Here is a 127,322-nt window from a genome sequence, read left to right as displayed (position 1 = left end):
TTCCTCTTCCCTTCCTTCCCCCCCCCCCCGTCCATCCCTGTAAACCACCTCACCCCCCCTCACCCCCCCCGGGTAGGAGCAGGGGGGGGGGGCGGCCTCACACCCCCACCCCCCCCCGCGCGCTGCGTTTTGGGGGTATTTTATTTAAATGATTTTTTTTATCTTTTTTTTTTTTTTTAAACATTTATATATTTTTTTAACCACACCACCTCCCCCCCCCCTCCCTCCACTCCCTCCTTTCCCCTCCTCGCAGATCTGCAGAATATGGCGTCCCCGTCCTAGCGTTTTAAAAATAAGCCGGGGCTGCCATTTTTGTTTTCCTTTTGTCTGCGAATTTTAATAAAACCGTCTGAGAATGTGGGAGAGGCGGCGGATGAAGGGGGGGGGGGGGGAGCTCCCGGCCGGGCCAAACCCCCCCTTCCCCAACCCCCCCCCCCCTCCATCCCCATCCCTCGGCCTTTTTGTCTGGGGGGAAAAAAAAAGCCACCCTCCACCTCCCCCCCCCCCCCCAATCTCCCCTCCCAGGTCGAGGATTTCAACTTCACTTAACGCCAAACTTCGCCTTTTTCCACCTCTTTTTTTTAAAAACATTACTATTATTTTATTTTCCCACCCCCTTTTTCAGCGAGGAGGAAGAAGAAGGAAAAGGGGAAGGGGGGGGGAAGAAAAAAAGGGAGGAAAAGGGGGGGACACAGCCAGGAAAAATCCCCATTTTGCCGGATTTTCTCTTTTTTCTCCCCTGGATGGTTTAATGGAAAAGTTAATTGCAGCTGAACGTACCTATTTTTGTGGATGTTGCATGTATTTTTTGGGGGGAGTGTGTGTGTGTGTGTGTTGTTGCTTTTTAATTTATTCATGCCTTTTTTTTCTTACACAGGGGGTGGCAGAAGAAGCACGGGGGGGTGGTTCTTCTTCTTCTTATCATTTTTATTCCATTCCCCCCCCCCCTTTTCTTTTTTTCCTTTCCTCTCTTTCCGCATTAACCGGTTTTGTCTAGAAAGTGGTCTCGCTGGCCGGAGGGTCTAACGGGGAATATTTTCTTTACGTCTCGCTTTGGCAGGAATGCGGCAGCTTTAGCGAGGGACCCAAATTTCTGTGGCGGTGCTTAGAGAGGTCTGTCTGTCTGCCTGGACGACGTATATTTAGCCATATACTATTTATACATCCATAATCTCCCCGGCCACCTCTGGGGCCCGGGGATGGGGGTGAGGTGGGAGGGGTGTCGGGGGTGGGGGGAAGCTTCCAAGCTGGACGATGGTGCATTTTAAGCAAGGAATAATGAATTTGATGATTTTATTGCTTTTTTTTGGGGGGGGGGGGATTCTTTTTTTTCTCTTCAGCAAATGAAGTCGGAGGATGCTCCTTGCTTTGGTTGTTTCCCCCCCCCTCCACTACCTTCCCCCCTCTCCCTCCCCATCCCAACCCCATGGTCCTTCGGACATCAGCCGGGTTTTTGAACCTGGGGAGGATGGAGCGGGGCAATATGTGGCTTTGAGCCTTGAGGCCTTTTTTTGAGATTATAAAGTGGTATTTTAGCAGAGAGGGGGAAAAAAAAAAGAAAGTTTTTGGTCCCTCCCGGCGTGCCATTTGCCGAGAGGCAGAGGAGGGTCCGGGGTGAGGGGATGGATTTCAACCCCAATTTTCCAGCCAGCTCCCCATCCCTCGCCTTTACCAGCAGCTTGGGGTTGAACCGGACTCCAGAAAAACCCCAAACCAAACCCAAACATCGCTTTGCTGCTTGGTTGTTGTTTTTTTTTTCCCCTTTTATTTTTCTTTTTCTCTTTCTTTTTTTCTCTTCTCTGTTTTCAGGACAAACCCCACGTTCCCACGGGTCGGGTAGGTCGGAGACGCTTCGCTTTTGTTCCTCCGCTCTGGGATGTCGCGCGCCGGGGGCTGGCGGTGGGTTCGGGGTGTGTGAAGTTGTCCTCCTTGTCCCCCCGTAGAAAAACGCCCCCGCGTGCAGCACCCGGTCTCAGCTAGAGCTGGAGATGGACGCGGATAAGGGGAAGCAACGCCAGTACTCGCAGAGGTGGGCACGTCGGCTTTATCCAGGGGACTCAACAAACCTCCCCCCCCACCCCTCTCCCCTTCTCCCTCTGTATTTACATCGTCAGTGCACTTCGTGATGCGTTGTTGCACGGGATTATCCGGCCACCTCCAAAAAGAAACACATCATAGTAGAGGTGTTAACGTGCATGGATGTGTTGATAGATGAGGGGCAGGGTTTTTGGCCTTCCCCAGGGGTTTTGGGGTGGGGGGCACGAGGGGCTGCCTGCACCCCTCCCAACCTTGCGGGGAAGGGATGGGATCTGGTGGTGGAAGGGACCTCATGGTGGAAGTGTGGCCTCTTGAGATTTCTGGTTTCAGATACGTGTGTTTACGTGTGTAAAAGAGTATTTTCTCCCTCAAACTGCTCTCCTCCCATTCCACCACCACCACCTTTATTTCTTTGCTCCCTGCTGTGGGTTTTCGGGCCGATGGGTGTGATGTCACGACAAGTGCATGTTGGACTCGGTGCGTGCGCTGCCTCCTCGGGGTCACCCCCTGCTAAGCTGCCCGTGCCTCAGTTTCCCTGAGCGTGGTGGCACCCATGTGTGCTCTCCAGGACCCCCTGGCTGCTGTAGGGTGTTGAGGGGCTGGTTGCCCACCCGAGCTGTCAGGTGCTGGCTTTGCCTTGCTGGTCTCTCTTGGGGGTCTGGTGTAGTTGGCGGGTCTGATGTAACCACCCGCTACCCACCGTGCTGGGGAACGGTGTGTTTTGTGGGGATGGGTTTGGTGTGAGCGTCGCCCCACGGGTGCCTCAGGGGTTCCCTGTGGGCTGTCCCCGTGTCCCCTGTGGTGAGTCCCACTGCTGACGGGCCGGTCGGTGCTTCCACCCCAAGGGTTTGGGGTTGTGCCGCCTCATCTTTGGAGAGTGTTGTCTCCTCCTCCTTCCCTCCTGGGGAGAGAGGGACATCCTGCAGCACTCCCAGCCTGGCTTTGCCTCCCCTTTTGCTTCACTCTGGTGCTTGGCTCCTTGTCTCTGTACCCCCCTTCCCACACAGGGACCTCCCCACCTCCCTGGTACCAGCCCTGGGTTTACACCAGGGTTGGTTTTGCTGACAATCTGAAGGAGAAACCAGTTAACAGCCCTTCGGGGGGTGGAAATGTGGGGTTTAATTGGTTCCATCTTGGGTGAGATCTTACGGCGTGCGGTCTGGCCCCCCCTTTACCCCACCTGAGCAATGGGGAGCTCAGGTCTAGCCTGTCGTTTCGGCTTCCCCGGCCTTGGCTGCCTCTGCCACCTCTGCTTTGGGGTGAATCCCTCCCGGATGAGGATGATCCATCTTCCCTGAACACGGAAGCGGGACGGTGCCAGATGCTGCTTCCCACCCCGGCGGCTCTGCGCTGGGATTTGTGCCCGTGGGCACTCGCTTTCCGTCGGGGAAAACTCTCCTGCTCCGGGCAAACCCTGCTTGTGTGTGTGTGTGTGGGGAAGTGTCCTTCCCAGGGGGAAGAGAGGCCATGGCCTCGCGTTTTTTGGGGGAACCTGTGGTGTGGTGCAGGGCAGAGCCGGGTTCTGCCCTCACCCAGCCATGGGAGGTGGTGGGGACACAGCTACGCCAGCGTCGCCATCCCCCGTCTGTGTCTGTCCTGCGGCGGTGCTGGGATCCGCAGTGCTGGGGGGGATCTGCGGTGCTGGGGGGGATCTGAGGTGCTGGGGGTTGGGGTTAGACACTCAGGGGACCTCCACCCCGCTTGGCTCTCGCCCGCCGCGCCGTCTCGGGCCGTTGTCGGCTTTCCTGCGCTCGCCGCTTGGCACAGAGGGGAGGGACGGGGGGGGAAACCTCTGCCCCGATGCTCTCTCCGGGACCCTCAGGGACAGGCGGTGGGGGACACCGAGGGCTCAGCTTCTCGCTCACTTGAGGCCACGTTTAGGCACTCCACCACCCCCCAAATCCCTCCCCCTCGTGTCCTCTCCCCACCCCCACCCCCCTTTGCCAGCTGTACCGGGTCGGTGCTCGCTCGCCGGCCTCCAGCTCGCCGCTACCCGGGAGCTGCCCCTTTTCTCTCGGCGGTGCCGTGAAAAGAAAAAATCTCTTGTTTCTTTTTATTTCAGCGAAGGCGAGACAGAGAGGGCTGCCAAGGTAGAGGCGTTCCCTAGAGAACTGTAGCTTGACTTAGCGGCAGTTGGGTAGGAAGTTGGAAGGCTCTAGTGAGCTCGTGCCCACCCGTGCCATCATCTACCTCCCATCAATCTGGAGCCTCATCGACACGTCTCCCCAGGCAGCTGCGCCCACCTGCCTTCTGAGGCCAGCCTGTGAGTACCAAAACACACCGGCGTCCGACCCGCTCGCCGCCGACGCAACCCCCCTCTCCCCCCCTTCCACCTCGGCATCCCCCTCTGCGCCCCGCCTCGCCCGGCTTCTCACGCTCTCTTCCTTCCCCCCTGCCCCAACACACCTTTTCCCTGGGGGCTGTGGAGGCTGAGGAGTTTTGGTGCCTCTTTTTGGTATGGTTTTTTTTTTAGGGTTGCCCTAAGGGGAGTTTATGGGGCGACCCTCGGTTTCGGGGCTCCGCGTCTCATCGTCCCCGCTCGCTCTTCTCACGCCCCTCTCCTCCAGCCATGCCCGCCCGGGGCAGCTTTTTGCACAACCTTCCACAAGAGTTGGCAAAACCTGGTGCCTACATAGAATTCTGGGCTTTGTGGGGGGTGTTTCTCCCCTGCCCAGCCAAACATTGAGGGGCACAGAGAGCCCTAATGCAGAGCCAGAGAAGGGGGGAGGACGCTGCAGCGTTTCCCACCTTTCATCATTTCCATTTTAATGGATTTTCTTCCTTTTTTTTTTCCCCTTTCTTTTGCTGCATGTCAGCTCCCATTTTTCATAGTTAGCTGAGAATATAGAAAAAAGGCAGCTTTTATATATATAATTCTTTTTTCCATCTGCTTTCTATCCCCCCCCCCAGCTCCCGCCCCCAGCCCTGGCAGAAGGGGGAAGCCTCTCTCTCTCTCTCTCCTCCTGCTGAAATCCATTAAATCGGGGCAGGAACAGGGAAAATAGTTTGTTAATAGTTTCTTTCCTCTCTATTCCGGGGTAGGTTCATCAAGCTCCCAGCGTGGTGGTGCTTTACAGATAATTGATCATTTCTTTCATCAGGCCTCTTTGAGGTGGAGGTGGTGCCAAGGGGAGAGAGAGAGAGACACGTGGTATTTGGCAATATTTGGCATTCTCTCCCCAAAAACGCCGCGCCAGGGACCGGTTGTAGCGTTTCGGTGACGGTTCAGGGGCTGCTCCGGTTCTTTCCATCCTCGTTGCCACAGTTGGGGCAGGGAGGGAGAAGGGACAGACAGGCAGGAAGGATGGAGGTTGTGGGGCACGTGATGGCATTGAGGAGCTCCAAAAACCCCTTTTCCTCTTTCCCCCACACCGGGGGGATTTGGCCACCTTCCTCACGAGGGCTTTTTCTCCTCCTGCCCCATCTCAGCCTTTGTGTCACCATCCCACCCCGTGTTCATCATCCCTCAGGGATCTTCTAGACATGAACGTAGCCAGTGGGTATTCTCACGAGGTGGGTGGCACGTGGGTACAGCGTAATCGATGTGAAGTAGCTGGCGGTGCACGCGGGCGAGTAAATACGGAGAGAAAACGGGAGGGGGAGACCCTGTGAGTCTGTACAGCGATGGTGACTGGGCTGTTGCACAGATCTGGGGCCACTTGCTGTTGAAGGTGGCGAGGGCTGGTGCACGGGCAGTCGGAGGGTGGCACGGAGCAGGTCGGGCCGGGGAAGGGGATGGGGGGTGTCCCGGCTGTGCTGTTGGGCTCTGCCATGTGAAATGGTTCTTGTTCCTTCCGTCCTGCTGCCTCTGAGGCACCCCAAAACACACTGTGCTGCTCTGTATACTGTGAGGGTCAGGGTGCTCTCCTCCTCCTCGCTTCATATCCCCCCTGGAAAATGAGCCCAGAGGGGTTCGCTCCACGGCTCCTGCCCAGGCTGGGGTGGCCGTTTGAGTGCCAAGTCCCCAGCAGGACCAGGACTCCTTATTGCTGGGTGCTGCCACACTGCCTGTGTGGCACAGCACACACAGTTAGGAGTTGAGTGCAAGGAGGAGGAGGAAGGCTCACGCCCCACTCCCAAGGTGCCTTTTTCTGTGTGAGCAGGGATGCTCTCACATGGAACCAGTGGCCTTTGGGGCAGGCGGGAGCTGCCTGTCAAGCAAACACCAGCCAGCCTCCTAATGGTTGGTGGGGCTGGGACAAAGGATGGACTTGGTGATCTTAAAGGTCTCTTCCAGCTGCAACGATTCTATCACTCTGTGAATGTGCCCTGGGGCTCTCAGTGCCTGGTCTCCCCAGCTGCTGTTGGCCCCTCACCCTCAGATCGCCTCACCCCAAAAGCTTTAAAGGACGCGCCGCCGCTCTCGCTCCTCTAGAAACTACAGAGTTTCTAGTTTCTGGTTTCTCTCACAGAGGAAGCTCCCCAGGGAGCTCCCCTGGACATTCCCCAGTGTCCTTCACACGTTGCCCCGAAACACTGAGGTTTGCTGGCGCAGTAACGCTGGCTTCTCCAGCTGAGCTCCATCTCTGAGGATGAGAAGGGGGGGTTTGTTTTGGGGAGGGGGTTGGGTTCAATGTGCCGCCGTCACACTCGCCCTCGCTCTTGCTGCAGCATCCCTTCTCCCTGGAGGAGTGATGTAGATGTCTCTGGGGGTTGCAAGATTTGGGGTTTTGGTTCTTCTCTCCCCAGCTTGCCCCCTCCCCTCACCCCAAATCATGTCCTCGCTGGCATGTCGGGGTCTCTGAGGCACTTGGCTTCTCCCTGATCCTGCAGGGATTTCCATCTGGGATGATCCTCAGGAGGTTCCCCTGGCCCTGCCCCATTTCAGAGCCTGGGTGTTGCTTTCTTGTTTTGTGTGGGGGGGTTGGGGGTGTGTTGGTGGGGTTTGAGGGGGTCTGTGGGGGGGTGGTGCCACCCTGTGACCCCTCCTCTCTCCCTGCAGGATGGCGGAGCCGCGCTTCAACAACCCCTACTTCTGGCCGCCCCCCCCCACCATGCCCAGCCAGGTAGGACCCCCTTGGCCCTGGGGTTTTGGGGAGGGGGGAGGACAGACAGACGTGAGGAGATGCCTGGGATGGGGAGACTGGGAATCCCTCCACCTCTCTTCCAGCTCTCTGCTTTCTTCTCCCCCCGGCAGCTGGACAACCTGGTCCTGATCAACAAAATCAAGGAGCAGTTGATGGCAGAGAAGATCCGGCCCCCTCACTTGCCCCCCACCTCGGTGGCCTCCCAGCAGCCCCTCCTGGTGCCCCCCTCCCCTGCCGAGAGCAGCCAGTCCATCATGTCCCTCCCCAAACTGCAGCAGGTCCCGGGCCTTCACCCTCAAGCCGTCCCCCAGCCCGACGTGGCCCTGCACGCCCGGCCAGCCACCAGCACCGTCACAGGTACCACCCAGGGACACTATGGGGAGGGCTTCCCCCCAAACTTAGGACCCTAAAGAGGGGAGAGGGTTGATATCCCTCCCTCCTCTCTCTCTGCCCGCCAGGGTTGGGGCTGGCTTCCCGCGCGCCGGCCGTCAGCACCTCCGAATCCAGCACGGGGACGGGGACCACCACCCCCTCGACTCCCACCTCCACCAGCCAGAGCCGTCTCATCGCCTCCTCGCCCACCCTAATCTCAGGGATCACCAGCCCCCCCCTCCTCGACTCCATCAAGACAATCCAGGGCCACGGTTTGCTGGGAGCACCCAAGGCCGAACGAGGCCGGAAGAAAATCAAAGCTGAGAATCCCTCTGGCCCCCCGGTGCTGGTGGTGCCGTATCCCATCCTGGCCTCGGGAGAGACCGCCAAAGAGGGCAAGACCTACAGGTAGGCACCCCCACCCCGCTGGGGAGGGCTCGGGGGTGACGTGGGGCGCCCCCTCCGCCCCAGCCTGCTCCCTGCGGGCTTCTCCGCCACCGCCCCCCTCTCCAGGTGTAAGGTCTGCCCCTTGACGTTCTTCACCAAGTCGGAGATGCAGATCCACTCCAAGTCGCACACCGAGGCCAAGCCCCACAAGTGCCCCCACTGCTCCAAATCCTTTGCCAACGCCTCCTACCTGGCCCAGCACCTGCGCATCCACCTGGGCGTCAAACCCTACCACTGCTCCTACTGCGAGAAGTCCTTCCGCCAGCTCTCCCACCTCCAGCAGCACACCAGGTGAGGCCACGGCCGCCCCGGGGGGTCCCTGTGGGGTAGGGGGGTGTCCACCCGCCGGCTCTCGTGGCGGACTCGTGGTGCTTGTTGTCTCCACCACCTTCGTTGTCCCCGCTGCGCTTGGCGTCTCCAACATGTTCATTGTCCCCCAGAGCCTTCAGTGTCCCTCACTGTGACAGGCTGTCCCCACTGCCTTCATTGCCACTCACAGCACTCATCTGCACCACCCTCGTTCATCATCTCCAGCATCTTTATTGTCCCACCACCTTCTCCACCCCTGCCATGCTTGTCCATCTCCACCACACTTCTTGTCCTCCCTGTCATCATCTCCACCACATTCATTGTTCCCAGCCACCTTCAGTGTCTCCACCATGCCAGTCTGTCCCTGCTGCATCATCCCCACCAGCTGTCTTCACCCCCTTCACTGGCCCCACCACACTCATGATCTCCAGCACCTTTATTGTCCCCACCATGCACACCTTCTCCATCCCCATCACGCTTATTGTCCTCCCTCTCATCATCACCTCACCATGTTCATCTTTCCCAGACACCTTCATTGTCTCCACCATGGTCATCTGTCCCCACCACCATACTCATCATCCCCACCACCTTCTTCATCCCCACTGCACTTGTCTGTCCCTGCTGCCTTCATCATCCCCACCACACTCATCACCTCCAGCACCTCATCTCCACGGCTTTCATCACGCTCATGATCTCCACCACCTTCATTGTCCTCACCACCTTCACTAGAGAGTCAAGAGTTAGAGCATCATTTAGGTTGGAAAAGGCCTTTGAGATCAAGTCCACCTGCAGCCCGATCATCTCCAGCACTTTCATTGTCCCCACCACACTTGGCCATCTCCACCCTGTTCTTTCTCCCCACCACACTTGCTGTCACTGTTGCCTTCATCATCCCCACCAGTCATCATCTCCAGCACCTTCCTTGACCCCAGCACGCTCATCTCCAGCTCCATTATTGTCCCTACCACCACCTTCATCTCACCATACTCATCCACCCCCACTGCCTTCATCATCCCCACCACACTTGTGATCTCCAGTACCTTCATCGTCCCCACCACACTCGTGATCTCCACCGCACTCATCCCCACCACACCATTTGGTCCCTCTTACCTTCGTCATCCTCACCATGCTCCTCATCCCCAGCCCCTTCTTTGTCCCCACTGTGGTTGCTGTCCCCACCATCCTCACCCCCCCAAGCCTGTCCCCTCGCCCAGTCCCTGGGGTGGGGGTGAGGAGGTGACAGTCACCCTCTGCCCCTCTCCCCAGAATCCACACCGGTGACAGACCCTACAAGTGCCCGCACCCCGGCTGCGAAAAGGCCTTCACCCAGCTCTCCAACCTCCAGGTCGGTGTTGGGCTGCGGGGTTGGGGTGATGTGGAAGGGGGGGTGCAGGTGCTGTGATCCCCCCTCTCCCTCACTCCCCTTCTGCCCCTCCTGCAGTCCCACCAGCGCCAGCACAACAAGGACAAGCCCTACAAGTGCCCCAACTGCTACCGGGCCTACACGGACTCGGCCTCGCTGCAGATCCACCTCTCTGCCCACGCCATCAAGCACGCCAAGGCCTACTGCTGCAGCATGTGCGGCCGTGCATACACCTCGGTGAGCAGCCAGGGCACACACAGCACCCACTCACAGAGTCACAGCAGCAGCCACAGAGTCACAGAGTCCTTGTGGCTGGGACAGACCTGTAAGCCTCTGGAGCCCAGCCTCTGTCCCAGCCCTGTCACCCACCAGCCCATTGCCCTCAGTGCAACACCCACCCAGCTCTGAAACCCCTCCAGGGATGGTGGCTCCAGCAGCTCCCTGGGCAGCCCCTTCCAATGCCTGACAGCCCTGGCACCAAAGACATTCCTCCTCACATCCAGCCTCAACCTCCCCTGGGGCAACTTGAGGCCGTTTCCTCTTGTTCTATTGCTTGTTACTGGGGAGAACAGACCCATCCCCACCTCACTGCAGGTTCCTTTCAGGTGGTTGTAGAGAGTGAGAAGGTCTCCCCTGAGCCTGCTTTTCTCCAGGTTCAACAGCCCCAGATCCCTCAGCCTTTCCTCATCTGAGTCGTGCTCCAAATCCTTTCCTAGCTTGGTAGCCCAGTTCTGGATCCTCTCCAGCATCTCCATGTCCTTGTAGAGAGGGGCCCAAAACTGAATCCTAGAATCACAGCATGGTGAGGGTTGGAAGGGACCTTAAAGATCACCCAGTGCAACTCCCCTGCCAAAGCAGGTCCCACCTAGATCAGCTCACACAGGAAACCTCCTGAGAAGGAGCCTCCACACCCTCCCTGGGCAGCCTGGGCCAGGGCTCCCTCACTGAAACACTGGCAGAGTTTTTATTATGTTCAAATGGAACTGTTTGTGTTCCAGCTTCATCCCATCACCCTTTGTCCTGGCACTAGATACCACAGAACGAAGCACTGCCCCAACCTCCTGACACCCACCATTTAGGTACTTGTCAGTGTTGATGAGGTCACCCCTCAGCCTTCCCCAGGCTGAACAGCCCCAGGGCTGCAGCCTTTCCTCCTCACACACATGTTCCAGACCCTCAGCATCTTGCTGGCCCTGCACTGGCCACACTCTTCTTGATGCCCCCGAGGATGCCATTGCCCTGGACACAGTATTGGAGGTGCAGCCTCACCAAAGCCAAGTCCAGGGCAATGATCAGCTCCTCGCTCCTGCTGACAGATCCAGGATCCTGCTGTTCCTGATTCAGGCCAGGATGCCCTTGGCCTTCTTGGCCACCTGGGCACGCTGCTGGCTCCTGTTCAGCCGCTGTCAACCAACAGTCCCAGGTCCCTCAGTGCCTGGCAGCTTCCAGCCTCTCCTCCCCCAGCCTGTAGCGCTGCTGGGGGTTGCTGTGGCCCAAGGGCACGAGCCACCACTTGGCCTTATTGAAACTCATGGCATTGGCCTTGCCCAGCCATCCAGCCTGTCTAGATCCCTCTGTAAGGCTTCCCTGCCCTCAAGCAGATCAGGAGGCTGGAGCCAGGCTGTGCTCAGTGATGGCCAGGGGCAGGACAAGGGGCAACAGGGACAAGCTGGAACAGAAGAGGTTCCAAAGCAACACAAGGCAGAATTTGTTCCCTGTTGAGGTGAGGGAGCCCTGGCAGGGGCTGCCCAGATGGGCTGTGGAGGCTCCTTCTCTGGAGACATCCCAACCCAGCTGGATGAGTCCCTGTGTGCCCTGCTCTGGGTGATCCTGCTCTAGAACAGATGATCTTTCCAGGTCCTTCCCAACCCTTCAGATTCTGGGACCCTTCCACCCAGCTTGGTGTCATCCACAAACTTACTAAGGCTGCACTCTCTCACCCTCCCCTAAAACCACCCCTCCTGGGCCTCCCATCCCCTCCCCACCCCGCAGGAGACCTACCTGATGAAGCACATGTCGAAGCACACGGTGGTGGAGCACCTGGTGAGCCAGCACTCGCCCCAGCGCACCGAGTCCCCCGGCATCCCCGTGCGCATCTCCCTCATCTGAGCCGCCCGCGGGCACGGACACGGACACCCACACCCCGCAGGAGCAGCACAGCAGCACAGGAGGAGGAGGAGGAGCAGCAGGAGGAAGAGGAGGAGGATGAGGAAGGCCAGCCGCCCGCCCGCCCACCCGCAGCACCCCGGGGGCCGTGCGTGTGTCCCCGGCCCCGGGCCCTCCCCCAGGTTTGGTGACACCCAAAGACGGTCTCAGAGCACTTTGAATCTCTGCGGTTCGGTTTCTGATTTGGGGGGGAGGGGGTGGGGGGAAGGGTTTGAGGATGGGGAAAGGGGGGGTGGGGGAGGTGCCCCTCAGCCCCCCCCAGCCCCTCCCCCCGCTTTTTGGATACAAATATATATCTATTTATTGGCCAAGACGTTGGTGCTGCTAAAAACAAACCCACAGACAGCCCTGGAAGGAAGCGGAGGGAGAGGGGGGAGGGAGGGAGGGAACCCCCCTTCCCCCTCCCAGCCCCCACCCCCTGGGAGGGGGGGGAATGGGACATTTTGGGGTGATTTTGAAAGCATTTGGGGGGGTTGTTTGTATTTTTTTTGGGGGGGTCCCTGTGAGGGCGACGCCTTGTGCCTGTACATAGACCCGTGTGTGGAGCTGGGGGGGCTGCACCCCTCCCTGCCACCCCCCCTCTGTATTCTCAGCTGTTTGGGTTTTTTGGATATTAACTCTGGTATTTTTTTATACACTTTTTAAGCCTTAACTCTGCCTTTTCAGTTGGGGGTGGGGGTGGGGGGGTTACTTTCCCACCAGGGTGTTTTATTTACCTTGCTTATTCATTTTTAACACCTTCCCCTTATTTTTTATTCCCCCCCCTCCTTTTTTTACCCCTCCCTCCATGTTTCGGCCCCTCCCCCGTTGGGTTTTTCTTCCCCTCTTTATTTTTTAACCCTCTCTTGATTTTTTTTACCCCCTTCATTTTTTATTCCCGCCTCCTTCATTTGTAACCCCTCCCTCTTTATTTAACCCCTCCCCCTTTAACCCCCTTTATTTTAACCCCTCCCTTTTATCTTTAACCCTGCCCTTTATTTCTAACTCCTCCTTTTAAAACCCCTCCTTTATTTTCTATCCCCTCCCCCTTTTTAACCCCCTTTATTTCCACCCCTCATTTTTTACTGTTTTTAACCCGCTTTATTTTTAACCCCTCCCCCTAATTTTTATCCCCTCCCTCTTTATTTTTACCCCCTTTTAAACTCCTTATTTTTAACCCCTCCCTTTACTTTTCCACCCCCTCTTTCTTATTTAACCCCCCCTTTTCTTTTTTAACCCCTCCCCCCTTTATTTTTACACCCCTCCCCCCTTTGTTACCCCCCCAATTCTTCGCCCCCCTCGGTGTTGTACGATACTCAATATTGTAACCTTTTTGTCAGCATGTTAATACCATGTAAATAAGCCTCTTCTACACCCAGTGCCCCTCCCCTCCCCCAAATAATTTGGGGGGCTTTTTTTGGTTCATTTTCCCCCTCCAGCCCCCCTCCCCCTCCCTAGAGTTAGTTCTGACCTTTGTACAAAAGGCAATTATTAAAAAAAGCAATTAAAAAAAATAAAGGATGGGGGAAAATAACCAAGGAAATGAATGAAAATGAAGGAAAGGAAGAGCAGGGAAAAGGGGGGAAAAATCCCCTGCAAACCCTTCCCCTTCCTCCCCCCTCCAGTGTCTGCAGCCTGGCCTGGGGACAAGCCCCAGGGAGGGGGGCAGGGGGCAGGGTCAGAGGAAGGAGGGAACCCCCCAGCCCTGCTGCCTGTGCCCAGGAGGAAAAAAAGAGTCTAAAGATGCTCAAAAAAGGCCAGAAGAATAAAGCAGGAGGCAGAAAAAGTGCTGGAAGTGCAGGGAATGTGTGTGTGTGTTGTGGGGGGAAGGGAGGGAGGAAGGGAAGAGGAAACGTGCCCCTGCTCTGCTGTGGGGAGGATGGGGGTGGTCCCAGCCCCACGGGGGGTGGGCAGGGGAACGGGGTGTCCCCAGAGGCTGGGGGTTGGTGTGTTGAGCTGGGTCTGGGGCAGGGGGGGAGCAGGAGTGGCCCTGGGGACACCCTGCCATGGCCACAACCCCCTGGGGACCTGCTGCCAGCGCGGGGAGCAGCTGCAGGACCTGCCACTGACCTCTGTGGATGTTGCTGGGCCACCAGCCCTGGGATCCCCTCTCCATGGCCACCAGCCCCGGGGACACCCCCCTGTGCTGGGACCACCCCACCACTGTGGCCACCAGCTTCAAGGATGTGTCAGCACCAAGACCACCAGATTTGGGGCCATCTTTACCCCAGGCAAGGAGCTCCAAGGACATCTTGCCACCTCCAAGGCCACCTCACTGTGGCCACCAGCTCTGGGGACACCTCCACCAGCTCCAAGGACGAGTCACTAGGCCAGGGGGCAGCTCCAGGGACGCTCACCATGGTCACACCAGCCCTGGGGACAACCCCCATGGCCACCAGCTCTGGGCACCAGTGGCACAGCCCCCAGAGCCACCAGCCCTGGGGACACTTTGACACAGCCACCAGCCCTGGGGACGCTCCGGGGCCTTGTCACCAGGCAGCAGCGCTGGGGCTGTGTCCCCCAGCTCAGGCACACGCAGGGGGGGCCCCTCCTGCCCCTCCCCTGTGCAGGGGGATGTGACACCTTGGCCTCCCCCTTCCCTGGGGGGCTCCAGGGACACCCCAAGGCTCGGACACATCCTCAGTGGCACCCGGGGACGTCCCCAGGGTGCTGCCTCAGTTTACCCAGGGAGGAAAGGAGGGAGGGGGGAGGGCAAAGTGGGGGGGGCAAGATCTGGGTGGTTTTTTTTCAGTGTTTATTAAAAACAAAACAAAAATCCCCGGCTGGGGGAGGCTCCTTTTTTTTTTTTTCCTTTTCTTTTCTTAAAAAGACTCTGCTGGGGGGGGTGGGCTGGGGGTGTCCTTACCTGCCCCCCTCCCCCCACAATTCCTCTAAGGTGCCCCCCAAAACAGCCCCTGCCATGGGGAGGGGTGTGTGTGACACCCCCCTCCTCCTCTTCTCCTCCCAGGGGCTCACACTCCCCCATATCCCAGCTTGAGGTGGTGGGGGGGTGGCCCACACGTTAAGGCAACGTCCTGCTTCACTCTGCTGCTTTGAGGGGTGGGGGGGGATGACGAGGGGGAGGTGAGGATTCCCCCCTCCCCACTGGAGAAGGCGGGTGGGGGGTGACCCCCCTCCCCATTTGGGGGACACTATAGCTACAGCCTATGTACACACCCCGGGGTGGGGAGTGGGGGGCACCCCGGGGCTGGGTTCTGCTCAGAACTGCCTCCCCTCCACTCCTCCCCACCCCCTCTCTCCCCCCACGCTGGGCAGGGGGTTCTAAAGGGGGAGGGGTTGGGGTGTCCCACGGGGGTGGGAGTGGGGGGGGGGTGTGCGTGTGTGTGTGTGTCCCCCTTCCCCACCGGCTCTAGGAGTCCTTGAGCATGCTGATGCGGGCGTAGATCTTGAGGGCCGGCCCCAGTTTGATGTTCATGGTGCTCATGAGATGATCCTCCTTGAGCAGCAGCAGCGCCTGCCCGTCGATCTCCTGCGCACGGAACTCCTCCGCGATCTCCTGGCAGCCTGCGGGGAGCGGGGAGGATGGGAGGAGGAGACAAACACACACACACACACCTCAACAACACCCCCCTCCCAAAGCAAAACCAGCCCAGGGGAGGGTGTTTGTTGCCCCCGTCCCTCACCGGGCAGCGAGCGGATGAACTCGTAGACATCCTCCACGTTCCACTTGCTGGGTTCGCTGGGCAGGAAGCGGTGACCGATGGCGGCCAGGTCGCGGCCGTGCACGTCGGGCAGATCCATCTCCCGCAGCTCCAGGTCCCGCTCGCCCTGGCGCCGGCGGGACGTGGACGAACTGGCCGAGATGGGCGACAGCGGCTCCTCGTAGCTCGAGTTATCGGAGCAGCGGCTGGAATCCTCTTGGCTGTGGTTGAGCTGTAACGACGTCGTCACGGAAAGAGGCACCGAACCCGGCGGCAGAGAAACCGGCGGCTGCGGGACGGAGCGGCGCCGGCCTCAGAGCCCGCGCCCACCCCTCCTCCTCGAATCTGGGGACGGATCCCACCCAGCTCCCCCCTCCCTCCCTCAGCCCTCACCTGCTTCTTGGTGTCTTTGCCCAGGGGGGGTAACGTCCCCTTGCAGGTGCGGCGGCGGCCGTGGGGCGGCCCCCCGGGTTTCTGCAGTTTGCTGCGATCGGGGTGGAACAAACCCACGCGCTTGGTGCAGCCCACGTTGTACCTGCGGGGACAGGGCATGTGAGGGTGGGAGCTGCAGGGTTTGTTTTTTGGGGAGGGTGGGTGTGGGAGAGGTTTGGGGGTGTCACCTCTTGGCACAAGCCATGGAGCAGAAGCGCTTGGAGCGCTTGAACTTGTAGGCGAAGTCGACGCGGCCGCAGAGCTCGCACTTCAGTTTGGGGGGGTTCCCCTCTTCTTTGGATTCTGGAGGGCGCGGAGGGACACCCAGAGAGAGAAACACAACCAGCTCAGCCGAGGGGGCACCCCAAAAACGGCACTTGGCTGGGGGAAAGGGGCGGTTTCTAGCAGAGGAGGAGCGGTGCAGGGAACCGGGCGCTACCTTGCAAATAGGGCTCCTCCATCTCGGAGTCGGTGGTGGTCGTGTTGTCCTGCTGTGGGAGCTTCTCAGCCAGCAGCTCCTGCGCATACTTCTTCTTCAGATTTCCCACCAGCAACGAGGAGCGTCCCACCTGCGCCAGAACACGCTAGTGGGGTGCCCCCACCCCCCCAAAATCCAGCCCCACCCCCCCCACAGAGAGGAGGTGGGGGGCTGACGGGGAGTGGGGCTGTGTGTACATTACCGGGAACGGTTCTGCCCCTTCCTGGATGACGAAGCCCTCGATGACGTGGGTGAGGATCTGGGGTTTGACGATGGCCTGGGGGGGTTTGTTGTCGCCGTTGTGGGGGGCAGCGCCGGCGAGGGTGGAGGCAGAGCTCCCGCTGCCCGAGGTCATGCCGGGAACGCTGGCCAGGGGCTGGGGCTGCGCATGAAGGCGGTCGGCGGGCGGCTCTGCGGGGGACGGGACGGGGGGACACCGGTTACGGGGGACGCGGTGACGCCGGCGGTGACGCCGGGCCCGGATTAACATACAGCTGCTGCGGGCGGGGGGGCGGCGGGCGGGCTGGCGGGGACAGCAGCTGCCGCCGCTCCCACTGGATCCCCGAGAGCCCTCGTGGATCGCGGGGAGGGGGCTCCAGAGACGCCCCCCGCAACCTCCCCCCCGCGCACGCTACACCGGCCCCGGAGAGCCCAGGCAGCCCCCGGGACCCTCGGGGGCCCCCAAACACACCCAGCCCGGCCCAGCCGAGCCTCGGGACAGCCCGGCGGGGCCCCGGTACAGCGCGATCTGCCGCGGAAAGCCCCGCTCTGCCCCCAGCGCGGCCCCAGCACCCCCCGCCCCGAGCCCCCGCCTGCCCCCGCACGGCGCGGCCGCCGCCGCGGAGGCCCCGGCAGGCCTCGCCAGGCCCCAGCACCTTTGTCCGCCGGCGCAGCCCCGCTCCCCCCGCCCCTACCTGCGGCCGGGCAGCGGCTGCGGGGCCGGAGCGGGCGGCGGAGGCGGGGGCTGCGCGGGGGGAGGGGGGGCGGATGCGGAAGTGAGGTCAGCGCCCGCCGCCCCGCCGCCGGGCCGGGCCGGGCCGGACCAGGCCGAGAGCCCCGGTCGGGACGGGTCCGGCGGGGCCCGGGGCCGGGCCCGCACTCACCGGCGGCGCTCAGCGGCTAGGCGGCCCCATGGGCGGACAAAGGCGGCGCGGGCGGCGGCGGCGGCGGAGCGGGGCCGGGACAAAGGCGGCGGCGGGGCCGGGCCGGGCCGGGGCGGCGGCGGCGGCTGCGCGGGGGGCGGGGCCTGGCGCGGGGCGGTGTCCGCCTCTCGCTCCCGATTGGCCGCCGCGGCGCCGGGGGCGTGGCCTCCGGAGGGAGGCGGGGCCTGCGCGGGGGCGTGGCCTCAGGGCCCTGCCCGCGGCCGCCCCCACGCGTGTCCCGGCGCCGCGGCGCCCCGGCTCTTACCGTGGGCGGGCGGCCGCTCGCAGTCGGGGGTGCCGGGGCCCGGAGGAGCGGCGGGCGGCGAGCGGGCAGGGGCCGGTGCCGGCGGGGCTGTGGGTGGGCTGTCGGCGCTCCTCGGGGCGGGCGGTGGATCCCGGCGGGCGCCCTCGGGGACCGCGAGCGGGGGCTGTGGCGGGGATTGGGGGGGGGAGCGAGGGTACAGGGCACACGCGTGTGAGAGGGTCAGGGGCGCGCCCACGCGTGCACGGGGCAGAGGGGCTGGGGGACACATCCGGCGCAGGGCGGGCGCGTGGGTCGGGTGCGCGTGTGCACGGCCCCGCGCGCCTGCACGGGTGGTGACGGAGACGTGCACAGCCGCGTGGGCGGGGATCCAGCCCCACGCACATGCAGGGATGAGACGTGTAGGGGGGTCAGGCACACGCGCGGGGATCGGGCCCATGCACAACCCCCCTCTTCCACCCCCCCACACGCGTGGAGCGGGCACAGGGCTGGAGGGAGCCCCCACGGACCCCACAAGTGGATCTGTCACACACACCCCATGGACCAGGGAGGGTCCCTCCCCCCGTCCATGGGGCAGGGACATCCGTGCTCACACGCAGGTGTGCACAGCTCACACCCCACCCCATCCCCCAAACCATGCCGGGGCGGGCGGGGGGTGCCGGGGGGAGGGTGTTGAGGGGTTGGGGGTGGCTGGGGGGACGCCCCTCACCGTGGCAGCGGTGGGCTGCAGCTGCAGGATGACGGCAGAGGCGTGCTGGAACTTGCGGGGGGCAGGGTGGCAGCCGGGGTGGCCGTTGGGGGGGCCACCCTCACCCCCTGCTCCTTGAGGAAGCCCCGTTTTGGGTTGGGGGGTGGGGCCGGGGCTGGCAGGGGGCAGGGGCTGGAGTTGGGGGGTGGCAGGGGGGCCCGGGGGCGGCTGCCCGCGGGGTGCCAACTGCTGCTGCTGCTGCTGCTGGATGACGAACTGCTGCGGCTGCGGCTGCATCGGCTTCGGCGGCTGCTGCAGGAACTGGGGGGGCTGCAGCGGGGCGTAGGCTGCGGGACAGCGACGGGGGACAGGGACACCCCCCTTGTCACTGGCACCTCCAGCCCCATGGACCCCCCATCCCCTGTTCCCCCCAACGAGGCTGCTCCTCATTCTACCATCTGTTCACTCTGGTGCCTACTGACAACCAGCTGCTGCTGCCACCGGGCTCAGGCTGTGCCAGGACAGGGGGGGCTTCCCAGGAAGGGGGTGTCCCCCAATTTGGGAGCCACAGCAGCATAGCACCCCCAGGCTCCATCACCCTCCTGCTCCAAACACCATTAGGTTTCAGAGTGAACACCTCCCCCAGTGACCCCCCCCACCCCAGGGCTCCCCTGGACACACGGTGCGCCACCTTACCTGGGGTGACGAGTGGGTGGGCGGCGTTGGGGGCCGTGGGGCGGGCCAGGGGGTGGGCACGGGCCTCAGGCCCCTCCCCCTTTTTGAGGTGCTCGGCTGGGGGGTCAGGAGGGGGCCCACGGGGGGGGCCAGCCCGGGGTGGGGGGGCGCCAGGGGGCTTCATGGCCAGGGCAGGGAGGTGGGGGCCGGCGGGACGCAGGGCCAGGCTGTGCACCTGCAACGGCAGCGGGTCAGGGGGTGTCCCTGGGGGGTGGGTTGGTGGGGGGGGCGGATTTTGGGGGGCTCACCTGGGGGGCAGCGGGTGGGGGGGCAGGCGGTGGGGCCGGCGGCGGGGCGGGCGCAGGGCTCTCGGGGCGGACGGCGCTGACGGGGCCCGTGGGGGTGAAGATGAGCTGGGAGGAAGCAGAGACGGGGTGGGCAGTCACCCCACAGTGGCACCCCAAGGGTCCTGGTCCCCCACGGTGGGGCCACAGGCCCCCCACAGGTCTTGGGCACCCCACAGTGGGACCACAGGCACCCTGCAGGGTCACAGACCCCTAATAGGGTCCTGGCCACCCTGAAATGGGACAATGGGCAGCAGCCACCCCAGAGCATGGCCACAAGCACCCAGTGGGTCTTGGGCACCTCACACTGGGATGAGACACCCTACAGTTTCTGGCTACCCTGGTGTGGGTAAATGGGCATCCCGTGGGTCCCAACCACCCCCCAGCAAAGCAACGGGCACCCTCCTGGGTCAGGGGCCCTGTAAGGTCCCAACCACCCTGCAATGGAACAACAAGCACCCAGTGGGTCCTGGCCACCCTACAGCAGGATGATAGGCACCCAATGGGTCTCAACCATCCCACAGAGGGACAATGGGCACCCAATGGGTGTCAGTCACCCCACATCAGGATGACGAGCACCAAGGGGTCCCAGACACCCCACAGGACAATGAACACCTGCTGGGTCCTGGCCTCCCCATGGCAAGTCAACAGGCACCCAATGGGTCTCAACCTCCCCACACTGGGCACCCAGTGGGTCCTGGTCACCCCACAGTGGGACAATGAGCACCCAGTGGGTCTCAGTCAACCCACAGTGGGCATTCAGTGGGTCCTGGCCACCCCACAATAGGTACCCAGTGGGTCCTGGCCACCCCACAAACAGGCCCCCAGTGGGTCCTGGCCACCCCACAGTAGGACAATGGGCCTCCAAGGGGTCCTGGCCACCCCACAGTGGGACAATGAGCACCCAATGGATCTCAGCCACCCACAGTGGGCCCCAATGAGTCCTGGCTACCCGACAGAAAGTCAATGGGCCCCCAATGGGTCCTGGCCACCCCACAGTGGGACAATGGGCCCCAATGGGTCCTGGCCACCCCACAGTGGGACAATGGGCCTCCAAGGGGTCCTGGCCACCCCACAGTGGGACAATGGGCCTCCAAGGGGTCCTGGCCACCCCACAGTGGGACAATGGGCCCCAATGGGTCCTGGCCACCCCACAGTGCCCCGACGAGCACCCGCCGGAGCGTCAGGCAGGTGGCAGCCCTTTACCATCTGTGCCCGCAGGTACATCTGTGCCTGGCTGGCGGTGAGGGCGGGCGAGGCGGCGTTGCCCAGCAGCACGGCCTGCTGCGCGATGCCCGAGGCGCCCGGCGCCACGCTCTGCGCCCGGTTCAGCAGCTGCGCCGCCGCCGGGGCCGGCGCCAGGTTGATCTGCAAGGGGATGGCGGGAGACAGCTGTGGCATGGTGGAGCAGGGGGTAGAGGCGGTGGGTGGGCACAGGGGGGTGGGACTCACCGTGGGCTGTTGCTGTGCCGGCGCTGGTTGGGCCGCGGTGCCCCCCGAGGTGCCGCTCTGCCTGTTGGCTGCCAGGCTGGCCTGGGGAGGGGGAGCGGGCATCAGCGGTGGGCACGGCGGGGCAGGGGGCAGCCGGGGGGGTGCCCACGGGCGGGTTCCTACCTGCTGCACGGCCGCCAGGCTCTGGAGCTGGGCGCTGGTGAGGTGCTGCTGCTGGAGCGCGGCCGTCTGCAGCATGAGGTGCTGCTGCTGCGCCGCGTACATCTGCTGCAGGTACTGCGCCGCCGTGCTGGGCTGCCGGTGCAGCGCTTGCTGGATCACCTTATTTTATGGGGGGGGTGGGGTGGGGGGTGCAAACAGGTCCCCGGGTTGCACCCCCAGCACCCCTGCAGCCCCCTCCCCACCCGCAGACCCCCCACCCCCCTTCCCCAGCCCATACCTGCACGGTCTGGCGGTCAGGGATGCCGCTGTAGACGGAGATCTGGGGGGCCGGGGGCCGCGCGGGGCCGGCGCTGGTGGGGGGCGCGGGGGGGCCGCCAGCGCTGCTGGAGGGGGGCGGCGCAGGGAGCTGCTCGTTCTCCATGGTGGGGGCCCGGGGGGGGTGGCAAGGCAGCAGGGGTCAGCCTAGAGCTGGGGTTGGGGGGAAGGTGAGAGGAGGCAGCTCATGGGTGCTGCAGCCATCCCCGGGGGGGGTGAGGTGGGGTAAGAGCCTCCCCACCCCTCTCTTTGGTGGTGTTGGGGGCACCCATGGGTGGCAGCCCCAGAGGAGGGGGTTGCATCCTGCCCCAAGGGCTGAGGGAAAGGGGAAGGAGAAGGGGAAGGGGGGAAGGAAAGGAAGCAAAGGAAGCAAAGGGGAAGGGGTGAAAGGTCAGGCAGACAGAAGGATGATGGGAAGGAAGGGAGAGGAAGGTAGAGGTACAAGGGCAGTCAGAGGGGTGGGAGGAGAGAGATGGTAGCCAGAAGGAAATGAAGGAAGTGGGGAAGGCCCAAAGGACAGAGATGGAAAGAGTAGATGGACAGAGGGGATGGGAAAGGGGTGAAGAGAAGGATGGAAAGAGAGACAGAAGGATAGATGGGAGGAGGAAAGGATAGGCAGAGGGAAAGCCAGATGAGAAAAGGAAAGTGGTGGAAGGAGGAAAGGGACCAACGTCACCACCACCACCACCACGGTGAGCACCAAGAGCCCTTCGTGGCCATCGTGCACCAGGGGACCTCCAGTCACCTGCCCACGATGCCCACCCCAGCAAAGCCTCCACCCTGCCAGGCTGTGGGTGTCACTGCCATTGAGTGCCACTGCCGTGGGTGCCACTGCCATTGAGTGTCACCGCTGTGGGTGCCAGGCTGTGGGTGCCACTGGGGCAGGACCAGGGACAGCAGCGTGGGCACCGCAGACCATGGACAGCAGCCTGGGGGAGGGGAGGGGTGTTGGGTGGCCATGGGCAGTGGCCTTGGTGGCCATGGTGGGTGGCCATGCCACAGCATGGTCTCCCCTAAAGCATATCAGCCACCCCCAGCCCCAACGTGGCACCCGAGGGATGCGTTGGTGGCCTCAGTGTGGGGTGGGATGTGGGGTGCCCATGGGGGTGGCAGTGGGTGGCCCCAGCTCTCCTTCCCGTGGCCCACAACGCTGCTCAGCCAGTGGCTGTAGTGTCCACCATGGCCCAGAGAGATTTTGGGGAGTGTTTTTGCCTCACAGACCCTCTTCTCTCCCAGGAAGAGCCCAGTGGCATTGGAGTGACATAGAGAAACCACACTGGGTGTACCCAGAGCCAAAACTCACCCCCTGAGGAGGGCCACAGCATGGGGAGCCCCCCCCAGCTCCCATGGGTCCAACCTCCCCATCCCCACACACTTGGTGGGTGGGGGGAGAACAGCTTGCTTTTGAGCCAGGAGTGACAGAGTCAACTACCTCCTGACCCCATGAACCCCCCCAAACCATTAAACCCACTCAGAAGTTTGGGTGATGCAGGAGTCACCATGGGTGGGGGGGCACAGAGGGTGTCCCACAGCTGGCATAAGGCTGGACCCCCTGAGCTGTGCCCAAAATGGGGGAGAGAATCATAGTGGGGGGTGGGATAGGCAGGGAGGGGTGGGGGATTTAAAAATAAGGGGGTGCAAAATCAGTGTCAGGGATGGAAGGATGGTGAGGAGTGGGATATGGGCAGGGGAAACACTACTTGGGAAGGGATATAATGCAGGAGGGGCAGATGTGAGAGTAAGCAGGGAAATATGAATGTGAGGGCTGGGAAATAATAGTAAGTGGAGGGGAAATGAGAAAAGGGGGTGCAGGAGGGTAGGGAGGCCTGGAAAATGTGAGTGAGGAGCATGAGGGATGGTGAATAGGTGGAAGTGGTGGAATATGAGTGGGTAATAATAAGAATAGGGTGCAAAATGACAAGGGGGGTACAGGAAGGCGGGAGAAACACTAGTGGGGGGTGGGAGATGATGGTGAGCAGTGAAACACGGGGTGGGGAAATAACCATCAGGGGGTGCAGAACCAGGGCAGGGGGAGGCAAGGGGATGGGGAGGGCCGGGAGACGCGAGTGGGGGTGGGCTGCAAGGGAGCTGTGGGCCTCTAACGGGGGGGACGCGGGCGACAGAGAGACACGGGCACGGCTGGGTAAACTGAGGCACGGCGGGTCGCAGGGCGCATGCGCAGCCCCCCCCCCCCCCTCCCCGTGTCCGTCCGTCGTTTCCCCCCCCCACATCCCTCCCTCAGCCCCGGCCCGGCCCAGACAAAGCGCCGGGGCCCAGTAGCGGCGGCCGGCGCGGTACCTGCGGCCGTGGCGGAGCGGATCGCGCCGGGCACGGCCATGGCGCGGGCCGGGGGGCGGCGGCGGCGGGGCTGGGGGGGGTCCCGGTGGCGGCGGCGGGGCCGGGCCGGGCCGCGGCCGCTCCCTCCGCCCTCCTCCTCCTCCTCCCTCAGGCGGCGGCGCGGCGGCCCGATGCCATAACTCATTTGCATTCCTCCGCGCGTCACGTGACGCGGGCGGGCCAATCAGCGGCCGCGCCCGCCCCGCCCACCGCGCCCCGCGCTGCCCGCCGCGACGGCGGCCGCCGCTCGCGCTCGCCATGGCAACGGCACGGGGGGGGGGCGGTTACCATGGCAACGCGGAGAGGGACACCCGGCGGCCGCCACGGGCTGCGGATGCGCCCCGACGCGGGGGGGACCGGGACCGGCGGTCTCCGGTGTTTCATGGGGTCACCCGGGGTCGCTCCTGGCATCGGTACCGGGGGGATGCCGCGGCACGGGATGGGGCACCCGGGGGATGGTGGCACCGGTACCGGGGGATGGTGGTACCGGTACCGGGAGGATGCCGCGGCACGGGATGGGGCACCCGGGGGATGGTGGCACCGGTACCGGGGGGATGCCGCGGCACGGGATGGGGCACCCGGGGGATGGTGGCACCGGTACCGGGGGATGGTGGTACCGGTACCGGGGGGATGCCGCGGTAGGGGATGGGGCACCCGGGCGATGGTGGCACCGGTACCGGGGGATGGTGGTACCGGTACCGGGGGGATGCCGCGGTAGGGAATGGGGCACCCGGGGGATGGTGGTACCGGTACCGGGGGGATGCCGCGGCACGGGATGGGGAACCCGAGGGATGGTGGCACCGGTACCGGCGGTCTCCTGTGTTTCATGGGGTCACCCGGGGTCGCTCCTGGCACCGGTACCGGGGGGATGCCGCGGCACGGGATGGGGCACCCGAGGGATGGTGGTCGCAGTGTCCTCGCTGCTGCCACGGGGTCGATGGGGGCAAAGGCACACGGTGAGGGACCGGGGGGATGCCACGGTGCCACGCGCGTCCGAGTCACCCCGCGGGCAAACGGCAGCGTGTGCTGCAAAAGGGGCTCGTGGGTTGGCGACAGGGACTTGCAGGTCTGCGACGGGGCTTGTGAATTTGCGACAGGGCTCGCCGGTTTGCGATGGGACTCGTGGGTTGGCGAAACGGGCTCTTGCGTTGGTGATGAGGCTCCGAGGTTTGCGACGGGGCTTGCGGGTTTACATAGAGGTTCGTGGGTCCTTAATGGGGCTCGTGGGCTTGCGGGTTTGTGCCAGGGGCTTGTTGGTTTGTGCCAGGGCTCGTGGGCTGGCGATGGGGCTCGTGGGTTTGCGACAGGGGCTTGTTGGTTTGTGGCTGGGCTTGAGGGTTTGCGACAGGGCTTGTGGGTTCGTAATGGGGCTCAGGGGGTTACCACGGGGTTTGCGGGTTTGCAGGGAGGCTCGTGGGTCCGTAATGGGCGCGTGGGCTGGCGATGGGGCTCAGGGGTTTGCGACAGGGCTTGTGAATTTGCGACAGGGCTTGTGAATTTGCGACAGGGCTTGTGAATTTGCGGCGGGGCTTGCGGGTTTGCAGTGGGGCTCGTGGGTGCTTAATGAGCTCATGGGCTTGCGGGTTTGTGCCAGGGGCTTGCGGGTTGTGCTGGGGCTCGTGGGTTGGCGGTGAGGCTCGTGGGTTTGCGACAGGGACTTGCGGGTTTGCGACAGGGCTCGTGAATTTGCGGCGGGGCTCGTGGGTTTGCAGTGGGGCTCGTGGATCCTTAATGAGCTCGTGGGCTTGCAGGTTTGTGCCAGGGGCTTGCGGGTTATGCCGGGGCTCGCGGGTTTGCAGTGAGGCTCGTGGGCGGGCGATGAGGCTCAGGGGTTTGCGACAGGGCTTGTGAATTTGCGACAGGGCTTGTGAATTTGCAATGAGGCTCATGGGTTCTTAATGAGCTCATGGGCTTGCGGGTTTGTGCCAGGGGCTCGTGGATTGGCGGTGAAGCTCGTGGGTTTGCAACAGGGACTTGCGGGTTTGCGACGGGGCTCGTGAATTTGCGACAGGGGCTCATGGGTTTGCAGTGAGGCTCGTGGGCTGGCGATGGGGCTCAGGGGTTTGCGACAGGGCTTGTGAATTTGCGGCGGGGCTTGCGGGTTTGCAGTGAGGCTCGTGGGTCCTTAATGGGGCTGACGGGCTTGCGGGTTTGTGCCGGGGCTCGTGGCTTTGGAATGAGGCTCGTGGGCTGGCGAGTTTGCGAAAGGGGCTCGTGGGTTTGTGCCGGGGCTCGTGGCTTTGCCGTGAGACTCCGGCGTTTGCCACGTGGGGCTGGCGGGGTCGCAGTGGGACCCGTGGGTTTGCAGCTGTGGGGAGCAGCCCCGTGGGGATGACCCCGCGACCCCTCCCGTCCCCGGGACCCCCGGTCCCATCCTCACCGTCCCCCCTCCCCTGGCTTTGGGGTGGCAGCTGCTGCCCTCTCCTGCCTGCACTGGGGATGGCAGGGCCATAGGGGGCATTGGGGGGACTTAGGGGGACTGCGAGGGCACTGGGGGGCGTCGAGGGGGTTTGAGTGGGCTATAGGAAGCATTGGGGGCTACGTAGGGCACTGGGGGCCATCGAGGAGCTCTTGGGGGCTATGTGGGGCACTGAGGATCATCGGAGGGGCTGTGAAAGGGCTATGGGGGCACTGGGGGGGCTGTGAGGGCACTGAGGGGCATCGAGGGGGTTGGGAGGGGACTATGGGGGGCACTGGGGGGGATGTGAGGCCACTGGGGGCATCGAGGAGCTGTGAGGGGGCTATGGGGTGCGCTGGGGTGGCTGTAAGGGCACTGAGGGCGTCGGAGGGGCTGTGAGTGGGCTACGGGGGGCATTGTGGGCACCCTTAGAGCTATGAGGGGGCACTCGATGGCTCTGGGGGACCCTGGGCGGGGGATGTGAGCGCTCTGTGGTGACCCAGACGACCCCCCGGAGGTGCTGGGGGGCGAGGATCCCTTTCCCCGTGCCCGTGGCTGCTGCCGCGTGGGGGCGATGCCTCTACACGAGCCGATCCCGCGCCGGGCGGGCTGAGCCCTTTGCCCCTTCTCCCCTTTTTCTCCTTCCCTCTCCAGTTTTTGACTTTTTCCTCCCCCTTTTTCCTCCCTTTTTATTTTTTCCTTTTCTTTTTTCCTTCCCCCCCTTTTTCCTCCCTTTTTATCCCTTTTTTTCTCCCATTTTTCTCACTTTTATCCCTTCCTCCCTTTTTTACTCCTTCTGTCCCCTTTCCCCTACCTTTATCCTTTTTTCCTCTTCCTTTTAACACCTTTTAAACATTTTTCATCTTTTTCCTTTCATCCCCTTCCCCTATTTTATCATTTTCCCTTCTTTTATCCCTTTTCTCCCCTTTTTATCATTTTTCACCTTTTTCCTCTTTTCCTCCCCTCTTCCCTCCTTTTTCATCCTTCCCCTTCCCCAATTTTTATCATCCCCCTCTCCCCTCCTTTTCCCCCCTCCCTTCCTCTCCCCTTTTCCCTCTTTCCCCTACTTTTTGTCCTCCTCCTTGTTTCCTCTACACCTCCTGGGGTTCAATGTGCTCCCCCTGAGCATCCTTGCCCATACCCAAACCCACCAGGTGACCCAAACCGTGCCCTTTTTGCCCCAAACCAGCCATGCCAGGTGATGACCCACCCCCCAACCACAGCAGAGATGGAGCTGTGAGGCCCATCAGGTCCCACCTGGGGGGAAAGACACTGCCCAGAAACCAAATCACCTGCATCCTTCACCCATGGAGATGTGGCCCCATTCTGGGGTACTGCACCCTACATCCCATCCCTCACCCCCCCTCATCCTACCCTCCATGTCCCCCACCCCATTGCACTTTGCACCCCCCATCCCAACCCTTATCCCACCCCCATTCCACCCTACATCCTACCCCTCATCCCATTGCATGTCCCACCCTTCATCCCACCCCCATCCCATTCCACATCCCACCTCTCGTCCCCTCCTCATCCTATCCTCCATCCCCCCTTATCCCACCCCACATCCCACCTCTCAACCTATTCCTCATCCCCCTCTCCCATTCCAGATCCCACCCCTTATCCCACCCCCAATTCTCATCCCCTCTCATCCCACCCCTCTATGCCCCCCATCCCATTCTACATTGCACCCCTATCCCAACCCTCATCCCACCCCTCATCCCCACCCCATCCTACCCTCCATCCTCCCATCCAACCCTTTATCCCACCCACCATACCAATTCTCATCCCCCCTCATTCAACCCCTCATCCCATTCCAGATCCCACCCCTCACCTTACCCTCCATGCCCCCCATCCTATTCCACATTCCATTCCATGTCTCACCCCTCATCCCATCCCTCATCCCAATTCTCACCCCGCCTCCATTCCTCCCATCCCATCCCATCCCATCCCATCCCATCCCTCATCCCAATTCTCACCCCTCATCCCATCCCATCCCATCCCATCCCATCCCTCATCCCACTCCTGTATGCCCCCGATCCCACCCCTCATCCCAATTCTCATCCCACCCCTCATCCCCCTCCCCATCCCCTCTCATACCATCACCCATCCCACCTCACATCTCACTCTTCATCCCCCTCCTCATCCCACCCCTTATCCCACCTCTCATCCCACCCCCATTACCCCTCATCCCACCCCCCATCTCATCCCAAATCGCCCCCCATCCCATCCCTCATCCCAATTCTCACCCCGTCTCCCATCCCATCCCATCCCTCATCCCAATTCTCACCCCTCATCCCATTCCATCCCATCCCATCCCATCCCATCCCATCCCATCCCATCCCATCCCTCATCCCACTCCCCATCCCCACCTGATCCCACCCCTCATCCCAATTCTCATCCCACCCCTCATCCCCCTCCCCATCCCCTCTCATTCCCCTCCCCATCCCCTCTCATCCCACCCCCCATCCCACCTCACACCTCACCCTTCATCCCCCTCCTCATCCCACCCCTTATCCCACCTCTCATCCCACCCCCCATCTCATGCCAAATCCCCCCTATCCCATCCTTCATCCCAATTCTCACCCTGCCTCCCATCCCATCCCATCCCATCCCATCCCATCCCATCCCATCCCTCATCCCACTCCTGTATGCCCCCCTGATCCCACCCCTCATCCCAATTCTCATCCCACCCCTCATCCCCCTCCCCATCCCCTCTCATACCATCACCTCACATCTCACTCTTCATCCCCCTCCTCATCCCACCCCTTATCCCACCTCTCATCCCACCCCCATTACCCCTCATCCCACCCCCCATCTCATCCCAAATCGCATCCCATCCCATCCCATCCCATCCCATCCCTCATCCCAATTCTCACCCCGTCTCCCATCCCATCCCATCCCTCATCCCAATTCTCACCCCTCATCCCATTCCATCCCATCCCTCATCCCACTCCCCATCCCCACCTGATCCCACCCCTCATCCCAATTCTCATCCCACCCCTCATCCCCCTCCCCATCCCCTCTCATCCCACCCCCCATCCCACCTCACACCTCACCCTTCATCCCCCCCCTTATCCCACCTCTCATCCCACCCCCCATCTCATGCCAAATCCCCCCATCCCATCCCTCATCCCAATTCTCACCCTGCCTCCCATCCCATCCCATCCCACCCCATCCCATCCCATCCCATCCCACCCCATCCCTCATCCCACTCCCCATCCCCTCTCATCCCACCCCCCATCCCACCTCACACCTCACCCTTCATCCCCCTCCTCATCCCCCCCCTTATCCCACCTCTCATCCCACCCCCCATCTCATGCCAAATCCCCCCATCCCATCCCTCATCCCAATTCTCACCCTGCCTCCCATCCCATCCCATCCCATCCCATCCCATCCCATCCCATCCCATCCCATCCCATCCCATCCCATCCCACCTCACCCTTCATCCCACCTCTCATCCCACCCCCATTACCCCTCATCCCACCCCCCAAATCCCCCCCCATCCCACCTCTCATCCCACCCCCATTGCCCCTCATCCCACCCCCCAAATCCCCCCCCATCCCACCCCCCATCCCACCCCTCATCCCACCCACATCCCCCCTCCTCGTTGCCCCCCGCCGCCCCATCCCGCCGCTGCCACCCCCCGCCGCCCCCTCCCGCGTCCCGGCCGCGATTCCTCCCGGCGCTTTTGGGGTGTAAATTCCTGATCGCTCCGGGGAATCGGGCAGGAAACCCTTTAAACCCAAACTCCTCATTGTTCCCACGCCGCGGGGCGACCATTGAGCCTCTGGGTTGGGTTTCCAGCCGGAAATTTCCCGCCGAAGGTACAAAAAGTCATATTTGGCCCCCAAAAAATAACGAAGGCGGGGGGGGTGGAGAGAAAAACTTTCCTCCTCCGAGCTCTCGGGTGAGATTCCCGCCTGTCAAAAAGGGTCCCGAGGGGCCGGAGCGAGGCCCCCCCGAACAATGGGGCCGGATATTTTGGGATGGGAGCGGAGCCGAGGCCGGAGCTGGATCATATCCGGCGGCCCGCGGCCTCCAGCGGGGCCCGAGCTCACCAAAAACCGGGAAAAGTGGATTTTTTTGGTGGGGGAGGAAAGGATTTGGCAGGGGAAAAAAAAAGGGGTTAGGAAAAAAAGGTTTATTTGGGGAAAAAAAAGAAGTTTTGGGAAAAAAGTGGGTTTTTTTTCCGGAAAAAAGGAGTTTTGGGGAAACGGTTTTTTGTTAAAAAAAGGCTTTTAAGGAAAAAGGAATTTGGGGGGAAAATGATGTTTTAATAAAAGAGGTTTTGAGAAAAAAGGTTTTTTGGAAAAGAGTGTTTTTTGGGTAAGAAACTTTGGTTGAGGGAAAAAGGTGTTTTTTAAAGAATGAGGCTTTTAAGGGGAAAAGGGGTTTTGGGGAAAAAAAGGGGGTTTGGGGGGGAAAGAGGTGTTTTTTGTGGAAAAAAAGGGTTTGGAAAAAAGGATGGTTTTTGGAGAAAAGGGTTTTGTGGGGAAAAACTTGAGGGGAAAAATGTTTTTGTAAGAAAGAGAGTTTAAAGGGAAAAAAGGGTTTGGGGAAAAAGGTTTTTAGTGGAAAAAAAAGGTTTGGAAAAAGGGGTTTTGGAGAAAAAGGGTTTTTGGGGAAAAACTTTTTTGAGGGAAAAATGGGTTTTTTAAAGAAATTGGCTTTTAGGGGGAAAAGGGGATTTGGGGCAAAAAAGTTTGGTGGGAAAGAAAAGGAGGTTTTTTGAGAAACGGGTATTTTGGGGAAAAAACTTGTTGAGGGAAAAAGGTGGTTTTTAAAGAGAGGTTTTTAAGGAGAAAAGGGGTTTTAGGGAAAAAAAGGGGGTTTGGGGGGAAAAAAAGGGTTTTTTTGGGAAAAAGGATTTTTTGAGGGGGAAAAACTTGAGGGAAAAAGGTGGTTTTGTAAGAAAGTGAGTTTTAAAGGGAAAGGGTTTGGGGGAAAAAAGTGTTTTAATGGAAAAAATGGTTTTGGAGAAAAAGATTTTTTGGGGGAAAAAGGGTTTTTTGAGGGAAAAATGTGGGTTTTTAAGAAATAGGCTTTTAAGGGAAAAAAAGGGGATTGGGGCAAAAAAGGTTTGGTGGGAAAAAAGGTTTTTTTGGTGGAAATAAAGGTTTGTGGGGAAAAGAGATTTTTTGAGAAAAGAGTTTTTTGGGGAAAAACCTTTTTTTGAGGGAAAAAAGGTGTTTTTTAAAGAATGGGCTTTTAAGGAAAAAAAGGTTGGGGAAAAAGGTTTGGGGAAAAGAGTTTTTTTGGAGAAAAGGGTTTTTTTTGAGGAAAAAACTTTTTTGGGGGAAAAATGTGTTTTTAAAGAAATAGGCTTTTAAGGGGGGAAAAAGGAGTTTGGGGAAAAAGGGGTTTTTGTGGAAAAAAGGTATTTTTGTGGAAAAAAGGTATTTTTGTGGAAAAAAGGTTTGGGGAAAAAGGTTCTTTTTCAGAGAAGGGTTTTTTGGGAAAAATGGGTTTTAAGAAATAGACTTAAGAGAAAAAAAAGAGTTTGGGGAAAAAAGGGTTTGTTTGGGGGAAGAAGTTTTTTTTCAGTGAAAAGGGTTTTTTGGGGGAAAAAAGACTGAGGGAAAAAGGTGTTTTTTAAAGAAATAGGCTTTAAGGGGAGAAAGGGGTTTTTTGAGGAAAAAAAGGTGGGTTTTTTAATAAATAGAGATTTTTGGGAAAAGGGTTTTGGGGAAAAAAGGTGGGTTTTTTAAGAAAAAGGGGGTTTTGAGGGGAAAAAGACTTTACTGGGAAAAAAGGGGTTTTTGCTTTTTAGGGGGAAAAAGGGGTTTGGGGAAAAACCAGCTGTTAGAAAAGTGTGGGGGTTTGGAAAAGTTCTGGGGTAAAATGGGGTGTTTTTTTGGAAGAAGGTGTTTCTTGGGAAAAAAAATGAGAAACAGCCACTTTTCTCATAAAAAAGCTTTTTGAGGAAAAAAAAAAGAGTTTTTTTTCTGAAAGGAAAAGGTGTGTTTTGGGGGTAGAAAAGTGTTTTTTGTGAAAAAGCTTTTTTGGGGACCAAAGGGATGTTTTGGGGAAGAAAAAACCCACAAAGGGGTGGATTAAAGGCTTTTTAGAGGGGGGAAAAAAAGCTGTTTGGGGGGGAAAAATCTGATTTTGGGGAGGAGAAAAGTTGTTGTGATTTTATTTTTTTTTAAGGAAAAAGCTTTTTTTTGGAAAAAAAGTGTTTATTTTTAATAAAAAAGGCTTTCTATGGTAAAAATCTTTAGGGGAAAAATGATTCTTTTGGGGAAAAAGCTTTTTAGAGAGAAAAAGAAGGTGTTTTTAAAAGAAGGTGTGTTTTTTTCTTCAAAAATGAGGTTTTTTTGACAAAGTTCTTTTGAAATATAAAAAGCCTTTTTGAAAGAAGGGATTTTTGCAAAGAAAGGAGGGTTTTCCCCCCAAAATAAGCCTTTTAGGGGAAAAAAGTGTGGTTGATTTTGAGAAAGGAGTATTGTGTGAGGGGAAAAAAAGATGTTTTGAGGGGAAAAATGTTTTGGGGGGAAAAACCCCATTTTGGAAGAAAAAAGAACTGTAACAGAAAATAGAGTTTTTGTGGGGGAAGGAAAAAATGGGGGGGGGGGTAGAAGAAAAAGAGGTTTTTGGGCAAAGCCAGGTTTTAGGGGCCGAGGGTCAGGCTCCCGCCTCCCACCCGGGCGCCCCGCGGCTCTGCGTGTCCCTCAGCCCCGCCGCGGTGCCGGGATCGCCCCCCCGCGCCGTCCCGCGCCGGGAAAGGCTCCGGCCGAGGCCGTGGCACCCTTCCCAGCCGCCTTTCAGGGTTTATTCCGTTTCTTCGTGGTGGTTTCAGGTATTTTTCCAAAGGAAATCGCGGGCTGACGCTGCGGCTCCCCCCCACCCCCCCACGCTGCCGTCCAGCCTTCTGGCTGCTCCACACTTGGGGTTTTTTTGCCTTCTTGCAGGTGGTTATTTTTTTTGGCAGCTGCCCACCCCCCATTTTTGCTCCTCAATCCCTCATTTTCTCCTCCTCCAGCAGAAACTGGGATTCTCATCCATTTGCTGTCAGCTTCCATCTCAGCCCTACACCCATCCCTCCCTCCACCCTAACTCACCCCAAACTCCCTCAGCCTTGCCTTGTTTGGGGGTGTGGATGGACACACATTCACCTCCTTCCAATCAAAGCCCTAATTTACCACCATTAAGGATGGTTGGGGCAGGAACAGCTGATGGGATCCACATGGCAACCATTCAGCCCCTGGTTTTGGGGATGGAAATCCCAAATCGACGCCTTCACTCTGCCTGTGTCTCTTGTGGGTCTCCTTTGGGTTTGTTACATCAACCCCAATTAGTTTGGAAACAACCTCCAGGATGAAGGAGGGGGGGGATTGTCTTCTGGAATGGAGCTGCTGTTCTTGGTTGCAGTGGGGTTTCACTTGGTCCTGGCATGTCAAAGTGGGATGAACTGGGGCAGTTAGGAGCAGTGCATTTAGGACTGGGGTGTTTAGCATTGGGATATTGAGCATCAGGGTATTTAGTTCTGAGGCAGTTAGGATCAAGGTACTTAAGATCAGGGGCATTTCTCCTTGGGGTAGTGAGGATTGGGGTATTTAGGACCAGGGCATTTAGGACTGGGCTATTTAGCCCTGGGGCATTTAGCCCCAGCTCATGTAGGATGGGAGTGTTTAGCTTCAGGGCATTTAGGACCAGTGTAATTAAGGCTGAGGTATTTAGGATGGGTGATGTTTAGGATTGGGACATTTAGCTTTGAGGTGTTTAGTATCAGGGGGCATTTAAGATTAGGACATTTATTTCTGGGGTATTTACAGCTGGGATATTTAACTTTGGGGTGTTTAGTATTGGGGCATTAAGGTCCAGGGCATGTAGTGTCTGGGTATTTAGGACTGGGGCACTTAGCATTGGGTTATTTATCTCTGAGGCACTTCATTCTGGTGTATTTAGCTCTAAGTTAGTTAGGATTGGGATATTTAGCTCTGGAGTGTTGAGCATCAGGGTGTATAGTTCAAGGGCATTTAGGATCAGGGCAAGAGGTAGCAATGCTGAGGAAAGGGTTGCAGTGCTGGGGAGTAGTGCCAGGGAGAGGGCTGCAGCACTGGGGAGAGGATTGCAATGCTGGAGGGAAGGTTGCAACGTTGGTGAGGGGGTTGCAGTGCTGGGGAGAGGGTCATAGTATTGGGGAGAGGAGCTGGGGGAGAGTTGCAGTGCTGAGGAGAGGGCTGCAAGGTTGTGTGGAGGGCTGCAACATGGAGGTTGGGGGGAAAGTTGCAGCACTGGGCTGGGGATGCCCAGGCTGGGGTTACCCCTGCACCATCCCTTCATCCTTCCTCCTCATCCTGCTGGGGCCCAGCAGAGAGCAGTGGTATCACACCAGCACCTGCTGCCTGGCCTCTCCAGCAACTTTCCCTGGAAAGAGAAAAGTGGAATTTGCCCCAAATTTGGAGCTTAATTCATAAAAACACACGTTTTTTTTTTCCTGTCCTGGTGCTGGAGGTGGGAAGGAAGCAGCTGAGGCCAGCAGCAAAGGTTTACAACGTGAATCCCAGCATGGTGGGGGTTGGAAGGGCTCTGCAGAGCTCATCCAGCCCAGCCCCTGCTAAAGCAGGTTCCCCTGGCTCAGGGGGCACAGGAATGTGTCCAGGTGGGGTTGGAAACCTCCTGAGAAGGAGCCTCCACACCCTCCCTGGGCAGCCTGGGCCAGGGCTCCCTCACCTCAGCACCAAAGGAGCTTCTCCTTGTGTTCCAGTGGCACTTTTTTGTCCTCCACCTTTTTTCTCTTACCCTGGACCAAAACCGAGCCTGGTGATAGCAAAGAAAACGAAACAGAAAACAGTGATAGCAGTAAAAAAAACCCAACCAACCCCACAACCTCTTGTAAAAATAACTGATAAAGCTGCTCTATTAAATTCTTCTGCCTGGCTGGAGTTGGGCACCCAGTGCCTTTGATCCTCCCCTACCCGTCCCGTTCCCAGCCCACGGCCCGGGCACAGGGGACCCGGATGCTAATGGGCACTGACAGCTTGGAAAAGCCAGACGGACGCTTCGTTAATGAGCCCTAACGAAGCTCAGGGGCCCAGGGAGGCCGCTGGCGGGTTCTGGGTTGGGGTGATGCCCCCCCACAGGGAGGCATCAGGACTTTGCAGTAGGTTTGCAAGGGGTTTGCAAAGGGTTTGGAAAGGAGCTTGTATGCAACAGGTTTCCAATGGGTTTCTGAGGGGTTTGCAATGAGTTTGTAAGGAGAGAAGAGAGTTTGGGGTGGGGTTTTTTTCCTCCTGTTCCTGTATCTTCTCATTTTTCCACTGGGAAAGCTTTAATTAATGGGAATTTAAAGGGAGATCCAGCATGCTGGAGGCTTGAGGGGCTCCTGCACCAGGGTGGAGTGGGCAACAGAGAGTAGAGCCCCAGCTTACAATGAGCTTGCAATAACCTTGCAACAGGTTTGCAATGGTTTTGCACAGGGAATTTGCAGTGGGTTTGCAATGGGCTTGCAATAGGTTTACAACAGGTTTCCAATGGGTTTGCAAAGTGTTTGCATTGGCCTTGCAAGGGGCTTACAATGAGTTTGGAATAGGTTTGCAGTGAGCTTGCATTGGGTTTGAAGTAGGCTTGCAATGGGCTAAACAGAGAGTTTGCAATAGCTTTGCCAGGAATTTGCAATGGGTTTGAAAGGGGCTTGTAAGAGGACTGCAACAGGCTTTCAAGGGCTTTGCAATAGAATTGCAATAGACTTGCAATGAGTTCCCAGTGGGCTCCCAAGGGACTTGCATTAGGCTTGCAGAGGGCTTGCAAGGGGGTTGCAATAGGCTTGCAGCAGGTGTGCAAAGGATTTGCAATGGGCTTTTAATGGGTTAGCAATAGCCTTGCAGTGGGTGTGCTGAGAATCTGCACTGGACTTGCAATAGGCTTGCAGCAGGTGTGCAAAGGATTTGCAATGGGCTTTTAATGGGTTTGCAATAGGCTTGCAGTGGGTGTGCAAAGGATTTACATTGGGTTTACAAGGAGTTTGCTGTGGGTTGTGATGCCAAACTGTTGGCCCATCTCAGAAACCCCAATCCCAGCTCATGATTCTTGCACCTTCTTCCCACAAAGCTGCAATCTGCCTGCTCCCCAACGCCCTCACAGAGTCATAGAACCATTACAGTTGGGAAAGACCTTTAAGATGGAGTCTAACCCCACACCTCACACTGCCAAGCCCATCACTAAACTGAACCATGTCCCTCAGCAGCTCATCTGTATGTCTTTTAAATAGCTCCAGGGCTGGGGACTCCCATACCACCCTGGGCAGCCTGGCACAGGGGCTGACACCCCTCTCAGGGAAACAGTTCTGCCTCAGCTCCAGCCTCAACCTCCCCTGAGGCAGCTGCAGCCCATTTCCCCTTGTCCTGTCATTCATGGCTGGGGAGCAGAGCCCGACCCCCAGCTCCCTGCAGCCTCCTGTCAGGGAGTGTCAGAGAGTACTGCTGGCTGCCCTCAGCCTCCTCTTCTCCAGGCTCAACACCCCCATTCCCTCAGCCCCTCCCCAGCCCCTTGTGCTCCAGCCCCTTCCCCAGCTCTGTGCCCGGCTCTGGCCACGCTGCAGCCCCTCAGTGTCCCTGTGGCAGTGAGTGAGGGGCCCAGCACTGACACAGCCCTGGAGCTGCAGCCTGCCCAGGGCCCAGCACAGGGGACAATCCCTGCCCTGCTCCTGCTGCCACCCCACTGCTGAGCCCAGCCAGGCTGCCCTTGGCCTTCTTGCCCCCCTGGGCACGCTGCTGGCTGCTGTTCAGCCCCTGGCACCAACCCCCCCAGGCCCTTTCCCTGCAGCAGTTTCCAGCCCCTCTGCCCCAGCCTGGAGCTGCCTGGCCTTGGGGAGGCCCAAGGGCAGGATCTGGCCCTTGCCCTTCTTAAACATCATCCCATTGCCCTCAGCCCATGGCTCCAGCCTGGCCAAAGCCCTCTGCAGCCCCTTTGTGCCCTCAAGCACATCTCCACACCCACCCAGCTTGGTGCCATCAGTAACTGAGGCTGCACTCAACCCCCTGACGCTGCTTCTGCCATTCCCAGCGCTGCCTCTTCCCTCAGCCCATCCCAGCAGGGGCCAGGCTTCCAGACACCCCCTGCCCTGGCCTTTGCTTGCCACAATTTAAGGAGAAGCAGCTGGAAAATTGGGAGATGAAAGAGTGGTTGGAAGCTGAGGGAGGGTGGAAAATCCCTGCAGTGCTGCAGAGAAGGACCCTGAAGGTGTGAGGGCTGTGTGGGCTGTGGCTGCTGACGCATGGGAAGGCAGGAGGGCAGAGATGAAGGAAGCCCTGGAGCCTCTGAGTAACTGGAACCAGCAGGGAGAGGAGTCCCTGCTGGGAAATGCAGCCCAGGGAGGCATGGAGCAGCTGGGAGTGCTTTGATCAGGGCATCACTTCCTGGCCTCCTCCTTCCCTCTGTGGTGGGATGCGATAGGATTGAGAGAGGCTTGCAGTAGGTTTACAACAGGCTTACAATGAGCTTGCAATGGATTTACAATGAGCTTGCAAGGGCCTTACAATGGGCTTACAACAGCCTTGCAATGAGCTTGCAAGGGCCTTACAACAGCCTTGCACTGGGCTTGCAATGAGCTTGCAAGGGCCTTACAATGGGCTTACAACAGCCTTGCAGAGGGCTTGCAATGAGCTTGCAAGAGCCTTACAATGGGCTTACAACAGCCTTGCAGTGGCCTTGCAATGAGCTTGCAAGGGCCTTACAATGGGCTTACAACAGCCATGCAATGAGCTTGCAAGGGCCTTACAATGGGCTTGCAACAGCCTTGCAATGGGCTTGCAAGGGCCTTGCAATGGGCTTGCAAGGGCCTTACAATGGGCTTGCAACAGCCTTGCAATGGGCTTGCAAGGGCCTTACAATGGGCTTACAACAGCCTTGCAGAGGGCTTGCAATGAGCTTGCAACAGCCTTACAATGGGCTTACAACAGCCTTGCAGTGGCCTTGCAATGAACTTGCAAGGGCCTTACAATGGGCTTACAACAGCCATGCAATGAGCTTGCAAGGGCCTTACAATGGGCTTGCAACAGCCTTGCAGAGGGCTTGCAATGAGCTTGCAAGGGCCTTACAATGGGGTTACAATAGCCTTGCAGTGGCCTTGCAATGAGCTTGCAAGGGCCTTACAATGGGCTTGCAACAGCCTTGCAGAGGGCTTACAATGGGCTTGCAAGGGCCTTACAATGGGCTTGCAACAGCCTTGCAGAGGGCTTGCAATGAGCTTGCAAGAGCCTTACAATGGGCTTACAACAGCCTTGCAGTGGGCTTACAATGAGCTTGCAAGGGCTTACAAGCTTGCAACGGGCTTGCAATGGGTTTACAGTGAGCTAACATCAGGTTTGCAATGGACTTGTAATATGCTGCAACAGGCATGCAACAGGCTTGTAAGAGACTTGCAATAAGCTTGCAACAAGCTTGCCACAAGTGTGCAGGGGGCTTGTAGTGGGCTTGCAATGGGCCTGCAAGTGACTTGCAATGGCTTGCAACAGGTTTACAAGGGGCTTGCAATAGGTTTGCACAGGTATGCAACACCCCTTTTCTTTATCTCTCTCTTGTTTTTCACCAGGAAGGAATGATAAGGATGGATTTCATTTTGGATTTCAAAAGACCTGAATAATGCCTGGAAATTGGGGGAATTATTTGCATTTTTCACCGTTTTGGTAGGAATTTGGTGCCACTTTCAGGCTCTTGTTGCAGATTTGTCTCGTAGAGAGAGGAAAGTGGCCTCGTTCACTACAAAAATTGCTTCACTCCAAAGTGAAAGTCAATCAGATCCCAGCCCAACCCTCATTTGATGAGCAATCTGGCATTAATTAACCAAATTCACATGGCTTTAGGGGGTCAGAACTCCAGAGTGCCCCCAGCTCTGCAGCATCTGCTCCTTGGGACCAGCTTGGCTGTTGACCCAACCCAAACCCAAGTGTGTCTCAGCTGTGTCTCTGCTTCTCTGAAGAGTTTTCCCTTTGGTAAAGAGGAAAACAGATCAATTCTCCCTTAAATCTGAACTTATTGCCTTATTCACCACCTGAATTTATGGCTTTCCTGCTTCTTGGCACCATATCATGTTTGGTATGGCCAATCTTCCCATGATGCTGAACCTCTGTTCCCATTATTTTGCCCCAAACAGGACAAAATGCAACAAGCAGCTGATTTTATGATGAATCCTTCACTTTTAAAATAGGTTTTGGGTATTTTGTTCTCTTCATGAGGCTGCTCTACCAGTGGGATTTCACTTGCCTTCACAGCCTTTCCCAGTTGCCAGTGGGATTTCACTTGCCTTTGGAGCTTTTCCCAGTCATCAATGGAATCTGATGGTACCTCCAGTCACTGTTTTGCACCCTGAAAGATGTTCAGCAGCACTCTCTCCTCTCCAAAAAAAACCAAATGACATCTATTTTGGTCCAAACTGCAATGGATGAAGGATGGAAATACCTTTTGCTGGAAATTTCCCCCAGCCATTTGATTTGCCCCAACCTGTTGGAGCCCAAATCCTGACCACTGGAGCGAGATGCAGGGATGAAAGCACAGAGCAGGAGGTCATTTTGGGGATGGAAGTGGAGCAGACGTTGCCCAACTGGTCTGAGAAGTTTCCAGTCCCATCCCAACTGCTTCTTTTCATCCTTAATAGCCAAAATAAAGGCAGAGGAGCTGGGGTCAGTGGGTTTTCACCTGCTTTGACATGCAGTGATTCACCCAACCCCACAACCGGTCGCGTGGGTACAGTCACCTGGGGGGGGGTGTGGGAACCTCCTGTGTGGATTTTTACCCTTTCAGGAACCTCCCTGAGAACCTGCTCCTGGTATTTGGATTTTTTCCCAGGAGGAGCAAAGATGCCATCGCTGGTAAATCACATTTGGCAGCAGGGCTGGGGATGCACGACGATGCGGCCGCGCTGCTGGAGGTGCAACTCCTCACTCAGCTCCTCAGCATCTCCCAGGGAGATGTTTTGGCTGGAGAACCACCCCAATTTGTGAAAAAGAAAAGAAGCTATTTTCTAAAGCAGGGATGAAGTGCTGCTGAGAAATAATAGAGGATTGGGGCATATTTTGAAGCACAACATGACTTTACTGAGCCGTCCTGCTGATGGCTCTGGGGAGTTGCAAAACCTTTGTCTCCTGAGATAATTTCACAGAATCGCAGCATGGTGGAGGTGGCCAGGGCCCTGCAGAGCTCATTCAGCCCCAGCCCCTGCTAAAGCAGGTTCCCCTGGCTCAGAGGGCACAGGAATGTGTCCAGGGGGGGTTGGAAACCTGCAGAGAAGGAGCCTCCACACCCTCCCTGGGCAGCCTGGGCCAGGGCTCCCTCACCTCAGCACCAAAGGAGCTTCTTCTTGTGTTCCAGTGGAACTTGTTGTGTTCCAGCTCATGTCCATCACCCCTTGTCCTGGCACTGGGCACCACAGAAACAAAGACTGACCCCATCCTTTCAACAGACACTTTCTAAACACTTGTAAGTGTTGCTGAGATCCCCCTGAGCTCAGGCTTCTCTTCCCCAGGCTGAACAGCCCCAGGGCTGCAGCCTTTCCTCCTCACACACATGTTCCAGCCCCTCAGCATCTTGGTGTCCCTGCACTGGCCTCTCTGCAGCAGTTCCCTGTCTCTCTGCAGCTGGGGAGCCCAGCACTGGCCACAGGACTCCAGATGAGGCCTCAGCAGGGCAGAGCAGAGGGGCAGCACAACCTCCCTGGCCCTGCTGCCCACACTCTCCTTGCTGCCCCCAGGCTGCCACTGGCCCCTTGCCCACGAGCCCACGTTGCTGCTCATGTTGAGTTTGTTCTCCCCCAGCACTGCCAGGTCTCTGTCCTGGAGCTGCTCTCCAGCAGGTCACCCCCAGCCTGTGCTGCTCATGGGCTTGTTCCTCCCCAGCTGCAGGACTCTGCCCTTGGTGCCCCTCAGCAGGTTCCTCTGTGCCCAGCTCTCAGCCTGCCCAGCTCTCAGGGACTGGCAGCTCAGCCTCTGGGGAATCAGCCAGTGCTCCCAGTTTGGTGCCAGCAGGGAACTTGCTGAGGGTCCCTCTGTGCCCTCATCCAGGGGGTTGATGAAGATGTTGAACCAGACTGGCCCCAGAACCCATCCCTGTGGAACTCCACTGGCCACAGGCCCCACACTCCATTCTGTGCCACTGCTCACCCCTCTCTGTACACTGAGAATTTGGCTCTAATAAAGGTGCTACAAGGTGCTCATCACCAGGGATTTCTCCTCCAACCACCTCCTGGATGCTCCCACCATCCTTTGGAAACGATCTGCTTGGATCTTGGGAACCCTGGTGAGGGAAAATAACCACGATGAGCTCTTCCTGGTTTATTTGCTGTGGCAGTGAGCCAGGCTTGGCATCACCTGGGCTGCTGGGAAGCAGTTCCAGCCTCTTATCTCCAATTACAGAAGGTAAACAGTGGGTTTGAGATGTCAGCTGGCCTTCAGTGGGATGGACCCAGTTGATGAGGCTGGTGGTGGCACACTGAAGACGTCATGAGCTGGAAATAGGCCTCTTGTTCATCATATCTATAAATATTGAAGATATGAGTCTCTGACCATATATGTTGACTATGGGATATGGGGATATTGGTGACTATGTCCTGGAGCTGCATCCAGCCCGAGTTTGTGTTGCTTTTGGGGCACATCATGCAATTTTAGGGCAAAATAAGCATGGTGTCAGCTCTGTTTGTTCTTCATTGTGAGGGTGGTGAGGCCCTGGGACAGGTTGGCCAGAAGGACTGTGGCTTCCCCATCCCTGGAAGTGTTTGAGGGCAGGTTGGATGGGGCTTGGAGCAACCTGGGCTAGTGGAAGGTGTCCCTGCCCATTGCAGGGGGCTGGAACTGGATGAGCTTTAAGGTTTCTTCTAACACAAACTGTTCTGTGATTCTATGATCATACACATCTGACCCCAAAGCAATGCAAGGTTTAAACTCTCCCCTCCAAGACTTTCACAGCTGATGCTCTGATGTTCTTCCCAAGTCTCCCCTGTGCAGCTCCATCCATCCCTGCTCAACTCCTCTCAGAGTTGACAGCCAGATGGTTTTGAGCCAGCTTGAGGTAATTGACACAATGTCTTCCATCATCTCAAGTCCTCCTCGTTGCTCTCAATAGATTTGAGGGCCAAAACCTGCCTTGGTAATCTCTGGGAGGAACAGAGAATGCTTGGGCATGCAACACATCTTCCTCACTCCACCCTGTGCTGACCTGTTGCTGGTGGAATTTCTCCTCCAGCTTCATTTTCTGGCTGATGTTAAACCCACATGGGCCACAAAGTCTCTTTGCACTGTGTTGAGTTGCATGCAAACAAGAGCCAGGTTCATGCAAAGTTAGGGAGCTCACCATGGAAAGTTTCTAGACCAACATGGTCCAGCCAAAGTAACTGAGATCTCAAACTGGGGTTGTATCTCCAACATTAGCTCCAGTTACTCCTTGTTGTGGCTCTGGTTCTCCAGCTCAGCCTCATTGCATCTCTTGTTCACACCAGGAACATCATCTCTTGTTTACACAAAGACCTTCATCTCTTGTTCACACCAAGAGTGCCATGGGTTGGACACATGGGCTCAGGTGAGACAATCACATTCCCACCACTGTTTCCATGGGGTCACATCCTCCCACTTTGCTCTCCTGGACTGTGATTATTTGTCTAGCACTTGGTTTCTTCCTTTTCCTATCCTTTGAAACGGAGTTTTTGCTTCCTTTTGACTCAGCCTGGAGTTCCTGCACTCTCCCAGCAAAGATGTGAATAACATAGGTTTGGATGAGCCATGCTGCTCTGGGGAGAAGGACAAGAGAAGAAGAGCTTGAGGTGTCAACCAGGCCTCCTCCTCTGACCAGGAGAAAGTGTCAACTCTCTTGAGGAGCAAGACAGTATTTCCAACATTCTCTGGGTGCTAATAGTTAGGCCAGTCAAGGTCTTTGCCCTTGGGTTGGTGCCACCTTCTTGGGAATGTGTGACCAATTTGGACCATCCCAGGTCAAGAAAAAGAGGAGAAGGACTGACAAGGTTAACAAGATTCCTGACTCAAACATGAGGGAGCCAGGCTGGGGGATGCTGATGAATCACAGAATGGTGGGGGTTGGAATGGCCCTGCAGAGCTGCTCCAGCCCCAGCCCCTGCTACAGCAGGTTCCCCTGGCTCAGGGGGCACAGGAACGTGTCCAGGTGGGGTTGGAAACCTCCTGAGCAGGAGCCTCCACACCCTCCCTGGGCAGCCTGGGCCAGGGCTCCCTCACCTCAGCACCAAAGGAGCTTCTCCTCCTGTGCCAGTGGAACTTGCTGTGTTCCAGCTCATGTCCATCACCCCTTGTCCTGGCACTGGAGATAACAGGAAAAAGTGACACCCCATCCCCCTGAAACCCACCCTTTAGATACTTACAAAGGTTAAGGAGATTCCCCCCACCTCAGTCTCCGCTTCTTCAAACAGCCCCAGGTCCCACAGCCTTTCCTCATCAGGAAGATGCTCCAGTCCCCTCAGCATCTTGGTGTCCCTGCACTGGCCTCTCTCCAGCAGTTCCCTGTCTCTTTTGAGTTGGGGGCCCAAAATTAGAAAAGCAGGGTAAAGGGAGGATAAAACCAAAACCACAGTGATGTGGAGGGATGATCCCAAAGAGAATGCAGCCAAACACAACAAGTGCCACTTAAACATGAGGAAAAACTTTGGTGCTGAGGTGAGGGAGCCCTGGCCCAGGCTGCCCAGGGAGGGTGTGGAGGCTCCTTCTCAGGAGGTTTCCAACCCCACCTGGACACATTCCTGTGCCCTCTGAGCCAGGGGAACCTGCTTTAGCAGGGACTGGGGCTGGATGAGCTCTGTAGGGCCCTTCCAACCCTCACCATCCTGGGATTCTGTGAAACCTCCCTGAAAATCCCAATTTTCCTTAAAGTAACCCCCATTCCACCATGCTCCAACACACCCTCTCCATAACATGGGGCACAGTGAGTCCTGAAGATGCAGAATCTGGTTTCATGTCACCTTTCCCTCTCCTTTGCATTTGATAACTCTGTGGCTATAAATCTGCAACGAGATGGGAGGAACCTCCAACAACAAACCCCTGCAAATTACTTCAGCTCAACAGGTTGGAAGGAAGCAGAGACACCAGCAGAGCTGTCACTTGCTATTTTCCAGCCCTTTGCACCAGCAAGGAGAAATGGAATGTAAATAGATAATAAACCCTCCATCCATCCATCCATCCATCCATCCATCCATCCATCCTCACTTGACCCTATTGAAGAGCCTGCAATACGAGTCACAGCAAAGCCCATCCCTCAGCTCTGACTCCATCCAGCTCTGACAAAGCCCCTGGCATGATAATCCACAGCCAATGTGTTTGCTGAGGGTGTTGGGGTTTTTTTCTCCTCCAAAATCCTTCCCAGCAGAGTTTTTTGGGAGGTGATACAGCCCTGATTAATATCTCAGTGTTCCATGGGTACATGTGGAGGGGGAAGATGCCCAACACAGAGTCCACCTTGATATTAAAGTGAAGAAAAAGGAGGGATTTAAGTTGTAGATCTGATTTTTGCAGCCTTGGGGGGTTTTAAATCCCCCAACCTGAGCTATCCTAAGAGTTATACATTTGATATATACATTGATATGACATTACATGTAACAAACAAAGTGGTTCTATAAATTCATAACCTTTTTTCCTTGCAAAGGGGCTGGTTTGGAAAGGGAGAACTCAACCTCAAGCTCAGCTGCCTCCAGCTTAATCCCCCTGCCAGCTCCTAAGAAATAATGGACCCCTTATTCATTGAAAGGCAAAATCAAACTACAGATGCTCAGAAAGATTTCCTGCTGGGGCACGTGCCCCTAAATCCCACGGCCAGGTTTATCTTAATCTCGAGCTAGAACGTTGCCCTCAGACATCCTCCTGCAGCTTTTAGTCTCAGTTTTATGGGTTTTAAAGTTTTATGGGGGGGATTTTTCCTGCCTGGAAATAAGAAAATCCATCCTGGAATGGAAGTGGATGCTGGAAATCCATCAGAATGTGAAGTTTTCAAGCTAAATAAGAGCTCCTAGAGACAAGCAATAGCAAGTTCCAGCCTTTTGATTTTTAAGCAACACTTACACAGAAGTTGGCCCCTGTTTTTTGCTTTTAGGTGCCTCCAAACCCTCTGTCTTTTATGGGAGGTGTGTGCATCCCTCTGCAGAGGCAGATACAACTCTCACAGTGAAGATATTTTGTGCCAAAGCTGAGTCAGAGGCAATAAATTCAGCAGCCCTCCCACTTTTCACAAGGGAAGTAAAAGTGATTTGCAAAATGATGCTTGGTCAAAGGGGAAGAAGGAACAGAGCCTCAAGTAGGCAAAAAGAAGGTGCCAGGTTTGAAAAAAAGGCATTCCAGGCTTGCAAAACAGGGTCATAAGTTGGCAAAATGAGGTCTCAGGTTTACAAAAAGGCTCCCAGATTTGCAAAACAGGGGTCCCAGGTGTAAGAAAATTCACCTCAGGTTCAAGAAAAGGAGCTCTGAAGAGCAAAACGAGGTGCCAGGCTTGCAAAAAGTGGTCCTGGGTTTGGGAAATGGGGTCTCAGGTTTGCAAAATGGGGTCTTGGTTTGGGAAATGGGGTCCCAGGTTTGCAAAATGAGATCTTGGTTTGGGAAATAGGGTCCTAGTTTTGCAAAATAGGGTCTTTGTTTGGAAAAAGACACCCCAGGTTTGAGGAAAGACACCCGAAGTTTGCAGAAAGGAGTCTCAGGTGTGCAAAAATGTAACCCAGGATGGCAAAATGAGGTAAGAAAAGTCATCCCAGGTTCAAGGAAAGGAGCACTGGATTGCAAGAACAGGTGCCAGGCTTGCAAAAAAGGGCCCTTGGTTTGGAAAATACGGTCCTAGGTTTGAAAAAAGGGGTCCTAGGTTTGCAAAAAAAAGGATCCTGGGAGGATTTCTCACCCCATCTCATGTGGGAAATGCCCTTGAATCCCCAAATAGGTATTAAAAATAAATAAAGCCTGGTTTTGGGAAATGATTTAATTGGCAGCAACCCCTCAGTGAGGGGCTCAAGGGCCATTTTTTATCCCTGTGCGATTTTTTCCCAGCTAATCTGCTAATTCCTTGATCCCTGTGCTGTTATTTCAGCAACAACTGTGTGTGGAGGGGGGAAAAGCACGAAAAGATTCCCCATTTGGAGCAGAAAAGACTTTGTCAGGGTCAGTTGAACCCTGTGTGAGCCCCAAAGCCAGGGTCAGGAGCATCCCCCCAGTCTCTCATGGCGATGTATAGAGGAAGGGATTTGATGGCTGGTGGGTTTGGGGTTTTTTGGAGTATAGGGTAACCCAATAAACCTATTTTGCCAGGATGAGGGTCCTCAAGAGCTCTGGCTTTGTAACAAAGTGTCCCCCATGAGACCCATTTTTGCAGCATCAAAGTTCCCCTGAAAATAATCTCGACACTATGAGATCCCCCTAAAAGACCCATTTTTCCAGCATGGGGTCTCCCATGAGATCTGTTGGTTTTTTGCATCATGGGATGCCTCAAGAAACCCAATTTTGCAGCATTGAGATCCCCCAAAAGTCCTATTTTTCGCCCCAAGAGATCTGCTTTTGCAGTCTTGGGGTCCCCCAGGGCACCTATTTTTGCACTGTTGGAGTCTCTCAAGAAGCATCTATTTTTGCAGCACAGGATTCTCCCCCCAAACCCCTATTTTTGAAGCCTTGCAATCCCTCAAGAGACCTCTTTTTTTTTTGCAACATCTCCATAAAACCTCATTTATCCAGCATGATATCCCTCAACAAACCTATTTTTGCACTATGGGGTCCCCAAAGAGGCCCCTTTTCTCAGCATTGGGGTCTCCCAATCAACCCATTTTTGCAGCATGACATCTCCCATGAGATTTTTTTGTTTGCATCATGGAGTCCCCCAAGAAACTCAATTTTGCAGTGTTGGGGTTCCCCAAAACACCCATCTTTACATTGTTGGAGTCTCTCAAGAAACCTCTATTTTTGCAGCTTTGGAGTCCCCCAGGAGACCCATTTTTTGGCAGCATCCCCCCAAAACCTAGCTTTTCCAGCATTATGTCCCCCAGCAAACCTATTTTTGCACTATGGGTTAATCCAAGAAACTTCTTTTTGCAGTGTTGAGGTCCCTCAATAAACCCATTTTTGAGGGATGGGTTTAGCCTCATTTTTAATAGCTTTGGGGAGACAAAGCAAAGGGAGTTTGGGAGGTGAGCAGCAGCTGCTGGAAGTGATGCCCCAGCATTTCCCTGCTAAGGCTGGCTGCCCCAAAAATGGGTGAGAATGGGCTAAATTTGTTGTTTTGGGGGAAGAATAATGCAAAAGGAAAATAATAGATAGTATGAGAAGGAAAGTAAAATGATGCAAAGGTAAAAGAGTGTAAAAATAAAGGGGAAATCATGAAAGGATGGAAAAATGGATGAGTGAAGGAAGGCAAAAGTGAAAATAAGAAGATAGGTAAATTAATGGAAAGATAAAAGTGGTGAAATAGATAATAAAACATCCAGGAATGTACAAATAAAGTCAAGAGTAAGAGAATCAAGAAATGAATGAATGAAATGAAGAGTAGTGAATAAATCAATGGAATAATAAAGAAATGAAATGAATAAATGAAGAGTAATGAATCAATAAGGGAGTGAATGAAACCTTCAAATGATGGGAAACAAAATGAATGGGAGAGTGGAGGAACATGATGAGGAATGAATGTTCAGGTGAAGAGGCAACAAGAAAGAAAAGCAAAGTAAAGAGAAGAAAATGAAGAGGATGTAAATGGAAAAGGAGACAAAAATGAAAGGATGGGAAAAAAGGAGAAAAAATGGGGAAAGGAAAGAATGGAAAAAGAGTGAAAAAAGGATGAAATGAATGGAATGAAAACAGAAAAGAATGGGAAAAATGAGAAGGAAAAAAGGGGGAAAATGTTCAAAAAAAAGAGTAAAAAGAAAGGATTTGAAAATAGAGCAGCACAAGAAAAGAAAGAATTAAACAATGAAGGATTCAAACCCAAAAATAAGCCAAGAAGAAAACTAATGACATTGATTATTTCACTGTGCCCCCTCCCCATACGTTCCCTCGACGTTTCTCTGCTGGGACGTGGACTCTGGGGTGGGAAGGACTTTGCACTGGAGAGGACAAGGAGTGCTCAAATCTCCTCCTCCTCCTCCTTCTCCTCCTCCTCGTCCTCCTCCTGCCCCCCAGCCCACCCGGTGGGGGTCCCGGCCTCTTTGTTCCCCCCAGCGCGATGGCGGGGCCGGAGCGGGACCTGGCACAATGCACATCCCGCCTTCAATAGCGCCGGGAGGGGGCTTTTTGTTTTTTTTCCTGGGCTTTCCTGAATTAAATAAACATGGGTTTTTTTCCCCCCCACCTTTCTGGAATTTTCCTGACCCTGCCAATGCCCCCGTTTGTGCTTTATTTCATTAATTTTGTGTTGGGTAAGCCTGTTCTCCGGTTATTCCGGGAAGAGGAAAACAAACCACGCAGGCAGCAAAGAGAGAAACTCCCCCCAAATCTTGGCTGTCAGGTGACAGCAGAGAATAATATCCCAGAAATGTTAATGCCTGGGAAAAAAAAAGAAACCAAACCCAACCTCAACTCAAAGTGTGGTGGGTGAAAAGCTGGGTAGAAACTGCCTTTGCTAAGGAGGACGGGCGACGCGGCCTTGACGGTGCCGCTGAGGCCTTCAGTGCAATGGCACTGAAGAGAATGTCCTAAAAACCCTTTTGCTTGGGGATTGAGCTCTCCTTGATTTTTGGGGATCCCCTCCACCAAATCACACCCTCCCCATGGGGTTTAGAGGCTGCACAAGGCCTTGTGGCCTGTGCTCACAAGAGCTGGGGCCTGTTTGCCTGCCCAACTCGCCTCTCGCTGGGGTATTTTTCCCTCAGTGACTTCATGGAAAAAAAGGCCTAAAAATTGAGGTTTAGTCCCTTTTATTAGTAGGATTTTTTTCCCTCACAGGAAAGACTTCCTTGGAGGTCTTCAAGACCCTCCTGGACACGTTCTTGTGTGACTTGGTCTAGGTGGGAGCTGCTTCTGCGGGGGGTTGGACTGGATGAGCCCTAAAGGTCCCTTCCAATCCCCACCATGCTGTGATTCCATGACTTGAAAGATAAAACTGCCTAATTAGTAGCTCGTCATTCCATTCATTTCAGTCCCAGTTATATATCATTGCATGATATTAACACCAAGATATCATTTCTCTATTCTATTACACAATATTACAGCATATTCCTGTATGCTCACTGTATATTACAGCACACAGAGCTAGATAAGTACATGAATATTATACTTATATGATATATTAAGTACATATATTAACAAATTTCCAGATTCTTGGTGTCAAAAAGTCCCCAACCCTCCTCCTCTATTTATTTTTATGTCTATTTTGTGGTTTTCTAGTAAAAAAAAGAGCCCAAACCCCTCCAGATGTAGTTTTATATAGAGAATTTTGCAGCTTTCTAGGGCAAAATAGAACCCAAGTCTCTCTATATACATTTTAGATAATTTTTTTCATGTTTCTAGTGAAAAAAAGGACTCTCAAACTGCCCATATTTACATATATATGTGTATATATGTATATATAAAATCCTATGGATTCCTAGTATAAAACAGACCCTGAACCCTCTCATATATATATTTACCTATTTCATTTTGTAGCTTTCTAAGACAAAAAAGGCCCCAAACCCCTCTCTATGTCTTTTGAGACTAAAAAAGACATGCAACCCCCCCAACAAACATGCATAGATATGATTTTAAGGCTTCCTGGTGTAAAAAACACCCCGAAACCTTCATGTATAAATTTTCAGATGTAATTTTGTAGCTTTCTAATACAAAACAAACCCCACCTCCCCATATTTTTCTCTAAATCTATAATTTTGCATGTTTCTAGTGCAAAAAAAGACATGCAGAGTCCCCAGATATATGTTTATAGATGTAAATTTGCATCTTCCTCATGCAAAAAGACCCTGAATCCCCTATAAATCCCCTATATGTATTTTATGTATATAAAATTGTGGCTTTCTAGTGCAAAACAGACCTCAGCCTCCCCAGATAGATATTTGAATGCATAATTCTGCGTGTTTCTAGTGCAAAAAAGAAGACCCAAACCCCTTTCAACATAGATTTGTAATAGTTCTGCAGCTTCCTGGTGTAAAACACAGCCCAAACCTTCCCATATATATCTATTTATGGCTCCAATCTTGCAGCTTCTAGGGCAGAAAAGATCCCCAAACTCCCAGATGGATCTTTTAATACATAGTTTAACATGTTTTTAGTACAAACCAGACCCCCAACCCCCCATATATATATATATATTCATATAATACTGAAACTTTCCAGTGCAAAAAAGACCCTAAAATCCTCACATGTGCTTTTATAGAGATATTTTTACAGCTTTCTAGTGCAAACCAGACCCAAATCCCACAGATACGTGCTTTTCTAGATATAATGTTGTGGTCAGGGGGTATGAGCATCCCTACCTAGATACTCCCTGGCACCTCAGATCCAGATGTTCAATGGATCCAAACCAACCACTTCTTTTTTCCCCAGAAGTTTGGAAAACTGGATCTTTGGGGTAAAATTTTCCCCCTGGAACTGTTTTTATTCTCAGTGTTTGATTTGCTTTCTCCTAAATCTCTCTTCACACCTTTCCAACCTTCTTTAGGGATGACTTTTAGGGATTTTTAGGGGGTGAAAGGAGCCTTTGGAGTCTATAAAAATCATCCATCTGAGGGATTCTTGTGGTGGGATGTCTGTTTTCTCGACCTGGCCACACAAGAATCGACGGCGTCGCCGCGGATTCGGAGCCTCGATGGAAAATTACCGTCGGATGAACAAAGAAATCCGGGATTTGGGAGCGGGAAAGGGAATAAACAGGCGGGTCGGGAAACTGGGAGGAAATCTTGGGCAGGGGAAGGGAAGGGAAAGAAAAGCTCACACCACAGGGGGTGGTGAAAATACCACCCCCCAGGAGGGGCCCAGGCCGTGGGAAAGGGGGTGAGCGGCTTCTACCCCCCCGAAATCCCCCCAAAATGAGGGGTGGGATGGCCATGGGGGTGAAAGGTGATTCTTGTGTGCTTGAGGCTCTTCTTTGATCACGTTCTGTCTCCTCACTGGGGGTTTCCCCACCCACAGCCCTCCTAGAACCTGCATTTTAGGGGCTCATTTTAGGAGGCAAAGGGGTGATTTCTACTTCCCTGGGTTTATTCAACTTTGTCTCTCTTACCAAGTGTGCACGGGAACAAGCACGTGAGGGGAGCAAGTTTGCAAAGGGAGCATGGAAGGGGAGTGTGTGGGTGAAGGGAGTGAGTGTGCAGAGGGAGAAAGGGTGGAAGGGGAGTGAGTGTGCAGTGGGAGAAGGTGTGGGAGTGAGTGTGCAAAGGGAAGAGTAATAGAGAATAAAGTTGCAAAGGGAGCATGCAAGAGGAGCAGGTGTGCAAAGGGAGTGAGTGTAGGAGGGGAGTAAGTGTGCAGGGGGAGCAAGTGTGCAAAGGGAGTGAGTGTAGGAGGGGAGTAAGTGTGCAAGGGGAGCAAGTGTGCAAAGGGAGTGAGTGTAGGAGGGGAGTAAGTGTGCAAGGGGAGCAAGTGTGCAAAGGGAGTGAGTGTAGGAGGGGAGCAAGTGTGCAAAGGGAGTGAGTGTAGGAGGGGAGCAAGTGTGCAAAGGGAACAAGAATAGAAGGGGAAGGAGCTTGCAAAGGGAGCACATGTGCAAAGAGAACAAGTGTGCAAGGGGAGTTCAGCACACAGGAAGAGTGCAAAGGGCACAGACATACACTGGAGCAAGTGTGCAAGGGGGAGCAAGTGTGCAAAGCAGGTGAGGAGGTGAGTGTGCAAAGGGCCAAGTGTGCAAAGGGCCGAGTGTGCAAAGGCAGTGTGGGCTTTGCTGCGCAGCCGAGCGCGGCTGAGTCGGGCTTTGCAAAGCCAACACAGCCCCAGCACTGCTGACACAGCACAAACGTTGCCAACAGCTCCCACTCATGCTCACCCCCCTCCCACCATCCCCCTCCTGGGCAAAATATCCCCCCCTTCAATATTTTTATCCCCCCCCCTATTTTCCTGTGTATTTTTCTTAGAACAAGCAACCTGTGAAAAGGAGATTGAATAAGAAAAGGTGCCCAAAAGGAGCAGCTGCTTTCAGGCTGTGAGGGGATGGGGTTTGCACCCCCAGCCCTTGTGCACAGGGGACTGACTGCAGTCAGGATTTTAGGGGTGTTTTGGATGCAAATGGCCCAGTTTGGGTGATGAAGAAGCAGGTGGAAGTGGAAGCTCCCGGGCAAGATGGTGCCCATCGCTCCGGCATCAGGCCACTACACGCCCAACCCCGCTGCCCTCTGCTCTTGGGAAAGAGCTTGGTATGAGGAAGAGACACCTCCTCCTCTTCTTCATCCTTCTCCTCCTCCTCTTCATCCTTCTCCTCCTCCTCCTCTTCCTTTTGCCCTGTCCCATCCTGGAAGGGTGCTGGAGCATGGCTGGGGTCTCACCTCAAATTCCAACTCTTACCCCATAGAGGCTTGTCCCCAGGTGTCCCCCACACTGTCCCTCTTGATGGAGCTCAAGTGTTGCTCCAGAACATCTGCTGACAGTCACCCTACAGATGTTCCTCACGTCATGGATGTCCTTGACCCCACAGATGTCCTTCACCCTGTGGATGTCCTTCACTCCATGGATGTCCTTCACCCCATGGAATGTCCTTCCTCCCACAAGTGTCCTTCACCCTGTGGATGACCTTCACTCCATGGATATCCTTCACCCCATGGAATGTCCTTCCTCCCACAAGTGTCCTTCACCCCATGAGTGTCCTTCACCCTGCCATTGTTCTTCACCCCATGGATGTGCTTCACCCCATGGAGTGTTGTTCACCCCACAGGTGTCCTTTCCCCCCTAAATATTCTTCACTCCATAAATGTCCTTCAACCCTCCAGGTCCTTCAGCCCTTGGATGTCCTTCACCCTGCAGATGCCCCATAGACCCCCAAACTCCCCCAAACCCATTGGCAAATGGTGTCTGTCAATGTCATGAGCTTCCCAGGACTCAGCCTCTGCTTGCAGGCCAACGTGCTGGAGCAGAGCTCCGCCGTCATCCCCACCTGCCAGCTGGCAACAGATCCTAATTGTTGCAACAGGAGGCAACAAGCCTTGGCCTGACACCCCCCCCCCCAAAATTTTGGGGCTCCCATGGGCGGGCAGGAGGACAGGTCCCTGCAGCTCCAGGATGGATCATTTTGGGGTGGGTGTTGCCAGATTTGACCTTGTGTTTGGGAAGCAAGGGATGTATTTTTTTGCTTTCCCTTGCAAAAGGCAAACATCATTTTTGGGGGAGCCCTGGGCAATGGAGGGAGGGCAGGGAGTGTGGGGGAGTGAAACCCTGAAAAGATTGACCCTCCTCCAACGAGCTGGGGAATGTAAAAAGGAAGTCAAAAGAAACCAGCAATCCAGGGCAGGGTGTAATTTGAAAGCTGCAAGAATTTTGGAGGCTAAAACTTGCGGGAGGGATGAAAGCAGCTGCGTGGGAACCTCACAAGCCCCGGCAGGAGCCTGGTGACCTCGCTTTGACATTCCCAAAACGCTGGATCCACCACTCACCGACCCAGTGTGTTTGGTCAAACCTCCTTCACCACCCTACCCCCTTAAAATTGGGGCTTGAAGCACCTAAATGACCCCAGTGGGGGATGGATCTTTGGTCACTCAGCTCTTTTGGGATGCTCTGAGCATCCCCCCCCCAGCCCAGCGCTGCGGTTGCAGCCCAGCAGGTTTCCCAGCATGCTGGGACGTGCCAGGAAGCACTTGCCTTTCCAGCATTTTCCTATCTCTCTCTTGTCTTATGCAAAGAATTTGATGTTTAAACAAAACCTGGTGCCGGGGGCTCTGCTCTGGCTCAATCCCACCCTCCCTGCGGGATGCGGTGGTGATGCTGCCCGTAGGGTCTGGCTTTTGGGGTTGCATGGGATGATTGCATGGGGATTGGACTGGTTGGAATTGGGTGGGATTGAATAGGGTTGCATGGATTCCATGGGATAATTGCATGGGGATTGAATAGGATTGCATGGGACTGGATGGGATTGGATGGGATTGAATGGGATTGTATGGATTGCATGGGATAATTGCATGGGACTGGATGGGTTTGGATGGGATTGCATGGATTCCATGGGATAATTGCATGGGGATTGAATAGGATTGCATGGATTCCATGGGATAATTGCATGGGGATTGAATAGGATTGCATGGGACTGGATGGGATTGGATGGGATTGAATGGGATTGTATGGATTGCATGGGATAATTGCATGGGACTGGATGGGATTGGATGGGATTGCATGGACTGCGTGGGATGAGTGCATGGGATTGCATGGGACTGGATGCTATTGGATGAGATTGAATGGGATGGCATGGGATGGCATGGTGTTGCAAGGGAAGACTGCATGTGAATTGCATGGGACTGGATGCAATTGGATGGGATTGAATGGAATCAGTCCATGGGATGAATGCATAGGATTGCATGGGATTGCATAGGACTGGATGAGATTGGATAAGATTGCATGAGATGGCATGGGATGGTATGGGATGCCATGGGACTGCATGGGATGACTGCATGGGCTTGCCTGGGACTGGATGCAATTGTCTGAGACTGAATGGGATTGCATGGGATGGTTGCATGGGAACTGCATGGGGTTGCATGGGAATTGCATGGGAATTGCAAGGAAGGATCACATGGGATCTCATGGGATGGCGTGGGAAGCAAAGCCTGCAAAGGAGGACAGTGACACTTCTGCAGGTGTGGGAAGCATGTGGAGGATGTGGGATGAAGATCAAGGGGGATATTTCGCACCTGTGCTCTTTGGGAGGGACTTGGGAGCCGTTTACAACCCTTCAGCAAATATTTGGGGCTTCAAACTGGTCCTGTTGCATTTACAGCCCCTGGGAATGGGGAAAGAAAATCCAACCTGGAAGATACTGGAGCCGGTTTGGCTGTTGGGGACTTTCAAGTTCCATCAGAGCCTTAAAATCAGATTTAAAAGCCTTAAGTCTTGCAAAGTGCCCAGATAAGATGCAACAAGCCTCTTGGCATCCCCCCCCAGCCAAATCTATCTGTGAAACCCTTCCAGATTTGGAGATCTCATGGTGAATGGCATCGATTCCCCTTCCCCAGGGCTGCAGACAAGGCCTGAGACGTCACCTCATACATTTGGGGGGTCCCAGCCCCCTGTTCGGCTGCCTCCGCTTTCTTCTAATGAGCAGAGAATTTCCCTTTCCTTCTGCTTTTGTATTTAATCAGCCACTCATTAAAACTTTGGGCTTTAATTACTCCAGCCGAGGAGCAGCGGGGGCCACGTTTCCAATTTCCTTTCTTTAATTGTTTTAATTGGGAGGAGCAAGGGGCCGATCCAGCACTGCAAGAAAATCAACCAAGAGAAGGGTGGGTTTTGGGGAGCTGTTTTGCACCCATTTATTCAATGCCTTTACATGACTCCCTCATCCCCACCAGAACTAAGGAGACTATCCCCAAACCCATGAGCAAAGGGGTTGCAGGCAGGGTTTTATCTCTCCCATCAACGCTCAGGGCACGCGTTTGCTGACTCTTCACCTCTCCCAACCTGACGCAGCTACTAATAATACAGATAATTTCTCTCCAACCTTTTTCTTCTTCATCATTTAGAAACCCTAAATACAAATTTGAATAAAGGCCCAAAGCTGACAGAGACAGTTTTTTGGGGGGAGGTTGGTTTTTGGAGGCTGGCCGCCGGCAGAGTTTTTGCTTCTCCTCCACTTTGGAAAGGAACGGGTCAAGTCATGAGTTTTGCAATCCACCTCCTGAGTGTTTTGGGAGATGCTGAGTCATGAGTTTGGGGAATGGGGTTATTGAGAGGGCGGGTGAGGCTTTGTGAGATGGAAGGGTGCTGGGAGTAAACCCCCCCCCTAAACAAAAGGTGAAATTGCGTTGTCCTGGGAGGGTGACGAACCTCCAAAAGTCAAATTGCATTGTTCTGGGAGGAAAATGTGACCCTAAAAGTCAAATTGCATCCTTCTGAGAGGATGAGGACCTCAAAAAATGTCAAATTGCATCATCCTGAGAGGATGAGGGCCTCAAATACTTCAAATTGCATCATCCCCTCCAAAAAAAAAGTTCAATTGCATTGTACCAGGTGGATGTCCCCCAAAAAAGCCAAATTACATCATCCTGAGAGGGAAAAACACCCCAAAAAGTCAACTTGCATCGTATAGAGAGGAAAATGCACCCCAAAAAGTCAAATTCCATCATCCTGGGAGGGTGATGCCCCCCAAACCCCCTCCCCAACCTCCTGCTGCGGGTGTGGGAGGGCTCAGGGCAGTGGGATGATGCTCGTTGCCCCGGGGCAAAGGGGATGATGACTTTTTTCTGCTTCTGAGTTAGCAGAAATGCGTTTGATGTATGGGACAGGCTTTAAAACATGCCCCTGCAAAAGAGGTTTTATGACTGAAGAGCAAAGAAATACCTGACTAATTATTATTCAGTGAGTTAATTAGGTAATGGGGATTAAGCCGCCTTCCTGCGGGGTGGTAATTGCCGAAGTGAGCTTGCTCCAACCTATTCCCAGTGCAGAAACTGGGCACTTCCCAGTCCAGTAAGGGGATGAGGGGGCAAAGCCCATCTTGTCTGTAGCTGAAGGGATTTTTCATGCAAGATATGAAGCTTTTGGAGCTTTTCCTTTCCCTTTATGGCATTTCACAGCTTGGGAAGCCAACGCTGCCAGAGCCTGACGTGCTCCTCGTGGGTGCAAGGGGGAAAAAGCCACCCAGCTCCAGCCTTCTGAGGTGAGGGGGGGATATTATTAATTAAATGAACTCATTAAAAATGGAATGGCATTCTGTGGAACATCTTGAAAAGCTCTTTGGATCTTCCCTCTCCATCTGAAGTGGGACGTGTCCCCCAGGGAGATGCTCAGGGCCAGCACTCAGCCCACCCTCGCACTTAATGCTGCAACAGAGACGATGCTCCCAGCCTCTAAACCCACATTTATTCATCCTTCCATCCCCAAAATCCCTGACATTCAGCCCAAAAATCTTCCTCCAGCCCCTTTCCAAACTCCACATCAATGACCCACCACCAAAAGCCCAGTTGGAGGATGCCGATGGGCAGGAGGACGCTTCCCTCTGCACCAGCAGCTTGGAGGCTGTCAGCATGCCTTACATTGGTAAAACTGGGCTGTTTGGGGTGAAAAAAATCAGCATTTTTTGCTTTGCCATGACCAGCAAGGAACATAAATTAGGCAGAGCAAAATCTGCCTGCAGTGGAAGCCATCGTAGCTCCTGCAGGAGCTGCGGGATGCTCGGCATTGGGCAGGTCCCGATTGCTGCCAAATCCACCCCAAAAATCTTGGAGAATTCCTACATCTGGAGCAATTTTGGGTGGATTCCAGCTGGGATGGTGATACCAGGTAGGAGAGGAGGCTCTTTGCAAGGTGGTAGAGCGCAGGGGGCAGTGTTGGGGTACAGGGGCAGGACTTTTGCTTGTACATCCATTATCACAGCGACCTTGAGGCAAAGTCGGTGGCCTTGAGGCCACGTTGGGGCCTTCAGGCAACAACCAGCCCAAAATGTCCTTAATCCACCTTTTTTGTCCCCAGGTAAAGAATATCTCAGTGAATGAACCCCCCCAAACCCCTGCAACTCCCCCAAATTCCCTCCTAGTGTCATCCCCACTGTGGCAACGGGATGACAAAACCCACCAAATTCACCCAAAACGAAACAAAACCCAAGGCCTGGGAGCAGCCATTACCCACTGGTGATCATTAATGATTCATTAGCATCGTGAACAGCTCTCCTTCTGCTCCAAAAATAGCTGCTGAGGAAGGGAACTCCAGCGAGGGGGGGATTATTTCATCTCAGTGTTATGGGAAAGGGAGAAAAAACCTCCCAAAACGCCCCATTTCCTTCAATTTTGGCTGTGTGAGGGGAGTTTGGGAGTTTGTACAGGCAGGGCCAAGCAGGATCATGTACATAGATACCTATATGTGTCCATATAGATCTGTATCTCCCCTTTTTTCTTCCTACTTGGAGGAGGAGGAGTCCACTGGTATGAAGGTGGATGCCTCCTCTCCTCTCCTCTCCTCTCCTCTCCTCTCCTCTCCTCTCCTCTCCTCTCCTCTCCTCTCCTCTCCTCTCCTCTCCTCTCCTCTCCTCCATCCTCTCCTCCATCCTCTCCTCTCCTCTCCTCTCCTCTCCTCTCCTCTCCTCTCCTCTCCTCTCCTCTCCTCTCCTCTCCTCTCCTCTCCTCCATCCTCTCCCTCTCCTCTCCTCTCCTCTCCTCTCCTCTCCTCTCCTCTCCTCTCCTCTCCTCTCCTCTCCTCTCCTCTCCTCCATCCTCTCCTCTCCTCTCCTCTCCTCTCCTCTCCTCTCCTCTCCTCTCCTCTCCTCTCCTCTCCTCTCCTCTCCTCTCCTCTCCTCTCCTCTCCTCTCCTCCATCCTCTCCCTCTCCTCTCCTCTCCTCTCCTCTCCTCTCCTCTCCTCTCCTCTCCTCTCCTCTCCTCTCCTCTCCTCTCCTCCATCCTCTCCTCTCCTCTCCTCTCCTCTCCTCTCCTCTCCTCTCCTCTCCTCTCCTCTCCTCTCCTCTCCTCTCCTCTCCCTCTCCTCTCCCTCTCCTCTCCCTCTCCTCTCCCTCTCCTCTCCTCTCCTCTCCTCTCCTCTCCTCTCCTCTCCTCTCCTCTCCTCTCCTCCATCCTCTCCTCTCCTCTCCTCCATCCTCTCCTCTCCTCTCCTCTCCTCTCCTCTCCTCTCCTCTCCTCTCCTCTCCTCTCCTCTCCTCTCCTCTCCTCTCCTCCATCCTCTCCTCTCCTCTCCTCTCCTCTCCTCTCCTCTCCTCTCCTCTCCTCTCCTCTCCTCTCCTCTCCTCTCCTCTCCCTCTCCTCTCCCTCTCCTCTCCCTCTCCTCTCCCTCTCCTCTCCTCTCCTCTCCTCTCCTCTCCTCTCCTCTCCTCTCCTCTCCTCTCCTCCATCCTCTCCTCTCCTCTCCTCCATCCTCTCCTCTCCTCTCCTCTCCTCTCCTCTCCTCTCCTCTCCTCTCCTCTCCTCTCCTCTCCTCTCCTCTCCTCCATCCTCTCCCTCTCCTCTCCTCTCCTCTCCTCTCCTCTCCTCTCCTCTCCTCTCCTCTCCTCTCCTCTCCTCTCCTCTCCTCTCCTCTCCTCTCCTCTCCTCTCCTCCATCCTCTCCCTCTCCTCTCCTCTCCTCTCCTCTCCTCTCCTCTCCTCTCCTCTCCTCTCCTCTCCTCTCCTCTCCTCTCCTCTCCTCTCCTCCATCCTCTCCTCTCCTCTCCTCTCCTCTCCTCTCCTCTCCTCTCCTCTCCTCTCCTCTCCTCTCCAGCTCCAGCTCCAGCAGCCACGACACTTCCCAGCCCCACGACATGACTCACTGGGTTATTTTTAGCCCCGACTTCTTTTCTCCCCATGTTTCCATCCATGTTGGGTTGCCCTAAAAATGCAAAACAAGGGCTGGAATGCAAAAACCAACCTTTGCAAGACCTTGGAGGAGGGGATATTTTTCCTTTTCTAATGACCAAACCAGAAATGCCCTTGATTTTCTGATCCTTTCCAGCTTCAATGGGTTAAAACCCACCACAACCAGTGTGGTTTAGGGCTAGAAAGTCTCTGCCTTGCCTGGAAAACTTGAAGCTTTATAAATTGGGGAAAATGAAATGACAATAATAGTTTTATTGAGTTCTGCATTCCTGCTTTCTCAGATGTGAAGCATCTGTCTAACTCAAGGGCTGAAGGGTTTAATGCACTTTAATCTCAGCCTAACAAAGAGAGGGCTTTTCACCAGTCCTGGTTTAAAGGTAAAGAGTGATATCCAAGCTGTTAAATCCAAAGCTGATGGATGGGGAAGAGGATGGAGCGTCTCAGGGGTGGGATGATGGGGACTGATGCTTCACTGCATCCCTTCAGCCAGACCAAGCACTGTTGGGCTGTCACAGGATCCTCTTCTGGAGTCAAAAATCCCAATGGAAAAATCAACCCAAGATATTTTAGGCCTGAAATCCCTGCAGAAGGTCGTGCTGGCATTGCCCAACCTGGTTTTATTTACAAATCCCAATTTCCTAATGGACTTTGCCCTGAATTTCATCACCTGGATTGATGGTTTCCAGCTTCAGATGCCTCCTGACCCTACCCCTGTCTCAACCTGCACCTTCAAAGAGCCACAAACGGTGGCAAAACCGTCGTGGTTTGACCCAATGCCACACCGATGGGGTCACTGGGGGTGGTGCCAGCCAGATGTTGACAGAAACTTCCAGCTGTTTGGGGCCTGGGCTGTTGAGAAAGCAGCAATGGAAATGCCAAGCTCCAACATTTGGGTTTGGTTTTCATCCATGATTTTTTTTGGGGGGGGGACAGGGAGAAATTGGGATGGAAATTGGGATTTTAAAAGGGGAAAAAAAAATCTCTCCTTTTTTGGCTCAGGGACCTTTTTTTAAAGCTCTTTAAGGCTCAAAAAGGTTGGAAATATGAAAATAACCCCCTTCTGGAGTGGGTTAACTCCATCCCAAGGAGTTTTCCATCACATTTTTGGGATTATCCATGAGTTTTAGCTGTGGAGATGTCGATGGCATCGAGTCCCAGCAAAGCCAAATTCCCTGCCTTCAGCTGTCTGGTGATGCTGATTTTATCACCCCAAAACCTGCCCTGGAAAAGCTGGCACAATATGGACTTTGTCTGAAAAAGGTACAAGCTGCTGCCTGCCTCAAACCCCTGTGTGCCACTGGGACATCTGTGTCCCTGGTGTCCTCAAGGCTGGGGACACGGGTAGGGACAGGAGAGGCTGCGAGGTGATGCCTCGACCCCGTGATGTGCCACAGGGCAGGGATAGAAATGAGACTGGATTTCCTTGTGTGCCAGGAATCACCCTTTTCTGCAGACAGGACACTGGCTGCGTGGTGAGGATGTGGGTGAGTCCATGCTGGGGACTCTGAGCTGAATTCTGCTCCGGGGAAGAGGGTGAGGATGAATCCCTGAGCCCATTCACTTGGCCTCTGGTCTCCATCAGCACTCAAATGCCTTGGTGAGGCTGAGTCATAGAATCATAGAACTGTTTGGTTGGAAAAGACCTTTAAGATTGAGTCCCAGCCCTCCCCTCACCCTGCCCAGCCCAGCACTAACCCACAGCCCTCAGCACCTCAGCTTTGGGATCCCTCCAGGGCTGGGCACTCCCTGGGCAGCCTGGCACAGGGGCTGACACCCCTCTCCAGGGGGAAACAGCTCTTCCTAAAGTCCTTGAACCCATTATTGTGGCCTCTGGCCTCCCCACAACCTTGACCTCCACCACCACTCAAATCCTTCACCTCATCCTTGTGGCCTCCAGCCTTGCCATGAGCCAACTCCATGATCTCCATCCTCCCTACAACCCCGTTCCCTTGACCCTTCAAAAGTAAAGATCCCAATTCTCCCTTTTTTCCCCCCTCCCCCATCCCAGGGGGGTGATGGGGGGTGGTGTGAGGAGATTATTTTAACCCTTTGTGGCCCATCCATGGGGATGGCATCCACACAATCTCCCCTAATCCCCCCCAGGCCCGACGGCACCGCTGGGATTATCCCTTTTCCCCTCGTCAGCACTCCTGCCTCACAGCCTGGGGGTGCTTTGTGGGGGTTGTTTTTTTCCCCCTACATCCTAAAAAACACCAAATCAGCCCAAAAAATTTCCCCTGTTTTCCATTTGGGGTGAGTAAAAAAAAGGGGGAAAAAAAGGGAAAAGAATGGGATTGATGAAATGGACATTTATTGGAGTTCAGAGACCAGGATTTAGCCAAAATGGCCAAATTTGGGTCAAAAATCTGCAGGTTTAGGAAACTCTAATCACTGACTTGGGTTCTTAAAGTGTTTTGCTCAGTTTCTCCTTTTGGGGGGAGTTTCCTCTTTATTTTTGCCCTTTTTTCCCACGCTCCCCCCTCCCAATTTTTAGCATTTTTTGCCTCGTTTTTGCCATTATTTGACCTTTTTTGCACTTTGCCATATTTTCACATCATTAGTGATTTTGCTTTCTTGCATTTTCCTCCTTTAAAAAAAAAAAACAACAATGAGGGGGGTGATTTTTTGGTCTATTTTGGCATTTTTTGGCATTTTTTTTCCCCTTTTTCCCTCAATTTTGCTTTTTTGCATCTTTGGGGAAGCAAAAGAAACGCGGGGGCTGGACTTTTTCAGAGTGATTTTGCCGCTTTTCATCATTTTTAAGGGTTTAAGGGGTAAAAAGGGGGAAATTCAAGAGCCTGAGGGGGGGACAAAGAGCTGCGGGCGAGTCCCTGTGCGGGACCCCGCGGCACCTTCTGTGGCCCGGCGGTGGGCAGCCGCTGTGGGAGGAGCTGGCGGACGTGCACGCCGGCACATCCACCCTGAAACCCCCTGCCCTGGAGGCTTTTCCCTCTGGATTTTCCACTGTGTGCACCCAAAAAATTCGTTGCACCTTGGGAAAGGGGGAGGGGAGGGTGCTCGGCTTGTTCCCAGCTCTGCCTGAGCCTCGGATGGGGTGACACCGGGCAAAGGGTTTTGCTCAGGGTGGGGGGTGTTGCACTGTTTGTGGGGTTTTGCGTGGGTTGGGGGGGTTTTGGGGTGTCACAGAGGGTACAGGGGATCACACCAGGTGGGAGATGTTGCACCAGGTGTGGAGTTTTGTACCAGGTCTGGGGTTTGGCACAGGCTGCGGGGTTTTGGATGGCTTGGGGGGTGTTGCACGGAGGGTTCTGTGCTGGGCCTGGGATGTTGCAGCGAGGCTGGGGGCTTGCAGAGTGTGCAAGGTGTTGCAGGGACTGCAGATGTTGTGCCAGGAGTGAGGTATTGCACTGGGCACACGTGGGCATACGTGTGTGTGCCCGCATGCAGATGTATGCACATGTGCACATGCACTGATGCATGTGTGCTGTGATTCATGCATGCACATGCAGGCAAGGGCATGCACGCATTTACACTCAGAGAGGCCCACAAACACACTCAGGTGTGTGCATACACATGCACACAGGTGCACAGACGTGTGTGTGCACATGCACAGGTCATGGGGGCTTGCAGCAAAGTGCTTGCACAAGTGCACACACACTCATGTGAGTCTGTACAGGTGCATACACATACACACACACACAGAGGCACACACAGGTGTGCACATGCCCAAGCACATGCATGTAGGAGCACATGTTGTACACACACTTGCACACATGCACATGTGCACACTTGTGTGTGCACACATGCATGTACAGGTACATGCACATCAGATGCATGTCCATGCACACACACACAGGGGTATGCACACATGTGCACAAGCACATGGATGCACGAGCACACATTGCACATGCAAGCACACTCATGCTCACAGGTGCACACACGGTCACATGTGCACACGCAAATACAGGTGCATGTACATACACGCATGTCATGTGCATGCACACGCACACAGAGGCACGCACACGTCTGCACGAGTACATGGATGTCCAAGTATGCATTGCATGTGCACACACACACATGCATACACACACACATATGCACATGCACACACACGTACATACACGCTTGCATGCATACACACACACGCAAGCACACACTCACAGGCACGCACATGCACACACAGAGGTGCACACATGCACATGCACACACACACAGAGGTGCACACACGCACATGCACACACACACAAGCACACACATACTCACAGGTGCACACATGCACATGCACACACACACAGAGGTGCACACATGCACACACACACACACACACAAACTCACAGGTGCACACATGCACATGCACACACATAAACATGCACACACACACGCACACACGGGCAGACACATATGCACATGCACACATATGCACATACACGTGTGCACACACATGCAAGCACACACACACACACACTCACAGGCACACATACACACTGGTGCACACATGCACACATACAGGCACACACACACATATGCACATGCACACACACATGCACATGCACACACACGTACACACACAAGCAAACACACTCACCAGTACACACACACACGTACACACAGAGGTGCACACATGCACATGCACACACACACACACAAGCACACACATACTCACAGGTGCACACATGCACATGCACACACACACAAGCACACACATGCTCACAGGTGCACACATGCACATGCACACACACATAAACATACACACACACACGCACGTGCACACACACACGGGCAGACACATATGCACATGCACACACGTGTGCACACACATGCAAGCACACACACACACTCACAGGCACACATACAGGTGCACTGGTGCACACATGCACACACACAGATGCACACACACACATATGCACATGCACACGCAAATACATGGTTGCATGCATACACACACACGCAAGCACACACTCACAGGCATACACACGCACATGCACACACAGAGGTGCACACATGCACATGCACACACACACACAGAGGTGCACACATGCACACACACACACACAACCACACACACATGCACAGGCAGACACATATGCACACATATGCACATACACACACGTGTGCACACACATGCAAGCACACACACACACTCACAGGCACACGCATGCACACATACACACAGGTGCACTGGTGCACACACATAGGTGCACACACACACATTTGCACATGCACACACACATGCGTGCACACACATATGCACATGAACACACACGCACACACACACACGCACACAAGCAAACACACGCACAGGCACAAACACGCGCTCGCACACCCGCACACTCACAGGTGCGCACACACACACACGCGCACGCACACGTGCACACGCGCGCTCGCGGGCACGCTCACGCGCGCGAACGCGCTCCCGTCACGCGCGCGCAGGCACGCGGATGCCCGCACACGCCGCGCTCACCCTCCCACGCTCGCACGGGCCACCCCCCCCCCCCTCCCCCCCCAAAACAACCCACCCCCCGCCGCCCCCCCCCGCCCCTCACGCCCACGTGCCGCCCCACACGCTCTCACCACCCTCCCCTCTCCTCTCCCCGCCCCCTTCGCGCCCCCTCCCACACCCCCTCCCCGCCCCCCTCCGCCCTCCCCCGCGCCGGCCCCGCCCCGTGCCCCGCGGCCGCCCAATGGGCGCCGCCGCCCCGCGCCGCCGCGCGCCCGCCGTCCCGCGCCGCGCTCTTAAGCCGCTTCAATGCCCCCGCCGCGGCCGCGCGCCACTGCCCCGCTCCGCCGCGCGCCGCTCCGCACGCCAGCCCCGGCCCCGGCCCGTCCCGCCGCCCGCCCCGCCGCCCCGCGGCCGCCATGGACACCGGCAGCAAGGTGAGCGCATCGCCGCCGCCGGGGACACGCGTCCCCTTCCTCTTCCTCCTCCTCTTCCTCCCCCCTCCCTCCCGCCGCCGAGTTACACAACAGCGGTCGTCCGCGGGAGAGACGGAGCGAGGGAGGAAGGGAGAGGGGGGGTTGGTGGTGGTGGTGCGGGCAGGGAAGGCGAGCAGGGGGTGTTTGGGCTCCTGGAGGTGTCAGGCGCCGCGCCGTGCCGCGGACACGCGTGGGTGCGCGCCCGTGGGCGCCGCGACGGTAACGAAAACATTCGGGTTGAGTCGAAAAGGCCTTAAAAGCGAAGGAAACCTCCCCAAAACCAGCGCTGGCGCTTCGCAGAGCCCAGGAGAGAGAGGTTTGGGGGACTTCCCCCACGGGAGAAAATTCCACGGAAAGAATCCCAAAAAGGGCATTTTTGGCTTTATTTTGGGGGATGTAGAAAAGGCAACAAGCCGCCTAAAGTGCTGAATTTTGGGGTTTTTTGGGGGGGTTCGGGGACGGGGTGACCCTGGGAAGGGCGAGGGGATGACACCCCTGAGCCTCCCCCCGCCCCGCATCGGGCGATGCTGCGGGACAGCCGCGTGGCATCGCGGCACCAGCTCCCGCCACCGTCCTGTCCCCAATCCCTGTCACTTTCGCCCCCTAAAACTGAGTTATGAAATAACATCAACTCAGCCGGGCCGCTCAGCAGGGACCCAGCGCTACACCCCCCAAATAAATGGATTGATATTATTAGAGGTAGCTTGAAGTGAAGCCCTAAATGAGGCCCGTGAGTTAATTGCGGGGGAGGCATTAACGTTAGACCCCGGGGTTCACTCTTCCAGCTTCTCTTGAGGATGCTTCCCCCCCTCCCCTCCCCAAATATTCCCTCCTGGGAGTCTTTTGGGATGGATTCAAGTATGTTGGGCTTGGTTTGTTGTGTTTTGGAGTTTTTTTAAAGCTCTGTGGCCATGCAAAGCGTTAATTAACCCCCCAAATCCTAATTTAATCGCAATTAAAGCCTCCTCTTACATTTTTCCCTCTGTAGGAAACGACTCCTTTTGGGGTGGGTTTTTTTCCCCTCTCTCTCCCACCTCGGGAGCATTTGGGAATACCGTTTGTGATTGAAATCTACATGTAGGCATCTCTATTTCTCGGAACGATTTGGTTTCCAGCTGGTTCTGCCCCAGCCCCGGTTCTCTTGGGCTGCGTTTTTTGGGTGAGCCGTGGGATTGGGGCTGGCAGCCTGGAACGTGACGCCCGGCAGCGCGTCCATGGGAGGGGGAGGAATTAGCAAGAAATTTGCTCTCGGAACGAAGAAATCTGATGCTCTGCCGCTTTGGGCTCAACTCCCCGGCTCCTGAAATGGAGATGAGAAGAGGGGGACACAATGTTTCTCCCCTCTTGCTTTTCCCCCGTCTTAATTACTCCATTAGATACGTTTGGGTTAGAAATGATTAAATGGCTTTTCGAGGTAATTAATGGCAGGGAGGATTCGCTGCGACGGGGCCGGGGCTTGAATTCAGAGCGCAAAGAAGAGGGGAAAAGGGGTTTTTAGGCAAGCAGCTGGTGCTGTGAGGAGGTGAGGGAGGAGGGAATGAGCTTCCCCCCCCGCTTTATTAAACTTAAGCCGAAATAACGTTGAAGCGGGACGTGCTTCTGTGCCCACGGAGCAGAGCTGCTCTGGCTCTTTGCATGCGAAAACATCTCCCGGGCTCGTCGCAGACGTTTTGTGGTTGCAAAACTCGGCGAGATCGTGTCGCCGTCCCCGGTTGACCTTTAAGAGAGGGGAGGGGAGAAAAAAAAACCCCACACCAACCTAACCCAGCCCAAACCAATAAGGCCACTCTGACGCTGCTTCCCCTCCCCATAGTTTGCTCTCGCGCTGATAATCCTCCCATCCCTCCCCCCCAAAAATCTTAATCGATTCACCGTGCTGGGGATCGACCCCTTTATTTAGCTGCATAAAAAAAACCCATCCCCGTGGGGAAAAGCCGCTGTTGGGAGCTGGTTTTATCCACCCCTCGGTGGGTGCGTAAGTTTTTCCTGGGCTGGGTGCCAATGTGTAGCCGAGTCCTCCCGGGCAATGGCCGGATCTGCTTCTCTTTTACCCCAGCGAGCGTGCACGAGTGTGCAAACAGAAGTGCAAGATGCTACAAGGCTGCACCTTTCCCCCCCCTTCCCCAAAATCACCCCTTGCATCCAGCCCAGGGTGGCACTTCTTGCAATCAGCCTCCCAGAAGCTCGTTAAACCCTCAGAGCTCATTTTTATCAACTCCCCAAATACGGATCTCCCTGAAATTCCCTCTTGGGACGTTTGACTTTTTGTCTTTGATTAAATTTTGATGGAAGGGATTCTTCCTTTCCTTGTTCCAGAAGGCAGGCAGCCTCCTCAAATCCTGTTGTGCTGGAGGGTAACCCCCCTGAAAAAGAACTGTAAAGGAAACGGGGGGCTGCTGTGTGTTTGGGGGGCTGCTGCTGCATGTTTCAGGAGAGCCTGCTGCCTTTTGAGAGGGGGCTGCTGTGGGTTTAGGGGGGCTGCTGCTGCATGTTTGAGGAGGGGCTGCTGTGGGTTTAGAGGGGCTGCTGCTGCATGTTTGAGGAGGGGCTGCTGTGGGTTCAGGGGGGCTGCTGCTGCATGTTTGAAGAGGGGCTGCTGTGGGTTCAGGGGGGCTGCTGCTGCTGCATGTTTCAGGAGAGCCTGCTGCCTTTTGAGAGGGGGCTGCTGCATGTTTGAGGAGGGACTGCTGTGGGTTTAGGGGGGCTGCTGCTGCATGTTTGAGGAGGGACTGCTGTGGATTTAGGGGGGCTGCTGCTGCATGTTTGAGGAGGGACTGCTGTGGGTTTAGAGGGGCTGCTGCTGCATATTTGAGGAGGGGCTGCTGTGGGTTCAGGGGGGCTGCTGCTGCATGTTTGAGGAGGGGCTGCTGTGGGTTTAGAGGGGCTGCTGTGGGTTTAGGGGGGACGGCTGCTGTCACCCCACGGGTTGACATCTCTGAGCGACTCAGCTTCCGCCTTTGGGCCACGAAGGAAGCAGGAAGCAGCCAAAAAAAAGAGAGAGAAGTGGTTAAAATGACAAGCACCACGTTTACCTTGCTGTAAGGCACAGCAATCTTCGGGGGACCATCCCCAATGTTGGCTGGGTTTGGGCTGTAAATAAGTTTATTGCCCAAAGCAAGAAGGGGAAGCATGTTGAGTTAATTCTTTTCCCCTCTCTCTAAACTCTAAATAAAGCTGCAAGTGATAAAAAACCCGACTCCAGCAGCCCCTGCCTGTGCTTTGCAGGAGTTTCCCATGCAAGGCTGCCCTTAAAAATCAACCTCTCTTTTTTTTCCCCCCCTCTCCCTCCCTGCCCCCCCCCATCAGCCTAACTCGCCATCTTACGCTTCTCCTTTAATGGTGAGGTTAAAGCCGAAAGGCTCCCGGATCGGTGTGTTTGGAGCCGGGCAGCCCGAAGCCAGTGGGGAGGAGCTGACTCACCCTCATCCTGCCCGGGGAGAGCCTCCAAAGACACCGGCAGCCTTCTGACCTACTCGGCCCTACCCCTATCCTCTTCAAGCTGCTGGAGTTTAGCCAAAAAGAAAAACCCTTTGTGTTTAATTTGTATTAAAGGTTAAAACCCAAAGATGGGGCTTTTTCTGTTAGAGGTTGAAGTTTTTCGGTTAAACCCGAAACTTTGGGGCTTTTTTCCTTTTTTGCTCAAGGTTAAACAACCAAGTGACTTGTTTTCTGAAGGGGTTTGAGGGAGGTTAGAACTAGGGAAGGAGTTTTCTTGTTGGAATCTTGGTGGGGTTGGAGCACAGACAAGGTGTTGTTACCTGTCACCTTCCTGGAGCAAAGTTCGTGCCGACGTGCATCCCCGGCCGTGACTCAGCCCTACGTGGGGACAGCGTGTTGCCTTCCCTAGGGGGGTGATGCTGAGGAAAAGGTGCTACCCCCCCAAAAACCCCAATTGGTGAACTCCCCCCACAACAAACCCCAAGGGATGAAGCCCCCAAAACCCAAAGAAAACGGCTCAAAACCCCATAAACACCCCAAACCCCTTTGATTTGATGCATTGATTCAAGCAGAGGTTGTTTGGGCATCCTGGTGTCCCTCGTCCCATCCTGGAGGGATGAGCTTGAAGTGGGAGTTTGGCTTTTTTTTTTGGAGGGGGAGGTTTCCTTGTTTCTTTTTCCTTGTTTTGCTGTGATACCAACAACTTCCCAGCCTGTTTTCACCCTTCCCACCCAGGGTTTTCTTCTCAGGGTGGGTTTATTCAGGAACAAACCCAAGTGCCAAAACCTCCCAGAGTAGTTGTGTTGGGGCCAACTCTAATTAATGAGCTTCATTAATGAGCCTGGTGTTATTCCCTGTAGCTTTTCTTTTTCCCCTTGCAAACTTTAACCCAGGGGAAAGTGGCTTGGCCAGAGAAGGGAGGTCAGGGAGCAGCACTTTTGAATAAATCATAGGAGAAGGTTGAAAAAAACGCTTCTTAAACAAGAAAACATCCCTTTTTGGGGGGTGTTTGCTTTGGAATTAACCCCCCTGCAGTGGTGGGGGGATGCATTTAGGTGGGGTCTGACCAACACCGGCTCCTTGGGAGTATCAGAGATGCTGGGGAAGCATCCCAGGGTTGAGGTGATGGGCTGGTACTGGGGAGAACCGGGAGAACCCATCCCCCGAATTAAGGGGCTTAGAAATTTCACGTGGCTCATCCCAAAGCTGATTACCCGGGAATGTCGGATCCTGGTTCTCAGAGCTGAGCGCTGGGAAAATCTCCTGCCTGGGATAATTGGGGCCGTTAACGAAGGTGGCCGGAGCACCGACCTGCCCTGACCACCCCCCTCCCCTCCCCCGGCACCCAAACAAGGCTCCGATTGTCACACCGGCTGAAGCGGGAGGGGAAAGGAGGCGGGTGGAGGGTGTGCCAAACAGACAGGCTTTTGCTGAGTGACTGTTAATTAGGCTCTGATGCAAAAACCCACCCTCCTTCCACCAGCTCTTCGTTAGCGGCTGCTGCTCGCCCGGCGCGGATCCGGCGCTGGCGCGGAGCTGGTGCTGGCTCCTTGCCCGCCTGTCACGTGCAGCCCTCGGAGGGGATCCTGCGAGCCCTGATAAAGCCTCCTGCTCTAAAAAAAACCCCTGCAACCGTCCCCAAACAGTGTTTTTAGAATCGATTTGTCCCCTGAGCCTGCGCCGGTGCCATAATAAAAGCGGCTTTTTCCTCTCTTACCCAGCTTGGGGCACTTGGGAACCTTCCTCATCTTGCAGCTCCCCTGGGGATGCCCCTTGTGGAGTGTGTGTGTGTGGAAAATAGGTGGGACCTGGAGTTTAACCCCTAGTTTTGGTTTCCTTTCTCCCTCCCTGTTTGCCACAGATGACGGCTCGCCTGATGCTGGCCGTGGGAGGAGCGGTGCTGGGCTCCCTGCAGTTCGGCTACAACACCGGTGTCATCAATGCCCCGCAGAAGGTGAGCCCAAAACCCCACCCCCAGGCCCCAAACCCAACCTGCATCCACTGCCAGCCCAGCGAAAATAGTACATCCCACTAGGCAGCTTACAGCCTGTAATGGGATTGGGGAGGGAGTGATTCCCCTCCTGCCTTCCCAGAGGGATTAGTTTCCTCCTGGCTTCAGTGTTGTTGTTGAGGAAAGAAAACAAGCCATGTCAGGAAGGAGTGTGCAGGATGCTCATGGGGTGGGACTGGAGTAGCTTTGAACCTTGGGGAAGGGAAGGTTTAGGAAGTTCATGAGGGTTTGAGTCATGTGGAAAAGGGAGGGAACGAGCGGTTCGGTGGCAGCTTTGCATCCCAGAGCCTCTGAGCTGCTGGAGAGAGGCTGCTGCAGGGCTGCCAGGATGCTGAGGGGATGGAACCTCTTCCTTCTGAGGCAGGGCTGCAGGACCTGGGCTGTTCAGCCTGGAAAAAGCTGAGAAGGGACCTTGTCAATGCTGATAAATCCCTAAAGGGTGTGTGTTGAAAGGATGGGGTCAGTCTTTTTTCTGTGGTGCCCAGAGCCAGGACAAGGGGTGATGGGCATAAGCTTGATCACAAGTTCCCCTGGCACAGGAGGAGCAGCTCCTTTGGTGCTGAGGTGAGGGAGCCCTGGCCCAGGCTGCCCAGGGAGGGTGTGGAGGCTCCTTCTCAGGAGGTTTCCAACCCCACCTGGACACGTTCCTGTGCCCCCTGAGCCAGGGGAACCTGCTGTAGCAGGGGCTGGAAGGAGCTCTGCAGGGCCCTTCCAACCCCCACCACTCTGAGATTCTGTGAGAGAAAGGGTGCAAAGAGGGATGGAGAGCAGGAAGCATTTGCACCTTCCCCTTGCCGTGGCACCAGGACCCTTTAGTGCCTGGCATGTAGGTGTGAGCCTTGAAAAACTTGACTTTCCATGAAATATGTGGGTTTTTTGAGGTATTAAAGGCTTGGAAATGTTAGCTGAGAAATCCCAGAGGCTGCTTGTGAAGTTCAGTGCAGAACTCCATCCCTGAGCACTGTCACAGCCTCTGATTCACTGCCCCAAAGAACTGAAAGCACCACAGCAGGATTAATGCTGTGAGGTTATTAACCCTGTTACCAGCAAGCAGGCTGCAACATCTCACCTCAAATGCTGGAAAAGCTCCTTGCAGGAGAGAAGACCCCATGCAAGAAACTCCCCACACCCTCATCAATGTGGGAAGAGCAAAAAAGGACTCGAATTGCCTTTACTTGAAGTGCTACAATAAATTGTACTTAATGCCAGTGAGGGGCCTGAGCAGGATCTCCTGTGGCTGGAGGCTCTGGCTCCTGTCAGCACCCTCAGTCCTGCACCCATGGCCACACACACCCCTCTGCCAAAAAGCATCTCCCTGCTAAAAAGTGTGTTCTCCTTCCCTGGGACTGAAGTGCATCTGTGCTCAGCCAGTGTGGAGCATCCTTCTCTGGAGACAGGAGCAGCGTTTGGAGTGGTGGCGAGCTGGGGAGTCCCTGGAAGCCACGAGCTTCTGATCCCAGGAGCTGCTGCCTGGCGTCTTCTGATCCCAGGAGCTGCTGCCTGGCATCTTCTGATCCCAAGAGCTGCTGCCTGGCATCTGCCCTGGTTTTCCTCCTGAGCTCAAGCTCAGTGGAGAGCAGGTGCTCTGTAATTACCACCTTGTGTGGAGCCTGGCCCTGCTGCAGTGTTATTTCTCTGGATGAAGGACTTTTCTCCATCCTCTCCTGCCCCAGGAGATGTGGGCAGGGACTGTGTCTGAGCTGAGCTCTTCCCTTGGCAATGAGCCCCAGTTCCTGCAGACCCTCAGCAAAGCAAGATCTGACCCCTGGGATGAGTTTTGCCTCAGTTTCCCTCATGGTTTTAGGATTAAACTCTTTGGGGCTGGGTGTTTTAGGGGTGAGTCACCCAGTGGGTAACCTTGTGTTTGGGGTGCAGAAGTGATAGGAGGAAGGATTTGGGGTGCCCTGTGTTAGGGGCTCAGGGAGAGGCAGAGTGCTCTGGCTATGGGGGGGTCATCCCACCTTTAAGGGTGGGGATGCACTGGGGTTGGGGTGCAGGATTGGGATAAGGATGTGTTGGGGTACAGGATGAAGATGCATTGGGATAAAGTGGGATACAGGATTGCAGATGGGATGTAGGATGGAGATGCATTGGGGTGAGGGATTGAGATGCATTGGAGTGTAGAAGGAGGATGCATTGGGATAAATTGGAATGCAGGGCTGGGATAAACTGGGGCACAGGATTGGGATTCAGAAGGGAGATGCATTGGACTGGGGATGCCTTGGGCTGCAGGGTTGGGATTGGCAGGCATCAGGATAAAGTGGAGTGCAGGATTGAGATAAATAAGGTCACAGGACTGGGCTTGGGGATGGATGAGGGTGCAGGATGGGGATGCACTGGGGTGTAGAAGGAAGATGCACCAGGATAAATTGAAAGTGCAGGATTGGTTTTGGGGTGGGGATACACTGGGAGGGGGATGCACAGGGGTGCAGGATGGAGATACATTGGGATTGAGATGCACTGGGGCACAGGAGGAGGGTGCATTGAGATGGGGCTGCACTGGGGCACAGGATGGAAGATGCATTAGGAAGGGGATGTACTGGGGCACAGGATGGAGATATATTGGGATTGGGCTGCACTGGGGCACAGGAGGAGGATGCATTGGGATAAGAATGCCCTGGGGCACAGGAGGGGGATGCACTGGGATGGGGGTGCCTTGGGGCACAGGAAGGGGATGCACTGGGATGGGGGTGCATTGGGATGGGGATATGCTGAGGCTGGCAGGGGAGCATGGGGCTGGACTGCATCATTTCCCTGTGGCTGCCAGCAGCTCCCACAGCCCTGCTGAGAGGCTCCTCTCTGGTGCACAGGACTGAGAGCTGGTTTTGTGGTCCTCTTCATGTCCTCCCACTGCTGAAACAGCAGCCTGGGCTTTGTGGGGTGCTGGTAGATGGGAGAGGCCGAGGGACCAGCCCGAAACTGGGCGAGGACTGGTAGAAAACACTCAGCTGAAATGAAATGAGGGTGAGAGAGAGAGGAGAATAAAACCCCCAGGAGCTATTTCTTTCACTTTTCTTGCTTGAAACTCATTATTGTTCATCTCTCCCAACAACCAGCTGATGGAGGGAAGTGGGGAGGGTTCATCCCTCCTTTTGGGAGAGAGCTGGGAGGCTTTTGGGAAAGTAGGGAGGGATTCTGGGCGCTGTGAGGTTTGGTGGAAGGTGTTTGGAGACCTCCTTACCTCCCTGAGAGCCTGAGCCAGCCCTCAGTTCTCCAAAGGATAATGCACTTTGTTTCTTTTGGTGACATGAGGAGAAAGAGGAGGGGGAGGGAACAGCCTCCCCCCAAAGTGTCAGAACGTCCAGGCGAAGCGGGAGGTGAACAGAATCCTTCCACTCCTGAGATCTGAGCTGTCAAAGGAGCAACTTAAAGAACCCCAGTCTGGAAACCCCTAGTGAAAGCAGGGGGTGTGTTTCCTGAGTGGTTCTTGCTTGTGCTTTCATGGGAAAACCAGCAAACAAAGTCTGATTGTGCAAAGGTTTCACTTGGGAGCCTGTGACATCCTCAGAGGCGCTTGGTGTCCAGCAGCAGCTTCCCCCTCTGCCACGAGACCTCAGTTCCTTCCACCCAGGGTCATGTGGGTGTTGCAGGGAGCTTTTGCTTTTAGATTGCTTTTGGTTTTGCCCCTCAAGTCAGTTACTGGAAGCTTTTGGCAGGGAGCTGCCTTTACAAATAGGTTGGGGGGAAAAAAAACCCAAAAGGAGGTGAAGCAGGTGAAACAGGGGGTTGTGTGAGAGTGGTGGTTAAAAGCACGTGCCTGTCTCGGCTGGTGGTGGTGTAAAGTTGCAGCAGAAGGGTTGTGTTGAGGGAAAGTTGCAGGGGGGGAAAAAAACCACCCCTAGAAATGAAATTGAAGGGAGTTTGTGAGGGGATGGGGATTGCTGAGCTGCCTGGATGACCCTGCTGTCATCCCTCAGCATCTCTGCCCACTGAGACAGAGGCATCTCTCCTGGTCCCCTGTGCTGTGGGGAGGAGTGTGACCTCCCCATGGCCGCCTGCTGAGGCCAAAGAGGTGTTTTGGCAAGGCTGAGGCTCTCTCGGGCGAGCCCAGAACCCGTCCGGCTGCATTTCCCTCGCGCATCCCGGCAGGTTCCTCCCTTGGGCTGGAGCTGAGCCACCAGCTCCGGGCTGTGACGCATCGTCTTGTGAGCCTGGAGCCAGCCCAGGCTCTGTAGGTGGCTGGGCTGAGGCTGAGCGATTCCACCTTGTCCAGGTGGGCAACAAAGCCAGTGGCAGCCTGGCTGGGCTCAGCAGTGGGGTGGCAGCAGGAGCAGGGCAGGGATTGTCCCCTGTGCTGGGCCCTGGGCAGGCTGCAGCTCCAGGGCTGTGTCAGTGCTGGGCCCCTCACTCACTGCCACAGGGACACTGAGGGGCTGCAGCGTGGCCAGAGCCGGGCACAGAGCTGGGGAAGGGGCTGGAGCACAAGGGGCTGGGGAGGGGCTGAGGGAATGGGGGTGTTGAGCCTGGAGAAGAGGAGGCTGAGGGCAGCCAGCAGCACTCTCTGACACTCCCTGACAGGAGGCTGCAGGGAGCTGGGGGTCGGGCTCTGCTCCCCAGCCATGAATGACAGGACAAGGGCAAATGGGCTGCAGCTGCCCCAGGGGAGGTTGAGGCTGGAGCTGAGGCAGAACTGTTTCCCTGAGAGGGGTGTGAGCCCCTGTGCCAGGCTGCCCAGGGAGCTGGGGCAGTGCCCAGCCCTGGAGGGATCCCAAAGGCGTGGGGCTGAGGTGCTGAGGCTGTGGGTCAGTGCTGGGCTGGGCAGGGTGAGGACAGGGCTGGGACTGCAGCAGCCTCAGGGACTTTAACAACCCAAATGTCTCTGATTCTGCTCCATGATACCCATGGATGAAACAGGGATGGCTTTGACTCCCTGGCATGATTTCCTCCCCTTCATTTGCAGGTGATTGAGGACTTCTACAACCGAACCTGGCTGTACCGCTATGAGGAGCCCATCAGCCCTGCCACCCTCACCACGCTCTGGTCCCTCTCTGTTGCCATCTTCTCCGTGGGGGGCATGATCGGCTCCTTCTCCGTGGGGCTCTTTGTCAATCGCTTTGGACGGTGAGTGCTGAGCCTCAACCCCTCACCTCACCTTGGCATCCCATGGGGGTGGCTTTGTGCAACACCCCCCTCCACTTCTTGCCAAGAGCTGATGTTTGGCTTCTCCTGACACCCCTTCAGCCTCCCTGAGCCCCGTGACCCTCCTCACCCTCCTCCCTTCCCTCTCCAGGCGCAACTCCATGCTGATGTCCAACATCCTCGCCTTCCTCTCTGCCATCCTCATGGGCTTCTCCAAGATGGCTTTCTCCTTCGAGATGCTCATCCTCGGCCGTTTCATCATCGGCCTCTACTCGGGCCTCACCACGGGTTTCGTGCCCATGTACGTGGGGGAGGTGTCGCCCACGGCACTGCGGGGAGCGCTGGGCACCTTCCACCAGCTTGGCATCGTCCTGGGCATCCTCATCGCGCAGGTGAGCGCCAGGGAACTGCCTGGAGGGGGTTTCCCTCACCTTTGGTGCTCATCAGGGTCTGGTACCTGTGCTGTGGGTATGTGTGAGCCTTCAGATGGAGCTGGACGTGCTGGGAGGTTGTGAGTTTTTGGGTGGGCAGCAGGATGAGATGATGTTTGTTGGCCGTCTGTGTGTGTCCCTCTGATGGGTGTCCAAGCCTGGAGGAGAGCTGTGAGCAGCAGAGTTGGGTCCAGCTTGAGCTGGGAGAGGGTTGGCTCACAGAATCTGAAGGGCTGGAAGGGAGCTGCAAAGCTCATCCAGTGCAACCCCCCTGCCAGAGCAGCACCACCTAGAGCAGAGCACACAGGGACTCATCCAGCTGGGTTGGAATGTCTCCAGAGAAGGAGCCTCCACAGCCCATCTGGGCAGCCCCTGCCAGGACTCCCTCACCTCAACAGGGAACAAATTCTGCCTTGTGTTGCTTTGGAACCTCTTCTGTTCCAGCTTGTGCCCGTTGCCCCTTGTCCTGTCACTGGCCATCCCTGAGCACAGCCTGGCTCCAGCCTCCTCACACCCACCCTTGATGCATTTGGAACATGAATGAGCTCACCCCTCAGTCTCTCCTCCAAGCCCCAGCTCCCTCAGCCTTTCCTCTCATCCTCAGGTGTTTGGTTTGGACTTGATCATGGGAAACGACTCTCTGTGGCCGCTGCTCCTGGGCTTCATCTTCGTCCCTGCGCTGCTCCAGTGTATCATCCTGCCCTTTGCCCCTGAGAGCCCTCGCTTCCTCCTCATCAACCGCAACGAGGAGAACAAAGCCAAGAGCGGTGAGTGACCCCCGGCCCCGAGCTCACCCCACCACACAGGAGGCTCCTCAGCTCCTCCTCACTCCACCTCTTCCTTCCCCTCAAGTCCTCAAGAAGCTGCGAGGCACCACAGACGTCAGCAGCGACCTCCAGGAGATGAAGGAGGAGAGCAGGCAAATGATGAGGGAGAAGAAGGTCACCATTATGGAGCTCTTCCGTTCCCCCATGTATCGCCAGCCCATCCTCATCGCCATCGTCCTCCAGCTGTCCCAGCAGCTCTCGGGGATCAACGCGGTGAGTTTTGGGGTGGGAGGGGGATCCTGAGTGCTCTGGGTCAGCTTGTTTCACCCAGAACATGGTGAAACCCAAGAGCTGACTCCTTTCCTCATGGTGCATCCCTGCCCTTTGTAGGTCTTCTACTACTCCACCAGCATCTTTGAGAAGTCGGGGGTGGAGCAGCCCGTCTACGCCACCATCGGCTCCGGCGTGGTCAATACGGCTTTCACCGTCGTCTCGGTGAGTTTGGGCTCGCTGGACAAGGTTTTTCCCCATCCTGTGTCTGTGGGTGTTCTGATGGATGTGTGTCTCCATCCAACAGCTCTTCGTGGTGGAGCGAGCCGGCCGCAGGACGCTGCACCTCATTGGGCTGGCGGGGATGGCGGGTTGCGCCGTGCTCATGACCATCGCCCTGACGCTGCTGGTGAGCCATGGGTGTCCAGGGGATGGGGGGCTGGGAGGAGGAGACCCTGCAGTGCTGCCCCTTGCTGCAGTGGCTTAGGAGGAGGTGTGGTTGGAGAGGAGGAAGAGCTCACCCTTGTCAACCCTGCTGCCCACACCTCTCTTGAGGTCCCAGAAAGGTCCTGGAGGAACCTCGTGGCTTGAGCCTCATCATCTGGGGTGGCCAGATGCTTCAGACCCCTTCACCAAACCGACCTTCTCTCTTTCTCTTGGACTAGGACCAAATGCCCTGGATGTCCTACCTCAGCATCGTGGCCATCTTCGGCTTCGTGGCCTTCTTTGAGATCGGTCCAGGCCCCATCCCTTGGTTCATCGTGGCAGAACTCTTCAGCCAAGGCCCTCGTCCCGCTGCCTTCGCCGTTGCTGGGCTCTCCAACTGGACCTCCAACTTCATCGTGGGGATGGGCTTCCAGTACATCGCGGTAAATCACCTCCTGGGGCAGCAGCGGCGTGGGCACAGGCCCTGGCTGGGCTGGGGGGCTTCACCTGAGCTCTGTGGCTTGGCCTGAGGTGGTTGGGTTGGGTGGTTGCCCCTAGGGAAGAGGGAGGGGGTCAGGGCCTAGGGAAGGAGCAAGGAGCTGGACTCAGTGATCCCTCTGTAATGGGGAACAGAGAGATGGTTCCTCAGATGGTTGGGTTGGGTTGGGTTGTTACCTCTAGGGAAGAGGGAGGGGGTCAGGGCCTAGGGGAGGAGCTGGGCTCAGTGATCCCAATGGGATGGTGATGGGATGAAGCTGGAACACAAAAGTTCCATTTAAACATAAGAAGAAACTGTTTCAGTGAAACCCTGAGGGGGCTGGGTTGGGTGTTCACCCCAGGGAAGAGAGAGAAGGCCAGGGCCTAGGGAAGGACCAAGGAGCTGGGCTCAGTGACCCCTCTGTAATGGGGAACAGAGAGAAGTTCCTCAGGTGGTTGAGTTGGGTTGGATTGGATTGGATTGGATTGGATTGGACTGGATTGGGTTGGGTTGGATTGGGTTGGGTTGGGTGTTCACCCCAGGGAAGAGAGAGAAGGCCAGGGCCTAGGGAAGGACCAAGGAGCTGGGCTCAGTGACCCCTCTGTAATGGGGAACAGAGAGAAGTTCCTCAGGTGGTTGAGTTGGGTTGGATTGGATTGGGTTGGATTGGGTTGGATTGGGTTGGGTTGGGTGTTCACCCCAGGGAAGAGAGAGAGGGCCAGGGCCTAGGGAAGGACCATGGAGCTGGCCTCAGTGACCGCTCTGTAATGGGGAACAGAGAGAAGTTCCTCAGGTGGTTGAGTTGAGTCAGGTTGGATTGGATTGTGTTGGGTTGGGTTGGGTTGGGTTGGGTGATCACCCCAGGGAAGAGGAAGGAGGCCAGGACCTGGGGAAGGACCAAGGAGCTGGGCTCAGTGACCCCTCTGTAATGGGGAACAGAGAGAGGTTCCTCAGGTGGTTTAGTTGGATTGGATTGGATTGGATTGGATTGGATTGGATTGGATTGGATTGGATTGGATTGGGTTGGGTTGGGTTGGGTTGGGTGATCACCCCAGGGAAGAGGAAGGAGACCAGGGCCTGGGGAAGGACCACAGAGCTGGGCTCAGTGACCCCTTTGCGCCTCATCCAACTTGCCAAGTTCCACCAAAGGGAAGGGAAGGGCCAAGTTCTGGACTATCCATGACCAGGAGACGATCCCTCAGCCAGCCCTGACACCAGCTCCATCCCCTTCCCCCCTCCCCTCTCCACAGCAACTCTGCGGCTCCTACGTCTTCATCATCTTCACGGTGCTGCTAGTCCTCTTCTTCATCTTCACCTACTTCAAGGTGCCCGAGACCAAGGGCCGGACCTTTGACGAGATCGCCTCGGGCTTCCGCCAGGGGGGAGGCAGCCAGAGCGACAAAACCCCCGACGAGTTCCACAGTTTGGGCGCCGACTCCCAGGTCTGACCCGGCCGGCGCCCGCCCGCCCCTGCCCCTCCTTCCCCAGCCTCCTCCTGCCTGGCGAGGGGGAGGGGGGAGGTTTGGTTGGGGCTCTTTCTTTGCTTCTTTTATTTTTTCCTTCTTAAAACCAACACTTTGTACAGAAGGCAGCAGCTGAGGGAGCTGGAGTGGGGAGTGGGGGGAACCTCTGCAGCCTCCCTCGAGCCCAGCCCTCCACTCTTCCTCCAGCCGGTTTGGTGAGGACAGACTGATCTCTTTGAGGATGATGATGGATTTTTAGCTGTGTGTGGGGGGAGGGGGGGGGTGTTTTTCCTCTTAGGAACGATTTTAAGGTGTGTGTGTGGGGGGGGTGAGGGTGGGGTTTTATCATTATCAGTTTTTATTTGGTAGCTGGTTTCACCACGTCCAGGATTTCAAAGCCACCAGAGGGTTCCAAACCTCCCCCCCCCTCCAGCAGCCTCCTTCCCAGAGGTTTCCATTTACCCAGGAGTCACGGAGCCTGAGGAAGCTTTTAAAGCTGGAAACCTCTTGTTTTAACCTTAACACAGGGAGGGCAAACAACTCCTTTGGATTCTCAGTTGGGTTCTGTTGTTAAACGACGAGTTGAGGGGTTGATTTTCAAGCAGCTTCAGTGACTCCCGGTGGGTTCCTTGGGCTGGGGCAGGGGGGAAGGTTCTTCCCTCCCCATGCTCAGGGGCCTGAAGAAATTCCCACTCCTTTGAGTTTCAGAGAGGGGAGAGGGGGGGGAAACCCCCACAAAAAGGTGGAGGGTGAAGGGTGGGGGGAAGTGGTGCCTCTGCTCCTTCATCTTTTGGTTGAATCTTGGCAATATTTGCCCATCAGTGAAGCGCCGGCAGAGCCGACCAGCGGCCACACACACACTACAGCCACCAGCCTCCCCTCATCCCCCCATCCCATGGACACCTCCTGTTCCCTGCTCTTGTGTATAGACTGGAAAATATTTATATTATATCTATTTTTTGTTTGGATTCGTTGTTAATAGCACAAGTGTTAAGTTATAGTCCATGCCAGCGAGCTGAAGTACTGTAAATATTTCTCTGGAGTTCTATTCCCGTTGTGTAATGATCAAAGGTACAGACACTAAGGTAAGAAGCTCATCAACAACAAAAGAAGCTTGTCCAAAGGGCTTAGGATGATTTTTTTTGTAGAGTTCCTGCCCTGTAGTTGTATGGATTGCACTGAATTGCAGGCTGTAGTATATTAAAACAATGAGAAAACTGTTAAAACAACCCAATCCACCATGACAAAAAGCCTCCCTCCTCCTCCTTCTCCTCCTCCTCCTCCCCCCACAGCCACCTGGGGTCAACAGTCCTTTTGCTTCTCTTGGTTGGGGTGTTTTCCTTGCTGCCTGTGTTTGCCTTGGTTTGGGAGTGAGGGCACTTAAGGGAAATGAAGGTAGGCAGAGGTGTGAGTGTGTGGGGAGAAGCTCAAGTCCAGGCTCCCAGTGCTTGAGCTGAGCACAGCCCCTGGGGCTTGTTGAGTGCAAAGGGGTGGGGGTTGGATTTTGGAAGCAAACCCCTGTGAGTGCCAGAGGAAGGTGTGTTTGGGGTGAACAATAAAGGAGAGTGAGTGCAGTGACCCTCCCTCCCCCCTCCCTGCCCTGGGTTGGGGGGGTTCTGCCTGGGCCTTGCTCCTCCTCTCCCTCTGACTCAGTTTTTGGGCTTGACTCCCTTTTACCCCCCTGCAGCTGGGGGGAAAGGGGGCAAATCTGCAGCCAGCACCAGTGGGGAGGGGAAATGTGCTCCCCCCAGCCTTGCTTTGGACCTTCCCCCCCTTTCCAGGTTGGAGGATGTGGTTTGCAACATCTTCCCTAAATTTAGGGAGCCCAGCTCCCTCTGCATCTGCTTTAACAGCCCTGAGCTGGTGACCCACAGCCATGGGGCTGCTGCCATGAGCTCTACCCTACTCCCTCCCCTCCTTGCCCCCCACAGCTGCCCCCTGTGCTCTGCCTCTGGGGCTGAGAAGCTGGAGCTGTTGTTGCTTCTCACTGGATGAAGCTTTCTTTTTCCCCTTTGAACTGCTGAGGTGCCAAGAGCTGCAGGTCTGAACACTTATGGACAACCCCCTCCCCTCCCTCCACTGATCTCAGTCATTTCAGGCTTATTTCTCTTCTTTGATGCAATGTCTCTTTGCCCTGGAGTGCACACACTGGCAAGTGGCTGGTGCAGCCTGGTGTAGGCAATAGGTCTTGTGAACCAGGGTTCTTCTCATCTCCCTTGCTAATGTGTCCCTGCCCAGCCCCTGCTCCTGGAGGTGCTCAGCCCTCAGGCAAAGGGAATTCTCACACTGCTTTTATGGTGTTAAAACAGCTGGGAGTGGTGACAGTGAGCCCCTTGCCTGGCATGTCACACAGGCTCAGCCCTGCTGCAGCGTGCCCAGGGATTACCCACAGCTCCAAATCCCCACCAGCAGTGACCCAAATCCTCTGTGCCCCTGGGCACGCTGCCAGAAGGCACAGCCCCCCTCCCCTGTGTCCCCCAGCCTGGGGAGGGAGGGTGCTCCAGCTGTGGAGGGATGTGCTGAGGGTGGATGGATGGATCCATTAGTGTATCTCATAACCTGAGGTTCCTTCCCCCTGTCCCCTCAGCCCCTCCTTGTGCAGCCCAACCCCTCACCCCTCACCTTCCCTCTCCAGCACCATCAATCCCCTCTAATTGTTCAGCATCCTGCTTGATGAAGCGTTTCAAAAAAGCCCATTTGACTCCATCCCAAAACTCAGCAAGGCAATTAAACACACTCCTCAATCCTCCTGGAGTAAATGAGACTTAATCATGGGCTTAAAGCTCAGCTGAGCTCAGCCCTCAGCCCCTTTCCCAGCCCCGTCACACGCTCCGGCCTCTGAACACCCTTCGGCACGTCCCGTCCCGCTCTCCTGGGCTCTCTGCTCTCCTGCTGAGGTCTCTTTACCCTCTGCCCTGCACATCCTCTCTCTCTCTGCTCTCCATGAGAGCTGCAGGTTGGGAGGGCTGTGGGCAGGAGCAGGGGGTGGCACAAGGGGCTTCCCTGCCGTGAGGTTGGTGTTGGAGTGATGCCTCTGCTGAGAGGAAACCGTGTCTCCCCTGGGGTGGAAGCTCTGTGGAGCTCGCTGTCCCTTCAATCTCTCAGGCTGTTTCTAGTCCCTCACTCCTGTCTCATGGTCCCTGCTGGATGCAAGTTCTTCCCTAAGTGGAACAAAGGAGTCCCTGGGTGCCCAGATCCACGTGACTCCCCTAAAGCTCTGCAAACCCCCGTGGATATGGAGCTGGAGGGGACCCTGCTGAGAGGTGCCACACCTGGCCAAGCCCAACCAGGCCCTGGGCAGCAGATGACAACCACCTGAGCCAGGCACATAGCCAAGACCTTCCCCTCCCATGTCCCTCCCTGCTATTTCCCTCATCAAACCAAAAGGCAAACTGAGGGAACAGGTCCCAAACACACCTCAGCTGGTCACAGCTTCTGGCTGGGCAACGCGAGGATGTCAGCGGCCCTTTGCTTATCCCTGAGGCAGGAGGTGAGGATTTCTGTGCCATGTGTTGCTTGTGCTTTTGTTCCTCACCCTCACACTGTTCCACCAGAGCTCCAGCAGCCCCTGAAAATTAACTCCTGCCCCCCAATGTGCAGTTTTCAAACAGCTTTTTGCAGCAGTGGCAGAAAAGACCCAGGTGGGGAAAAGCTTTTTGTTTGCTTTCAGCAGCAGAGTTAAGCAGCTAAAGCTGGGGAAATGGATCATCCAAAGATAACCTGGGCAACACCAGAGCTGGTAGAAAAAAAGAGTTCTTTATTTTGGGTAGGAAGCCTTGGAGTTAATCAACTTTAACAAATGATCAATAGCTTCCAGAGGCTCTTGCTGGGGCAGTTGTTTTGCCAGGTCCAAGGCTTTCGTCCCCACCTCTCGAGCCTGGAAGGAAACAAACACATCCCACCCCCCAGGGATTGGCAGGACTGTGGCTTTCCTCAAGGGGTTAGTGACAATACCCACAGAGGCTCCCAGGAACTGTGGCACTGGGGCAGAGCCAGGCAGCCTCCTGCTTCCCAGGGTGACCTGGACAAGCAGCTTTACAGCAGAGCAGAGCTGGCAGCACAGTTGGGACCCAGCAGTGCAGACAGAAGTGATTACTGCCCTCAGCCCCCTCCTGGCTCACCCAGCAGCTCCTCTGAACGTTCCCAAAGCCATTTCAGGACTCCTCAGTCTGAACTAACCCCCTCCCTAGGCAGCTTTGCCAGGGATCAGCCATTCTCACAGTTCTGAAGCTTTGCCCTTTTTGCTAGCTTGGATTTGTTTCTTCCTGTCTTTCAAACCCTGACTCACATCACTAGGCCTTTGTGTGACCCAATGAGGACACAGGGATCTGTATTTTCACCTTCAAAACAGGAAGAAGCAGTTTGGGCTCTTCAAGCCCTTTTGCCTAAACCAAGAGCTCTGCTTTCTGCTCAGCACTTCCTCCAAATCAATGATGAAGGCAGAGAACTGGGCACTCTCAGGCTGGCAATCACACCTGAAGGTGTTCTCCATCAAAACACAGGGGAGGAAATCCAAAAGTGAATGGCAGGGTCCATGGAGTGAAGCTCCAATCACATCCTGGCAGTTCCAGGGAGGTGGGCTCAAGCACAGCTCAGTCACACCTGAGCAATGTCCAAATGCAGCCTGTGACAGGCAGGGGCTGTGCTGCTCCATCCCTGACACGGGCCAAGCCTGGAGGATCCACTCTGGTGACAGAGACCAAAGCAGATCCAGTGGATCTACTGGCACAGACTGTGCCCTGGTCTTGTGCAGAGCTACTGGGGCAGCTTTGTCTTCAGGCAACTGGCTCTGTGGGATGGGATGAGCACCCAAAGGGAGTCAGTTGACTCTCCAGGGCCCTTTTCCCCAGAGCAAACTTACCTTGGCTAGATCCATGGCCAGGTAATAAAGCATTGCAAGAGCATGCAGAACCTTGGTAGTTTCCCCAGGTTGTTGCTTTGGGGCCTTTTCTCTGACATCTAACACTGTGTTCAGGACTTGGGTGGCTTCTGCTTGCTGGGCATCAGCTGTGTGGAGAATGAAATAACCTTGTTGGGTGTTGGATGGAAGAGAATACATTCAAAACTGTCCAGTTATCTCTTCTAGACATCAAAGAGTTTCTACTCTAGGCATCACTGTGGTATCCCAGCTCCATGCAGGTTCCACAGCCATTAGCTGCTATCTTTTCATCCAGGCAGTAATTGTGTTTGACTGGCCTTTGGTGGGGATGTGGAGTCATCACAGCTGCATGAAAAGAGCAACTCTCCTATGTGTTGTGGGTATCATGTCACCCTGTCTTGGTGTGGCTCCTTCCACAGCAAGGTTGATGGAGACAACATAGGTGGTAGAAAGAAGGAGCAGAGTCTGGTATGACTTCAGTGATGTGTAGGGCAGTGCCATGCACATAAATGTTAATGCTTTATCACAGAATCCCACAATGGTGGCGATGGGAAGGGCCCTGCAGAGCTGCTCCAGCCCAGCCCCTGCTAAAGCAGGTTCCCCTGGCTCAGGGGGCACAGGAACGTGTCCAGGTGGGGTTGGAAACCTCCTGAGCAGGAGCCTCCACACCCTCCCTGGGCAGCCTGGGCCAGGGCTCCCTCACCTCAGCACCAAAGGAGCTGCTTCTTGTGTTTAAGTGCAACTTATTGTTCTCCAGATGACTGACCACATCCTCCTGAATCTCATCCTTTAGGGATTTATCAGCATTGATAAGGTTCCCCTGAGCTCAGGCTTCTCTTCCCCAGGCTGAGCAGCCCCAGGTCCCACAGCCTTTCCTCATCAGGAAGATGCTCCAGTCCCCTGATCATCTTGCTGGCCCTGCACTGGCCTCTCTGCAGCAGTTCCCTGTCTCTCTGCAGCTGGGGAGCCCAGCACTGGCCACAGGACTCCAGCTGAGGCCTCAGCAGGGCAGAGCAGAGGGGCAGCACAACCTCCCTGGCCCTGCTGCCCACACTCTCCTTGCTGCCCCCAGGCTGCCACTGGCCCCTTGCCCACGAGGCCACGTTGCTGCTCATGTTGAGTTTGTTCTCCCCCAGCACTGCCAGGTCTCTGTCCTGGAGCTGCTCTCCAGCAGGTCACCCCCAGCCTGTGCTGCTCATGGGCTTGTTCCTCCCCAGCTGCAGGACTCTGCCCTTGGTGCCCCTCAGCAGGGTCCTCTGTGCCCAACTCTCAGCCTGCCCAGCTCTCAGGGACTGGCAGCTCAGCCTCTGGGGAATCAGAAGGGATTGGAAAGAATCCCTGCACCCCACTGCTCAGAGTTACAGCATTTGGGGGTAAAAGCAGGGGAATCTGCTTTAGCAGGGGGATGATCTCTAGAGGTCACTTCCAGTCCCCACCATTCTGGGACTGTCCCCAGGGCTCTGTGCAGCAGCAGACACTCACTCACAAGCCCTTCACAGACTTCCTTGTCCTCAGTGAATGGAGACATTTCCGGTTGTGACTCCAGCATTTGCTCCTGAGCTTGAACTGACTTCAGCAGAAAAGAATGCCAGATGCTGGTTACCTATCAGGAAGCAAAGGAATCATTTCACTTGTATGAACACATGTTATTTAGCAACTAGTTGTTTTATAAACAATGTGTCCTGCAGTGCCCATCCCTGCCACAGGAACTGGTTAGGGAGCTGGTTGGCTGAGCTGGATGGCTCACACAGGGCTCTGACTGCCTTTCTCCCAGTGGCAGCTGGAAGCTTGGGTCTTTCACTACTAACTCCCATCACAATTGAGCAAATCTAAGTGGATTGGGACCCAAAAGCAAAGTGGCTGGAAGTTTGGGAGGCAGCTTGTGCAGCTGCCAGCGCTGCATGGCCACAGGACATGAAGCTGAACAGACAGCAGCTTCTTTCCCCACTAACCAGAGCCATTTGAGAATTGCTTCTCCTCTTCCTCTACTCCATTCTGACAATCTTCCCTCAGGGTGGCTTTTCACTGATTCTCAGTGTATGTTTTGGCTGCCTCATTTGTATCCCACTGTATCCCTGCCCAGGGGAAGCTCCTTGGTGTCTCTTTTTACTTGTGGGACCCTCTTTAAGCCTCTGGTGTCTATTTGAGGTTTTAAAACCAGTTTTTTAACAGCTTTTGGCTGCCCACATTGAAGACAACTGGAGTACAGGATTTCTCCCTCCTCCTGGTTTTGACTCAGAGAAAGGTTTAAGTACAAAAAGGGTTTCTGAGCCTGATCCTAAAGGGCAAACACTGGTTCTTGATGTGGTCAGCAGCTGATTAAAGGCAAGCAGAACTAGGGAAAACATTGGAAAGAGTACAAAAAAAAAACCCACCCCCAAACCCAAACACAGAGAGGGAAACAGAGGATGACCTTTGGTTTTACCAACCTCAGCATAGAGGGAGTGTGCTACATCCATTTTGTTCTGGTGACAGAAAACATTGGCCATGTGGAAATACCCTCCAGAAGCCTCGATGGATTTTAGTCCAAATGTAGAGCTGGTGAGGTAAATCTGAAATGAAGACGACAAAAGCCCCCAAACCCCAACCCAAAAGGCACAGGTTTAGTGTTCCTCTTGAAGCTGGGAATGTTGCCAGTGTGGATTCATCACACTTCATTTTGTCCCGTGTCAGTTCTGACCCTGATTAGCAAATGGGACTAGAAAAAGCTGCATTTGGGCTTTTATGCAAAGGAAACCCCCCCCACACACACTCAGTGAGGCACAGGAATGGGGATAGGAATGCCTATCCCAACCTGTTATCCCCCCCGGGGCTGCTTTCCTACATCTCCAGCAGCACCTCTCCATGCTTCCAGCTCCCAACCTGCTGCCGCTTTTCAGCCGCGCCGTTCCCCTCCCCGCCCCCTTCCCCGCGCAGGGCAGGGCAGGGGAGGGGGGAGGCACTGCTGCATTCCAGCTATTCTGAGCTGGCGTGTGACTCTCAGCGGACCTCGGGCAGGCAGCCAAAGTTCAGGCAGGTTTTGGGCTGCTCTGAAGGAGAGCAGTGACTTGCCCCCTTTTATTACCTGCCATCCTTCCAGGTGATAGTGCCTCAAAACCTCAACGGCACGGCCGAGAATCTCCCTGAAAAGTTGTCAAACTAATCAAAAGACAGGGTTGTACATGTAATAATAGAAAGGATCTCATTCTCCTCAACTCTATGGCATCATTTCCACCCACACAAAGCCACTATCAAGTTCAACAGCAGTGGGGGGACATCGCTCTGCACCGGCTAAATTTAGCCTCCGTGGGACATAAATAGGATGTTGCAGAGTTCATCTGCTTTTGGGGGATCAAATGACAGGCAAAGCATCCTCAGGAACAGCACCTTCCAACCTGACAAACTGGCCTCATGGTTCAAAAGGTTAAATCAGGTAAAAGGCTGTAGGATCAGACATTTGAATGGTTCAAAAGGTGTTGGTTAAATAAAGGGCTGAGGGAGAAGCGTGGTGAGGAAAAGGAAGGTCCAAATCTAAAGTGAGGTCTGTGCTGGATGAAAGGCAACTACAGCAGCTTGGGGTAGGAATGTCTGATCATCTCAGGACCATAACCAAGCTGACAGATACATTTATAGGCAGATGCAGAACAGACCAGGGATGTGTCACTTCAAAGGGGGAAGGACAAGTGGCAGAACACAACTTGGCTAACACAGGGGTACCCCAGGTCTCTCAGATCCAGCCAGTTCAGGTGTTTGTGATGTGTCCCAGCACCTAAAAGCAGGATTACAAAATCTGCCTGCTGGGGTTTTCACATTGATGTGCAAGTGTTAGAGGAGGAAGTGATGAAGGAGGTTGTGGCCAGGTTGGGGTCAGGCTCTTGACCAAAGCCACAAGCACCAGGACAAGAGGAAATTGTACCAGGGGAGGGTTAGATTGGAGATTGGGAACAATTTCCTCCTCCAAAGGGCTGGAACAGGCTGTGGTGGAGTCCCCATCCCTGGAGGGATCCCAAAGCTGTGGGGCTGAGGGCCATGGGTTAGTGGTGGCTGTGGCACTGCTGGGGGAACAGCTGGACTCCATGAGCTTTCCCAACCTCACTGATTCTTTGCCTCAGTATGAGTTGGCTTACATCAGTTGCCAGGTGGTACAAAGCCTCTTCAAAGTTGCCTTCAGCTGCACATAAAAGCCCCAGCCTCCGGTGTAACTTCCCCTGAAGAGCAGCACTGCAGCCTGGGGTTGAGAGGACAATCCACTGGGCTTGGGAGAGATACTTGGATGCCTGCAGGAGATGGCCAACACCTGAGATGCCACATGGAGAAAGCAGGAGAAAAAGCATTGTAATGGGGGTGTTTTTGGGGTTAGAAATTGAGAGAATAGTGCTGCTCCATGACCTCAAAGGTCTTTTCCAACCTAAAGGATTCTGAGCTACAAAGGCCAAGTTTGTGGGCTTCCCCACTTCATTCCAAATCCCATTCCCAGACAGACCAGGTGTCTACAAGAGAAGCCAGACCCTGTTTTGCATTCAGTGTCTCTGAAACACGTGTTCAGACCAGGTTAGTTACCAGCAGCCACTAATGACTCGTGTATGATCACACTGGGATTACTCATGGGTGTTTATTTTCTGCCCCCATCCCCTCCCTTCTCCTTCTCTCCCCACAGCATTTATGCCAACCTTTGAGACAGCTCAATTCTGGCTGCAGAGCTCTGTGTGTGCTCCTGTACCAGCCATGATTTACAGTCCTTTCTCTTTAGGTGTGCAGCTGAGGAGAGCAGTTCTCCCCTTGCAAAGTCCTGGCTTGACATTTGTCACAAAGCACACAATGAGAGAGAGAGAGAGAGGGAGGGGAAAAAAAGCTTTTGTGAATGAAGTGAGGCATTCCTCAGATGCAATGGCCTCAGAAATGTTTGCTGGTTGCCTGAGATAAGAGCACAACCAAGCACCCCAGGGGATTTAACACTTTTGAGAGTCAAAGGAAGCCACAGAGGTAAAGAAGAGATTTGTAGGCTCTGGTGTAGAGGGAGAAAGCATTTCATTGATCTCTCATCGATGATGAGCCATTCTTTTCCTCAGATCCATAGAGAAAAAGGGAGGGGGGTGGAGGACTTCACAAATCTCTCCCAAATGCCCTTGGGGCAGGGTAGAGACATGGCACAATGTTGGCAGAGCTGCTCCTTCCCCGATAAATGGTGAAAGGAAACCAGAAACCTGACCTAAGGGAGGTCTTGCCCTTGCCAATGTCCCTGTTGAGACAATACTCACCAGTGGAGGCCTCAGCCAGGAGGAGATAAGCTGGGACCAGCTGCACCGAAGCAGAGCCGTAGGCTTGGGTAGCGAAACGCAGGGCCTGCAGAGCTGCAGGGATGGCTTGTGCATGCTGCCCACCTGAAACAAAGCTCTGGGCTGTGCTGAACGCCAGCTCTGCGATGGATTTCTGCAGAGACACAGTCAAGGGAGAGAGGGAAGGATAAGGAGAGAGAGAATGCACTTTGCATGTCACAGAATCCCAGGATGGTGGGGGTTGGAAGGGCCCTGCAGAGCTGCTCCAGCCCCAGCCCCTGCTCAAGCAGGTTCCCCTGGCTCAGGGGGCACAGGAACGTGTCCAGGTGGGGTTGGAAACCTCCTGAGAAGGAGCCTCCACACCCTCCCTGGGCAGCCTGGGCCAGGGCTCCCTCACCTCAGCACCAAAGGACTTTCTCCCTGTGCCATAAGTTCCAGCTTATGTCCATCACCCCTTGTCAAAAGTGTCCCCCCATCCTCCTGAAAACATCCTCTTGTAAGTGTTGCTGAGATCCCCTCCCAGGCTTCTCTTCTCCAGGCCTTGCAGCCTTTCCTCCTCACACACATGTTCCAGCCCCTCAGCATCTTGCTGGCCCTGCACTGGCCTCTCTCCAGCAGTTCCCTGTCTCTCTGCAGCTGGGGAGCCCAGCACTGGCCACAGGATCCAGATGAGGCCTCAGCAGGGCAGAGCAGAGGGGCAGCACAACCTCCCTGGCCCTGCTGCCCACACTCTCCTTGCTGCCCCCAGGCTGCCACTGGCCCCTTGCCCACGAGGCCACGTTGCTGCTCATGTTGAGTTTGTTCTCCCCCAGCACTGCCAGGTCTCTGTCCTGGAGCTGCTCTCCAGCAGGTCACCCCCAGCCTGTGCTGCTCATGGGCTTGTTCCTCCCCAGCTGCAGGACTCTGCCCTTGGTGCCCCTCAGCAGGTTCCTCTGTGCCCCAACACTGAAGTTTGCAAACTGTAAATCAGTTATTGGCACATGGGTTGTGCCTGTAATTACTAGATGGAAATGGAAGCTGTTATATCAGAGCCTGGCTTTCATCCCTGCCTGTGGCAGGAACAGCTTGGGACATCATTGTAGGTCACACAGTGTCTGAGGAGACCAAGAATCCTTCCTGTCTGTGACAAAAGGGCTAATAAGGATGTAGCAATAAAAGCTGTGAGGCACAGAAAAACCATCATCACAAGACCATAGAAAGGATTAGACAAAGGGGCTATGGTGAGGTTCTGCTGACGGTAATAAGGGTGACTCAGAGCAGGCAGCAGAGCGGGTGGGTTGCCAAGCTGCTGCCAGCATGGCACAGCTCCAGCTGCAGGAGACACGGGCTGGAAGCCAGGAGAGAGCTCCCAGTTGGGGCTGCAGCTCCCTCTCACCCTCTCCTGGCCACTTCTGCACTTGGGATTTTGGGCCCAGGGGCTGGGAAGATGGGCAAAAACCTTCTGGCTGAGTTGCACTCCTGTCACACCCATGCCCTGGGATGGGTTTGGTGCTCCAGCAGCTTTTGCAGCCATTCTGGTGGTTGTAAGGGTTCTACTACAAGTGGTTGCTCCCTGCCTTTTGCCACTCCCAACCCTCCCCACTGCAGCTGCTCTTTGCAGCATCCAATCCACCTCTCAGCTCCAGTGGAATGCCTGGGGGATGCCAAGAGCTCCCCAGCCATGGAGCCCCCACTATGTGCTGAGGAGATGGCAGTGAAAAGAAAGAGGAGCCAGGATGCTGATTTAGCTGTTTCTCTTTGCTTTGGGCATGATTGTTGCTCCTGTGTTGCCTTTTCACACAAGCAGTGCAGTGGTAAAGCTGCCTGGAAAGAAATGTTGTTGCTTGGGGTGCCTGGCAGTGCTGCCATGGTAAAGTCAGCAAGGTAACTGGCTCTCCTCCTGCTGGAGGCATGGACAGGCATGAAAATACCATCCTACCTCTTTTTATTGCCTTTCTTTTCCAGAAGACTCAAATCCAAGTGCTTCTGGAGGTGCTTTGGCATTTTGCTGAGCTCTGAGGGCTTAGAGAGAGTTGTGCTGGGGGTGAAGGAACAGCTCAGGGGCAAGGAACCTCAGGGACAGCCTGTAAGCACTTGCTGGAGATGCTGGTGGAGGGGAAGGGGTGTTCTTTCTGGCTAAAGGAGAGAGCTTTGAAGAGCACACCTGTATTTCTATCCAGGTCCTACATTGCACCACACCCTGCTACAGCAAAGAGAGCCAAGAGCCAGCAAACACAGTTGATCAACCCCTCCTGGCCCCTGAGCTACCAGCACAGGGAGTGAAAAAGGCACTTGCCAAAAGCCAGCTGTGTCAGAGGAGCTCAGCACGGGCTCAGGGCAAGGAAGAACAGAAGCTGTGATTTATCAGGCCATGTTTTCTGTTCATGCCACTTTTCCCTCTGTTGCAACTGGCCACAGGCTTTGGGGTATCAAGCAGATTGTCATCTGGGGAGGTGCTGGAGATAGCATCTCTCTTTTTGCCTCCTTGTCAATAGGATCAGGGGTGCTGCCCAGCAGGTAAGCTATCCCAAAACATCTTGCAGTGAGGCCAAGGGAAGGGTGAGACTCTTGCACACTTCCCAGGAGGAGAAGAAAGGGCAAGAGTCAACAGGAGCCCTGCAGCTCTGCATATTTAAGAGGGAGCAGTTACAAGCCTTGGGCGGGGGGGGGGATCCATAGCCCTGCTGCTCTTTTTCATCTTGCCCATAGCCCCACACCTCCAGCCCTGCACACTTTGGGCTCTTTTCATCTGGGTTGCAATTACTGAGGTTTCTCTGAAGACTCCCCCACGCAGTTGGGGTTTGAGGAGGCTGAGGACCCCCAGGTGGGAGCAGGAAGTTGGGATCACACTTGGGGTTCAGTATCTCGTTCATTTACTCCCTCCCAGGCACCAGAACCGAAGGTGCACGTGAAGAAACAACGATTTCGAGAGGAAAAGCAGCGTCCCAGTGAGTCTGAGCAGAAAGCTGCAGTCACTGGGGCTGGCAGCAGTGCCAGAGGGCTGCCAGGGCTGGCTGAGGCCAGGATCTTTTCCCATAGCCAGGGGCTGCAGTCAGCTGCCATCACACAGGCAGGTGAAGCCGTGCTACAAACAGAAACTTGGAGGGTTGTCAGTCTGCAGACAGCCCCCCTGGCCATGCCCACAAAAGCAGATTGCTATCAGCAAAGCTTTGGAGTTCAGATGAGGTGTGAAACTCAGAAGCTCTGGTGAGGCTGGAGCTTTGTCTGTTTGCTAAACAAACACCCTGCAGGAGTTGGTGAAGTAAGGCTGAAATCTTCAAAATAAAAGGATAAGCTCACAGGCAGGTTTTGAGCAGAAGGGTTTGTTCTCTGATCATCATGAGACTTTGTAGCTTTTCCCTTTTCCAAAGCCTTTTTCTTGGCTCTGTGAACAATGTGACAAAGCCACGGGGGACAGGGCATTAAATCATCTCACTTTCTGCATGTGGCTTGTCAGCCCTCCTGGGCCCAACATGCTCTCCCCCAGAGCTCCCAGCCCCTAGAGACTTCATTCTGCAGCCTCACTGTGACAGTGAGCAAGTAACCAACACCCTGTCTCCACTTTTTCACTCCTTTCTGAGGAAGAGAAGGAAGAGAAAGAGCCCCAGCACATACTGTCCTGGGAATCTATGTTATTTAAATAGCCTGGAGACAAAGGTCAAAGAACAAATGTAATGGGGTTGTTAACGATCCTATCTCTGCTTGGGGGAGAAAAAAAGTAACATCAGAGTCTGCTCTCTAAGGTTTCTGCTGGGAAGTCATGCCAAGCCTGAGCTGCAGCTGCAGGGCTGCAGTTGCTGGCTGCTGCCCTGGGTGTGTGCTGCAATCCAGAAGAGAGACTCCTCCTTCTCCAGCAGCCTCATGCTCCTGTTGCCTTTCCCCTGGGAGCTCATCAACCCAAATCAAGCTCCTGTCTGCCAGTCACACGGGTTGTGTGATCATAGAATGATGGGGGTTGGAAGGGACCTTTAGAGCTCATCCAGTGCAAACTCCCTGCAGAAGCAGCTCCCACCTAGATCAGGTCACACAGGAACGTGTCCAGGTGGGTCTTGAAGAGCTCCAAGGAAGGTGCCTCCACACCCTCCCTGGGCAGCCTGGGCCAGGGCTCCCTCACCTCAGCACCAAAGGACTTTCTGCTCCTGTGTCAGTGGAACTTGTGTTCCAGCTCATGTCCATCACCCCTTGTCCTGGCACTGGATACTACAGAAAGAAGTGTCACCTCATCCTCCTGACACTCTTTAGGTACTTGTGTTGCTGAGGTGCCCCCTGAGCTCAGGCTTCTGTTCCCCAGGCTGAACAGCCCCAGGGCTGCAGCCTTTCCTCCTCACACACATATTCCAGCCCCTCAGCTCCTTGCTGGCCCTGCACTGGCCTCTCTGCAGCAGTTCCCTGTCTCTCTGCAGCTGGGGAGCCCAGAACTGGCCACAGGACTCCAGCTGAGGCCTCAGCAGGGAAGAGCAGAGGGGCAGCACAACCTCCCTGGCCCTGCTGCCCACACTCTCCTTGCTGCAAGTTGCTGTAGAGTCAATGATGCAATAGCAGATGCCTTTGACATCAGTGTTCAATACAGAAGGGAAGTTTCTTTGCAAGCTTTTAGAGGTGAAGGTGTAAAATTCCCTGCCTCTCCCCCAGTAAGACTAATTTTAACTATTGTTTTGGGTTTTTTTTTGTTTGCAGACCTCATGAAAGATCAGCTCATGTGTGACCTGGAACAAAGGAGCTTTGGCCTCTGTCCTGCTGCCTCTGGGACTCGCTGTCCTAACACACCTTCTTTGGACTTTGGTCAACAAATTCACCTGTGATTTTCAGAGATGGATCATCAAGTTGGTTCATCAATGCTCAATTCATAGAATCACAGAATCATTTCAGCTGGAAGAGCCCTTTAAGCCCCTGGAGCCCAGCCTCTGTCCCAGCCCTGTCACCCACCAGCCCATTGCCCTCAGTGCAACACCCACCCAGCTCTGAAACCCCTCCAGGGATGGTGACTCCAGCAGCTCCCTGGGCAGCCCCTTCCAATGCCTGACAGCCCTGGCAGCAAAGAAATTCTTCCCATGAAACCTAAAGGAACCCTCTGCCCATCACAAGTTTTTACCAAGCAGTTTTGGTCTAAGCAGGTTAGATTTCCTCTTTCTGGATGCTCCCAAGAAAGGCTGCAGCAATGAGCCAGACACCAAAGCACTGTAACCAACCTTAAAAATAACAGACCATAGAAAATCCAGGAGATGAATGATGTTCTCAGTGCCACTCTTTAACAGTTACTGTCTCTCTTCTCCTGTTGTTCCACAATCAGGAGTTATGCAGTGATGGAAGGGCCAGTTTATTTTTATGGGGAAGATGATTGAAGTAGCAGATGTGTTTGGGTGGGTTATTTCATTTTCTTAACATTGTGGAAAAGCAGATCCTGTCACCCCACAAACAAACAAACAAACAAGAGCTGAAAAGCACTTGGGCTGCAAAAGAGCTGCACAGCTGCACCACCCAGGAGGCCAAAAAGCAGAGATAAAAGACTGTACTGAGTGGGAAAGGGTATTTAAAGTTGGCCAGGTAAACAAAAGGAGGGGATTGTTGTTTCTCCCCCTCTCCCTGCTTTGAGAAAGGGGAATCCCTCTCAGCAGCAGCAGGATGAGGACAGGCTGTAAGAAGCAAAACTCAGATGGCTCTTGGACTAACAGACGTGGTGAGGATGGGAGATGCTGGATCATCACTGCTCAGGAAGCTCAGGGCTTGGAGTAAGGATGTGAAAAAGGCAGGAGGCTCATGAAATTGGAGAGAGGATGCTCCCACTCTCCTTAGGGAGGGGAGAATTTTGATAATAAATACATCATAGATCCCAGCATGGTGGGGGTTCATGGTGGGGGCCCTGCAGAGCTGCTGCAGCCCCAGCCCCTGCTACAGCAGGTTCCCCTGGCTCAGGGGGCACAGGAACGTGTCCAGCTGGGGTTGGAAACCTCCTGAGAAGGAGCCTCCACACCCTCCCTGGGCAGCCTGGGCCAGGGCTCCCTCACCTCAGCACCAAAGGAGCTTCTCCTCCTGTTCCAGTGCCACTTGTTGTGTTCCAGCTTATGTCCATCACCCCTTGTCCTGGCACTGGGCACTAAAGAAGAAGTGTCCTCCATCCTCCTGACAAACACCCTTTAGGTACTTGTGTTGCTGAGATCCCCCTGAGCTCAGGCTTCTCTTCCCCAGGCTGAACAGCCCCAGGGCTGCAGCCTTTCATCCTCACACACATGTTGCAGCCCCTCAGCATCTTGCTGGCCCTGCACTGGCCTCTCTCCAGCAGTTCCCTGTCTCTCTGCAGCTGGGGAGCCCAGAACTGGCCACAGGACTCCAGATGAGGCCTCAGCAGGGCAGAGCAGAGGGGCAGCACAACCTCCCTGGCCCTGCTGCCCACACTCTCCTTGCTGCCCCCAGGCTGCCACTGGCCCCTTGCCCACGAGGCCACGTTGCTGCTCATGTTGAGTTTGTTCTCCCCCAGCACTGCCAGGTCTCTGTCCTGGAGCTGCTCTCCAGCAGGTCACCCCCCCCAAACAAAGCTCTGCAACTAATTACCAACCAACCAAGGAGGTATCCTCCTGACACTACACACACCAAAGTATGGGAAGAAGAGATCCAATTGAATTTCACTGGCAGCACTTCAAAGTGATAATGTGGGGTTTTTTCCTTGTACACACCTGCCTCCTCAGCAGCTGCTCCATGCCATGGTTTCTTTCCTTTTCAGACAGGAGAGGAGGGAGGGAGGGATGGATTGGGATCAGCAGCTGGCAGATCTGCTCATGGATGCTCACCCAGTCAGCTCTTTGATGATCTACATCACTTAACAAAAAACAGAGAAGAATGATGTTTGTGTTGGCTTGAAAATGATGTAAAGGAAAATGATTGCCTGTTGTGCCTTCTGGTCTTTCACCACAAGAATTACCCACAACAACCACGAGCCCTTAGTCTGATGGCAGGGTACCTAATCTAGGCTTGATATTCCCCCAGGAGAACATGGCACAGTCCTGCCAAGTCACCACCAGAAAATCTTACTTAAACCACTCACAAACCTTCCCACACAGTTCCAGGTGGGGCTTTCACCAGGGTGGGACACACAGAAAAAGACCCCAAAGACAAAAAAAGAAGTCATTGTTAGAGTACTGAAAGGGAGAGTTAACAAGTGACTTCACTGAGGACCCCCTGTGAGTGAAGATCTTCATGTAAACACCTGCAGTCCCTCACTGCACAGCTCTGTGTGATGTGAGAAGTGATGGCTGAACAGACTCACTCCAGTTTCCACTCCACTGTTTCATAGAATCACAGCATGGTGGGGTTGGAAGGGGCCTTTAGAGTTCATCCAGTGCAACCCCCTGCAGAAGCAGCTCCCACCTAGATCAGGTCACATAGGAATGTGTCCAGGTGAGTTTTGAAGAGCTCCAAGGAAGGAGCCTCCACACCCTCCCTGGGCAGCCTGGGCCAGGGCTCCCTCACTCCAACACTGACACAGTTTCTTCTTATCTTTAAATGGAACTTGTTGTGTTCCAGCTTCATCCCATCACCCCTTGTCCTGTCACTAGATATAATAGAAAAAAAGTGCTGCCCCAACCTCCTGACACCCACCAGTGAGATATTTGTAACTATTCATGAGATCCCCCCTCAGTCTCCTCTTCTCCAGGCTGAACAGCCCCAGATCCCACAGCTTTTCCTCATAAGGAAGATGCTCCAGTCCCCTCAGCATCTTGCTGGCCCTGCACTGGCCTCTCTCCAGCAGTTCCCTGTCTTTCTGCAGCTGGGGAGCCCAGAACTGGACACAGGACTCCAGATGAGGCCTCAGCAGGGCAGAGCAGAGGGGCAGCACAACCTCCCTGGCCCTGCTGCCCACACTCTCTTGCTGCCCCCAGCCTGCTACTGGCCCCTTGCCCACGAGGCCACGTTGCTGCTCATGTTGAGTTTGTTCTCCCCCAGCACTGCCAGGTCTCTCTCCTGGAGCTGCTCTCCAGCAGGTCACCCCCAGCCTGTGCTGCTCATGGGCTTGTTCCTCCCCAGCTGCAGGACTCTGCCCTTGGTGCCCCTCAGCAGGTTCCTCTGTGCCCAACTCTCAGCCTGCCCAGCTCTCAGGGACTGGCAGCTCAGCCTCTGGGGAATCAGCCAGTGCTCCCAGTTTGGTGTCAGCAGGGAACATCTGTGATGCTACATCCTGGGCCTTTTCCCTGCCTCCATCCTGGGTCTCATCTTTGTGCCATAAGCCTTGTCCTGGTGCTTGTCCCTGTGTCCTGAGCCTCATGCCAGGGCTTGTTCTTGCCTCTTACCCTGTCCCTGTGTCCCAGTCTGCACCCTGGGCCTGTCTGTACGTCCTAGGCTGGACGCTGCCTCCTGGGGCTTGTCGTCAGCCTGCTTTCTGGATGAGTTCCTGTGTGACCTACTCCAGGGGGTCTTGCTCTGGCACAGGGGTTGCACTGGATGATCTTTTGAGATCATATTATCATAGAAGCCCCTTCAGAGTCTGTGATTCCTTCTGTGCCCTGGGCCTGTTCCAGCCCTCCCGGGCCTGTCCTGCGTGTCCCGACTCTCGTTATGAGGCTGCCCCCAGCCTCCGGCCCTCCTGAGTCTCACCTCAAGCCTCCTCCCTTGCGCCCTGGGGCTGTCCCTCGTGTCTCACCCTTGTCCCCGTGCCCCTGGCCCTTCTCCCTACAGCCCGGCGCGGGCCTCCTCCTCCCACGACCCGCGTCCCACCTCCGAGCGGGAGCTCTCACCAGGAGTAGGCGAGGCGGCAGCGGCCGCAGCGGACCCGGGCCGCCGCCGCCCCGCACAGCTCACAGCGGTGGGACCCCTCCAGCTCCGGTTCCGCTCCCAGCGCCGCTCCCGCCGCCGCCGCCGCGTCGCCATGGCGACGCTTCCGGGAAGGAGGGAGGGCGGGGAGGCGGCAGCATGGCGGCGCTTCCGGCGGGGCGGCGCGGCGATGGCGGCGCTTCCGGAGGGGCCGGCGATGGCGGCGGCGGGCGAGGCGGCGGCGGAGCGGCGCGTGCGGGCGTGGGCGGCGGAGCAGGCGGCGCGGGGCCGGCGCGTGGCGCTGGTGACGTCGGGCGGGACGCAGGTGCCGCTGGAGGCGCGCGCCGTCCGCTTCCTGGAGAACTTCAGCAGCGGGAGGCGCGGGGCCGCGTCCGCCGAGCGCCTGGTGGCCCGCGGCTACGCCGTTTGCTTCCTGCACCGGGCCCGCTCCGTGTTCCCCTGGGCCAGGGTGCTCCCTCCCAGCGGGCCCGCGCTTCTCGACGCTCTCCTCCTCACCCCCGGGCCGTCCCCCGGCGTGAGCGCTGACCTCAGCGCCGTCCCCGCCTTGTTACCGGCGCTGCGCGATTACCGCCGGGCCACCGAGGCGGGCGCGTTGCTGGCCATCGAGTTCACCGGGCTCTCCGAGTACCTGGCGCTGCTGCGAGCCGCGGCCCGCGCCCTCGCACCCTTCGGTACGGGACGAGGTGACCCCCCCTCACCTCACCTCACCTCACCCGGGGGTTGTCCCCAGAGTGAGGGGAACAGGGAGAGCTCCCCCGGCACGAGAGGATGGGCAGCCCTGAGGGAGCCCGGGCGTGAGGGGATGGGGTGAACCCCGTGGGGTGATCCCAGTGTGAGGGAGGATGAGGCAGCCCTGAGGGAGCCTGGGCATGAGGGGATGGGATGAACCCCGTGGGGTGATCCCAGTGTGAGGGAGGATGAGGCAGCCCTGAGGGAGCCTGGGCATGAGGGGATGGGATGAACCCTGTGGGGTGATCCCAGTGTGAGGGAGGACAAGAGCATGGGGCAGCCCTGAGGGAGCCCGGGCGTGAGGGGATGGTATTAACATCATGGGGTGATCCTAGTGTGAGGGAGGATGGAGCAGCCCTGAGGGAGCCTGGAAATGAGGGGATGGGGTGAACTCATGGGGTGATTCCAGTGTGAGGGAGGATGGGGCAGCCCTGAAGGAATCTGGGTATGAGGGGATGGGATGATCCCCCATGGCGTGATTCCAGTGTGAGGGAGGACAAGAGCATGGGGCAGCCCTGAGGGAGCCTGGATGTGAGGGGATGGGGTGATCCCTGTGGGGTGATCCCAGTGTGAGGGAGGATGGGGGAGCCTGGGCATGAGGGGATGGGATGAACCTCATGGGGTGATCCCAGTGTGAGGGAGGATGGGGCAGCCCTGAGGGAGCCTGGCCATGAGGGGATGGGATGAACTCCATGGCGTGATCCCAGTGTGAGGGAGGATGGGGCAGCCCTGAGGGAGCCGGGGCGTGAGGGGATGGCGTGATCCCTGTGGGGTGATCCCAGTGTGAGGGAGGATGGGGGAGCCTGGGCGTGAGGGGATGGAGTGAACTCATGGGGTGATCCCAGTGTGAGGGAGGACAAGAGCATGGGGCAGCCTTTGAGGGAGCCTGGGTGTGAGGGGATGGGGTGATCCCCCATGGGGTGATCCCAGTGTGAGGGAGGACAAGAGCATGGGGCAGCCTTTGAGGGAGCCTGGGTGTGAGGGGATGGGGTGATCCCCCATGGGGTGATCCCAGTGTGAGGGAGGACAAGAGGATGGGGCAGCCCTGAGGGAGCCTGGGCATGAGGGGATGGGATGAACCCTGTGGGGTCAGGGCATGAGAGGATGGGATAAATCCTGTGGGGTGATCCCAGTGTGAGGGAGGACAAGAGCATGGGACAACTTTTGAAGGAGCCTGGGCATGAGGTGATTCCCCCGTGGGGTGATCCCAGGGTGAGGGAGGACAAGGAGATCTCCCTGTCTCTGGGTGGCCTCAGTGTGAGAGGACAAAGTGTCTCCTGGGTCTGTGGGTGTGTGGTGTGAGGGGTATAAGGGGGCTCATGGGGGTTCCAGCACCCTGTCAAGAGAGTCTGGGTTGTCCCCAGGGGCCGTTGGGGCTGTGCAGTGAGGGGATAATGGGGCCTGTGGGGGTTCCAGCACCCCAGTGGGAAGGTCTAAGCTGTCCCTGAGGGCCATTTAGGCTGAGGTTTGAGGGGATAAGTGGCACAGTGTGGGTTCCAGCACCTCAGTGGGAGGATCTGGGTTGTCCCTGGGGGCCACTGGGGCTGTGATGTGAGAGGACAAGGCCATCCCAGTGTGTGACTGTGTCTGAGGGGACCTCAGTGTAGGGGATCAGTACTGCCCTGCTCAGGACAGGAGGAGGGGAGGAGGCACTGGGCTCCTCTAGTTGATGTGAGTGGGAGGTTGACAGCTCAAGAGTCTCTGGTCTAGCCCAGAGGTCCCTGGGATGAGAAAGCCAGCAGCAGTGGGTGACTGCAGTTGTGTTTCTTGCAGGCTCCAGTGTCATGTTTTACCTGGCAGCTGCTGTGTCAGATTTCTACATCCCTGCCTCAGAGATGCCTGAGCACAAGATCCAGTCCTTGGATGGGCCCCTGCAGGTGAGGCACCCCTGGGCTGCCCCTTCTTTCCTTCCTCACGCTGGGGTCATGGCTGGCTGCTGTGAACAAGGCTTGGGGAAGGCTGCAAAACAACACTTTGCTGCCCACAAAAAGCTAGTGTTTCCCTTAGGAATGGGAAGGTGGATTTCCACAGGAACAGTTACATTGTTTTGTTCTTCCCTTGCACCAAGGGGCATGGATAAAAGAGTAAAGCAGGATCAGTCCTTCTCTAGTTTGAGCTATGTTTATTTTTAGAGTGGGATGAAGAGGGTAACTGGCAGGCTTAAGGACCAAAAGTGAGTGGTGCCACAGCTTATCTTCAGAGAGGAGAACATGGCTGGGTTCATCACTGCTTTATCTTAGAGAGACAGGAGTATTGCCTGAGTGGTTTCTGCTGTGGCATGTGTTAATAGCCTGCCTGTAAGGCTGCCTCCTGTTTTTCTAGCTCTTCCTTTAAAGCTATCTGTTCTTCCACCATGGAGATGAGTAGATGGTGGCTCTCAGCTGGCTGAAGCCCTCCAAGAGTTGTTGCTGGAGGGCTTGTGTTGCCTTCTCTCTGGCTGCACTGCCAACAGCATAAAGCTCTAGAGCATGTCTTGTGCCTAGCTTCCTTTCAGCCACCTAGAGCTCTGCATTTAGCACATACCCAGTTTATTTAGTTTCATTAGCTTTTAACAAGCTGCTGGCCTTAGTTTTTTTATCCTTAGTGTAGAAAGAACGAGGCCCTGCCTGATTTTCAGTGGTAGACCCAGAGGTCAGGACACTGGAGGGCAGAGCTCCTACTTTTTTCCCCATGAGTTGCTATGAAGAAGGGTTAAGGTTTGTTAAGCTGCTTGGATTCTGGGGAGCTGCAAACTCAGGACTTCTGCAGTTATAATTGCTTGTTTTTCATCTTCCTCTGCTGATGTTTGTATTCCCAGAGTGGGTTTTAACTCTTCAATAACAGGATGTTTATGCAGTTAGTGTGGGGCCTGCTTTGTTGCTTAAGAGCACCTTGCTTATTGTTCATGCTGGACTGGTAATTTAGTTTTACAGTGCTTGTCAGTGACATTTTAACCCCCTGACACCCACCAGTGAGATACTTGTAGCTATTACTGAGATTCCCCCTCAGTCTCTTCTCCATGCTGAACAGCCCCAGGTCCCACAGCCTTTCCTCATAAGGAAGATGCTCCAGTGCCCTGATCATCTTGGTGGCCCTGCACTGGCCTCTCTGCAGCAGTTCCCTGTCTCTCTGCAGCTGGGGAGCCCAGCACTGGCCACAGGACTCCAGCTGAGGCCTCAGCAGGGCAGAGCAGAGGGGCAGCACAACCTCCCTGGCCCTGCTGCCCACACTGTCCTTGCTGCCCCCAGGCTGCCACTGGCCCCTTGCCCACGAGGGCACGTTGCTGCTCATGTTGAGTTTGTTCTCCCCCAGCACTGCCAGGTCTCTGTCCTGGAGCTGCTCTCCAGCAGGTCACCCCCAGCCTGTGCTGCTCATGGGCTTGTTCCTCCCCAGCTGCAGGACTCTGCCCCTGCCCCTGTTGTAAAATAGCTTTTCCTTATGTTTAAATGGGACTTCTTGTGTTCCAGCTTCATCCCATCACCCCTTGTCCTGTCACTGGACACAACAGAAAAGAAAGTGCTGCCCCCACCTCCTGACACCCACCAGTGAGATATTTGTAGCTATTAACAAGTTCCCCCCTCAGCCTCCTCCAGACTTTCACTGAAGCTTTTCTTTGCTCTCTTTCCCTGACATAGATCACGATGAAGATGGTACCAAAAATGCTGTCCCCTCTGGTCAAAGAATGGGCCCCAGAGGCATTTGTGATTTCCTTCAAGCTAGAGACAGATCCTTTGATCTTGATCGAGAAATCCCGCCAGGCTCTGGAGAAATACCGTCACCAGGTGGTGGTAGCAAACGTCCTGGAGTCACGGAGAACCTCTGTGATCATCGTCACCAAGGACTCCCAGACCCCTTTAACTCTTTCTGAGGAGGAAATTGCACAAGGCATGGAAATAGAGGAAAAAATTGTGAGCTATCTTCAGGGCCAACACACTGCTTTTATAGAGAGGAAGGGCTGAGGAGCAGCTCTGAACCAAACAAATGGAGTTGTAATAGAGAGGGAGCAGAACTGGAGCCATTCTCTGTCCCAGGTGGGTGAAACAATCCTCAGAGGAGCACGATGTGAGAGGCTGCCATGCAGAACCCTGTAACCTTCCCTTGGTAATGGTTATTGTTGCTTGATTTGAAAAAGAAAGTAATAAACTGAAAGTGAAATCATTCCAAAGGAAAACACTTGTTTTGGTGTCTAAAGAAGGGAAAGAGATGCTGCTGTATTTCTGTGCTGTGGGCTGGGAGAACAGGGAGGTGGAGAAATGGGATGTGTTGGAAAGGTTGTCTGGAATCAGCCTCTTCCAAGCTTCTCTTTGGAATGTTGGACAGAAGGAAATGGTGTGTTGGCAGATGGTTTGGGTTTATGACTGGAGTGACAGAGCAGGCCAAGAGTTTGGTCTTGAAAGTGACAGTGAGACAAGTGTGGCACAAGTTGAAGGAGGTGACAGCAGTTTTGGAGAAGAGTGTCTGTTGCTCCAGGTGAGATCCAGTCGCCCTGTGCCTCGAGAACTGCTCAGAAGCTGTTCAAAAACACAGCATCTCAAGGGCTGGAAGGGACCTGCAAAGCTCATCCAGTGCAACCCCCCTGCCAGAGCAGCACCACCTAGAGCAGGGCACACAGGGACTCATCCAGCTGGGTTGGGATGTCTCCAGAGAAGGAGCCTCCACAGCCCATCTGGGCAGCCCCTGCCAGGGCTCCCTCACCTCAACAGGGAAGAAGTTCCTCCTTGTGTTTCTTTGGCATCTCTTCTGTTCCAGCTTGTACCTGTTGCTTGTCCTATCATTGGCCATCACTGAGCACAGCCTGGCTCCAGCCTCCTGAAGCAGCTCTTTCACAGAGGCTTCCCCTTCTGTTCTGGCTGTTGCAGGTGCAGGGTGGGGATAAAGATGAGGAGTGCAGGTGGTGATCTCTGAGTGGGGCTCAGCAAGAAGAGGTTGGAGGAGAAGCAGGTGGCAGAACTGTTTCCTTGAGAGGGGTGTGAGCCCCTGTGCCAGGCTGCCCAGGGAGCTGGGGCAGTGCCCAGCCCTGGAGGGATCCCAAAGCCCTGAAGCTGAGGTGCTGAGGCTGTGGGTCAGTGCTGGGCTGGGCAGGGTGAGGGCAGGGCTGGCACTGCAGCAGCCCCAAGCTCTGGCTGCCGTTAAGGGCCGTTTGTGCCTCGCTGGAGCTGGGGCCGTGTCACCCCCCCGGGCACTGACGGTGCCGGGACCGGGGCGGCGGAGCCCGGCTGTGGCCGCCAGGGGGCGCCGGGAGCGACGCCGGGAGCGACGCCGGGATGGGACTGGGATGGGACTGGGATGGCCCCGGGATGGGTCTGGGATGGGACTGGGATGGGTCTGGGATGGGTCTGGGATGGCTCCAGGATGGGTCTGGGATGGGTCTGGGATGGGCCCGGGACGGGTCTGGGATGGGTCTGGGATGGCTCCGGGATGGGACTGGGATGGGTCTGGGATGGGTCTGGGATGGCCGCGGGATGGCTCTGGGATGGGTCTGGGATGGGTCTGGGATGGGTCCGGGATGGGTCTGGGATGGGTCTGGGATGGGTCTGGGATGGCCCCGGGATGGGTCTGGGATGGCCGCGGGATGGCTCTGGGATGGCTCTGGGATGGGTCTGGGATGGGTCTGGGATGGGTCTGGGATGGGTCTGGGATGGCCCCGGGATGGGTCTGGGATGGGTCTGGGATGGCTCTGGGATGGGTCTGGGATGGGTCTGGGATGGGTCTGGGATGGGTCTGGGATGGGTCTGGGATGGCCGCGGGATGGCTCTGGGATGGCTCTGGGATGGGTCTGGGATGGGTCTGGGATGGCCCCGGGATGGGTCTGGGATGGCTCCGGGATGGGTCTGGGATGGGTCTGAGGCGGCTCTGGGATGGGTCTGGGATGGGTCTGGGATGGGTCTGGGATGGCTCCGGGATGGGTCTGAGGCAGCTCCAGGATGGGTCTGAGGCAGCTCCAGGATGGGTCTGAGGTTGCTCCTGGCCAGAGGCCGTTTGGTGCTGTTTGTGTCACAGCTCCACGCTGTTACATGACGGGGACTCCTCCGGTCCCGGCTGCTGAGCCGCGTTCCCACCTGAGTCAGGGAACTTGCCCTTGGCTCTGGTGTAGACAAAGCCCAGGCTCTGTCCAACAGCTGTGAAGGACAGGGCTGTTTGTGGTGCTGGTTCCAAACGTGTCCTGTGCACTTACTCTGTTCAAACTGCGTCATTTCACTGTGGAGTCTCCTCTGGACACATTCCAGCCCAGCTGGACGAGTTCCTGCCTGACTTACCCAGGGGCTGCTGCCCTGGCAGGGGGGTTGCACTGGATGAGCTCTCCAGGTACCTTCCAACCCTTAAGGTCCTGTGTCTGTGTGATTTACTTTCCTCTCAGCCCCTGGAATCATTTCTGCTAAAGGCAAATCTATTTGCCCAGCTTTAGGCTTTGATTTTCTTCAGTCATCTCAGCCTTTGCTGTGCTTCTTTCTTCCATGATTCTTACCTCCTCCTGTGGTGTGCATTGTCCTGGGCCTGAGGTAAAACTGGGGCTGACAGCACAGCTCCAGCAGCTTCTTTGTTGTGCAGCTTTAGGTAGCAGATAGAGGAGTGTGGGGAGATGTTGCAGCTTTCAGGCTCTGTTCAGTTCTGGCCAGGCTTTGGCTGGTTCAGCTCAGTTTTGGCTTTCCTGTTCAGTTTTGGCCAGGCTTTGGCTGGTTCAGCTCAGTTTTGGCTTTCCTGTTCAGTTTTGGCCAGGCTTTGGCTGGTTCAGCTCAGTTTTGGCTGGTTCAGCTCAGTTCTGGCCAGACTTTGGCTGGTTCAGCTCAGTTTTGGCTTTCCTCTTCAGTTCTGGCCAGGCTTTGGCTGGTTCAGCTCAGTTTTGGCTGGTTCAGCTCAGTTTTGGCCAGTCTTTGGCTGGTTCAGCTCAGTTTTGGCTGGTTCAGCTCAGTTTTGGCTTTCCTGATCAGTTCTGGCCAGGCTGCAGGTTTCAGGGAGCACCTCTGACAGACTTTTTGAGATGGGTGTGAACTGTGTTGCACTGATTTAGTGGCTGGTTCCTCTCTCACCTTCCCCACACGGTGGCAGACGAAGGACAGAAATGTTCCCATTGACAGTGGTCTGATGAAGAGAGGCCTCATTTATTTATCAGCAGGACCTAAACAACTACCCTTGAGATTTTTGATTGATACTGGAGCATAAGTATCATTAATCTAATTAAACTAGACCCAATTCAAATGGAACTTTTCAGGATGCTTTGAAAGTGGCTCAACACTGAGCACAGCCCTGGAGCTGCAGCCTGCCCAGGGCCCAGCACAGGGGACAATCCCTGCCCTGCTCCTGCTGCCACCCCACTGCTGAGCCCAGCCAGGCTGCCCTTGGCCTTCTTGCCCCCCTGGGCACGCTGCTGGCTGCTGTTCAGCCCCTGGCACCAACCCCCCCAGGCCCTTTCCCTGCAGCAGTTTCCAGCCCCTCTGCCCCAGCCTGGAGCTGCCTGGCCTTGGGGTGGCTGTTTAGGCTGGAGAAGAGGAGACTGAGGGGAGATCTCATTAATATTTACAAATATCTAAATGGTGGGTGTCAGGAGGTTGAGGCAGCACTTTTTTTCCTGTTGCATCCAATGACAGAACAAGGAACACAAAAAGTTCCATTTAAACATAAGGACAATCTCTTTCAGTGCTGAGGTGAGGGAGCCCTGGCCCAGGCTGCCCAGGGAGGGTGTGGAGGCTCCTTCTCAGGAGGTTTCCAACCCCACCTGGACACGTTCCTGTGCCCCCTGAGCCAGGGGAACCTGCTTTAGCAGGGGCTGGGGCTGGGGGAGCTCTGCAGGGCCCTTCCAGCCCCCAGCACTCTGTGATTCTGTGATTTTTGATAGCACTGGTGTCTCTGTTGGTGATGGTGTCAGTATTAGCTGTGCTGGTAATGGTGTCTCAGCATTTGCACTAACTGTATCTGCATTTCTAATGGTCTGTGTTTCTACACCTGCACTATTTTCTGTATGTCCTGTTATTTGATAGTTATATGTTTACATGTAACTCTCTAGCTGAAATAGTATCAGCAAAGAATTTATCTTGTGTTACCTGTGCCACTCATTCTGGGCTGTCTGTATTGGTATCCCAGTCTCTGTACTGGTATCAGGGTCAGTGATACTCATGGCAGTGGCATCTGCAATGGTTTCTCTAACTGCAATGCTGTCCCCATCAGCAGTGTGAAAGCAGATGGGTGAGAAGAGTATCCACAAAAAAGCCAGGCACCTTTGGGTGCTGAGTAACCCCAAGGCCATAGTCCTGATGGCAGATGCCACAGGGGACTGCAGAAGTGTCAAAACCAAAGGCAAAAGAGGTTGCTCAGGTTGGGGCTGGGTTCAGGAGGTTGCTCAGGTGGATGGGATGGGATGCAATAGGGTAGGGTGAGGATCTGGGCAGGATACAGTGGGGCACACTGGAATCCATGCATGGGTTTGGGGAGATTGGGAACTGGAGCCTTTGCCAGCACAAACCATTGCTGAGATGTGAGAAAGTTGCTTAGTGTCTGACTGGTGCCCTCCCATGTTCTGCTGCTGTAAGGAGGATTGGTTGGCATGGTGTCTCTTGTTACTCCAAAGCCACAATAAGCCAGAAATAATTTACAGAATCAAGGACCTGAACTTGATGGGCAGGACTGAGCTGAGTGAGGCATGTTGATGGCTCTCCAACCTTGTGACATTACCAAGTTTCTGGATAAGACTGAAAGCCACAGAGAAATAGATTTGATTCATGTGGGCTTTTATACTTAATGACAATCCCTGTGCCTTTTAATGCATGCCTTTTAAATAGGTGCTGCAAAAAGCAGCAGCAGGATGACATTTCATAGCTGGTCACATGCAGGCACAGCCTGTGTTTATCTGCCTTGATCCATTGCTACCCTCTTGGAATCCCTAGAAGAGGCAACTGACTGTCCAGCAATCAGTGCAAGAGAGAATCTGTTTTCTATTTCCTTCCAAATCCCTCTCTTTCTCACAGAGAGTGGCCAGAAGCCTGAACACATTCCCCAGGTAAAGACTGAGTTTCAAATGTTGTGCTAGATCAGTAGCTACCATTTCTTTATTGCAGCCTGAAATGTTTTCCCTCAGTGCCAGTTTCTCAAAGGGGGAAAGACCCATAAATCCCAGGATGTGCCTGGGTGTGACAGGCCTACTCTGCTAATGAGTACATTGCTGATTGCCCAGTGATGGTTTATTATATGTCAATAAAGGGTTTAGATTAATGACTTACCAAGCAAATGCTGTGTGAAGTCTTTATAAAGCCTCCAGCTTTGCACTGGGAGCATAGACTGATAGGTGGTCTGAGTGCTAAGAAGAAGAAAGTCTTAAGAGACAAGAAAGACAAAGACTAAAACCAGAGAAAAGAAAGTACATTCAGGTTAGGAAAGGCTGTACTTTGCAGGCACTATGAAAGTCTTTCTTTCCTTTGCAGTCCTTGCAGTCCTTTTACTGGTTCACAGCTCCCAGGCAGTCTATGTTCAGGTGAGTTTTCTGCTCTTTAATTTGTTGGGATTACAAGTTCAATGAATTACTGACATTATGTGAAGTGTGGTGGCTGCACCAGAGACCTTGAACTAAACTAATAGATGTAATGTTTTGCTTTGCTGTGTCTTGGTAGCCAATGTTTATCTCCATTTGGTTCAGTTGGCTTTCTTCAGAATGCTTCAGGTGTTCCTAACATGCTTGCTGCAGTTTGATTAACTTCCTCTGCTGTTTCACTGCTCTGCAATTCCTTGCTGACTGAAGCATTGCATTGCCAGGGTTTGCTTTTGCACATAACCCCAGGTGCTGTGAGGATGCAAAAGCTGGGGGACACCACTAACTGATGTTTATTTGACTTCATATCATGATTGACACTTTCCATCACAGCCCCTGAATTAGTATGAAGTGTCCAGCTCAAGAGGGACAGGGAACTGCTGGAGAGAGTCCAGTGCAGGGCCACCAAGATGATCAGGGCACTGGAGCATCTTATGAGGAAAGGCTGAAGGACCTGGGGCTCTTCAGCCTGGAGGAGACTGAGGATCAATGATTACAGGATCTCACTGGTGGGTGTCAGGAGGTTGGGGCAGCATCTTTTTTTCTGTTGTATCCAGTGACAAGACAAGGGGTGATGGGATGAAGCTGGAACACAGAAAGTACCACTTAAGGAGAAAGTATTTCAGTGTTTGAGTGAGGGAGCCCTGGCCCAGGCTGCCCAGGGAGGGTGTGGAGGCTCCTTCCTTGGAGCTCTTCAAGACCCACCTGGACAGGTTCCTGTGTGACCTGATCTAGGTGGGTGCTGCTTCTGCAGGGGCTTGGACTGGATTAGCTCTGCAGGTCCCTTCCAGCCCCCACCATGCTGTGACCCTGTGATGGAAATTGGAGAAAAATGATGTTACTAAGTGTGGAGTAAAGCCAAAAAAACCACAGAGATGGATTGTTCTGGCTTGCTCTGTTTCTATGATGAAATCTCTCGCTTCAGCAACATAGTGTGCCCTTTCACCTTGGAGGGAAGTTCTGCTCAGATTGAGTCACAGAATCATAGAATGGTGTCAGTTGGAAGGGACCTTTAGAGATCATCCAGTCCAACCTGCTACAGCAGGTTCCCCTGGCTCAGGGGGCACAGGAACGTGTCCAGCCGGGTTTGGAAACCTCCCGAGAAGGAGCCTCCACACCCTCCCTGGGCAGCCTGGGCCAGGGCTCCCTCACTCAAACACTGGAAGAGATTGTCCTTATGTTTCAATGGAACTTTTTGTGTCCCAGCTTCATCCCATCACCCCTTGTCCTGTTACTGGATGCAACAGAAAAAAGTGATACCCCAACCTCCTGATACCCACCATTTATATAAAATATTGATAAGGTTCCCCTGAGCTCAGGCTTCTCTTCCCCAGGCTGAACAGCCCCAGGGCTGCAGCCTTTCCTCCTCACACACATGTTCCAGCCCCTCAGCATCTTGCTGGCCCTGCACTGGCCTCTCTCCAGCAGTTCCCTGTCTCTCTGCAGCTGGGGAGCCCAGAACTGGCCACAGGACTCCAGCTGAGGCCTCAGCAGGGCAGAGCAGAGGGGCAGCACAACCTCCCTGGCCCTGCTGGCCATTGAGGACTCTTGTTTCTCATTTGAAGTGGTGGAGCTTTCATTTGGAGTTTTTTTGTTGTTTTTTTGTCTCTGGACATGCCCTTCTCAGGGTTGATTCCTGCTTTCTGGTTTCTTTGAAACTATACCTGTGGAAATCCATCCTTGTTTAATTCTCTCTGTTCTACTTTTGAGGTCTGTGACCAATAGCTGAATCTGGAACTGCACTGAAACAGGCAAAGTTAGTTTTCTGTGGGCCACCATGACTCATTAATCTGAGTCAAATCACAAACTGATTGCAAGTAGAGAAGGGTTTAAGTTTGACAAGAAAATGCATAGCCAGAGTTTATCTGCTGGGTAACAATGAAATCCTGTGACTGTAAGAAAACCCCCATACCAAACAAAGCCAACTACATGCCTCACCCCCAGTCTTACACTATTCAACATTGGGCTTATGAGACCATGAAGTGTCAATATTTGGTCTCATGCTGTATCATCAGAGTCCCTTCACTTGATTTCTTTGAATGAGTAGGAGTGACTTGATCAGCCCGTTGACTACACGTTGGTCATTAAACCAGGTTGAAACACACACTAAGGATCAATTGAAGTTCATTTCTCTTTCAGGGCAAACTCTGATTATCTGCAGTCATATCCAAACTTCATGCAGCCAGGTTAATAATTGCAACACCTGCAATTTGAGTTTATGACCTCAACAGTGAGATTAAAATGAGACTGAGAGAATGACCATTAGTAGCTACACAGGATCTAACAACCTAAAACATGGGGCAGTATTTCACAGGATCCTCTCCTGGCTTCCTGAAGCTTTTGGGCTGAGGTTTGAGTAAGAAGTCTCCTGTTTATGCTGCAAATCACTTCTGTTCCATTCATTGTGTGGATGAGCTTGAAGTTCATGGAAACTTGCCTCAGGACCTTGGGGTGAGGGATTTTAGCTCTTAACAACAGGTAATGTGAAGGAATATTTGTGGTTAGAGCCTGCCATGTGACAGCCAAAGTTCTCTTACTGGTGTATGAGAAGAAAGAGTGAACACAATCCCATTTAGCCTCATTCAAGTAGGGGTTTTGTACATCTCTACCACACATTGCCCTGCTGTGTCTTTTCTAGGCTGAAGATTCCCATCCTGTCTCTTCAGGACTCAGATTTTATGGGGCTCTGTCATGGGAGTGAGAGTTTTGTTCAACACAATCTTTTCCATGTAGAAAAGGGAGAGAAGGTAGAAAAGGGAAATGGTTGACATGGAATGGATTTGTCTAAGGACTGACTTCCTGACACCTTTTCTCTTCTGGTTCTGACTACATAGGATGGAGACTTGAAATTCTCTCTTGAGTCTGTAAAGAAGCTAAAGGAGCTTATGGATGAGAAGAGAGACATTAACCCTCACCTGGTAGCTTCAGTGCCTCGCTATTTTCCATGTGATGAAGAAGATCTCCCTGAGGAGTTCCAGGCTGTGTGCAAAAGAGAAGATGCACCCAAGATTTTTGAGAGGCTGGGTATGTGGCTCCTACTGCATAGTTCCACATTTTTATCCCACTTTTATCCCACTTTTCACCAAACAGCAGCAGGCAAAGAAATGTGATTACTGTTCTGTCACTTCTAAGGCAGCTGAGAGGGTCCATGCTGACTTCTACTACTACAAGGGTTGGGCTACAGGAGCTGTGAGCCCCCTGCAAGAGAATTCCTGCTGACATGAGCTGTAGCCTGTACACATCAGGCTGCTGTAACCATGAAAAACCTTCCTGCAGGAAGCTGCATGTTAACTTACACAACTTAAAGTGAGAGAGCCCACCATCTCCCCTGGCCTACAGGAAAAGCAGGGTTATATCCCTCAGTTCTAGATAACCAGGGGTTGTGAGCAGGTCTAATTGCTCTTCCTAATCAGTGTAGAGGAAGGTGTTTTTCCAGGTAGCCTAAAAAGGGTTGTGTGAGTCAGTCTTTGGCATGGTCTGTCTCCAAGGCACACGTAGCGATTCTGGAGCTGGCTGCTGCAGTGTCTGCTCTTTGATTTTATGATGTTTACCTTTTATCTGCTGTCCAATACAGTGGCCACTTTAGGAAGAAATAGCACCAGTAGAATGAATGTTGTGATTCTACAGGCCACATCCCTCCCACACTCCCACAAGACTGTTCTCTTGCCTCCATGTGTTCCCCAATGGATTCAGCTTTGACTCCATTCTTTAAGCCAGATCTTTGCAGGAACTAATTTTACTCACAGCAGTAATAACCTCCAGGTATTTCCAAACTCATCTTGATGTGTGGCTTTGCTCTCTAAGAAGTTCTCTTGCCATCTCACTAGAACCTTGTTTTTCCTCTTTAACAGACCTGGCTGTCCAAGATGCTGATTTGTGTGAGATCTGTGCCAATGCTGCCTGTGCTGGTTGCTTCTGAAGAAAGATGAAAACAATCCAGAGAAGATGTGTGTCAAGCTAGGAAGTTTGTGCATTCATATTGCAAGATCACATACTTTCACAAATCAATATTTGGGTTCCATCTTCACTACAAGCCCAACTGTAGCTGCCAGCTCATGTAGACATACCAGGGGTAGTCCTGAAGCAGTCTGATCAGGTGCCACCAGCAGTGCAGTTCTGGCAGCACAGAGAAGGTGAACCTCATCTGAGGGCTTTCAGTTCTGCAGGAGTTGTGACACACTGGAGTGAAAATGTCCTGGGCACAGTTTAAATCTCCCCTCTCTTGTCTGGATGAAACTGAGCAGTGTCCTGCAGGCTTTTTAATATCTAAATCTGCCTGTGATTCAGCCTGCTCTCCACATAACACCCCACAGCACTGGGCTATCACCTTTCCCAGCCCATGCTTTCCAGTGTGTTGGATAACTCTCTGTCTACCAGTAGGTCTGCATGTGATATGTACATGTAACAGAACTGAAGTAACTAGCTTGGGAACAAAGTTACTGCTGCTTAGCACCATGTGCAAAGCCAGAACATTCTCAGTCTGTTATTGTACCAATTGTTGCCAGTTTAGAGAATGGATGTAGAAGGGCACAAAATGGTTTCTATGCAGCTGTCTGGAAGCTCCTTTCTCTTGGCAGCTGTTCATTAAGCTCTATTTAGGAGAAAGGAGTTTGTGTGACCTACTCTAGGTGGTCCTGCTCTGGGGGGGGGGGGGGGGGGTGGATTTTGGACTGGATGAGCTTTTGAGGTCCCTTCCAACCCTTCAGCTTCTGTGATTCTGTGAAGTCCAAACTGCAATGCTGGAATCACTTTGAGATGAAAACATTGCCTTGTGGTTTTATTTTATTGGTGGCAACTTTTTGAAGAGAGGATCTGCCCATGTTTATGTGCTGTACATGAAATAAAAGTGAGTAGTAATTGGGAGGCTTTTTGCTTTATGCTTTTGCAGGGTTTGGGGTTTGGTGAGGGGTTTTTTTGTGGTGATAGTCTACTTGTCTACTTACTTTTCTCCTGTATAAGATCTTTCATATCTGGGTCTTCACTGGAGTACCTGTAAGACCACATCATAGCTTTTAATTGACTTCCTTTTGGTTTTATTGCATCCAGTTAAAGAGAGAGAAAGAACTTCTGGAGAGGCCAGTGCAGAGCTACCAAGATGCTGAGGGGATGGAACAACTCTCTGATGAGAAAAGCTGAGACTCCTGGGGCTGTTCAGCCTGGAGAGGAGAAAACTGAGGGGGGACCTTATCAGTGCTGATAAATCCCTAAAGGGTGGGTGTCAGGAAGATTGGGTCAGTCTTTTTCCTGTAGTGTCCAGTGACAGGACAAGGGGTAACAGGCACAAGCTGAAACACAACAAGTTCCACTGGAACAGGAGGAGAAGCTCCTTTGGTGCTGAGGTGAGGGAGCCCTGGCCCAGGCTGCCCAGGGAGGGTGTGGAGGCTCCTTCTCAGGAGGTTTCCAACCCCACCTGGACACGTTCCTGTGCCCCCTGAGCCAGGGGAACCTGCTTTAGCTGTGGCTGGGGCTGCAGCAGCTCTGCAGGGCCCTTCCAGCCCCCACCATGCTGGGATTCTATGATCTCTCAGATGGCTCAAAGAGATTCACAACAATCTTTTGGCCAGCTCCTGTGTATCCAACATCTCTCATGTCATGAGTTCCTATTGTTTTCTTCTCAGTGGGTACTTTGTGCTCTTTATCCAGTTACTTACTTGGGCTTTGTTGAAGAGTTCACAACAAGAGTTGCATACCATGAAGCAGCCTCTGCCTGCTACAGTGAGTCACAAACATCTCTAAGGTCTCAACTTTTTTACTGATAAATAGTTTTCCTCAGAAGCAAATTAGACTGAGCTCCACAACATGTTGTCCTCTTTGGAGCAGTCAGGGCTATCACTTGCTGTCTGCATGTCTCCTTCATTTCCTGACTCCTATTTACAAGGTGATAAAACTTACTGAGTCATGATCAAAAAACCCAGCCTCATCTCATCCACTGAGCCTGCTTATGTGAGAAGGATAAACAAATGTTGTGTTTCTGAAGATAAGTGGAATGATTTGCCTTGTCATGAGACACAGCATCTCTCCTTTCAGGTTACTTCTGCCTCTCATCCAACTGAGAGAAGTTTATAGGAGTGTTCCTCTCTCCAGTTAGCACTTCTCAAACTGAGCTTCACAGCTTAAGCTGAGCTTTACCACATCCTTTCCATGGTGTCATAAATACTTCACAGTATTCCAAGGTGTCCCCCAGGTTATGGAGCTGTCTTTGATAATGAGAGGAACTGCAGTCCAAATACATGTAGGAGCTATGGCTGTGGGGAACCAGTGAATCAGGAAGAGGACTTCTACATGGCTCATCTTCTGTGCCACCTCCCTTTGCTGAACAGCTTCTGAAGGCAGTGAAGTGAGCTAGAAAATGCCAACAGGGGCATCATGCACATCTGTTGTTCTTCCCAAGGAGAGAGTTTATGCTCCAGCACCTGGCAGATCAAAGCTGGAAACCTGAGTAGCCATAAACACAATCAGATGTCACTGTTCTCTACCTGAGTAAGCCAGGCATCCAACATGGATCTTGGCTGAGAAGCCAAGGGGCAAAGGCAGAAAACCACAGTCAACAGAGTATTTGTGGAGCAAAAGCCTCGTAAAGCTTTTCTCAGACATTGCTGCTGTAGAACACGTTTGAAACCAGGCCCCTGTAGTTTGTCAAGTGAGAACAGTCCTTCAGGTACCAACTGCTCCCTCACAGGTCACAACTGCTGACAGCAAACCTGCTCTGGGCTCCTCTCTCCCCACAGGCTCCCAGGAGCTCGCTCCAGGGTGGGTTCCCCACGCAGTCACAGCCTCCCTCAGGCATCCCCCCGCTCGGGCCTGGGCTCCTGCACGGGCTGCCCGTGGGTCTCTGCTCCCTGGGGCCTCCCTGGGCTGCAGGGGCACAGCTGCCTCCCCAGGGGCTGCACCACAGGGGACTCTTTCTGCCAGGGCCTCAGCATCCTCTTCCCCTCCTTCTCCACTGACCTTGGTGTCTGCAGAGCTCTCACTTTCTCACTCCCTGTTGCTGCTGCAGTTCAGCAACTTCTTCCCCTTGGATACATTAATCACAGGGTCATTACCCCAGTCACTAATTGGCCAGATCTGGCCCAGCTGTGGGTCCATCTTAGAACTGACTGGCATCAGCCCTGTGAGCTACAGGGGAAGCTTCTGGCAACTCTTTGTTTAAAGAAGCTTCCCACCAGCTACCAAAAACCCGTCCCAGGCAAAAGCACCACACCTGGGCAATGTGGAAACCTGCTCAGAAGAGCTTCCCCAGCTATTTCTCATACTGTGTTCCTCATGGTCTTCCCTGAGCCTTTGGATAAAAGACAGGTGGGAGGGTGGAAGGATGAGTTCTTAATGATTGCAGGCGAGTTTGTGACTGTAATGAGTCTGGTTGTGTGATTTTACTTCTAGCTGGCCTTGGGGAATAGGTGAACAAAGAGAGCAAACAGACACAGACACATAGAAACTACCTGAAGGTAAAACCTTTCCCCAGTGAGAGCTGGGAACTCAGTTCAATTCCTTTCCTCCAGCTGAGCCAGTGGCTTTTCAAAGTGTTCCTGACTGGAATAATCCAATTACAGAAAGAAATGTCATCTCCTCAGTGAAGGAAATATGAGAGAGGTGAAAGAAAGCCCTTCCTGAAACCTAGTAAAGTCAGCTGCAATGGAAGCATTGTGGATAATAAGCCTTTATGCCTTTATTACACAAGTAGAACAAGAGTGGCACACCAGGGATTACCTTTTGCACAAGCTTTTGCTTACAGGTGCCACAGGGAAATTCAAAAGGGGTTTTGAAACCTGCAGCTGATAAACTAGAGCTTGGCATTGTCTCCCAGCATTCCTTAGTGCTGGGTGTTCACAACAACAGGCATTCCCAGTAATCCCAGTTCAGTAATAACTGGGATTTTGGATAAATCTTGGCATGTAGCATATTCCTTGACAGAGCCCAGAGAGGGGTGAGCAGTGGCACAGAATGGAGTGTGGGGCCTGTGGCCAGTGGAGTTCCACAGGGATGGGTTCTGGGGCCAGTCTGGTTCAACATCTTCATCAACCCCCTGGATGAGGGGACAGAGGGACCCTCAGCAAGTTCCCTGCTGGCACCAAACTGGGAGCACTGGCTGATTGCCCAGAGGCTGAGCTGCCAGTCCCTGAGAGCTGGGCAGGCTGAGAGTTGGGCACAGAGGAACCTGCTGAGGGGCACCAAGGGCAGAGTCCTGCAGCTGGGGAGGAACAAGCCCATGAGCAGCACAGGCTGGGGGTGACCTGCTGGAGAGCAGCTCCAGGACAGAGACCTGGCAGTGCTGGGGGAGAACAAACTCAACATGAGCAGCAACGTGGGCTCGTGGGCAAGGGGCCAGTGGCAGCCTGGGGGCAGCAAGGAGAGTGTGGGCAGCAGGGCCAGGGAGGTTGTGCTGCCCCTCTGCTCTGCCCTGCTGAGGCCTCAGCTGGAGTCCTGTGGCCAGTGCTGGGCTCCCCAGCTGCAGAGAGACAGGGAACTGCTGGAGAGAGGCCAGTGCAGGGCCAGCAAGATGCTGAGGGGCTGCAACATGTGTGTGAGGAGGAAAGGCTGCAGCCCTGGGGCTGTTCAGCCTGGGGAACAGAAGCCTGAGGAGAAACCTCATCAATGCTGATAAATCCCTAAAGGGTGGGTGTCAGGAGGATGGGGTCAGTCATCTTTCTGTGGTGCCCAGGTGCCCAGGGGTGATGGGCACAAGCTGGAACACAAGCAGTTCCACTGAAACACAAGAAACAGCTCCTTTGGTGCTGAGGTGAGGGAGCCCTGGCCCAGGCTGCCCAGGGAGGGTGTGGAGGCTCCTTCTCAGGAGGTTTCCAACCCCACCTGGACACATTCCTGTGCCCCCTGAGCCAGGGGAACCTGCTTTAGCAGGGGCTGGGGTTGGAGCAGCTCTAGAAATCCCTTCTAACCCCCACCATGCTGGGATTCTGTGATTCTATGATTTAAACACCCTGGGCAGCTGAGGAAGCCAGTTCTCAGGACACATCTACCTCTGCCATTCCCAGGCTCTTCTGGATGTGAGAATGTTGGCACCTACATGCATTTCCTATTGATGTGTGAGCACTAATGAGGGTACAGACATCAGCCTTTTACTGATATCTTTTTTCCCTCCCTCTTCACATGAATTTTTCCCATCAAGTTTTGCTTCAGAGCTCTTGTTAGAAAAGTCTGTGTCCCATTTCTGTACTGCTGCATGTGCTAAGTACACACAACGTGTAACCAGAGGGCAAAGGGCAGAATAAGGCAAGAAATCCTCTAGCAATGCTGTGAACAGATCCTGCAAAGAATCTATGTGATAGTTCCATGCAGCTTCATGTTTTCTTCCTCTCACTTTACCTCTAAGTACAGTGCAGGTTGCATCACTGGGGTCCTCCTGGTGTGAAACTCTAAAGCCCAGCAAGTGTCCCTGTTTGTGAGTTTGCAGAGTTAATCAGTATTATGGTGAAAGCCAGTGAATAAGAAGGAGCCATAATTTAGCTCTAAATCACACTTTATTGCTCATGTCACTAAATCAATAGCCATTGAATCAGAACTGAGAGTTCAAAGAACACCCCATGGGAAGGAAATAGAAAGGAATAGTTAATGTATTCACCAGCAGAAATGCCTAATCTGCAGACTGGACTTATTCACAGGATCACAGCATGGTGGGGGCTGGAAGGGACCTGCAGAGCTCATCCAGCCCAACCCCCTGCAGAAGCAGCTCCCACCTAGACCAGCTCACACAGGAACGTGTCCAGGTGAGTCTTGAAGCCCTCCAAGGAAGGAGCCTCCACAACAGAGAAGGCTCTGACTTCTACAGAAGCTTAACACAACATGACCTTTGATGCAACCACGTTTGAATCGTTGTGGCTGATCACAAGTATTCTTTGTCCTTTTTTTCCCCTTGCTAACACATATTAGCTCTCTCAGCATTCCCATGTCAGTCAGATGAAACCCACCTCCAGGAAGCATTCAGGGGATACAGGACAGCTGCAGTTTCCAGATTTCCCCAGTCATGCTCAGCAGATTTACATGGAAACCTCATCAAAGTGAACACTAAGCAGTGTTTCTGCATCTGAGAAGCTTCCTGTGTCTCAGCAAGGAGATGTTGCTTGGGTGCTCTTGCATCTCCAGCTTCAGCTGAATAGATGGGGCAGACACCTGCACATTTCTAGCAGTGGAGCTGCAGCAATCAGTAAGCATCAACATCTGTCTGCCACTAGGGAAAATGAGGTGTTAATTCCTTAGCTCCTGTCAGGTCACATAGCTCTGGCAATTTGATCTCAAGAATTTTGTGTTGATATATTCTCCCTCTCTCCAACCCCTACCATTCCATGATTCTATGGCATCAGCCAGCACCTCTCTGCTATGCACCTAAACCCTCTAGATGTGGGTTCCTGCAATGAGATATCATAGAATCACAGCATGGTGGGGTTGGGAGGGACTTTTAGAGCTCATCCAGTCCAACCCCCTGCAGAAGCAGCTCCCACCTAGATCAGGTCACACAGGAACGTGTCCAAGGGGGTCTTGAAGAGCTCCAAGGAAGGAGCCTCCACACCCTCCCTGGGCAGCCTGGGCCAGGGCTCCCTCACTCTCAGTGTACCTCTTACATATTTGTTTCTCCTTTCTTGTGTCACATAAGCCAGGAACCCATGCATTATCCATTTTCCACCTGCAAAAACATGGCTCAGGAACTAATCCCTGAAAGAATGCTTTGCTTCTCAAGGGACACCTTCCCAAGGATCAGCCAAACCTTCTTCTGTGTAATGAAAGCTGTATCCTCCTGTAGAGGATGAAGTGCCCATTGCTTTCCATGTCAGAAGCACTTCCCATCAATCCAAAGCATTTATTTGGACACCACATTCTGCTACAACAGCAGAGTGTGAACTTTTGTATCCAGAATGGACTGTGAACATTCATATCCAGGTGTGTCTGTGGTTCCCTTCCCAGTAGACATCCACACCTGACCTTCCTAGACCTTGTCTGACATTTTATGGGGTTGCCTTTAAGTTCTCCTTCACTCAGTGGCATCCATCCACTGCTTACAAAAGTCTAAGTAAGCTCCCATCATCACAAGCTTGTGATTCCATTTTGATCCTGCTGCTAAAGCAGCTGGAGAGTTCAGTCCAGTTGCAGACACAGCCATGTGCCATTACACACAGAGGATACCTGGCCATAAGGGTAACCTCTCAAAGGTATCCCCTGTTCAGCATAGGAAGAAGTGCATCAAACAAAAAGAGTTAAAGCTGACAGTTTTTTAACTGAGCCTTATTATTGCTAAGGTGTAAGACTGAGGGTTTTCAGGACAGCACAGACCACACTGGCTCATGAGGGAGGAGGGTGATGGTTTTGAAATGAAGTTCATAGATTCTAAAGCCTGAAAGACCACTCTGGTCTGAACTTGGATTCTACTAGTCCTGCATGAGGCAAACTCATCATCTTGGCTCTTTCTTTGATGCAATGCAAAGGAAATTGTTGTGTTCCCTGAACTGTTGCAATGGCTCAGCTTTGGTTTGTGTCCTCTGCTTATTTACTAAGAACTCCCAAAGCTGGGGTTTTTTTTCCAGCTCTTGGGCACTGAGATCACAGAATCACAGAAAGGAGTTGGAAGGGACCTGGAAAGCTCATCCAGCTCCTGCCAGAGCAGCACCACCTAGAGCAGGGCACACAGGGACTCATCCAGCTGGGTTGGAATGTCTCCAGAGAAGGAGCCTCCACAGTCCATCTGGGCAGCCCCTGCCAGGGCTCCCTCACCTCAACAGGGAAATAACTGTTCCTGATGTTTCTTTGGAACCTCTTATGACAGATTCAATCAGCTATGCAATTCCTAGAGCTTCTTCTTAAAGCACTAGTTAATCCAGAGACTTGCAGCATGGTTGCTCTTGTCTTTACACTTCCAGCCTCTGATTCCCACTCTGTAACTGGGTGTGATGATGTCTGTCAGTAACTCCACAATCACCAGTGGTCTGGCATTTTCCCTTTTGTCACTATTACAGATTGCAGACTTTTGTGCCTGCTCTCCCTTCAGTTCCCCTCATCTTTCCCCAAGAAGTTCTCTTACCCCTCTCATCACTCTGCAATTCCAAACTGATGCATCAGTCTCCAGTCCCTGCCTGATTTAACCTTTCACTGTAGTTTACTGGCCTCCAAGGGCTGCCAATTGTGCTCTTTCTTCCCACAGACACCCAGCCCCCATTCTCTTTCCCTTTTGGAGTTTGGATGTCTGGGTTGTTTGATGGATTGATTCTGCAATGTGTCTCTTTTCCCAGCTTTCTTTACTCCTTCCCTTTCATTTCTGCCTCCAGACTCTCCTGGGCTTTATGTGATTTTCCTGCCCATTTCTCCTCCTGTTCTGCTGAAGCTCAAAATTCTCTGGGACAATAAGAGAACTTTTCTTGGTGTAAAAAGTATCTATTTCAACATATTTCCCATATTTTTCCCCTCTCCCCTAGTTCTAGCTACTAGTGATCTCAACCAACCAGCTTTAGATGCTATTAAAGCTCTAATCTCACCATTTCTTTCCCACCTTAACCTCTAGTCTCACTCCACTGTTCCTTCTACCCAGACATTTTGAGTCCATCTGCTTCTATTACCATCAACCTCCATCATAGAATCACAGAGTCACAGCATGGTGGGGGTTGGAAGGGACCTGCAGAGCTCATCCAGTGCAACCCTCCTGCAGAAGCAGCTCCCACCTAGATCAGGTCACACAGGAACGTGTCCAGGTGGGTCTTGAAGAGCTCCAAGGAAGGAGCCTCCACACCCTCCCTGGGCAGCCTGGGCCAGGGCTCCCTCACTCAAACACTGACACAGTTTCTCCTTGTGTTTCAGTGGAACTTGTTGTGTTCCAGCTTCATCCCATCACCCCTTGCCCTGTCACTAGATATAACAGAAGCAAGTGCTGCCCCAACCTCCTGACACCCACCAGTGAGATATTTGGAACTATTAATGAGATCCCCCTGAGCTCAGGCTTCTGTTCCCCAGGCTGAACAGCCCCAGGGCTGCAGCCTTTCCTCACACACATGTTCCAGCCCCTCAGCATCTTGCTGGCCCTGCACTGGCCTCTCTCCAGCAGTTCCCTGTCTCTCTGCAGCTGGGGAGCCCAGCACTGGCCACAGGACTCCAGATGAGGCCTCAGCAGGGCAGAGCAGAGGGGCAGCACAACCTCCCTGGCCCTGCTGCCCATCCTTTCCTTGATGCATCTCACCTACCTGGACATTATTGTGTCCTGGTTTCCCACTTTTTAAATTGTTTTCACCTCTCTTTTCCCCTAAAGGCTTCACATTGTTCAAGGCAGGCAAAATTGAGGCAAGCAAAAACCCCCCAAACCCTTCTCTTCTTAGCAAAAAACCATCTCCTTCCTTTTAAGTGCTCACAAAAGTGAAGGTGGAAAAGCACTTAGTGGGTCTTTTTGTTCAATATGGGTGAACTTCTGACTTGCCTCCTCCTAGGAAACAGGTTTTTGCTAATTTCAAATGAAGGAAATGTCAATGTGAAGGGAAAAATCAAAGCCAAAATGATTCTAAGTCCTTTTGTTGGTATTGGTCTGATCCCTGGGTGGTGCTTGCCCACCAATCATGCAAAGACAAAAGGATCCAGAATGAGCTCTGGCAAGCACTGCACACACAAAGATGTGATTGTCCTTTGAGTCACATTTTAACTACACCAAAGGTCAAAGGAAAGACCAGCAATGGTGTCATTTGGTTTATAAGCAATAAAAAGAGCATAAAAGCAATGACATAGACAAAGGGTTTTTATAGTAAATATTTTGTATGACTGCTCTGGGATCTGATAAAAACTCTCAGGGTCTAGATAGAAGCAGCCTCAGATCTTCCCAGCAGCTTATCTTGGTGTCTCAGGAATCTCAAAGTCAAATTCAGCTCCTCTGGGGTATCTTCCACTCTCAGGCACTGGGATGAGAATTGATGATATGTTGCTTTTGTTTTTGCTGGTTTTCACTCCATGTCATGGTGAGCTGCTGTTGGATGAGATCTTTGTTGCTTTCCTATTCCAGTGCAGGAGGGAACACACTGGATCCTGACTCACCTCTTAGCATTCATCTGTGCTTTCAATAGGAAATACACCACAGCTTGATATCTCCCCACAGCTGGGTACCTGCTTTTGGTTGTGATGCAGTTGATTGAGTCCAGACAACTGATTTTCCTCCATATCTAACAGTAGATGCCCAACATCTCTCCTGTGATTCTGTGATCTGTGACCTAGGTGGGACCTACTTCTGCAGGGCAGTTGGGCTTGGTGGTCTCTAAAGGTCCCTTCCAACCCCCACCATGCTGTGATTCTATGATCCCTGATGGGTGTTGAGCATCTTCTCTCTTCAGGTTATCAGTGAAGATCTGGCCAATCTCTTTTGCATCTTTCCTGACACTAGGCAGGCTGCTCACCACCTCCCACAGCTCTTGGCAGCACAGCTTTATCTTTCAAGGCATTGCAGGGTGTCATTTCTGTAGAGACACCAGAGCTTTAACATCTTGTTCATGGATCTTGTGGTTTAGGTCCAGCTGGGCACAAGGACCACACAGCTGCTTGCTCACTCCTTCCCCTCCCAGTGGGATGGGGAAGAGAAAAGATCCTGAGGGTCTCAAGGAGATCCCCAAGGAGATCTCAATCACCAGTTATGGTCCTGGGCAAAGCAGTCAGGACTGTTTGTCTTGGGGAAGAAAGGAAAATGAATTCACCACCACTCAAAAGTAGAATAAACAGAACACAGCAGAGAGTGGGATGATGGTGATGATGAGCAAGAGCAGCCCTTTCACACCACCTTCCCCCCACTCTTCTCCTCTTCCCCTCTGTCCCAGTATCTCTGCTTCCTCCTTGTCAGCACTGCAGGGGACAGGGAATGGGGACTGAGGTCAGTCCTTTTCCCATGGCTTCTACAGCTTGTTTCTTCTCAGGAGAGGAGGACTCAAAAACTCTTTGAGTGTTGGAGTGAGGGAGCCCTGGCCCAGGCTGCCCAGGGAGGGTGTGGAGGCTCCTTCCTTGGAGCTCTTCAAGATCCCCCTGGACACGTTCCTGTGTGACCTGATCTAGGTGGGAGCTGCTTCTGCAGAGGGCTGGGCTGGATGAGCTCTGCAGGTCCCTTCCAACCCCACCATGCTGTGATCCTGTGATTCTATGACTCTGCCATTCCCCTGCCCCTCTCTGCCTCATGTGTGGGTCTCCTCTGTAGCCCATGGCCACCCCAGCATGGCCTACACCATGACCACCTCCACACATAGCCTCCTGCCCTTCTGGGCACAATCATACTCCCTGGCTTGGGTTCCTCAGCAATCACTCCCCTAGCACAGTGTCCTCATTAAGCTCAATCACTGAAGTCCTCCTAGAGCTGAGGTCTTGCACTCCTCCTCCCTTCCTCCTTCTCTGACTCATGGAGGGGTCTGTTCCACCTTGTCCCACTCCATCCATCCACCTCCTCCCCTGCAGCAGATTTCCCTTAAACAGTGATGGCAGAGGCACTAGGTTGCCCTGTTTCAAGAACTCCTTCGAGGGGCCACCACTGCAGCCCCTTCCCCTTGTTACCAAGACAAACCAGCTCCTCACAGACCCAACACAGCTCTCCAGGTCATGATTCACAGCCTTAACTGCAAGACTGGCCTTTCCAACAAATGGAGATATCCAGGCAAATATCTACTGGGCATGGAAAACATTGAACACTAAGCTGGGATTGAAAACCAAGGAAGGAGACTCAGTGGTGCTTCGTGGTTTTAACCCAACACAGGTTTTGGCCTGGTTTCAGGCCCACTCATATGATCTCTGCCCATTTATCCATGTCATGGTCTCTCTTTGTCCATTTATCCATGTCATGTACATCTTTTAGCTTTCAAACCCTCACAGGAAAAGCAAAATGGAACCAGTTAGAGATCTGAAGGGATGAAATTCCTCCACACTTGTGTAGATAAACTGCAGAGGCCACGATGCCCTTACACAGGGGGCAGGGGCAGCTCTGAGTTCCACCAAAAAGAAATGGAGGGGAATATTCAGGATAGGAGACAAGGGAAGGAGCTAAAGAGTCAACCAGACTCTTTGCTTCAAACAGAAGCCACAAAGCCATTGTAAAGAGTGAAATGGGTGCAATAAGTGCTGCTCATCCCCTGTGTGATCCCTTCTGACCCTTCAGAGCCCAGCTGCCATCCACAGGGAAGAGTTTCCACCACTGCAGTCCTTGGCTGTATTCACCTGAATGAAACTTGGTGTTCAAATCTGAATGTGGCCTGGAAATGATCATCTGCAACAGAACCAAGTGGTTGATGTTTCAGTGTCCTGAGTTAGTTGTAGGCCCAATGTCCCCTAATTTATCCTTCCATCACTGAACAGTGTCTGAAACCCCCAGCCCATGCCTTTTTGTCTTTCTCTAGCCAGTGCTGCTTTAGCTCAATAAACCTTTCATGTGTTGCTTTGCCTTGTTGAGGCTTCAGCTCTGAGCTGGAGCTTTTCTGAGGCTCCTCAGTGAGCCTGTTGGCAGCTGCAGCCGTGTGAGAACACGCCGCCTCCGACTTCGTGCCTCAGAGTTTATGCTTCTGACCTTGACTTTGAGATAACGTTTTGTTGAACCTCTCAGTGTCTTTGCCACACCTTCTGGGCTGCATTCTTTGCCTCTTTCAGAGGTCACACATGTGTCCTGACGCTGCTTTGACGTATTTCACCCAAAGTGCTTATAGGAAAACCTGCAAATGTTGCCTCCAAGTCATGGTTTGGGTAAACTGTCAGGCAAGCTCTGGCTCTGCACTTATGCATGTGTTTATGTGATTGTATATTTGACTTAACATCATTTAGAGGGTTGTTAAGCACTGTCCCAGGCTGCCCAGGGAGGTGGGGGAATCTCCAGCCCTGGAGCTATTGCAAAGCTTGAGGTGCTGAGGGCCAGGGGTTAGTGGTGGGCTGGGCAGGGTGAGGTGGGGGCTTGGGCTTGATGACCTTAAAGGTTTTCTCCAATAGAAGTGATTTGATGAGTCTGTGATTCAGTACTCATAGCATATTGCACCATTTGCAGTAAAAATGGAAGGCTGGCCACAACAGGAGGAGAAGGTGGGTTTGTAACAACACAGGACATGCCTCTGGCAGATGCTGCTCCATTGTAGGAGACCCTTTCACAACCAGTGTCTTGGCTCATTGCTAATGACTGCCTCAAGGGACAGAGTAACTACAGGGTGCAAATGTAACATTTGCCTGTACCACTAAAGGAAAGGATGCACCCAGTACTGCCACAGCACAAGCACTTTGCTCCTGGGAGACTGAGAACCACAGCATCAGGAACACAAAGGCAGATCCTGATGTGAAGCTTCAAACACAACGAGAAGAAGAAGTTCATTAATGGATATCAAGAACAAAACTTCTGTTCAGAGTGAAATGAAATGCCATGTTGTGCATTCATGTTCCTTGTTTTCCCACCATGTGGGACAGCAGAGATTGTTTATAACACCAGAAGCTTTTCTCCTTGCATACAGCAGAAGAGTGGAGGAACACTGGCAGGTAGGAGCATCTGAATTATACCCAGCCCCAGCTACCCAAAGCTCATCACAGGAGGGTAAGTAACCTCTAAAAGGTTCAGACACACACACACACACAATGGACACACAATGGCAGGTGGGGAAACCCTCATCACCCTGTCAGAGAAAACAAGTCATGTCCTGGCACCTCCCAGGGATGTCCCAGGAAAGACTCAGCCCCATGGTCCAGATGTGAATCCCATTATCATGAGTTAATAGAGCTTTTACCTTCTCTTCCCCTCTCCCACTCTCTAGGGATATGGGAGATACTGTGGGCTGCAGGGGAAGAGAATTTCAGGAACCCACTGAGTGTTTAGGGATGGAATCAAATGTTGGGGAAGGGAGAGGCTGATGGAATTTGGAGAGAAACAAAGACAGCAAAAAACAATCAGGGGATAAGTGAAGCCAGTCATGAGGAACCAGTTTACTGGTTAGTGTGCTTGTCCTGCCATGCCCTGATCTCTGTCCTGTCTTCTCATTACACTCCATTTCTAACTCTTTTCCTGGGTCAGATACTGTTTATTCTGCCTGCAAGGAGGTCTGAGTGCCACCAACCAGAGCAGGACTGTGGGTCAGAGGGTTGTGGCAGCACCTGGAGCCTTGTGGTGATGTGAACATGTAATCATTAGTGAGCATCCAGCCAGACCAACTGGCAACCAGGTTAAGAGGCTTGGGAGCCTGAAGGGTTAAGCTTCCAGAGGGAGTCCAGGCCAATTGCTGTAGAGATCATGAGGTCCAGGAGAAATCAGGGAATCACAGAATGATTTTGGTTGTTAAAGCTCTTGAAGCTGCTGCAGTCCCAGCCCTCCCCTCACCCTGCCCAGCCCAGCACTGACCCACAGCCCTCAGCACCTCAGCTTTGCAATAGCTCCAGGGCTGGAGACTCCCCCACCTCCCTGGGCAGCCCCTTCCAATGCTTAACAACCCTCCTGGAGAAAAAGCTCTTCCAAATCTCCAATCTAGACCTAGGTCATGGATGCAGAGATCTGTTTGTGTGTGTGTGTGTGCTCATGTGTGACAGACAACAGGAGAGAGCAAGAATGCAGGAGCAGCCACTGAATGCATGTGCAGCTACTGCAGATACATGCTCAGCCTTGCTGCTGGCTGGACCTGGTGCATGGACATATTGGCAGTGTTGTGTCTGTTGGGATAC

The 127,322-nt window shown here is 54.4% G+C and overlaps 6 protein-coding genes across 16 annotated transcripts in view; 4 read left to right on the top strand and 2 right to left on the bottom strand.

Annotated features, from left to right (window-relative positions):
- Positions 1-11,927, top strand: part of ZNF362 (zinc finger protein 362) — a 13,441-nt gene extending 1,514 nt beyond the window's left edge. Inside the window, exons 1-10 of one of the 4 annotated variants that reach the window (XM_062012764.1) lie at positions 967-1,113; positions 1,810-2,029; positions 4,100-4,300; positions 6,980-7,043; positions 7,175-7,421; positions 7,523-7,844; positions 7,950-8,174; positions 9,459-9,537; positions 9,634-9,792; positions 11,548-11,925. In XM_062012764.1, the coding sequence (XP_061868748.1) occupies positions 6,981-7,043; positions 7,175-7,421; positions 7,523-7,844; positions 7,950-8,174; positions 9,459-9,537; positions 9,634-9,792; positions 11,548-11,664 (1,212 nt within the window). In that variant the 5' untranslated portion in view covers positions 967-1,113; positions 1,810-2,029; positions 4,100-4,300; position 6,980 and the 3' untranslated portion in view covers positions 11,665-11,925. Of the gene's footprint in view, positions 1-964; positions 1,114-1,322; positions 2,030-4,099; positions 4,301-6,979; positions 7,044-7,174; positions 7,422-7,522; positions 7,845-7,949; positions 8,175-9,458; positions 9,538-9,633; positions 9,793-11,547 lie in introns of those variants that run through there. The other 3 variants (XM_062012762.1, XM_062012766.1, XM_062012763.1) reach the window with 3 other exon arrangements.
- A 2,509-nt stretch (positions 11,928-14,436) lies between these two features.
- PHC2 (polyhomeotic homolog 2) lies at positions 14,437-23,772 on the bottom strand. Of its 4 annotated transcripts, none has more exons than XM_062012759.1 (15): positions 23,611-23,772; positions 21,275-21,465; positions 20,998-21,156; positions 20,836-20,916; positions 20,590-20,751; positions 19,348-19,452; positions 19,061-19,274; positions 18,386-18,711; positions 17,680-17,842; positions 16,475-16,683; positions 16,234-16,363; positions 15,983-16,097; positions 15,756-15,897; positions 15,345-15,651; positions 14,437-15,225 (listed from the first exon to the last, which is right to left on the bottom strand). In XM_062012759.1, exons 2-15 carry the CDS (start codon positions 21,416-21,418, stop codon positions 15,071-15,073), a joined length of 2,412 nt encoding a protein of 803 aa, XP_061868743.1. In that variant the 5' UTR covers positions 21,419-21,465; positions 23,611-23,772; the 3' UTR covers positions 14,437-15,070. The 4 variants fall into 4 exon arrangements, with proteins under 4 accessions (XP_061868743.1, XP_061868742.1, XP_061868745.1 ...); XM_062012758.1 differs by having other exon boundaries at positions 15,983-16,119; positions 16,235-16,363; XM_062012761.1 differs by having other exon boundaries at positions 15,345-15,594; positions 15,983-16,119; positions 16,235-16,363.
- A 41,332-nt stretch (positions 23,773-65,104) lies between these two features.
- On the top strand, positions 65,105-95,962 carry SLC2A1 (solute carrier family 2 member 1). 2 transcript variants are annotated; one of them, XM_062013154.1, is made up of 11 exons: positions 65,105-65,198; positions 70,537-70,629; positions 75,587-75,747; positions 75,917-76,157; positions 76,801-76,963; positions 77,049-77,236; positions 77,354-77,458; positions 77,541-77,642; positions 77,899-78,102; positions 79,388-79,579; positions 94,391-95,962. In XM_062013154.1, exons 1-11 carry the CDS (start codon positions 65,181-65,183, stop codon positions 94,397-94,399), a joined length of 1,476 nt encoding a protein of 491 aa, XP_061869138.1. In that variant the 5' UTR covers positions 65,105-65,180; the 3' UTR covers positions 94,400-95,962. The 2 variants fall into 2 exon arrangements, with proteins under 2 accessions (XP_061869138.1, XP_061869139.1); XM_062013155.1 differs by lacking the exon at positions 94,391-95,962 and having other exon boundaries at positions 79,388-80,834.
- ZMYND12 (zinc finger MYND-type containing 12) lies at positions 83,338-98,619 on the bottom strand. 4 transcript variants are annotated; one of them, XM_062013158.1, is made up of 9 exons: positions 98,509-98,608; positions 98,440-98,463; positions 96,385-96,518; positions 89,717-89,888; positions 88,586-88,755; positions 86,909-87,031; positions 85,962-86,082; positions 84,462-84,607; positions 83,338-83,477 (listed from the first exon to the last, which is right to left on the bottom strand). In XM_062013158.1, exons 1-9 carry the CDS (start codon positions 98,570-98,572, stop codon positions 83,358-83,360), a joined length of 1,074 nt encoding a protein of 357 aa, XP_061869142.1. In that variant the 5' UTR covers positions 98,573-98,608; the 3' UTR covers positions 83,338-83,357. The 4 variants fall into 4 exon arrangements, with proteins under 4 accessions (XP_061869142.1, XP_061869143.1, XP_061869140.1 ...); XM_062013159.1 differs by having other exon boundaries at positions 98,440-98,457; XM_062013156.1 differs by having other exon boundaries at positions 98,440-98,617.
- PPCS (phosphopantothenoylcysteine synthetase) lies at positions 98,556-103,342 on the top strand. The gene is made up of 3 exons (XM_062013160.1): positions 98,556-99,147; positions 100,979-101,082; positions 102,820-103,342. Exons 1-3 carry the CDS (start codon positions 98,571-98,573, stop codon positions 103,141-103,143), a joined length of 1,005 nt encoding a protein of 334 aa, XP_061869144.1. The 5' UTR covers positions 98,556-98,570; the 3' UTR covers positions 103,144-103,342.
- Positions 103,343-108,554: 5,212 nt separating this feature from the next.
- On the top strand, positions 108,555-113,295 carry LOC104558898 (guanylin-like). Its single transcript, XM_010203649.2, has 3 exons — positions 108,555-108,647; positions 111,536-111,725; positions 112,553-113,295. Exons 1-3 carry the CDS (start codon positions 108,573-108,575, stop codon positions 112,618-112,620), a joined length of 333 nt encoding a protein of 110 aa, XP_010201951.2. The 5' UTR covers positions 108,555-108,572; the 3' UTR covers positions 112,621-113,295.
- Positions 113,296-127,322: the final 14,027 nt, after the last annotated feature.

This window comes from Colius striatus, chromosome 21, assembly GCF_028858725.1.
Source record: "Colius striatus isolate bColStr4 chromosome 21, bColStr4.1.hap1, whole genome shotgun sequence".
Taxonomy (NCBI): domain Eukaryota; kingdom Metazoa; phylum Chordata; class Aves; order Coliiformes; family Coliidae; genus Colius; species Colius striatus.
Note: the sequence above shows the minus strand (reverse complement) of the source record. Positions and strands in the feature narration are given on the sequence as shown.

Excerpts from the sequence above, each read along its gene's own strand:
- PHC2 (XM_062012758.1), bottom strand. The coding sequence starts at position 21,418 with ATGGAGAACGAGCAGCTCCCTGCGCCGCCCCCCTCCAGCAGCGCTGGC. Across the intron at positions 20,917-20,997 it reads GCCTGGCGGCCGTGCAGCAG|GCCAGCCTGGCAGCCAACAG; the intron begins GTAGGAACCCGC and ends CCCCCTCCCCAG. Across the intron at positions 16,684-17,679 it reads CGAGCGGCCGCCCGCCCACG|AGCCGCCCGCCGACCGCCTT; the intron begins GTAAGAGCCGGG and ends CGTCCCCCGCAG.
- SLC2A1 (XM_062013154.1), top strand. Across the intron at positions 77,459-77,540 it reads CGGCTTTCACCGTCGTCTCG|CTCTTCGTGGTGGAGCGAGC; the intron begins GTGAGTTTGGGC and ends TCCATCCAACAG. Across the intron at positions 77,643-77,898 it reads CCATCGCCCTGACGCTGCTG|GACCAAATGCCCTGGATGTC; the intron begins GTGAGCCATGGG and ends CTCTTGGACTAG.
- PPCS (XM_062013160.1), top strand. The coding sequence starts at position 98,571 with ATGGCGACGCTTCCGGGAAGGAGGGAGGGCGGGGAGGCGGCAGCATGG. Across the intron at positions 99,148-100,978 it reads CCGCGCCCTCGCACCCTTCG|GCTCCAGTGTCATGTTTTAC; the intron begins GTACGGGACGAG and ends TGTTTCTTGCAG. Across the intron at positions 101,083-102,819 it reads CCTTGGATGGGCCCCTGCAG|ATCACGATGAAGATGGTACC; the intron begins GTGAGGCACCCC and ends TCCCTGACATAG.
- ZMYND12 (XM_062013156.1), bottom strand. The coding sequence starts at position 98,572 with ATGGCGACGCGGCGGCGGCGGCGGGAGCGGCGCTGGGAGCGGAACCGG. Across the intron at positions 87,032-88,585 it reads TGTACCACCTGGCAACTGAT|ATTTACCTCACCAGCTCTAC; the intron begins GTAAGCCAACTC and ends TCTTCATTTCAG. Across the intron at positions 83,478-84,461 it reads TGGCCATGGATCTAGCCAAG|GCTCGAGAGGTGGGGACGAA; the intron begins GTAAGTTTGCTC and ends GTTTCCTTCCAG.
- LOC104558898 (XM_010203649.2), top strand. The coding sequence starts at position 108,573 with ATGAAAGTCTTTCTTTCCTTTGCAGTCCTTGCAGTCCTTTTACTGGTT. Across the intron at positions 108,648-111,535 it reads CCCAGGCAGTCTATGTTCAG|GATGGAGACTTGAAATTCTC; the intron begins GTGAGTTTTCTG and ends CTGACTACATAG. Across the intron at positions 111,726-112,552 it reads CAAGATTTTTGAGAGGCTGG|ACCTGGCTGTCCAAGATGCT; the intron begins GTATGTGGCTCC and ends CCTCTTTAACAG.